Raw genomic sequence first — 120,235 nt, 5'->3', positions numbered from 1 at the left:
TTACATTTCTACATATTTAAATGTCTTAATCCCATTCTTCATGGTTTCAGTCCTGTGTCATGTTTATGTTAAACATATGCAATGTTTCAAAATAGTGGTTCTGGCCAGGCGGTTTTGCTCAGCGGTTAGAGCACCGGCCAGTGGACCAAAGAGTCGCAGGTTCAATTCCAGTCAAGAGCATGTACTTTAGTTGCGGTTCAGTCCCCAGCCCTGGTGTGGGTCGTGCGGGAGGCAACCAGTTGATGTTTCTCTCTCTCTCCCTTTCTCTCCCTCTCACTCTGTCTGAAAATAAAATGGAAAAATATCCTTGGGTGAGGATTAAAAAAAAAATAGTGGTTCTTTTCTCTGGAGAACCCTAACAAATACAGCACCCTAAGCAAGCTTTTAGCTTTGCTGAGTTTCAGGTTTCCAGCTTTAAAACAGGGGCAAAATAACAGCATGGTGTTGTAAAGGGAATCGTGTTCATAAAGCACCTAGCAGGTGCCAGTGCACAGTAGGTTCTCAATAAAGGTTAGAAAACTTCCTCTTTTATTTTTACCTACTTGCCTATAGTGCAAGTACTTACCTACTTACCTACAGGCCAGGGGGCGGGGGGGTGCCTTCATGTCTTGGGAATGTTAAAAAGGACATTGCCTGGAGGAGGTGACTGCGTCCTGAACTTTATACATCGTTTACTGTACCCCATTTTACAAATGTGAAAACTAAGGCCCAGAGGGACTCGTTGACCCAAGATCATATCATCAGAGGCAGAACAGGGATTGGAATCCAGCTTTTGAACTTCTGCTCCAGGAGACCTTCTCCTATTGCATTCAGCCCTAACTGTACTCTCCCGCAACCAGCTTGCTCAGGGATGCCAGGATTTTCTGCACATACTTGGAATTCTCAGGAAAGGCAGCGAGTCATGGAAACACCTGGGCTTTTTGTATGGCTCATCTTAACTGACTGTGGTTTTAACATGTAATCATGGGTAAAATAAGAGAGCTCTACTATCAAAACGACTTTAGGCCAACACACTCTGCCCTGGAGCCCCAGAGCGGCACCCAGGAACAGAGCTAATGCACTCTTCTGTTTGCCATCTCTGTTTCGTTTTTTGTCTTCGTTTTCCGACACTTAATATGTTTTGAGGTTTGGGGCAAAGTTAATATTGTTAATATAACTTTATAATAGTATGATGTTTAACTTACCTCCAGTTTCTATTTACAATCCACATATGATAGTGGTTCCCAGATTCTTGAATTTATCAGACCAGTAAAATCAACACCCTCAAAAATTAGAGGAAACAATATTATGCTGTCAATTTTTTTTTTTTTTAATCTTCATCGGAGGACATTTTTGCATTTATCTTCAGATAGAGAGGGAGGAAGAAAGTGAGAGAAACATTGATGTGAGAGAGACACATCGACTGGTTGCCACCCACACGACCCCAATCGGGGCCCTTAGCGGAAACTGAACCTGGGACTCTCTGGTCCACAGGCCAACGCTCTAACTGCTAAGCCAAACCAGCCAGGGCTGTCAATTTTTTTATTAGAATATTTTTAATTGAATTTTTAGAGAGAGAGGGAGAGAAAGAAATATCGATGTGATAGCAAAACATTGATTGGCTGCCTCCTACACGCCCCCTACCAGGAATGGAGCCTGAAACCAAGGCATATACCCTGACCAGGAATTGAACTGGTGACCTTTCAGTGCATGATGATGCCCAACTGAGCCACACCAGCCAGGGCGGGCTATGCTGTCAACTTTTAATTTTGCCAAATAAAAATTAAAACTATTGCAACTATCACATAGCATGTCGCCATATTGCATAAAAGAAAGAACTTTTACCACCACATGTAGGAGAGACCATGTAAGCTTCTCTGTGTATCCAGATGGAATATCAAATTTCAACAATGTTCCTGGACAGTTCAGGAACAGGAGAGGCACACATTATTTTATTATCTCTACTATCCTACAAAAAAGTAACATGATTGGCTCCTGGTTACAGTTTTAAGACACGTTATGTGAAAATGTTTCCAAAATAAAAAGAGGAAGTGGGTGGGGGTGCAGGATAAAATGAGAGTTAATCCTGAGCTATTAATCGTTGAAGTGTGTAATGGGCACATGGGTTTATTGTTACTCTCTCTACTTTTGTGTCTATGTTCAAAATTTTCTCTAATAAATTAAAGTTTAAAAAAATTTTTTAAAGGAAATACAGCATAATGTTAAGATTTGCTAAAGTTGGGTACTGAGTATACAAGCGTTTATTCTGTATCCTTTGAGCAGACTCTCCTAGACTTTTGTATTTACGATCACTGCTTTGAAGGTTTTGTGGGCTAAATCCAACCTTTAGGCCCGCACAGTTTCTCAATTGCTTTTTTTCCTGAGTATGGGTCACACTTTCTTCTTTGCATTACTCATAGTGGTAGTTGAAATCTGGACACTTTGGGTTATACATGGCAACTATTGATTCTGATGTATTTCTCTGATTTTTTAAAATTTAGATTTAAAGAGAAATCTGTCTCCGCCACAGGAGAGTGCGGCTGCTGATGCCTCTGTTGTTTTTATATTCTTGTTATAATCTTTTACTGTGGCTTCCCAGAGGTTGCTGCTGCATGTCATGGTGAGCAGGAGGCTGTCATTAAACACCTAGAAGAGCCCACGTGGCTTCCATCCACTGCCGGTGGACGTGTGTGGAGAGGGAGAAACACAGGCCAGGCTCACCGGGCTGAGGCTTGCTTCCCTCTGGCCCTCCTGGTTGTCCCCTGCGCATGACAGTTCTTCCCATCAGCTAGGACCCTGCGTGGCTTTCTCATTACAGCGCAGGGGCTCCTCAGTACATGTCCACTGGCCGCCACTTGCTCTACCTGGAGTCGGAACCTCAGGCTAGCGGAGCTGAGTTTTCTCCAGCTTTCCTTCCAAGTTCATTACTTTCAACTGGCAAAGTCGTGGTGTTTGCACAGCCTCCACCCCTCCACGGAGTACACCCCCTCAGGCAACAAAGCTGCGGGTTTTCTGGTTGGCAGACGCTAGCAAAACCAGGATGCTGGGGGGTGGGGGGACCCAGGCAGGAAGGCTACAGACTCCAGTGGCTCTTACCTGAAGCTCTAGAAGTTTTTCAAAAATCAGCAATTTTCCATTTCTTGTCTGCAAAGGCAATTACCAGAGCCCACAAGTGGTCGTTTTTTAACCATTTTGGTTATATTTGTTTTTTGCAGGGAGGACTGGCTGACCCCCTCACACTGCCACGCCGGGTGTCAGTCCTTCCTAATGTCCCTGGGGTCTGTCCCTGAGTGACTGAAATATTTGACACACACAAATGAGAGGATGACAGCAGAGAAGCAAAATTACTTTCACTGGGCAAAACTAACGTTTAAAACAGCAGTTCTCAACCTGTGGGCCGCAACCCCATGGGGGTCCAACGACCCTTTCACAGGGGGAAACACATACTTCTGTGGTCTTAGGAGCCGGGACACCTCCTGCACCCGTCCCCAGGGGTCCGCCCACGAGCAGCTTCGCCCCACACGACACGAAGGACTGCGTTAAAGGGTCCCCGCATCAGGAAGGTTAGACCCACTGGAAAGGGAACCCATGAAGAGCGCAAACACTGAAAAGGGGGTCAATTTCTCAAGCAGCTGTTCAGTGGAGAATTGATTTTTACCATCAGTATTTTTCAACCCAGGAGCCGCAGTTGGTGGGTGCAATCCCAGACGGCACCCGGGCTGCCTACGGACCCAGCCAGCACCCGGGCTGCGTGCGGACCCAGCCAGCACCCCGGCCCTCTGCGGACCCAGACGGCACCCGGGCGGCCTGCGGACCCAGCCGGCACCCCGCCCTCTGCGGACCCAGCCGGCACCCGGGCGGCCTGCGGACCCAGACGGCACCCGGGCCCTCTGCGGACCCAGCCGGCACCCGGCCCTCTGCGGACCCAGCCGGCACCCGGGCCCTCTGCGGACCCAGCCGGCGCCCGGGCCCTCTGCGGACCCAGACGGCACCCGGGCGGCCTGCGGACCCAGCCGGCACCCGGGCGGCCTGCGGACCCAGCCGGCACCCGGCCCTCTGCGGACCCAGCCGGCACCCGGGCGGCCTGCGGACCCAGCCGGCACCCGGGCGGCCTGCGGACCCAGCCGGCACCCGGACCCTCTGCGGACCCAGCCGGCACCCTGGCGGCCTGCGGACCCAGACGGCACCCGGGCCCTCTGCGGACCCAGACGGCACCCGGGCCCTCTGCGGACCCAGCCGGCACCCGGCCCTCTGCGGACCCAGCCGGCACCCTGGCGGCCTGCGGACCCAGACGGCACCCGGGCCCTCTGCGGACCCAGCCGGCACCCGGCCCTCTGCGGACCCAGCCGGCACCCGGGCGGCCTGCGGACCCAGCCCGGTCCAGCAGCGCGCTCGCAGGAGGGCCAGACGCTTCAGGGAGATGACTTTGAAGCGATTCCAAACATTTTCAAAGACCACACATTCCATATATGTTTTCAAAAATAAAAAATTACCTCATTAGTCTAGAATTTGTAACTTTATCACCACCACCCCATTTTTATTCGGGAGAGTGCCTGAAAATCCCTTTCAGAGAGGGATTAATGTGTTAACTCACGGATCACACCATGGTTCTTTAAATAAACCGAAATGGAAGGAGCTGCTAGGAAACCTGAAGTACATTTATGTTACTTTGCTTCCAATTCTTTTCTTTGAAAGAAACCATGCTTCCCTTCACCATGGGGAATGGACCTTGCCCTTTGGGAAATGTGTTCATTCAAGAATATACACTGATTCACCATTGTTAGAGGGAAACTCCTCATGGTGGACCGTCCTTCCACATTTAAATGCCTTCTGTTTAGCCCTGGCCAGTCTGGCTCAGCGGTTAGAGCGTCAGCTGGCAGACCGGAGAGTCCTGGGTTCGGTTTCGCTAAGGGCATGTACCTTGGTTGCAGTTTGTCCCCAGCCCTGGTTGGGGTCATGTGGGCGGCAGCCACTCGATGTGTCTCTTTTTTTTTTCATCCTCACCTGAGGACATTTTTCCATTTTTTGTACAGATAGAGTGGGAGGGAGAGAGAGGAAGAGAGAGAGAGAGAGAGAGAGAGAGAGAAACATCGATGTGAAACGGACACATCGAGTGGCTGCCACCCGCACGACCAACCAGGGCCGGGGACAAACTGCAACCGAGGTACGTGCCCTTAGCGGGAACCGAACCCGGGTCTCTCCGGACCGCAGGCCGACGCTCTAACCGCTGAGCAAAACCGGCCTGGGCCGATGTGTCTCTTTCTTCCTCCCTCTCTCCTACCGACTCTATCTGAAGATAAATGCAAAAAATGTCCTCGGGTGAGGATAAAAAGTAATAAATAAATAAATGAATAAATGCCTTATATTTTTACAAAAAAGAATAATGCATTTTACATTTTTAACAGTCCAAAGATATCTAACTAGGAAATAACTTTACCAAACCCTGATATTAGGTTCACAGATATTTTCAGTCATTGAGATTTGATTTTTGAGGGTCAGAAATAGTTCATTGAAGTCGGAGTGTTAGAGCTGAAAAGGAGAGTACTCATGTAAAAACAGTCACAGCTGAAAATGATCACAGTTAAAATGCCATCATAGTGCAAAGTATTAATTTCTTGGCCCTAGAAGGGCTAACATTTTGATGCACGGGAGTAGCCAAGGCAGAAAATAAAGGGGTCAAACATTTGCCGTAAGTGATCCATTTATTAACATTCTTAAATTTTTCTTTATCTCCAAAACAAATATTGGTGTATTTATAAAAGGTTCTTAATTTACTGGATGTATTAAATGATGACAATAACATGCTTCTCAACCTTCTGCCGTGTAGCATATTCACATGACCTAAGCCCCAAGAACAGGAAAACAAGCTCAGGTTACTGACATCTTGTACTGCATTAGAATTGGTTCGGGCAAGGCCCAGCTGACAGATCTGCTCGCCTGCTTCCTGCTTCAGTGCTCAAATGTTACTTCCTTTAACAGCCACACCCCTCATCCCATCTGCCCGCCAGGGCCAAGTCAGGGCTCCCAGGACTTCTCACACTTCTCTAGTCTAGTCTCTCCCACTTGACTGTGAATTTCTCAAGCCTCGGACCCTCATTTTTAGCCCATAGAGTTCCCCACCAATCTCACAGAAGAAAATGCCCACAACTTTCCCCCACCCAAATCCACTGGCCATCTGCATCTCCCTCTTCCATCACTCCTGTGCCAATAAAGAAGTCTTTCTATCGAGGGCCAGTGGCGCCATCTGTGTTCGGATCCCATCAGTTCCCCCTTTTAGGAACCCCTCTCCACGCGCTCCATCCTGTAAGCATTTATACACATGCTCAAGCCTCCAACTTAAACCAGTTCTCCCTCCAACCCACTTTCTCTCCGAATGCCCTTTCCCATTCACAATAGAATTTCTCAGCGGGTTGCCTACACTCTCTCCAATTGCTCATCACCTACTAAATCACGTAAGATACGGCTTTTCCTCCCGCCATTCCACCAACACTGCTCGAAGTCACAGCCCGAACTGCCGGGCCCCGGAACCCAGTCGCGTCTTCTCAAAGCTCCTGTCGCCAGGGCAGCAAGCGCTGCGCATGACTGACCCTCCCTGCCTTCTTGAAACGATTCTTAGCTTTGGTAACACCCCACACCTGACATTCTTATCCACTTTTTGGGAGTAATAATCTCAACTGCTGACATCTGAATAGAACGAGATTTTATAAAGCATTTCCAGGTACATTTATCACTTAATACATACTATGAATGAATGTGCCATTTGACCCTTACAACCCCAAAAGTTTACTACGTAGGTTGTTTCAGAGATGAGGAACATCAGTCCCATAGTCGAAGTAATCTGTTAAGGGTCACACAGAAAGGGTCAAACTAATCCACTAGTCAACTTCAAAACCCATGTTCCGATACTGCCACATACACAGTTAAAAATATTCAAGTTGCACTTAGAAAAAATGAAGACACAATTGATAACCTTGCAGAAATACCAAGAGCCCAATGATGCATAGTATCATCTCTGAATTTAAAAAAAAAGCAGCAGCCCTGGCTGGTTTGGCTCAGCGGTTCGAGTCAGCCTGCAGACCAGAGTCCCGGGTTCGGTTCCCACGAAGGGCACGTACCTCGGTTGCAGTTTGTCCCCGCCCCAGTTGGGGTTGTGTGGGTGGCGACCTGGTGTTTCTCTCACTTCGATGTTTCTCTCTCTCTCTTCCCCCCTCTCTCCCTCCCGCTCTATCTGAAGATAAATGCAAAAATGTCCTTGGGTGAGGATAAAAAATAAAAAAAAAAGACGAACTAAAACCTCTCAGGTCCTCTTTTCAAACATTATCTTATGTTAAGCATCTATGAAATTGTTCCTACTTAACATTTCCAAGTCTCCAACACCACCCTCACAGCAGACATCCGGTGAACACTTGAAGACATTAGCTTCAGTAGTTGATCAACTGCTGCTATAAACAACATGTGTAAGTCATTTTCCCCTTCTAAAGAAAAAGTCAGCAGCTGTTTGCTAAAAAATCTTTTTATTGTGGATGAAGACATCGCCAACTCACATATATCATTTTTATTTGGAGTATTTTTTGCCTTGCAGTGCTCCTGAGAAATTCAGAAATGCATTGACTTTTGCTCTGTAAAGCAACCCAATATTACGGATGGGTTGTAAATTTCCCACATTTAGTTATTTCCCTAAAAATCAAGACAACTTATCAATTTTAAGTACAGAAACCTTAATAAGTTAAAAGGTAAACACTGGCAAATTATCACAAATGTCAGAACATTAAAAGTGCCATTACTTTTTCCATAGGAATATATAAGACAAATGTCAAGTATAACCAACTTGATACTTACAAAATTAAATGTTTTGATGGGAGATGTTTTAAATACTTCGATATATAAAAAGCTTCATTAGCTTTAGAAATCAAATACAAATGCTGTAAGTTTCATGCCTAGTGGCACATTCCAAACAATTCTCATTATTCCCATCCCTGAGAACAGTTTTATATTTCCCACCTAAAATAAGTATTTTCTTTATCTCTCCTTTGATTAACCATTAAAAGGTTAAAATAAACTGGAGGCTTTATTTAGGGGGATAGTTAATATTTTAATTGGCTGGATTTAAGAAGTAAATTTTTCCCCCCGTTTTTTTCCTTTTAAATCAATAATGGCAGGAACTAAAACTTAAACAACCATATGATACAGAATTGTACTAAAATAAAATTCAATGTCTTGCTGGATGTTCGATTATAGTATTGGTGGTTGAAAACCATTAGGAATGCTGTGAAAATCTGTGGCAGCTAAAGCAAAATTCAACCACAAATTCTAGTAAGTTTGCAGAGAAGTAAACAGTAAAATTACTATAGTGAAAATATTGCAGTACATTTCTGTTAGTAATGTCCTATTGCTGACATTAGAATTATACGCTTCCTCACTATATGGTTGGTTACTAAGAAGATTCCTTGAGCAGATGGTTCATCTCTGACACAACTTAGTTTCAGAAAAGTAGATGAGTTATGTCTGCTTTAGATCAACAAGCACTTAGTATGCATACCAGTGGGCTATAGTTTCAATGATGATACAGCTGAAGCATTAGGTACGACAGCTTGAGTTCAAAGTCACATACTTAATTAAATAGCAGCCATGTAAGGTCAAGCTGCCCGCCCATAACAGCTTTCAAACTTACGTTAAACTATGGGGTGAAGGGGGACAGGCTGTTTTGAGAAGGGAAGAAAATACTTAAAATGTCATAAAAGGCATTTAAAATATGACAACATGCTACTTAAATACTCACTACTTAATTTTCAAATTAAAAAGAAAAAGATTTTTGGCATTTTCTATTTCTCCAAAATGAAGGATCATGTGTCTTTTTTATTTTTTAACTTAGAAACTTTTATTTCAGATGCTCCACACTGAAATGAAACTTCAATGGCAAGCAGCAAATAATTTCGGATGGTCAGTGAGTATCTTTGAAAGCATCACATAAAACCCAAAGGTAATAATGTCGCAAGAGAAACAATGGGCAGGACGCAGACAGGAGGCAGGGCAGTTCTAATGTAGAACTCAGGCCCACTTCCTCCACGGCGCTCGGCACGGCGACATGAACAGGTAGCGAGGGAGACGAGGTGTTGTGAAGCAGCTATGTCTCCGTTACTACATTCTTCAGAAAAAACAGATTTACACATTTCCAATCTTCTAAATACAGTAGAAAGTATACAGTTAATCACAGCAAAATTTACAAATAATCAAATTTAGCCCCAGTCAGGGTCAGGACTATTTACATATTTGAATTGGTGTCCTTTTCACCGTTATACAGATGTTTCTACTTTAAAGGCATATTGAAATTTACAAAATTTGCAAGAAATGTCTTTAAATATACAACTTCCACAACTAATACAAACATGAACACAATGATTAAGGTCCAAGTCAGGATATTTTATGATAAGTTAATAAAAAATTAAATAGTCCCTTATTCTTCAGTTCCAGACGCCTGGCGCTGGTGTTGCTGAAGTGACCATGAGGATGAGAATGGACAAGTCGTGGACTGACGTTTCTCTCAGATCAACATCTCAGACAGAGGCAGGAGGTGCCACGGTTAGTGATATTGCTAATCATCGTTCTGTAAATGCAGCTGTACGACTTAACACTTACATGAAAGTTGTGCGTATGTGTATGTGTGCCAAAAAAACAGTTTTAAGATGATACCTTTAAAAAGATACCTTAGCTCTTAAAACCAAATCATGTAACAACAGTATGTCCTTGACAACAGAGAGAGAACTGCTGATACATACAACAATCCGGACAGACCTCAAGGGCACTGTACTGAGTGAAAAAAGTCAATCTCCAAAAAAGTTCCATCTGTACGATGTCATTTATATAGCACTCTTGAAATGACAAATAGAAATGGGGGAGCAGTCAGTGGTTGCCAGAGGTTATAAGGGACGAGCTAGCAAGGAGGTGGTTACAGTTACAGAAGGGTAGCACGAGGGGTCCTTGATGTATCTGTACTGCAGTGGTGGTCACATGAATCCACACATGTGATAAAATTGCATAGAAACAAATACACACACATGCCACCTCAGGACACCTGTCCTCCCAGGGACAACCTTGTTCTTGGCCTGTCTACACAAAGTCCTCTAAGATGATTAATATACACTTCAGTCAACTTGCTGCACTATGCAGATAAGCCACTACTATTATCTTTTTCTTCCTTTTCTTTTTCTGGTAAATCTCTTAATTCTCTTTCAAAGACAAACCACAAGTCTCTACTAGGTTAAATGAGCTTGAAAATCAGAGAAGGAAATAAAAAGCTGATATATAGCTACAAGTATTTTTGTCTTCCTTTTTATTTTACTTATTTTTATAAGTTAAGATAAAAAAATCAAATGTTTCTAGCCTAAATTAGATCAAATCAGAGAAGGGAAAATAGCAGTAATATAGCAAACACTTACTCCTGTGACACCTGTGATTTCTAAAAGCATTAAGAATATTTTTATTAAATTGAGAGAAAGTGTAACTGCATACAAATACATGACTTTTTCCAAAAGGCCACTTCGTGATAAAATACACACACTTAGTGTTCGTGGTTCCTCTAAAGTGCTCTGTGTGTCGTCTCTGGCTTGAGAGTCACCTATTGCTTCAAAAGGTCCTTTAACACAACCCCCGCACTGTTGTCAGGCGACACTGGCAAAGGAGTAAATGTGGGCAACACATCTGAAACAGGTTTCAGAAGAAGGTGCCCAGGCCCGCCAGGTCCACGTCCACCTAGGTTAATCAGAGGCACAGCCGCGGAGCGGGGAGCCAAGAATGGATTCACATCCGTTCTTCTGCCAGACCTGGACTCTGTTGTATCTAAATGACAAAATGCAAATGGTTCAGTCTCCTATATGTTATTAATCAACACTATACATGTGTCTTAGGTTACCAGATTTGGCCCCTAAATAAATTTAATTCGTACACCGCTGGGTTCTGGATCTGATACACAGGTCTATGAAATGCAGAAGGTGAAAGGACAAGACAAGAGAAAAAAAAGGGAGAAAGAAAAGAGGAGAGCCTAGCCCATGTGGCTCAGTGGATTGAGCGCTGTCCCACGGACTGAGAGGTCCTGGTTCAATTCCTGGTCAGGACATATGCCCGGGTTGCAGGCTCGATCCCCAGTAGGGGGCGTGCAGGAGGCAGCAGAGCAATGTTTCTCTCTCACATAGATGTTTCTATCTCCCTCCCTTCCTCTCTAAAAAAATTAAAAAATATATATATATTTTAAACAAAAAAGAAAGAAAAGGCGAGAGAAGATTTAAATGTATAATTAATACTTCATTAAACACATTAATGTTGTTTTATATTTAAATACAAGTTATATAAGTGATAAACTTAATTACTATTGAAGAGGAACAAAAGTCTTAATTTTTAAGCTGGTAGTTAAGAAAAGATCAGAAACTTTGAGCCTCCCCCGTTTCCTGCCTAAGAGATTCAGAGGGAAAGACCTACGCAGTGGGACATCTGAGGAGGCGGGCCTCCGCAGCTGATTTGAGCTGAGCATGGTAAACAGGAGGATTTGTGCCGGGGCCTGCAAGCTGATCCACAGTGGCCAGTGCATCTGAGCTGCTGAGCAAGGGTCTTCCTGTCGTGTGGGCTCCGCCCTTCCTCAACCACCTATAAATCGCCCGTTCCCACTTTTGAACTCTCAGACACCTAGCCATCCCCCCTTTTCTGTTGTCCAAAAGTTCATTTATACCCAATGTTGCCTCTCTTTGGAATTTTCATGCTTATGTGAATTTCCCACCCATATATATTAAAATTTTGATTTTTCTCTTGTTATTCTGTCTGTTAATTTGATTATTAGCGTAGATGGAAGAACTTAGGAGGTGGGAAGAAAAGTATTTTTTAACTCCCACACTACAACAAATCCAGGATTAAGGACTAAACCTTAATCCTGCAAACCCCGAACAACTCAGAACATCAGTGGCTTTTGTCTCTGATCAATACCAATCGGGCTGGGCACAGGACTTGGTAACTGAATGGAGGAGAGCTGGAGGGAGGAGGAGGAGAAGGGAAAGGGACTGAGAGGGGAGAAGGGAGGAAAAAGAGAGACCTTGCCATAATGAATTTTGGAATCCTCTTTAAGATGCTATGACCTAGTATAGTAACAAAAAGTATTTTTAGTATAGTCTATACCTATTAAAGACTTTTCACTAAATTTAGCAGCCAAAACTTTTATCTAAACAACAAATAAATTTTACTACTTTCTCTTTCTATAAAAGTTGAGAAAAACATAACTATTTGTCTAAATGACTAAACACACTTTTAAATGTTCTGAAATAAATTATTTAATATTCTATCCAGATTTAAGCATCTGGCCCTGGCCAGTGTTGCTCCATGGTTAGAGCGTCGGCTGGTGCACCAACGAGTCTTGGGTTTGATTCCCAGCCCAGGGCACATACCTGGGCTGCAGGTTAGATCCCCAGCCCCGGTTGGGGTGTGCAGGAGGCAGCCAGTTGATGTGTCTCTCTCACACTGATGTTCTCTCTCTCTCCTCTTCCTCCTCCCTCCCTCCCTTCCACACTAAAAATCAATGGAAAAAATATCCTCAAGTGAGGATTAACCACAACAACTACAAAACAAACTGAAGTATCTGACATGTGATATTAACTTAGGAGTTTATTGTAACATATATGTAACTTTACAGTTCCACCAGCAAACATGTTAGTCTAAATTAAAATGTAAAGATTTCAGAAAAAAAAGGACCTTAAAATAAAGAATCTGTTTGTAGTTTAAAGGATATACTTAAATTTTAACTCAAGAAATTTTACTGCATGCTAATATAGGGGATACAAATATAAATAAGACCCTTATAAACTAGTGGAATAAAAAATTATGTATAGCCCAGCCAGTGTGGCTCAGTGGTTGAGCATCAACCCATGGACCAAGAGGTTGCTGGTTCGATTCCTAGTCAGGGCACATGACCAGGTTGCCGGCTCGATACCCAATGAGAGGCATGCAGGAGGCAGCTGATAGATGTGTCTCTCTAATCAATGTTTCTTTTTTTTTTTTTTTTTTAATCCTCACCCGAGGACACTTTTCCATTTTTTTTTGTTGTTGTTGTTCAGATAGAGTGGGAGGGAGAGAAAGAAAGGGGGGGGGGGAGAGAGAGAGAGAGAGAGAGAAACATTGACATGAAAGGGACACATCGAGTGGCTGCCACCAGCACGACCAACCAGGGCCGGGGACGAACTGCAATTGCGGTACACACTCTTAGCGGGAACTGAACCTGGGTCTCTCTGGACCACAGGCTGATGCTCTAACTGCTGAGCCAAACCAGCCAGGGCTCTAATCAATATTTCTCTCCCTCTCTCTTTCTAAAAATCAATAAAAATATATTTTAAAAAATTATGTACACAAACTGTAGTGCCATCAAACCATTTGCTTCTAGGCAGATCTTTCAACATATAAGAATGCTTCCTAACGTTCTTGGATATCTAAGCCAGATTAAACCACTTATAAATGTCATTAATATACCAAGGTTTGGTATTGAACATGATACTTTGATTTTTCACAGGGGAAAAACATCTTTCCCTAATTGTAAGCTACCTTTATCTGATCAGAAATAAGCACCACTAATGAGAAAGGGAAACAGGCGACCAAACAAAGGCTTACCATTTAACTGTCTCTTCCGTGAAGAGTAATTCAGAGTGGCTTATACAGAGAACAACTGAACTGACATACAAGGGGAAAATATTTCGTATTGTTTAAATTAATCTAAACCAATTAAATATCAGGTTATCACAAGACTATATGAAACCAAAATATTATGTCTCATTAGAATTTTGAAAGAAGTCATTGCATATTTCCAAGAACACTAAAAATGTAGTTAATAGCCCTGGCTGGTTTTGCTCAGTGGTTAGAGTGTCGGCCCGCGGACTAGAGTCCAGGGTTCAGTTCCTGCTAAGGGCACATACCTCGTTTGCAGTTTGTTCCTGGCCAGGTTGTGGTTATGTGGGTGGCAACCAGTCGATGTGTCTCTCTCACATCGATGTTTCTCTCCCCGCCCCCCTCCTGCTCTATCTGGAGATAAATGCAAAAATGTCCTTGGGTGAGGATTAAAAAAAAAATTTTTTTTAAATGTAGTTAATATCACTGTAAAACATAATCATGTTAAATATTTAATTTTTTTAAATGTAAAAAAAATAAATATGTGGTTCTACCTTGAAAACTTTCCAGTACATTTGTATCTAGCTTCCTCCTTGGTGAATCCAGAGGTCTCATATCATGAACTGAAAGCTTTGGCGGCGGAATAGATGGGTGAGATTCTGTTTCTAGAAATTTAACAAAAAGTTCTGAAAAAGACTAAGAAAATAATATTTGGGTTATATTAGGCAGATATTAAAATTGTGTTCACTATAACTTAGAAAATATACTAGCTATTCTAATATTAAATACTAATCATGCCATCTGAATCATTTCTTTATATGCTTTATGAATAATTAAAAGTGGAAGCACTTTAATTATATAGGTATCAAGTAAAATCTTTAACTTAATAATCTTTGATGACAACACTTTACAAACTGATAGAATTAGCCACCTGCTAACACTTAGATTTCTTAAATCATTTTAATAACTGTTTACATACACATGAAAACTTATAGTGATAGAAAACAAATATTAAACTCATATTTTTCAAAAGTAACATACACTCAATAAATATAGCAAAAGCTCACCAATAATTTTATCAGATTAAAATAATGTAGTGTAGACCTTTCCTTTAAATTTGATGCCATCCACCTGGCCGGTGTGGCTCAGTGGATGAGCGTCGACACATGCACCAAGAGGTCGCCGGTTGGATTTCTGTCAGGCACATGTCCAGGCTGTGGGCCTGGTCCCCAGTTTAGGGCATGCAGGAGGCAGCTAATTGATGTTCTCCCTCATCAATGTTTCTATCTCTCTCTCTCCCCCTCTAAAATTGATAGAGAAATAAATTATATTTTATGCCATCCAATTTAAAATAGGGTTTTATCTTTAGCAAGCTGTGGGTAGGTCGCCTATCTTCAGTTTCCTCTGCATTAAAAAAATAAAATAAAGAAATAACCTCCACATTTTAACTCACAGTGTTACTCAATTCAATTAATATTCATCTTTAGCCTACTACATAACAGGCACTATTTTTCATGCTTATTAACTGCCTCCTTCTACCAGAGGAATTTTGTTGAGGGCAGGCACTGCATCTGGTTTGCTGCTGCATCCCCAGTGTTTAGCATTCCCAATGCTTAGAACAGCTGAGTACCCAATAACCAGGTAGATTCATACATACATAAAATAAAGCCTCTATCTTTAAGAATTTCATAATTTAGTAGTAAGACAAATGATTGTATGCCTATAGTATCATGAGTAAATACAAATAAAGGAATAGTTAATACTTTGAAAAATAAAAGTGCTATATAAATAAAAAGCTAAAATAAAACCTATATGCAATAAAGTTTTTAAACCTTGCTTATTGCCCTTAAGCCAGGATCTCAGTTTCCACAACTTCAAAATAAAAGGGCTGTATAAAATAACCTAAAAAAGAAATCTGATTCTTTTCAAATGAATGTGATGTACAACCATTTTACTATTCATATTCAGCAAAAATAAAATCAGCTCTTACACTATTAAATACAGATTGCTGACTTGGTCTCAGAGGTGTGTTGGGGACACTTTTTGATCCTCCTCCAAGCCACCCAGTCATCCATCTGGTAACTCCACCTTGATCTTCATTCAACAACTGAAAAATTATTTTAAAACATAAAAGTAGTATCAGTACAAGAAAAAAATTAAAAACCATTTTTACATAATTTCAGATGGTAGCGAAACATAGTTTTCAAGTCTTAGTAAATGTTTCCTACTGAGAGAGGCTACAAATATAATGAAATGTCCGCCCAAACACTATCTTGAACAAAAGTTGAAGACAATCACATCTCAAAATTTCAGCATTATGATAAGGGAGGTGGCAAGTAAGTTAAAAAATATTTAAGTTAATATTATACAAATTGCACAAGTCCATCCTTCACTGTAATATGAAATAATTCCATTTTCAAATTACTGAGAAAACTGTGTTCAGGAAAAGTTATATAATATATAGTGAAAGAAAATTTTATATGATGCCACTATTTTAGTTATAAATATATTCAGACTGCCTTTCATCATTCAGTTACCTGCTCCATTTCCTCCCTTTTGATACCCAGGATGCTTCCCATTAATCGTAACACTTCATGTCGCTGATTTTTTGGTGTGTGGAAATGTCCAATGAAGAGGTTTCTCATTAGGATTCTATGAAAATAAAGGTAGAAACAGCTCAAGCTTACTCAACAAGCTATCGCAATATTTAGTGTACCGAAATAATAAATATGTACTAATCATATAGATATTTAATTAAACTTAAACAATACTTAATTTTAAGAAACAATAAACAGTAATATATTTTTAAGTAACACCTAAAAAAATCTTGACCTGTCTAATTAAGACTATTTCAAACCCAAAACTTATATCCAAAAAACATCATTTATTAGCAACCCATTTTTTTCAACCAAATAATTAAATGAGATAGTGATCATTTGTAATACTCAGTACCTGTCTGCACTGACATCAACTTTAAAGAGACACTTTAGATTTTTTCCCTCCCCACCTCAAGTGACAATGATAGTTAGTGCACTTAATGGTTATGCTTACATTTCCCCACTCTTATTAAAAATCTACTAATATGGCCCTGGTTTGCTCAGTGGTTAGAGCGTTGGCCCGTGGATCATGAGTTGCAGGTTCAATTCCAGTCAAGGGCACGTACCTCAGTTCCAGTTCGTCCCTGGCCCTGGTTAGATCATGCGGAGGCAACCAGTCGATGTGGCTCTATTACATCGAAGTTTCGCTCTATCTCTCTCTCTCTCCCTCCCTCCCACTCAATCTGATGAGAAATAGAAAAATATCCTCGGGTGAGGAATAAAAAAAAAAAAGTACTAATATGGAAATCTGTAAAATACTAAAGATATAAGATATATGCTATACACACACACACACACACACACACACACACACACCCCTAGATTTCAGATCTAACACATCTGAGCAAAATAAACAGTAAAAAGAGCAAGCAAACCCTGACCGGTGTGGCTTAGTTGGTCAGATGCACCCAAAGGTTGCTGGTTCGATTCCCAGTTAGGGCACACTCCTGGGAGTTCAGGCTTGATCCCCAGTAGGGATCGTGCAGGAGGCTCCCAATTGATGTTCTGCTCTCATATCAATGTGTTTTTTTGGGTGTGGTACGTCCCCCTAGCAGGAACCGAACCCGGAACTCTCTGGTCCACAGGCCGATGCTCAACCACTGAGCCAAACTGGCCAGGGCTCATATCAATGTTTTTCCTTCTCTCTCTTTCTCCCTTCCTCTTTCTAAAAATCTATTTAAAGTCTTTTTAAATAAAAAAAGAGCAAAAAAAGAAAGAAAAACCTTTTCTATTTTCTAAGTGTGGTGACGTTTTAACTTTTCCATATAGTTAAAAAAAAAAATAATTTGAGCTGGAAAAATCTATTTAAAAGCCAAGAGAAGAGGCCCTGGCCAGTTTGGCTCAGCAGTTAGAGTGTCGGCCCACGGACCAGAAAGAGTCCTGGGTTCGGTTCCCACTAAGGGCATGTACCTCAGTTGCGATTTGTCCCTGGCCCCAGTTGGGGTCATGTGGGTGGCAACCAGTCGATGTGTCTCTCTCACATTGATGTTTCTCTCTCTCTCTTCCTCCCTCTCTCCTTCCTGCTGTATCTGAAGATAAATGAAAAAAAAAAAAAAGGCTAAGAGAAGAGAAATTATTCTGACCCTTCATTAAAACTACCTACATTATATCACTATATAAGAAAAAGAAAAGGTTTTTTAAAAAACCTAACCACATATAAACATCTACATGTAGCAGTCTTTACCATCAAAGTAATCTTCATAAAATATATAAAAGTTAAAAGGCAGAGAGAACATACTTGTCTACTTTTCCTTCTGCACTGTTCACTACATTCATCAATTTCTTTTGTACATCATCCAGCATTTCTTGTCGGAGCTCATCTGTTTTAAAACATGTGAATAAAGATAGTCATTAACTGATTAAAATCATCTGGATGAATATCAGATTTAAGGCATCTTTACTGTGAATTCTGAATATATGCACTTACTCTAATTAGGCATATTCGATCACTTCCATCTCATCTCTTTTGGTTTAGTGAACTACATTTGCTGGTATGGAATTTACCTGGAAGCTAGAGTATGTATTAATTCATATGGTTTACGCCTAATAAAGCAATAGATTCTTTAGCAGAAAATGTAAAAGAAAGAAAAAGGTTGTCTTTCTCTTCAGAAACAACAGCAAAGAAGAGACTTTCACCACTGCTTCCTTGCATGAAATATTTCCAGCTTTCTCTAATGGGAGGAAATGGAAAGGACAACTTTAGATTTCCCTTTTTCCGTTTTCCTGGCTGGATTCTGCTTTTTGATGAGCTAAAGTATCTAACACAACTAAGACCACAGCTCAAGATGTAGCTGATAGGGCAAATTCTGGGGTAAATAAATTGCAATACAATTCATATCACTCATTCTAACATACTAATCAAGATACTATAACTTATGATTGATTCAGGAGGATGTTTGGACTATTTTATTTTAAAATTCTTATTTTAAAAAAAAGTGAAATTTGTAACATCTTGGTGGAATAATTCGAATTTAAACAGTATTAAAAGCAAAGTCTAGAATTTCAACAGGAAATACCCTGTTCATAAATTCAACCATGCCACAGGGCCAAGGATTCCTAGACTAAGGAAATCTCAGCCAAACCCACAGAGTTTACACCTATTACCTCAAAAATGAACAGTTTGAGCTGAAGGAGAGGCTTATTAACGCCAAGCTAGATTACAAACTTCATTCCGAAGGAAATGGAGAGAAGACCGCTCTGCAGCGGAGCTCCACTTTTCAATCAAGGAACACTCATCCCCACACACTACAGTCTGAGCTCTTTCCAAAAGCCTCTTCTTTGAGTTAGGCTGCCTTTTCCCAGTAGTAGCCAGAGACAAGTTCCCTATCAGAGATATGACTTGCAAATATGTTCTCCCATTCTGTGGGCTGTCACTTCACTTTCTGGATGGTATCCTTTTAAGTACAAACATTTTTAATTTTGTTGAAGTCTTAACCTGTTTTTTGTTGTTGTTGTTGTTGTTTGTTTGTTTTCAGTGTCATAGTGAAGAAACTGTGGCTTAACTCAACATCACAAATTTACCGTTATGTTCTAAGAGTTTGACAGTTTTAACTCTAAAATGTAGGTCTATGACCCATTTAGTTTTTGTGATTGGTGTGAGGTAGGGGTCCGACTCTGTTCTTGTGCACGTGGAAATCCGGTTGTTCTAGCACCGTATGTTGAAAACTATTCTTTTGGCATTCTTGTTGAAAAGCTATTGACTACAAAAGTACAGTTTATTCTAGACTTTCAATTCCCACTGCAAGACTGTGTACATGGTTTTTCTTCTGCCTGGAAAGCTCTTTCCCATCGGCACTACCTATTAACCCCTAGTCATGCTCGTCTTAGTTCTCAGGTCACTCCCTCAAAGAAGTTTCCTCTGAACCTTACAGACTGAGCCAGTCCATCTGCTTTATGTTTTCATTCTGTTGGGACAATGCCTAAAATTCTGACTTATATATAGTACTAAACGTATATAGAAAATATCCAAAACTGTTTGCAGTGGCTTATGGGTTTTCTAAATTGCAAAAATCTAAATTGCAAAATGTAATTCACATAATAGGCTAACTTTACCAAAATAGAGATGGTTGCCATAACCATATTATAAAAGTGAGGTTTGTGTTCGGAAAATCTACTAGTTTCCTTTCCTGTGTTCCCAGTAAGAAATTTAAGCTTGGGGTGGGGTGGGGGGGCAGGGGGGGAGAACGAACAAGACTATTATTAAAGTTGGAGTCAGTAAAAGACATTTTAAATTCTTAATGTGCACATATATACTATGAACACATGGTACTCTTTGGGCCTTTTCTAGTACTACATTTTGAATATAAATAGAACTCAACTATTCAGAGGAAAAGCAGTAAATAAATTAACCACTGTGAATTAACCCTCGCACTCACAGCTAAAGGCAGAGCCAGAGTAAAGATGGCCTAGTCTTCCCTTTCTCTCCTCCTCAAGGCTAGAGATAGGGGGCAGAGAGAGCTCAAACTTCTCTTACCCTACCTGTCCTTCCTCTGGGATTTCCCTTCTCCTAACTACTTTCTTCTAAAATCAATTATTTTTTATATTGATTACATGTCAAAATGATAATATTCCTGACATACTGGGTTATATAAAACATATTATTAAAATTAATTTCACCTGTATCTTTTAATTTTTTAATATGGTTACCAAGAAATTTAAAATTATATATGTGCCTTGCATTATTTTTGGATAGCACTACTTTAGAGCATAATCAGGATATAACCTCTACACATATTGTCTCTTATTAAAAAAGAAAAGACAAAACTGAATAGTAGACATATTCAGAGTAAAATTCACAAAGCAAAGAGCTGATTCTGATAAAATGATTTAGTAAAATAAATTAGAAAAATAAAACTTTGCTCTATGTAAAGATGATCAAGAAATCTGTCTTAAGTTTGTCAAAAATATTTTCTTAAAGAAAATTCATTAATATGGATATAAATTTATTAAAATCTTTGTGGTCTGTAAGGTGGGGTTAAAACATCATTAAGGCAAAATATCAGGGTCAACATTTCTTAAACTCACAATCAGAATACAAGTTAGTATTGAGCTCATGTGAAAGAAATGGTAACTGTATGTCCTTGCAGGCATGCACAGGGTTGTTTCAAATCCAAGCAGTAGTTCAGATGTATTCTGATAACTGAGTCTAGAAAAACCCTCAGAATTTGGGGGATGAGGTTGGAAGGCTTGTATGAACTAGGAAAGGTTTAAAAAAGTAAAAGTCAAGTACTTCAAAGGTCCCCACAGACGTTTTCTCTCCAGGCACCCTTACTCTCTTCCCATCAGAGATTCTAAATATTTCTCCACAAAAACTGAACACTAATTCAAACCACAACTTGAAATCAGAACAGTATTTATATGGGCAAGCAAAAATACAGTCATTCAGAAATGGGTTTTTAGCCAAATACAATATCCCCGTGAAATAATCTAACATGCCAAAAATATACTTGAAGTTAAAAAAAGAGAGACAGAAGGCACGGGGTACACTTTAAAGTTGAGCAATAAGGCAACTGAGATTTAGTTAGTTTGGGGAAGAGTTACTCTGAAGAGATGAGATCCTAACACCTGCTTTCTCAAACCCTCTTCTCTGTAATGCCTAGAGATGGCACCATGATCTTCACCACTTGATTTAAAATGAAAACTGAACATAAAATGTAATTGACTACAACAGATTAGCACATCATAGTTTTACATTTTATTTGTGATGAATAACATTGCACTATAATACCGGCTTCAGAGAACATCGTAAAATTAAGTCACACCCCTTACAAAGTCATTCGGCTATTTCATGACTAAGCTTTCTTGGACTAGACTCAAGTCAGTTTTAACAGTCACCTGACTAAGAATGGTGGTTGGAGCAGGAGAGGCAGACCTGCATATGATTTATGGTCCTGTCACAAGACTTGGATAAGAATTACTGTTCTGCCACTAGGGCCAGACTTTGTTGCCTATTTTATAAAATGAACATGCTTATCTCAAAGAATTTTTAGAGAGTCTGAGTGATTAAATGTGACTTTTCTAAACAAGAAAGTGCTATATAAAGCATTAGTATTAATTCATCTGATTTCTTAAAATATCACCTTTCAACCTAGCCCTAACCAATATCAATAATATATATCACTTTGGTTAACATTAACGCCGATCATTTTTCCTCCATTTTTCTTTGTCATCTTTGTGAACAAGGCAAAGGAATCAAAAGAAGGAAGAAAAATGTTACAAAGATTATTCCATTTATAGATATTTCAGTAAATAAACTGGGTCTTGTGTTTTACTTACACTGGCTACCTAAAAAATTTAAATCTAATACATTAAATCTGATATATAAAAATTTAGCCTTTTAATTTAATTAAACATAATCAAAGCAAAAGCTAGAAATTTGATGTTTATTACAAAATTTCAACTTATGCAAGATCACTTTCATTGTCACACCAAATAATATTTTTAAAAGGCATCTTAGCGCCTGGCTGGAGTGGCTCACAGTTGGTTGAAGCGTCGTCCAGTGCACTGAAAGGTTGCTGGTTTGATTCCCAATCAGGACACATACTTGGGGGTTTGGTCTCTGTTACTGGGCAACCAACTGATGTCTCTCTCTCTCCCCCACAACCCTTCCTCTCTCTAAAGCATGTCCTCAAGTGAGGATTAAAAAGGAAAAAAATTAAAAGGCATCTTATATTTATTTACATTTGAAGACATATTTGCTTATTTTTTAACTAAATTCTTTCAACCATATCAGACACAGAATTTTAAAGTGTAGAGTACATGCTGGATACTTTCTTCTTCCATAATTATAATTATTACTAGATCAGAATCAGTGATTTAACAGAAATAGCAATGCTGAGGTCTACTGGATTATTTATAGTTAAATTTTAGTTACGATGTGCATTTGAAAGAGATTTTACATACATTTTTAATGTAACCAGATCAAATGTACTCTCTCCACCCTCTTCCCTCAATCCTTTAGTATGAATTCTGATATTTTGTACTGCATTTTCCATTTTAGAACAATTTTTTAATGTGAGTCATTATATATTTAATTTGTAAAGGTTCACATAGCTCAGCCATATCCCCCCAAACAGGAAGGCAATTTTGTCAGTGAAAAGTAAAGTAATTATAATAATTTTGCCACTTACTGAATAACATCATCACTACAGACAATACACTAATGACAAAAGGCTTTCTAGGCTGAAGACTGGACCTTACCTCATTCCTCAAAGCTCCCTGTTGCAAATCAGTATGGAGAAATTTGGCCCCCAAAAGGTTATGTTTAGCCCACATAGGGTTTTCAGAACAAGCTCACTTAGGTGTCACAATAAAGAAATGGAGTATTTCACATAAAAGTCTATATTCCCAGTGCCTCTTGAAAGAGCTGAAGATCTGACAACGCTGGGCGCACATTCCGCAGGGCAATAGTTGAGTGGAGCTGAGAATTTGCTGCCCCATAAGACACTCTCAAATGCACCAGTCTCTACTCAGTCCTACTTGCTCTTTTATATAATTTAGGCCTCAGGCCTCAGTTTACAATTTGTGTTTATGATCCACACTTACAAATATTTCTTCACACAGCAACCCACTTCCACCTCTGCCCACTAGCAAGCCCTCCACACAACACACACGCACGCACCACTCCTTTGGTCATTACTGATTCACCAGATCTTCAGCCAGTTTCCAGATTATGTCACATAGTTTCACATGAGTTCCTTCCTCTGTCTAGAATGTTCTTTCCCAACTCCCGGCCTGCTTAGCTATACCTATTCATCATTCAAGTGAGATCAAGTATACCCTTCACCAGCCCTTTCTACCCATCCACACCACCATCACCAAGTAGAATGCATTGCTCCTTCCTTTCGAAACAATGTGTTGCATGTATGTGGTTACAAGTAGTCTTCCTCTCTGCCTGGCTGTAAACCTTCTGAAGGTAGGACACTTGCCCCTATCTCTGTATCTCTAGTGCCTATTTTAGTGTTTGGTACACAACAGCAAACAATGAATTTTTTATAAATAATGAAAGATTGATTTTTCCCTGAGAGGGAAGACCATCAGGGAGGAAAAGAACACTGGACAAAAGGAATGATGATTTATGTTCTGAATTACTCATCCATATGAGGAAAAATACACAAAACATATTAATTCAAAACATTCTTATCTCTACATAACTTACTTTTTCCTTTATACTTACAAGAATTAATAAAACACACATGTAAAAATATAACCATTAAGTTGAAAAGGGCTTAATTATTTATCTAACTGATATAAACTATTTTCTCAACTAAAATTTTGGCATTGTGTAGTATACCCAGATGTTTATATCATCACAAATAACTTTTTTAACCATTTATGGCAATTCAGAAAACTGCATCTGGTATTTCTTATATGTTTCCTCTAAAATCACCACTTCTGCCAAAAATATCTATAAAGAAATCCCTCAAAAGGTTTGGGTAACAAAGCGTCTGGGAATGTATTTGGCCTATGTTCAACACGACATTATATGTGTTCTTGTATAAATCATGTCCTGGAAAACGGAATGTCTTTATTTAAAATAAAAACTCTACCACCCAGCACCCAAAAGGTGGTTCCATAAAAAATATTTTAAACTTCTCTTATATCTGTAGCTTTAACTCATATTTTTATACTTCACATTACAGCAGGTTTACTGGGTCTCATTTTTACATTCTTCTAGATTTTCTTTAAAAAAAAACAAAAACACTCTAAAAAATTTTCCATTCTCAACTCATAGAAGACTTTTTAAAATGCAGTCACCAAACATTCCCTAAAAATATATATATCAGTTATGGGGCCCTTTAAGATGTGGGTATAAACTAGCAGACAGGCCAAAAGATTTTCCCAGTGCTAGAACATACACTTGTATTGTTTATGAAAACTTGTTTTTCTTTGTGTACCACACAGTTCACCACCCTTTTGAATAATAGTTATCAAAACAAAAGCTTTTTTGTACTTTCTATTTCAATTTTATCCCATCATCTTCATTTAAGCAGGAATTTATTTTAAGAATAATGGTAAAGAAAAAGAAGTGAAAGAAGGAAAATGTCCTGTCTGGCCATAAATACAGCAAGATAACATATCTTTCAATGGTTCAGCTGTAGTCTAGGTTTCCACAGGTGTGTATTTTCCCATGAATGACAACTCTGCAGATATTATGAACTCTGATCAACCCAGAATAGTTTATGAAAGACACTGTTCTGTTTCATTTTTAAAAATCAATAAAAAAATAGGATGACATGAAGTAAGTCTTTGAAACTAATTGAAAAAGAGTACTTCCAGGTAAAATGTTGCAAGAATAATTTCTAAAAGGAAGGAAAGCACTAATTCTTCTACCAGCCAACATTATTAAAATATAGCACCTGTATCACCTTAGGGTTTTCTTTCATTGTTACTTTCCCTTGGGGGCTAGGGGACGAGAGAGAGCAAGAAGTTCTCACATTGTCAGGGGAAAGCCCTGAAATTACTGGCTTAGGGCTCTGCTCAGGTTCCTTCCACCCATGGAATGCGCCTGGCCCCTTAATGGGATTCTTGAGGAAGTGAACATGCCTTGTCTCACGATAACAGTTGTGCACCACTGTCTTAAATTATGAACCTATGGCGTGTCTATGCTCTGTTACTTTCTTGAAAAAAGGAATCCTATCTAGTATCTCACACAGCATTGAAAGTGAAGCCAAGTAGTTGGTTCTCATTAAATATTTAATGCTTGATAAGCATCTTCATACTTTTCACCCAGAGCCTGTAAATACCCGAACTCACAAGCACAGTTGCACGTACATGGCACTAACAATTACGTATTCTAAGAAGGACTGAAATCATCAACAATTTATTGTTTTAATACTGGTATTATATGCAATAGCTCCCTTTTCATGTTTGACCAGATTGAATCATCTCATTTCTGGTAGCAATGACATAATCAGCATTTCAAATAAAATATCACTTCTAAAAATGAGTTTCCTAATATTGTTTAAATGTTGAAACTGCATATCAACTAATCATCAGTCTACAGATGCTTAGAAATAAAACAATACTTTGCCTCTATGATTCAAGTCTCTATGTACTTTCTTGCAACAAAAGCCAATCTGTCCTTTTCAAAATTGTTTCTCCTGGCAAATATTTTTGCTGTCTGGCCAAGTTTTGTGTTAAAAATAAAGTACAGTATTACAACATCAATCAACATTTAAAGTACTTAATGATCTATGAAAGAAAATATACAATGATTCTTTTGAAACAACCAAGCCAATCAAAGTTTTATTTATATTATCAAATCCAGAGTGTAGCTTTGAGAAAATAAAATCACATTTGTGTTTAGAGATATAAAAGTAGTATCAAGCACTTAGATAATAAAAGAAAACAAACTGTTAAGAAGAGCTGTAAATGGCAAGAATAGCTTAAAAACATAACAGAACTCTCTCTACTCCCCCCTTCCAGTCTGTGCAACACTGGCCCTTTGCCTGCCCTTTCAAATACCAGTTGTACAGCATAATTAGGGCTTTTTCTGTTGCTAATATTGACTCCACAACATACACCCAAAACTACTATACATTTACAATGAATATTAACTGTAACTTTTTACATAAATAGGGAGCTAGGCCATCTAAGCCTTGTCATTTATAATCAAAATATGAAAATATTCTACCACCACTGGGAGTTTAAATGGGTGCCTGAACAAGTACTAAGTAGTGCAGGGACTCTGATAAATATTTATCAACTACAGTAAGTCATAGGACTTTTTTGTCTTACCATTGTCTACTGGGAATGCCTCAGATAGATGTCTAAAGGGGGATGTGGCCTCAGATATTCTAACAGCATGACATGCAACACCGAGATGTCACAGACATAGGACCTGGGTCAGAATACTGCCTTTTCACCTCCATTAGTTAACCCTACCCTAAGATAGCAATTCTCTGGCTAATCCCGTGGGTGCCCTTGTGTCCCCTCAGAGTTGCTCATGTCCTAGAGAACGATGTAGTTGCATTGGCCTTCAACCTAACTAGACTGTTTTCCCAATAAATACTGCCTCTGGATTAGGGCAACCATTTCAACAGAGGGGATATTGTCCTTCTTCAAAGGAAATGGAGATATACAGAATAAATATAAGTCAAACTATAAAGAGCTATTGTCCTGACAGGAAAAAAGACAGTAACATGGAAAGAACAGGAACTTTGGTCAAGAGAAAAAGATCAGAGTTCAAATTTCAACTTCTTTAGCTTATAAAAAAAAGTGGAACAAATACCACCTACTTTAAAGTTGCTATGAAGAGTAAATTAAGTAAGACCAAATATATAGTAAATGTCACATACAATGTCCACGGTACTCAATATATAATTGCTTGCTTGCTGCCACCCAGGCCCTCTAAGAGATTCAGAGTTCCCAGGCCAGCCAAGTCTTACAAAGTGAACAGAGGGCTTTAAGTTGGCCAGTAATTTGCTTCAGAATCAAGTTATTTTGAGAAAACTACCTCACATGATCTACCTTACTATTTTTGTATTCCTAAAAATCTCTTATCCCGTCTCCTACTGAATTTAGGCCCACTTAACTTGGCCTGATCTCTGGCATCCACGCTTCCGAGGTCTTGTCTGCTTGCCTACTTAGTGTCCAAGTCAGTTTCTGTTGTCTGACAGTATTTCTGCTGGGCCATTTCTTTCTATTTTTGCCTATTTCTATTTTATTTTAGGTGATACTTTTTAATTCCTTAATTATGTGCCTTGGTACTACTGTGACAACTCAGACACCTAAAGTTGGTTCATTTCTAGGTTCCCTTATCACCTTCTGATAACCTTCAATTGTTACCTACTAAATGTAGCCCTAGGACAGCTTCAACTTCCTGGGGACCCTTAAATCAGAGATTAAGTGAGGATATGCCATCTTTGTCAGAGGTTAGATTCAGCAAAGCACTTAGGAACCACTGATTATCTGAGGCCCAACTGATAATCCTAAGCATAGGACTCAACTCAGGAAACTGACAAGGCTTATGAAAAACCTTACAAGCATAAAAAAATACACGATGAGTGGTCTTCATGTAAAGCATGATCTATAATAAAAAGCTAGTTGTGCCCAGACATTCACTGCACAAAAAGTTACTTTTACTTGACAATATGCACTCTCTAACACATGAGATGGCTTTAGGTAGGTTGATTAGGGAGAAGTCATACACATCAAAAGTCAGGTCAATCAAATCAATCCTCTTCAAGGTCAACAGATCACAGCCAGCACAAGCGGATTGCTTCAATACCAAGGAAAACTAACTGGTCAGCCAGGGCCAACTTATGAGTCTGTTTTCACTAGGGCCATATTCGAATGGAAGCACACTGGCTAATGGGAGATGGAGATGGAAGTCACCCACCAATGGAAGTTGGTCTCATTCAGCTGTACCAATGCATGGGGAAAACTACATTTGATTCAACACTAGTGTTGTAGGAAAAGAAAAAAAACCTACTTTGTTTTTTAAGTTGTTCAATTTGTTCTTCTTTTAAATCTAACTGCTCTGTGAGTCTCGATGCTGAATCCAACGCAGCATTTGCTTCATCCAAACGCTCCTGAGGAAGGAAAGTTCATTAAAAAGCAGCAGGTAGCCCTGGCCAGTTTTCACAGTGGTTAGAGCATTGGCCCGTGGTCCAGAGAGACCCGGGTTCGGTTCCCGCTAAGGACATGTACCTCGGTTGCAGTTTGTCCCCGGACCTAGTTGGGGTTATGTGGGAGGCAGCCACTCGATGTGTCCCTTTCACATCGATGTTTTTCTCTCTCTCTCTCTCCCTCCCACTCTATCTGAACAAAAATGGGAAAATGTCCTCAGGTGAGGATTTAAAAAAAAGCAGCATGTAAGCCCTGGACAGATACACCAGGGTTACAGGCTCAATCCAGTCAGGGCATATACAAAAATAAATAAATAAATAAATAATAAAAATAAGTAAAAAGCAGCATGTAAAAACTATTTCACAAACTATAGGGCTAGAAGACATCTTAGAGTTAATCAACACTTTTCATTTTATTTTATTTTTTTTATCCTCACCTGAGGACATTTTTGTGTTCATCTTCAGACAGAGCAGGAGGGAGAGAGGGAGGAAGAGAGAGAAACATCAATGTGAGAGAGACACATCGAATGGCTGCCACCCACATGACCCCAACCAAGGCTGGGGACAAACCACAACGAAGGTACATGCCCTTAGTGGGAACTGAACCCAAGACTCTCTGGTCCGCTGGCCACTGAGCCAAACCAGCAAGGGCAACACTTCATTTTACCTGATGACCTTGGGCAAGATCAGGCAACCAAGCGTCAAAGACAGAACCCACACTTGACAACACAATATTGTCTCTTTTAGAGGAACTAATCAGAAAAAGAGGCTACTACAAATAGACAACTTGGTGACAAAAGTTTTTTAAAAAAAGGCAAAGAAAATAAAAGCTACAAAAAGCAGATACAGAAGTCAAGAAAGCCCTGGTAGTTTTGGCTCAGCAGTTAAAGCATCGGTCCATGAACTGAAGGGTTCAATTAGTGGTCAAGGGCATGTACTTGGGTTGCAGGTTCGATCTCCAGCCCACTGGTGGTCATACGGGAGGCAACCAATCGGTATGTATCTCTAACATCGATGTTTCTCTTTCTCTTCCTCGCTCCCTTCCACCCTGTCTAAAAATCAATGGAAAAATATCCTTGAGGATTAACAACAACAGAAGTCAAGAAAGATAGCAACAAATGTTCTTTTTAATTTTTGTAAGCCTGATGGGTATAAAGTGATGTTTCATTATTACTTTTTATTTCCCTACTAGTAAATTTAAGCATTTTCTTCATGATTACAGGACAGCTAGATCTGCTCTTCTGTGAAAATCTCTCTGCATACCTTCCCCTTTTTCTACAGAGCTGTCTTTCTCTTGTCAGTTTGTAAGAACACCTTGTATAGTAGAAATAAACCCTTTGCCATCAGTGCTACAAATAATTTGCCAGCTCTGTCTATTGCCATGTAAAAGTGCTTAAATTGTATATAGTCAAACCTGTTCTACTTTGCTTTCACAACTGTTTGCGTTTTAGTCTTGGTCAGACTTCTCCTTGCCCCTAGACTATATATATGGTCTTCTAAATTATCTTATAAAAAATTAATTTTTTAAATTATTTACATCTTTAAAATAATGTTTCTCAATGGGAGTGCTTTTAACATTCTTGGCCCTTGATCGCTAAGTGCCAGAAGACCCATGCAGTAACTGTAACAACCAAAGATACCCCAGACTCCCAGTACCGCTCCTAGTTGAGCAGCCTTACTTTAATACAATTGGAAGTTAATTTTGTATATGGTGTGAGATAGGTGTCCAATTTAATTTTGTTCCATATAGAAAGCCAATTGTGCCAACATCATTCATTAATCTATCCATTCCCTATTAAATTGAAATTAGTTTAGTTTAGGGTTTAGTTCTAATTTTTCAAATATATCCTGAGCTCTGCTTCTGAATTTTCCATCTGTTCCTCTCATCTAGTCAATATGATACTGATTTATGGCCCTATTTTGATATTTAGTAAGAAAGTCCTTCCTTATTGTTCCTTCACACAATTTTCTTAGCTATTCTAGAGTATTCACTCATGTAAATTTCAGGTCAAGTTTTACCATCTTGAATCAGAAGGTGATAACTTTTTTTTTAAATCCTCACCCAAGGATATTTTCCTATTTATCTTCAGATAGAGTGTGATGGAGAGGGAGGGAGATAAAGGGAGAGAGAAAAACATCGATGTGAGAGGGACACATCGACTGGCTGCCTCCCGCACAACATCGACCAGGACCGGGGGCGAACCACAACCGATGTACATGCCCTTGGCCGGAATCAAACCCACTACTCATTGGTCCGTGAGCTGATGCTCTACTGCTGAGCCAAACCGACCAGGGCTTTTTTTTTTTTTAAAGAATGTGATACCTTGCCCTGGCCAGTTTGGCTCAGCGGTTGGAGCGTCGGCCTGCGGTCCGGAGAGACCCGGGTTCAGTTCCCGCTAAGGGCACGTACTTCGGTTGCAGTTTGTCCCCGGCCCTGGTTGGTTGTGCAGGTGGCAACCACTCGATGTGTCCCTTCACGTCGATGTTTCTCTCTCTCTCTCTCTCTCTCCCACTCTATCTGTACAAAAAATGGAAAAATATCCTCGGGTGAGGATTAAAAAAAAAAAAAAAAAGAATGTGATACCTTTTTTGATGTGTCACCTTGGATAGGCTATAGTCCCCAGTTATTCAACCAAACATAATCTAGTTGTTGCTGTGAAGGTATTTTACATACATAATCAAAGCCTCCAATCAGTATAATTTAAGGAAGGCCCATTATCCTGGATAATTAGGGTGGGCCTGATTGAACCAGTTGAAAGTCCTTGAAAGCAGGACTGAAACTTCCCTCAAGAAAGAGAAGAAATTTCTTCGGTGGACGACTCTGGGCCCTGCCCATGGAATTCCATCCTGCTGATGATGTTCCTTTCCTGACCACCAGTGGACAACAGCTTTGGCCCATGCCTGTGAGCTCCAGCCTGCCTATTCAGTGATCTTCCTATTCTGACTGCTAGGCCTGCATAGTTTGTCCTTGCTTCGTCAGTCTCTACAATCACATTGCCAATAAATCTCATAGGTGTGTATATCATATATATCATATATATCAATGTGTGTATGTGTCCATCCATTAAAAATTTAATATTCAAAATCCACAAATCTGTATTTAGTGTAAAGAAAGTTTAAATAAGTTTTCAAATTATATTTTTAAATCTCATTTTATTTATATTTAAGACATTATTAAAGCTTAAAACTACACTAAGACTTTTTCTTAAATTAACATTTAGATTGTTACTCTTTCTACTACAGTTTTTTAATTAATTTCAGCTTTTATCTTTACTAATTCCATCTTTAGTTTCTTTTATTATTTTTTTTAAATGTTACATTTTTAATTAAAAACAAAAGAAAAAAACCTAGTTTAAAAAGGTCAGACTTCTATTCCAACAGTATGACAGACTAGATAGTTCAGGCCCAATGGAAACAACTAAAAGTGTTAGATAAAATACATTTTAAATGTATTAATGAGCTGACCAGAAAGTAACCATAACTGGTTAATAAACATTAAAAGATGCTTAACCTTGCCCTGGCCGGTATGGCTCAGTTAGTTGGGCATTGTCCCAAGCACTGAAAAGTTGCCAGTTCAATTCTGGGTCAGGGTACCTGCCTGGGTTGCAGGCTTGATCCCCAGTAAGGGGGCATGCAGGAGGCAGCCACTTGATGTTCTGCTGTCACATTGATGTTTCTCTCTCCCTCCCTCTCTCTTCTGCTCTTTCTAAAAAGTCAATTGAATGAATGAATGAATGAATGAATAAATAAATAAATACAATTTTTAAAATGCTTGACCTTATTAGTGTTAGAGAAATGCAAACTAAAATCAAAAGAAGATAGCCCTTCCCCTCTACCACACTGGTAAAAAGTTAAAATATTCTTATAATGCCAAGTACTGCCACAGATGTAGAACAAGAATTCTTATTCTTAGTAATAAATTAGCACAACTGCTTTAGAAAACAATTTACCATCATCTAATAAAGGTGAAATTGCTCATATATATCTCATGGCTCAGCAATTCCAATCAAGGTACACACCTGAAAGAAACTCTTGTACATGTACCAGATGATACAAGCAAGGATGTTCATACCCATATTGTTTGTACAGCAGATAATGAAAATGTCTTTATCAATAAAATGGGTAAATAAGTTATATATTCGTGCAATGAATAGACCAATAAAAATAATGAACCATCTAAATACAGTAACATACCATAACATGGCTGAAACTCATGAACATAATACTAAGCAAAAAAGCAAGTCTCAGAAAAATTATCTATTTTATATACAGTTCAAAATTCCATTTATACAGAGTTCAAAAATATGCAAAACTAAACAATGTATTATATGGAGATACAAATCTATGTGCTAAAACCATAAAAAATAACAAGGGGGTGATAAACATAAAATTTTGGAAAGGAGCCCTGGCCGGTTTGGCTCAGCGGTTAGAGCGTGGGCCCGTGGACCAGAGAGACCCGGGTTCGGTTGCCGCTAAGGGCACGTACCTCAGTTGCAGTTTGTCCCTGGCCCCATTGGGGTCATGTGGGTGGCAACCACTCAATGTTTCTCTCTCTTCCTCCTTCTCTCCCTCTTGATCTACTTGAAGACAAATGCAAAAAAAAAAAAAAAAAATTTGGAAAGGAGGTGATAAGAAGGGGTGGGATAAAGAGAGGTGCTTAGGGAACTTCAAAGGACTTCCTTCTATTTCTTATACTGGATGGTGAGTATATGGGTATTTGCTGTTTTGTTATTCTTATATTTTATACATAATATTTAATTACTGTTTGGCAGTCACTCAATATTTAATAATTTCAAAACTCTACAGGAAATATGGCTTCACTTATTTGAAATATTAACGTGCCTGTTTTCCACCAGCTATCACCAGAGTCTACTTATGACTTAGCAAAGTTTATCCTAAATCTAAAAACAAGTCACTTTGGTGTCATCTGTTCATGTTATTATCTTATATATAATTTCTGTATGTACTAAATATAGTATAATAATAAAGAGAAAATGTTTTAAAGGATTATGCTGCAAAAAAACCTAATGAGATAAATATACATTATTTTAATCCATGTGAAATAAAGTACCCAATATATTTTCTTGAAAAGAAAAAATTATAAAGTTAAAATTATAGACAAATTTGGTTTTTTTCTTCAATGATGTCTAAAATACTCATCTGTGCCCAAAAAATTAAAATGTCCTATCTCACATTTGCTGTTTGCTCACATCAGTCACAAAAGGGAAATCCTGAGTATCTTGTTCACCCTTATTCCACAGCATGGGATACAGATGAGTCACTCAAACAATATTTACTATATTAATTGTTTAGGAGATTATTTCTAAGATGAAGATTCTACAAGAAATTGCTTCATAAGTAATATTTATAAGGGAAATTATTTCAACCAACCTGTAAGGACATCAGTTTTCCTTCTAGATTTTCTGCCTTTTTCTTCCATTCAGTTCCAAGTTGTTTGTGCTTTTCTAGTTCAGCAGAATACATAGCTTTTTCCTCTAAAAAGAAAAAAAAGGTACATAGTATATTTTGCAATTGTGCAATAAAATTAGAATTTTAAACCACTTGAAATGTTAATTCAACAAAGACGGTTCATTATGTCTCAACAGTTACACATGCTTTAGTGACAGTGTTAACTGGAATTAAGGGTAATGAGATAAGTTTCCTCTGCCTAAATCCTTCTTCATCTTGTCCACTTGCAAACTCTTCCCTCCCTCCAGAACTCCACTCAAGTATCTCCTCTTTGGCAAAGCTTTCCCTACAACCTCAGTACCATACTACTTTGTACACGTGTTCACTTTAGTATTATATAGAGTAGGTCTAGAGAAATTTTATATTTAAAATTCAAGATTTCAACCATATGAGTAACCCTGAAGGTATACATTTGTACAAATTTAAAGTTTAATTTAGGCACAAAACTGTAACTCCTGTTGCTTCATTAGCCTCATATTCCCTAATCACCCACCTACCCCCCACTAGCAGTAAACTCACAGCCAATAAATACTGAATTTTAGGTAAACAAATGGGCAGGTGAGTGATCTAAGGGGAGTAAATCTGAGAATGGGAAGTAGATGTGAGAAAGCATATTCAGTTATCAGGGTAAAACTGCTCTGGTCACTGTTACTGTGTCTCCAAAAAATTATTTTCCACTTGGACTAGAAAACATAGTTACCTCAAATTATATAGATGAAGAGCTAAGAACAGGTGCATCAATATTTCAAAGGACAGCAGTTACTGATGATTAACTCTTTGAAATGGGTTCAACCTCCAACCAATATCTCCAAACCTAACCATCTTTTCTATGTGTGGCTCTCTATTCCTTTGTAGTCCCCTCTTTATTGCATGATTATCCTTCTATGTTACCCTATAGTTCCCCAATGCATACCTTAATTGGTCATGATATGATACTAAAGTACATTTTTAATTATTACTATATATAGTTTATGTTCTCTAGTCTTAATTATAAATGCAGTCTAAATTAGCCAAGCCGGCATGGCTTAGTGGATTGGGCATCTCGTCCCACGGACTGAGAGGTCCTGGTTCAATTCCTGGTCAGGGCACATGCTCGGCTTGTGGGCTTGATCCCCAAGTGGGGATATGCAGAAGGCAGCTGATCAATGTTCTCTCTCACATCAATGTTTCTATCTCTCTTTCCTTTCCTCTCTAAAAAAATCAATAAAGACATATTTTTAGAAAAGCAGTCTAAATTACCTTATTGATGGCTACTTATCTTCCCCCCACAAGTGGGTAACCTTTCAAAGATAGCCATACCCTCATGCCTAATCTAAAATGGCACTGAGATAAGCCAAGATTCCCAATACTACAATGATTTTTCTTCACTGAAAGACTGACCATACAACTTACCTTGCTGGAAATGCTCTAGCACCATCTGCAGGTTGGACAGTGATAGCGCATACTGCTTTACTTGTTCCCGACACGCAGACAGCTGCAGGGCAGTTTCGTCCCTTTGCTTGGAGATTATATTCAGTTGTTCCTGCAATGACTCTACCTGCAAACTGGCTTGATGGCTTCAAACAAAAAGAATAAAGTCAAACTGGTTCTATTTAGGTGCTTTACAAGATGAAACATCTTCCCTACATTTTATTGGATTAAATGCAAATTAGAGTTCACAGTATTTAGATAATTTGAACACCATGAAATTTCTTCCAACTTTTGTTTACTGTGGTAAAATACATACTTACCATTTTAAGAATTTTTAGTGTAGAGTTCGGTGGTACTGAGCATTCACATGATTGTACAACTATCACTGCCATCCATCTCCAGAACTTTTTCCATCTTCTCAAGCCAAAACACCACACTCATTAACCAAAACTCCTCTTTCCCCCAGCAACCATAATTCTACTTTCTGTCTCTGAATTTGAACTTCCCTACATTTAATTGCATTACATTCAAGTTAGATTTTAAAGAAACTTGAACAGTGCCTCTGCCCTTTGTCCCCTGGTTTTTATAATCCAATCATCCATCCTGTGAAGGTGACTCTGAATAAATGGCAGCCATTTTAAAGACAGCACTAGGCAAAATAAAAAATGTCACCGTAAGAAAAATTTACAAATAGCCTGCAACTTTCAATTTTCCGGCTAAAACTCTAAGATGTAATTTATCATAAAGTTGTAAGTGACCTGGAAGTCATTTTGTCCAGATTCCAACCGAGTGAGCAATGAATTCTATGACATCCCCTTGCTTTTAACATGTGAAATCATAGTGAAGTCACAGCTTTCCTATGGTGAGCCCACTGATTAGCTGCCCTGATTACTAGTTAATTATCTTTTACCATTATCATCTTTCTGCGTACATTAAATAACCTCTACAACGGCCTCAAATGACAAATCAGAGTTCCCTAGGAGATTTATGTAGCACCTACCCACGTTTATGTCATTGATGTACTTCCTTAATGTATAATAATTATTACATACAAAATATTACAATAGTCTTTCCTGGGTTTTTAATGTCCAGTTAAATTCTTACTCAAGAGCAGCCCATTAAAGCCCATTTAGAGCAGCTACTTTGAAGAAACTTTGCCCAATAGCACCCTCTTGTGGAAAGAGCAGTAAATTGATAAACAAGAGACAACTGTCCTCAACTGTCCCGGAGTTTTATTCAACTTTGCTGGTAGAAAATCACTCAAAGAGCCTGGCCAGTGTGGCTCAGAGGATTGAGTGCTGTCCCATGCGCCAAGAAGTCATAGGTTCAACTCCCGGTCAGGGCACATGCCCTGGTTTCGAGCTCAATCTCCAGCAGGGGATGTGCAGGAGGCGGCCGATCATACCGATGTTTCCATCTCTCCCTCTCTCACATCGATAAAATCAATAAAAATATTAAAACAAATTTTTTTTAATGAAAATTACTCAAAGGGTGATTGTAAAGATGAAATGAGTTGTAATGTCACTCAATAAATTAATAGATTACCAAATGTTACTGTTGTTAGGTAAGAACTCAAACACCATAATCTGGTTTGTAGATTTGAATTACTTACATAATGAATATTTACTGAAGATCTAGTAAACTATGTGTAATAATATATGCTTGTGGGAAGGGTACAATGTCAATGGCATCACTCCTACCCTCAGTAATCTTACATTCCATTGGGTGGGAGAAAGTAATATGGGTCAACAATTACTTATACCCTGAAGTAAAATACAAGTGCCCCATCAGAGACTCAAAATATTATGCAGGTTCAAAGGAAAAAATATCACACCAGGGTTTGGCTTTGGATTTGAGGAGTGAGGTGCTAAATAAAGCATTCTTTATGAAGAAAAAGCTATTTGAAGAACAGGTGGGATTAAAAGAACAACTATTAGGGATCAGGTCCACTTTCAGGTAGAAGAAGGAATATGAAATAAAAAAACAGAAAAAGAAATAGAAAAATAGTAGCTGTGTCTGAAAAACTGAATGATACAGCTTGATCAGATATAGATGATAGCAGAAATAAGGCTAAGGTGGTAAATAGCCTGGAATCAAATCATGAGTCTACCCTGGTTTTGAAAAAAGGAGCAACAAGGTCACAGCTCTACTTTAACAAAGGTTATTCTGGGAATTATTATGAAGGGTAAGTGAAAGGGAGCAGAGAAGACAGAGGCCTGTAAATTGAAAGGAAAGTATCAATATCATAGCCGGAGGATGTTTTGGCATTTCTGCCCATGTGAAACACATACACTCATCCATTATTCTCACTCTAGTTTTAAACAAGTTTTCCTTCTGAGTCTGAAGACATCATAATATACCCTACAATGTGAGGGAGGAGTTCACCCTCAGAAGTATTGTCTCTACCAGCCCATAATTTCTATGCAAACAAATATATCTAGTATTTCCTTGTATCTCCTGCAGTGTAATACATGGTAAATAATAATAATAATAAAATAAATAAAAGATGTGCATATCACTAACGGAAATAGATATAGAAATAATTTGTCTGTAAAATTATTTGGCAGTACATTTCAAAAGTCTAAAATATACCCTTTGACCTCTGGCCAGTGTGGCTCACTGGATAGAGTGTCACCCATGCAACAGAGGGTCTTGGGTTTGATTCCCAGTCAAGGGCATGTACCTGGGTTGCAGGTTCGATCCCAGGTCCCAGTCAGGATGTGTATGAGAGGCAACCAATTGATGTGTCTCTTTCACATAGATGTTATGCGCGCGCATGCTCTCTCTCTCTCTCTCTCTCCCCCTCTCCCTCTCTTCCACTCTCTAGAAATCAATGGAAAAAATAACCTCAGGTAAGGATTAACCAAAATTAAAAAAAAAACAAAAAACAAAAAAACAATCCTTTGAACCAAACTTCTATTTCTAAAAATGTATACCAAGGAAATAATCTGTCATCAACACAAAAATATCTATCTTGAGATTATAACAGCATTCTTAGTAATTATGAAAAGTTGGAACACTCTATATGTCCAGTGTCCAATAATAATTGACAATTAAAGAAATTATAACAATTCAAATAATGGTAGCCATAAAATGATACTGCAGAAACACATGGCATATCGTGTACTGATATTCACCTTAAGTAACAGAGTCAGGTTACAAAACAGATGAATATATGATCTCTAGAGTTTGCTTTAAAAAATAGATAACATACATGCAAATATATAGAAGCATATAAAGGCATACAAAAAAACTATTTCTGGGTGGGTAGGACTGTGGCTTTATGTTCTTTTGGTTTATGTGGTTTTCCTGAAGTGAAAAATAAAATGTTTTGTGATAAGACAAAAAAAGACATTTTACTGAGAGAAATAAAATTTAAAAATATATAAGGCAGGGACATAATAAACCAAGGGTTAATTCATACTGACCTAGGTCTTCATCTCACTACTCCTTCCTTTACTCTCTCCCTTCTTAGAGCCAAACCTATTAAACCTTAGATCATTTGATTAAAAATAAAATCACACAAATTTTATTAAATCAGTTCTTTGGGAGTCTGAAAAGCTAATTGAATTAGTTGCGATTTAAGTCTAAACTCCTACAATGACAAGAAGCGATTATCGAGGATACTGGTTAAGATCCGGAGAAACCTCGCTTTGAATGCCAGGTCTGGTTGAGAGTTAGTCCTGAGCATGAAGCCCCACACACTGTGTGCCCAACCTCAGGAAGGTTACTAAACCTCTTTACTCTAAGTTTCTTCATCTGTAAAACAGAGATAAATTTTGTGAGAATAAAATGAGGTAAAATATGAAAAATGCTTATTGAGTCTTATATTCAAGAAGTGTTCAGTTAATATTAAGGCTAAAAAAAGGAGAAAGTTACCTTGCATTTGAGGATGAAACTAGCTTTTCCTCCAGTGCTGTGACTTTCTTTCTTAGTTTAGCCTCTCTATCTTCTGCAGCCAAAGCTTCCCGGGTGTAAGAATCTTCTGTTTCTAAAAGATGGTTTCGCAATCTCTCCAGCTCCTGGTTTAAGCGTAACTCTTTGTCACGTAAATGTTGAACCTAGATAGAGGACACTTCTTTATTTTTCTTCTATAAAATGCTCCCTCCCTCTCCCACAAGCCACCAACTGTTATCAAAACTTTTCCCAACTACTGAAGTGTATTGATTGAATACTAATTTCTCATACTGCAAGATGTACTTATGCCAGGAAAAAGTCTCCTGAAATCATCCTGAATGTTCATCTAGAAGGTTTATTTTGTAAGACCCCATTCCTGAGGCTATAATGGAAAATGAAATTATATAAAGTACTAGGCTTTTTGTCACAGTCTATTTTCTTCAGTAAATCTCATTTTTTCCATACTTTATGAATGGAAAATTTTTCTTATATGCTTTGATTTCCACTTTTTTTAATTAAAAAAAATCAAGGTATAATTTAGTTTCAGGTGTACAACATAATGATTAGCTCATGATTTTCACTTTTGAAAACTGAAATAAAATGCTTTCTGGGATATCAAAATTCTACCACAGTACATTAGAGGAAGACTAAAAAAATATCACCTATGAGAGAAATTCATTTTAAATGCTAATCTTTACAGTTTTCTTACTTAATAATTAAATTTAGTGTTTGAATCACTGTTTCTTTAAAGTGAAAGCATACCTCATTCTGTATAGCTGTGTTTTCCATTTGTTTCTGTTTCAGGGCCAACATGACTTGATCTCTCTCCTGTTGAAACGTAACTGTCTTCTCCTGCATTGACTTAACTGCATTTAAAAGCTGATTTAACTCCCCAGTCTGGCCCTTTAGGAAAAAAATAACTTTAGCTTTAAATAAAAGTACATTTAAAAGAGAGAGTTCTTCATTAGTTAACTTTAAAATATAGTTAACCAAGTCAAAGTAATCAAAAAAGGAAAGTCTGAGAAACTGTCAGAGTCTAAAGGAGCCCAAGGACTCACTGGTGTCCCAGACGGCATCCTGAAACAGGAGCTTCAATCAAGTACAAACTTTACCTAACAGTATGTATCAATACTGGTTCATTAGTTGTTACAAGTGTACCATAGTAGTGCAAGATGTTAAAAAAAAAGGAAATGGTGTGAGCTTTTTGGGAACTCTATATTGTCTTTGCAACTTTTCTAATCTAAAATGATTCTTAAAGAAAAAGTTTATTAGAAATATTTTTAAAAGAACTCAAAAGATACAATCTCTTCAAATTTACCCTAAACAACAGTGTTCACAAAACCCAAATCACTCAAAAAATGTGTGTGTGTGTGTCCCCCTATTCATCAGGCATTTACAACTGTTGGAGAAAGTAAGAGTTAAGATGCTAGCAGGGGAGAAATAGGAAAGTCATTTCATATGCACAGACTATTTTATTGGACTACAATCGAATGAATAAAAGCAACTCCAGAATGATATCTTGCCAAATGGTTGGGAAAATTTATTCTTGACTGCAGTTCACACAAGTACAATATATTAAGGACAGCAGAAAAAAGATAACCATTGCAAAAATAGGGCCATAAAATTAAGACATTAGCTGGAATTCTAAAAAGCATAAAAAAGTGACAGGCTATTGACAGCCTGTTTTAAATATGCACATCTTATGAATCTATTTATAGTTAGGTATTATTTTAAAATTTCATATAAACTTTCCATTTCTTTAATATATAATGTGTCCCCCAAGATAAATTATTAAAACCAAAACATTAAACTATCTGTTCCCTTTATCTCAACATCCCCTCCTAGATAGTGAGGCCACTAGTTTCCAAGTACTGTAATTTTTCAGTTAAAAATGTTTTCATATTACAGACAAAGAACCAATGGTTAAAAATTAAAAGTAGCTCTGGCTGGTTTGGCTTAGCAGTTAGAGTGTTGACCTGAGGACCAAAGGGTCACAGATTCAATTCTCGGTCAAGGGCACAAACCTGGGTTGCAGGTCCTATCCCTGGCTGCAGTCAGGGTTGTGTGGGAGGCAACCAATCGATATGTCTCTCTCACATTACTGTTTCTCTCTCCCCCACCTCTTCCATTATATCTAAAAATCAGTGGAAAAAATATCCTCAGGTGAGGATTAACAACAAAAAAAAAATTAAAGAGTTGAAGATCTCTTTAGAGAACATCCCTTTCTCTCTAAAACAAGAGATGTTATTTATTATATTAAAAATATAATAATGGTACTCATTTTATAGAGTATTGGGAAACATTAATTAGTTTATGCTAATTACCTTCAAGTAATTCAGTACTTAAGAATGACTTAGCATGGAGCTTCCTGAAAGGTAGGTGAGTCTTAATTAAATCTGCACACTTTAGATCTATAAATGTCAATGAACTAGAATTACATTGTACATGATGCTAAAACTACAAAAGGAAAACAAATGTATTGGGAAAAAATACTTCATTGTTCTACATTCCTCTATTTTAATCTGACAGCCCTAAGACACTAAACCCAATTTTGGTTAGTGAGCAATAGAAAGCTTCTGCCCTCTGAGAGTCTTTTCATACCAATTCCAGAACAGCACCACAAGAAGCTGACGTTATAGCTAAGGGAGAACACCTCAACACTATCAGTGTACCTACTTAATCAGACAGCAAAGGGGAAATGAGATAGACTTTTTTTACCAAAGTGAAAACTACATGAAGCATTTCTCAAATTGTAATCCAAGATTCTAAGAGAGAACTCAATTGGCAAAACAAGTTAAATCATTTTGTATTTTGTGCCTGGCAGCATATAAACACTCAAGAAGCACTTGTTGAATATTTTTATTTCTTTTCGAAACTTCTACTACTGAAAGTATAGAAAGCAGAGTAATAAGCACTACCAAAAAGTCCTACACAGCATCTATGTTCTGGGTCTTCAATACATTTCTTATTAAAATAAAAGTCAACTGCATATAAAAATTTAAATATGTAAAAAACTATCGATACTTTATATATATAACTGCTACAATGCTCCATTTTATAATTGAATAAGCAAATCAATAAGGTCAAAACACACCCAAAGTCATACCAGTCACTGAGCTGGGATTAGAATATTTACTGAGCCTACTATGTAAAAAGCACTATTCATTGCTAACATTTTTCAAATGCCAGGTTGTGACTGATCCATAAAAATCAATTTAATGGATCATCCAGCAATTTCTTTTTTTAATAGAGCATCACACATAGTGAGGGTAATTACTGATTCCTGAAACTTCAGTTTTACACACAAGTGCTTATTATGTCACAAGGTAAAATGTATTTCTTACTGCAGATCGTCAAAGACAGAGAAAGTACTTCACAGAGGTTCTCATTACATATAAAAGCCTCTGAAATGTTAACCATTACTAGCAGCTACTGAAATATGCCTAAAATTTGGTTAAATTGTACTGACTTCAAATTTTCCTCTTGTAACACATTTCTACTTTCTGAAGAAAAATATTAATTACTAGTAAATGTTTTCTACTTAACAGACTCTAAAAGATTAACCCAATGGCCCTGGCCGGTTTGGCTCAGGGAATAAAGCGACGGCCTGCGGACCAGAGTCCCAGATTCAGTTTCCCACTAAGGGCACGTACCTCACTGCAGTTTGTCCCTGGCCCCAGTTGGGATCATGTGGGTGGCAGCCACTCGATATGTCTCTCATAAATGTTCCCCTCTCTCTCTTCCTCCCTCTCTCCCTCTGGCTCTATCTGAAGATAAATGCAAAAAAGAAAAAAAAAAAAATACTCCAATGAGGATTTAAAAAAAAAAAAGATTAACCCAAATGTTAAAATATGTGGAAATACCTAGTAATTTGGGGAATAAACTTCCAGGTGCCTTTGAAGAATATTTATTTAGAATGAAACACAATACGTTGACATAAGTATTACTAACTGAACAAATTCATATTTCCGTTCAAAGATAATATCAACAGAGTAACATCAGTAATTTCCTCCACCCTGACTTCCCATTGTACATAATACCATCCAGGACATACCTCTTTTTCTTTCAGTAGTTGCTCAAACGCAAGCGCCTTCTCCTTCATTGAATGGCACTCAAACTCCTTTTCTTGCAGCATCATAGAAAACTTGATATTAGTTTCTTGTAATGCTTGCTGTTCCGTCTCCTTTTCCCTGGTGGTTTCTATGATTTTTTCATTTTCCTCTTTTAGTTTACAAATGTCCATTTCTAAGTGTAATACTCTCTCCTTCAGGTTCGTTACCGCCTGTCTGAGTAGGTCGTTTTCATTCACCTTGTTTTTGAAATTTTCATTTAAAGACACTAATTGGTCGCTTTGGGCTTTAATTAATAGGTCTTTTTCCTTAAGTGACTTTTGTAAATTATCTTGTTTTTCTTTCAGATGCCCAATTTCTGAATCTGATTGTTCGTGTTCTTTTTTTTCTAGCTCAGAGGTGGCAGCAATTGAATTAGACAATCTGTGATTATTTTCCTGGAGAGTTCTGATGGTTTTATCTTTCTCCTGCAGCAACTTTCTTAGCTCGTCTATCTCTTGCTGAGAAGACTCACTTAATGATTCAGATTTAACGGTTCTAAGAGACTCTGCAGACTGGGAAGCAGGCATTGATCCAGAAGAGAACTGAGGTGAAATAATATCAAGTTTTCCTAAAAGAAGATCTTTTGTGTTGCAAAGCTGCCCTATGCTGTGCTGAACCTGTGCTAATTCCTGCCCAAAATTTTTGAGTTTGGTTTCATTCTGCTCGTAACTTTGGATCAGGCCAGTATAGTCCACTTGTAACTTAGAATTATTATCACTGTCAACCAAAACCTGTGCCTGAAGCTGATGAAGCTCTTCCTGAAGCTGGGCTGATTCATGTTGCATGTTTTGTACTGTGGTCATCACCTGCTGTTTCCACTCTTCCATTTTCTTAACCTGTTGTTTTAACTTATCGCGTTCCTGTAGAAGCTCCTCAAACTGATTACTATTCACACCTCCAACTGCATCACTAGTGCTGGACGTTTGTAAAACTGTCAACAAGGTCTGACATTTCTGGCTTAATGCATCTATTTCAATGTCTTTTTCTCGAATGATACGTGATAAATTCTGAATAGTTTCTCGAAACATATCTTGGCCAGTACCTTCACATTTAGTGGACAATTTCTTATTTTCATCTTGCAGCTTGTTGAGGGCTGCTTCTTTGGCAGCAACTATATCCATCATTTTGTGATATTCTGTTTTTAGATGGCTATTTTCCCTAGTCTTCTCACTAAAAACAGCTAATACTTGTTCTCTTTCTATAGCGAAGGCCTGCAGCTGCTGTTGAAGGTAAACAATATCCTGGGTGTAGGAAGCTGAAGAAATTCGAGCGTGAAGAGCCTGTATCTCCAAATCTTTCTGCTGGATAATCTGAGTTAGTTTTCCAACCTCATCTTTGGATAGCTGATCAATTTGTTTGGTTAAAGATATATTTTTTTCATTTAGAAGTTTAATCTCTAATTCTCGTTCTTTTATTCCTTTTACTAATCTTTCTGTTTCAGCTTTAGATAAATCATGCTTTTCACTTCCGTTTTCTATGTTAAGGCTCTGAACTTTTGTTTCTTGAAAAATATCAGAATTCTCTGTTTGAATGCCCTGCCTTTCTTCATGCAACTGGGATTTGATTTCTTCAATTGTTTTTTGCAAAGTTTTAATTTCCTCATCTTTCTCCAAAAAGAGCTGGGTGTGCGTAACGCTCATTTGCTCGTGTTGGTATTTAAACTCATCCATTTCCTTCTTTTGCTCCTGTAAAGACTGAAGTAGTTGCATTTTACTCTGGTTTTGATCTTCAATTACCTTTCGGTGATGTTTTATTTCCTCTTCAAGATTATCCTTGATCCTATTCAGCTGAGATACCTCAGATTCTAATTCTGTAATACAGTCAAGGGTTCTAGGGTCAGCAACAGGTGCAGCTCGACTCTGCTGCTCCCTGAGTCGTTCCAGTTCTTCTTTGAGGTGATTGTTTTCTTCTTTCATGGATCCAAGAAGTTTGTCTTTTTCCTCTATGGTTTGCTTCAAATTTTCATTTTTTCTTAAGGCCTCAATATATTTCTCTAACTCCTCCTGGAGCTCTGAACTTCTCTCTTTAAGTTTTTCAATAAAAATTTCTTTCTCGTTTATAAGTTGTGTCAATTGCTTCCGCTCTTCTAAACTAGATGACAAAATGTTCTTAGTCTCTTTGTGATCAGTATCTATCTGCTCAATATTCTTTTTGAGTTCTGCTATTTCAACGTCCTTCTCTTGACTGAGCTTGATTAAACGCTTATGCTCCAGCTGTGAAGCAGAGGCACTCAGGTTCTGCGCATTTGACAGTTCTTCAATGGTTTGTTCATACTTGTTTGCTTCTTCCAACAGCCTCTTTTCAGCCCGACACAATTCTGCTTCTAACTGCCCCCTTTCCATTTTTAGAGTCTCCAAAATAGTGTTTTTCTCTAGAGTTATCTGACTGTTACCAGCGATAGATTCTTCCAATTGATGTCTTAAATCTTCACATGCTAAAACCAACTTTTCATTTTCCATTTTGAGATCAAATGCAACTTTCTTTAAATTTTCATTGAGCTGTTGTACTTCTGAAAGATTGTGCTTTAAGTTTCGGATGTCAGCTTCCTTTTCTTTAAGTAAGTCATCCTTAAAAATACTGTTTGAGTCTTGATTAAGAGGCTGAGTTAACTCACACCTGACTCTAGAAAGTTCCTCCTCCTTTTGTTTAATATGTTCCTTAAGTTCAATGTTCTCCTTTTGGATATTTAAATTATTGTTTTGTGATTTATTTAGTTGATCTACTAAATCTTCTATTTTATCCTCTAGTTCCTGCTTGGTTAACTGCAAGTCATTTAGGACCAGTTCACGTTGAATTAACTTTTCTTTCTGCACATCTAACTCTTTAGCAATGTTCATTTTATCATCTTCGAGTTGATGAACTCTTTTTTTTTCATCATTTAGATCTTTATTCAATTTATTGATGATGCTATCTCCCTCATTTTGCTGTTTTGATAGCTGATCTTTTATCAAAATCATGTGCTGAAAGAAAAATTTTCATGTTAACATTGTTAGTACCTAAAGGAAATTTTATAAAGTGTCATACACAATAGAATGATAATCCTCAGATATTTCTAATTCTTTTTTTCTTTTTTAAAAAAGCCCAACAAAATAACTAATATTTTACAGCAAATCTACTTTATCATTTTAGAGATTAGAATTTAAAACTAAAGAAGGTAAAAGATACATGCTGGCCCGGCCGGTGTGGCTCAGTGGTTGAGCATCGACCCATACACCAAAAGGTCATCAGTTCGATTCCCAGTCAGGGCACATGCCCTGGTTGTAGGCCCGATCCCCAGTGTGGGGCATGCAGGAGGCAGCCAATCAATGTTTCTGTCTCTTTCCCTCTCCCTTCTTCTGTCTCTAAAAATCAATAAAGAAAAAAATGATACATGCTGTTTATTTTCAACTGTTAAACACTGGGCAGGAATCAACAAACCAGCAGCCAAAGGGACAAATCAGGCCTGGCACCTGTTTTTGTAAATAAAGTTTTATTGGAACAGAGCCACGCTCATTTGTTTACATATTATAACAACAGGGTTGAGCAGCTGCAACTGAGACTATATGGCCTGCAAAGTCAAAAATATTTACTAACACTTCAGAGAAAAAGTCTGCCAACCTCTATGACTAGAACATTGATGAACTAAAATGTTAATTAAAACACAAAATTAAATCACACCAATCACCTTTGCTTGTTAATCTAGTGTCAGTCTACTGGGTAAAATGTGCTGCCACCTGACTTTCATATGGTGTTTATTACCTCTGTAGCTTCTTGGTTCTGCTTATCCAATTCTTCTAACTCAGCTATCAGTATTTCCTTTTCAGTAATACTCTGACTGAGTTCTTGTTCCTTTGCTTCCAAATTAAGTCTTAAATCATTTAATTCTGAATCCAAATCCATGTCTCTTATAGTTGTATTTTTAATTTCTTCATATTCATTGTTTAATTTTAAAAATGATACTTGAAGTTGTTCCTTAAATGATAAAAGGAGAAAAACACAATACATACTATCAATTGGAAGAAGAGACATTAAAAGATTAAAAATATAAACAAAACTTGGAAATCTATTTTAAATGCTCTGTGTCAGAAACATTACTGAATAATACCTCAGCGATGATATATAAAATTCAACAAATCACAGCCTTCATACATATGGAAAATATTTCTATAACCCTAGACAAGACTCAGTGACCATCAATTCACCTTCTAGTTCCAGCTTCTTCACAGAGAAACCGTCCCATCTGAGAGCCTTCCCAACCGCACTCCTGCTGGTGCTTCTCCTGCTCCCTCCCCCCCCACCACACACAGACGTGCCATGGTGTCCAAGTCTTCTTCACTTCCATTCCCAGCATCCGTCACCAACAACCACAGACAAATGTAAAACATCAGCACTCATTGACTCTAAAGTTTGTCCTCTATATTTAGACTATGAAAGGCCTCTTTTCCCTCACTAAAGGGATCTTCTGTATTACTGGCTTCTGTCACAACATGAAAACTTTTCTTCATCCAAGGAAGTTCCCTCCTTCCTTTCTTTACCTTCTAACCTGAGCACGCACTAGCTCTCCTTTCTCAAATTTAACGTTCATAAAGATGTATCTATATGTGATTTTTAAAGTGCATTTATGTTCTCTTCTATTGGTATTTAATGCTTTTGCTCCAACATCCCAGAGTGGGCTAGTTCTCTATGCTTCAACATTATTTCAACCTCTGATTATGATGTTTGTGCTGACGCTGTAAAGCCTTTCACTGCTAGATTTTTTTAAAATAAAATTTCTATGAAAATTTTAAAGTGAATAAGAATCTCATATTTTTATAGTCTAACAGATACCTTAAAAAGAGAAAAATGAAAACTGTTAAAACATCTGCCTCACAATTCTCATTCTTCTTCCAATTCAAAAGTTTATTCTGAACTACAATTGAAAGATGGAAAAAGCATTCTCTTATGTCTTTCAAGAGTTATTTGTACAATTAGGAGAATGACCAAAAAAAAAAAAAATTTCAGGTGGATCTTAAGAACACACACAGCCTTGCAGGTACTTTTTTCGGCTTTTTAACCAGTGAGCAGACATAATTCAAGGAAGAGTTACTATAGATTACTTAACATCAGAAGAAAGGAGAAACAGCTATCAGAAATAACCACAGAATCCAAATATATCACGAGAAAGTTACAGGCCTTGTCAGATATGTGTAGAGATCTACAAACTATAAATACTCCTAGGCCAGTTACAGAAATAAATAACTGAAAAGAGCAGAATGCATGGGAACAGAGGAAATATATAAAATAAAAGATGACTTGGAAACAGTACTGGCATTTAGTGAGTATAGAATGTGGGGGAGATGCCCAGCTGCTGTGGCTCAGTGGATTAAGTATTGCCCCATGGACTGAGAGGTCCTGGTTTGATTCTGTCAGGGCAAATGCCTGGGTTCTGGGCTCAATCCCCAGTAGGGGGCGTGCAGGAGGCAGCTCTCAATGTTTCTCTCTCACATCCATGTTTCTCTCTTTTCCTTCCTTTCTCTCTAAAAAAAAAAAATCAATAAAACGTATTTTTTTAAAAGTGGGGGCAAGGGTCCTACAATGCACAGGACAGTGCACACAACTTAGAATTTTCCCAAACTGAATACCAACTGCACCGCTTGGAGAAACATTGCCTATATGCTAATATGAAAGAATGTCAAAAATGTTAAGGTATAAGCCCTGGCCAGTTTGGCTCAGCGGTCAGAGCGTCGGCCTGTGGTACAGAGAGACCCGGGTTCGGTTCCCACTAAGGGCATGTACCTCGGTTGCAGTTTGTCCCCAGCCCTGGTTGGGTAGTACGGGAGGCAGCCACTCGATGTGTCCCTTTCACATTGATGTTTCTCTCCCTCCCACTCTAGCTGAACAAAAAATGGAAAAATGTCCTCAGGTGAGGATAAAAAAATGTTAAGGTATGTATGAACAGTATGCACAGCATGCTAGTATTTGTGTTTTGTAAAGCTATATATATATGCACAGATATGATCTGGAAGGATATATGAGAACAGGTAAGAAAGAATGCCTCTGGAAGAGGCCAACTAATAGAGGTATGAAGGATATTCCTAAAGTTCTGTACTGTCTGAAGTTTTTCAGCATATATTATTGAATACGTACATGAGTAAATATGTCACTTTTTGAAAATTAAGAATTTTCAAAATTGGGTTGAGACACTTGCCTGTAATAATAAATACCACTGTCCTACATTTAAACACCTGCTTTAGCCAAAGAATTACCTCCTCAAGTGGTACACATATAAAATCATCTTTCCTCACACTGCATTACAGAATCTTACCCTATCCTTGCTACCAATATACACAAGAGACCCTATTTCTACCACTGACAATGCCCCTCTTTACTCCTCACCACTAAGAAATTCCTGCTAGACACATTCTAGGGCATACAGGCAGTATGTATGCCACTAGTTACCAGCATGCCACCCAGACTCCCGACCCACCTGTGTATGCTGCTGCTGTCAGGACTCCATCTGAAACCAAAACAGAACCTTTACCTAGTTTTTCTGCTCCTATCTGTACCTACCGGTTTATCTCTAAACATAAACTCTGGCCAGCCTCTCATACTCTGAACCTTGCCCAAGTACTTCAACCTGGCCTGACAAGCATCAGTGAAATCAGCTTTATCCTCAGGACTCTCAAGAACTAAACACTCATTTTGATATAAACGGGCTCTTAGCTGTGATCGATATATAATACACCATTTTAAATCTGCCCCCATTTTTATTGCACCCACCTTTTCTTGACTCAATAATGAATTCTCTTTTTCTAAAACTTGGACACGCATTTCAAGTTTCAGATTGTCTTCAGCGAGACTATCCTATAAACATGTTAAAAACTGTTTTCAGATAACATGAAATTTTTAGTTTACCATTTCGAAAGCAGGCAAGCTATACAACTGTACATTTCCACTCAGCATTTAATAACATATAAAAATTATAAGCATGCAACAACTGGATCATCTAAAGCCGGTCGCTCATTTTACAGACATTTGCAGAGAAGATTTATTATATTTGAAAAAATATATAAATACATTTACAAAATAACCTGTAATCATCAGAAAAAGAAACAACCCCTTGAATAACATAAAGGGAAGCCAAAATGCATCCCTCACTTTGGTAGAGGATCTGCTTCCACTGTCTCTACAAAATATAACATTTGTTAAATTAATCTTCAAAGAGATAGACTCCCATTTTTCAATTATGTAACTTTTAAAATCATCAATTTATGATGCAAAAATTTTGCTATTAATCAGCAAGCATAAAATTGCTAAGACAAAAGTTCCTAGGATAAATTCACATAAATTTGTAAAACACACACACACAATAAACAATTATAATAATCAAAATACTTTTTCTTGGTAAACCAATGCCAAAAGCTTTCTCTCTTAAAATGAGTTTACCTGATTTAAATGGCTCAGCCTGGTTATTTCACTTTTAGCATCTGTAAAAACAATAGACCTGACATTAAAATTCTTTAAAATAACTTAATAATTACCTCCTAAAATTAAACTCAGAAATGAAATACTATTAAAACAAAGTATATTCATAAGCACAATTAGCAAGCCCCCAGAGTTCTTAGGTAAAATGTATGTTATTTTGTTTTTTTGTTTTTCCTTTTTTGATTTTGCAGAGAGAGGAAGTGAGAGGGAGAGAGAAATGAAAACATGAGAGAGAACATCGACTGGCTGCCCCCTACATGTCCCACATTGGGGATCAGGCCCACAACCTGGGCATGTGTCCTGGCCAGGAAATGAACCAGGAACCTTTTGGTGCATGGGTCGACGCTCAACCACTGAGCCACACTGGCCATACTTATTTTGTATTTCTATTTTGACTATTCCAAAGAAGTCATAATATAAATGCCAGTTATAAACTATGTTAAAATCCAATGCTATGAAACAATATAAGAAAGAATTATAATTGTATTCTGAGTGAGTCATAAGTTATTTATTACCTTGATATAAACAGTAACAACTGTTTCAAAGTGAGTTGATCAGTTTGTGTAGCAGGAAATAGTATAAGGACTAAGAGAGGGGGAAAAAACTTAAAACACAAATTGTCTATTTCTATAACAACAATACAATCATCTACCAATTCTCTAAAGTGATGCAGCCATGATTACTAATAAAAATACAAATCTGGTATTTCAGATAGACCCATAAATAGAAGGGATTCTAGAAGAACACAAAGGCAGAATACCATGAGTTCAGGGGAATGAAATCAAGGCTCATACAAGAAGTACTGAACATTTACTAGGAGGTCAACTGCTAGACAATAAAGTGGAAAATTTTAGTTCTTGTTTGCTCTCAAGGAGCATACAGTTCAGAGTGGAAGACAAGTAAGCACGATTACAGTGCTGTGTGATACAGGGAGCATAAGGTGCTATGAGAACAAAGAGGGCAAACTCCTAATCCAGACTGGTGGAGAGTGGGCCAGGGATGGGGCAGGGTGGCACGTAGGGCCAGGGAAGCAGCTGCTAGGTGCCGCACAGTGAATACAACATCTGTGTTTAATCTTAAACTGCACAGAAGAGTGAACAAAGAGAGACACTCCACACAGAGAAAGCAATAAATACAAAGGCAACAGAGCTAGGAGGCTACATTGCCAACTGAAGGAGCTATATAGAAAGTCAAAATGGCTAAAGCTTAGAATATTAGAATAAGAAGAGTTGAAACTGAAGGGGTAGATAGAGAACAGATCATTAAGACATTATATGTCTGATCAAGAAGTTGAGACTTTATCCTAAAGTTCACAGGAAGCCACAAAGTACTGAAGTCAGGAAAGAAACTGGCTTTGTGTTTTTGAAAAATCATTCTGGCTACAAAAAGAAAAGAATTGTTGAGGCAGGCTCTGAATTGAGCACGAGGTTCTTCAGTGCAGTCTGGGTTGCAGTGTGGTGGGTGACATGTCTGCTGTGGGTGGGAAAAGGCATGGGGATGGGGTTAGTGGTGGTGGTGTTTGTGGATGGTTGGGGGGGTAACACTGATGCTGCCAGGCCCTTCAGCTTCAGCCTGGAGCCCATGCTTGAGGACATCCACCACCTCCACGCAGAGTTTGCTGCTGAAAGAGACTTGGACCAGTTCCACCAGCCTTGAACCTCTTCCTGGCCTTGGTAGGGAAGCTGCCAGAACTCTTTCAGTGGTAGCCCAATGAGGAGCCTGGCCCCCAAGGAATGGGCAACCCTTCGAGAGGAGCTTAGTGATGTCCTAATCTATCTGGTAGCATTAGCAGCCCCAAACAGTGCTCTCCAAGATGGACACCAACAGGCAATGTTACCCAGCACATTTGTCCCATGGCTCTTCCAGCAAGTATACAGACCTGTCCCATGGGGCCACCTCTGAAGACCAGACTTCAGGGACTGCAGACCTGGCCTGTGAGTCCATGGGTCAGGCCTCAATCTAGAAACACGGGCCCAGGATCTGCAGCTCAGCATGGTATCTCTGCACAGATGGTAGCCTGGCCATGGAACCTCATTCTAGTCTTTTTCTAACAGAGCACTGGCCTGGGGCCCCACTTCCTGAGGTCTGAGGCTCAAGAACCTCTGGAAGACAGCCTCTTGGTACTCTTCTCTCAATAAAAGTTTTGTTTAGCAAAAGAAAAGAAAAGAAAAATTGAAGAAGGGATCATGGAGACCAGAGAATAATAACTAACACTTGTATAACGCTTACTGTGGGCTAGACACTATTCTAAAGAGAACTGCGCAGCTAGTAACTCATAAAATCCTCATTACTACTACTACAACTATGAAGATAACATTATTGCAACCATATAGATGAAAAAAAACAAAACATAAAGATGTTAATTAGCCCTGGCCAGTTTGGCTCAGCAGTTGGAGCATCAGCCTACGGACCAGAGAGTCCCGGGTTTGGTTCCCACTAGGAGCATGTACCTCGGTTGCGGTTTGTCCCTAGCCCCGGTTGGGGTTGTGTGGGTGGCAACCACTTGATGTGTCTCTCTTGCATCGATGTTTCTCTCTCTCTTCCTCCCCTTTCCCTACCACTATATCTGAAGATGAATGCAAAAATGTCCTCCGGTGAGAATAAAAAAAAGATGCTAATTAACTTGCCCAAGGTCAGCTAGTTAGTGACAAAGCTGGATTCCAACTCTGTCATGTTCTTAACCATTGTGCTAATCTGCTTCATTCAGAAACTATGCAAGGTAACAAGCTGCACCCCCCTCCCCCCCATTATGATTGGCTACAGTTATTCAGTGGTGTGGAAATGGAAAAAAGGGGAAGGCCTAGGGCAACAAACTTATTTTTAAAGCAACAAATCTCATATGTATCACCCAGTACATTCAATAGATACATTTATTTTTGAAAGGAGCAGAGCTACTCTGAATCCAAATGAGAAAGAAGTCCCGAATCCTACTGCACAGCCTTCCCTTTGCCTTCGTTGCAGCTCCCAGGACTAAAGTACCTATGAGAAACCCTAGAGCTCCTCTAGGAAACAATATAAGAACCTACAGAACTTTCTAATGGATAACTTCAAATTTTCTGTTTTGGGAGACTGGTAAATGCTATCAATTACCAAGGTGAAAAAAAAGAGAAAGTGGAGGACATGAAGAATTTACTTTGAACCTAACTTAAATTTAAATTTATAGACTTGGCCATCCAGGTCATGAATTCATGATAAACAGCTAGATGAGGAATACAGATGGGCGTGGGAGATCACAAACACACAAGGGCTAGAAACCTCCAACGCAGACATGAATGATAGCTCATGTCTTACAGTGATAGCTTATATTGTGAGATGACAAAGTGAAAAATAAGATGCATCTTTTCAGCTGAGGAGCTCCCATTATGTTTTCCTGGCATGAATGAATACTACTGCTTGGCCTATTTTTTTTAATAGTTATTTTTTGTAACACAGAACACTGGTATGGTAACTAAATATTACCTAGACTCTAGGTAATAGTGGAAGACCTATGGCTCTTACCATTCTCATGTTTGCTTAGATTCTGGAGATTTCTAAAGGATATTTAATTTTTGAAGAAGGTATGTTGAATTCCCTAACTGGAGGGTCTGGGCCCTAATGAATTATAGGAAATATTTGGTTCTATATAGATGAACAGAAATAGACCCATTTCTCTCCTCCCAACAAATGTCTATACAAACATTTCTCAGAAATCTACATAGCCTCCTAAATGAATGTGTTCCATGTAAATCATTAAAAGATGAGGAAGAGAGGTTAAGAGACACCTAGCCGATACTTAACCCTTTTTAGTAGAAAATTCCTATTTGTGCTCTAATATGGCACTGAATCTAAACCAAACAATTCTATTCAAATTCCACAGTCATTTCCATGACTATTCCATTTCCACAAATTACCCAGTTATACAAAGTGCTAGTTATCTCTAAAAAACAATTAATATGTGATGAAACACCAATCAGAAATAAATTCCAAACATTTTATACCAGACAATGCTTGCTGTAGTCTGGACACTTCTTCCAGTGACGGACTCTGTGGAAGAATTCCTTCCTCTTCCTTCACAGTATCACTGTGCTTCGTAGCGTAAGTCTGTAATTTACTACATTCCAGTTTCAAGCTTTCACATTCTTTAATTATTTCCCTGTTTTCCACATGTAGTTGTTCTTGTTCCTTCCTCAAAACTTCTCTCTCATTTTCTGAAGAAGATAATTTTTCACTTATATCTTTTATTTTATCCTCAAGTTCTTGCATTTTTTTTGCAGACTCTACTTTTTCAGTTTGTAGAACTTGAACAGTTGTTTGCATCTCGTGTATTTTAGAGTGATCAGTTACCAAAATTCCTGAGCCACCTGGAACATAAACATAAAAATCAAGGACAACAAATGTACCAAAAGGTAAGTAGCTTGCTGTATACAACTAAGATTTCAAGACTTCAGAATTTGGAAGGCTTGAAAAGTTAAAACAATGATATAACACTACACTCTTACTAGGTCAAAACCCAGAATACCACCAACAAATGCGGGTGAGGATGTGGAGCAATAGGAACCCTCATTCATTGCTGTGAGAATGCAAAAATGGTACTGCCACTTTGAAAGACCGTCTAGTGATTTCTTACAAAACAAACCTACTCTTATCATATGATCCAGCAATCATATTCCTTGGTATTTACCCGAAGAAGCTGAAAACTTATATCCACACAAAAACCCCAACAAAGATGTTTATAGCAGTTTATTCATAATTGCCAAAACTTGGAAGCAATCAAAATGTCCTTCAATAGGTGAATGGATTAATAAACTACACTACATCCAGACAATGGAATATTTTTAGTACTAAAAAGAAATAAGTTATTAAACCATGAAAAAACATGGAGGGAACTTAAAAGCATGTTACTAAGTCAAAAAAAGCCAATCTAAAAAGGCTATATGATTCCAACTATAACAACAATTCTAAAATAGGCAAAACTATGGCGGCAATAAAAAGATCAGTTGCAGGGGATAAAGAGGGAGATGAAAAGGCAGAACACAGAGAATTTTTAGGGCAGTAAAAATACTCTCTATGACATTATAATGATGGATACATGTCATTATACATTTGTCCAAATCCATAGAATGTACACCACCAAGAATGAGCCCTAAAGTAAACTATGGGTGTGTCAACATAGATTCATCTTTGGTTAAAAAAAAAAGTACCGCCCTGGCCGGTTTTGCTCAGCGGTTAGAACATCGGCCTGCGGTCCAGAGAGACCCGGGTTCGGTTCCCGTTAAGGGCATGTACCTCGGTTGCAGTTTGTCCCCGGTCCTGGTTGGGTCGTGTGGGTGGCAACCACTCAATGTGTCCCTTTCACGTCGATGTTTCTCTCTCTCCCTTCCACTCTATCGGAACAAAAAATTAAAAAAAAGATGTCCTTAGGTGAGGATTAAAAAAAAAAAGTACCATCCTGTTGAGTGATGTTGATGGTAGAAGAGAATATGCATTGGGGGGTGCAGGGGTGCAGGATATAAGGGAAATCGCTGTTCCCTAATTTTGTTATATATCTAAAAATGCTCTAAAAATATTAAGTCTAAATAAAGTTAAATAAATACAATAAGCAAAACATTTAAAAACAGTTGAGGAAAGATATTATTTGAATCACATACTAAAAAGCTTATATATCTGAGTTTGAAAGAAAATAAAAATATACCAAATAATGCAAACAAGTCTCTGTATTATAACTGTTTACCACAAAGGCCAAAAGGACTTATCCATTTTTGCAGAACCATGACAATAGTGGTGCCAGTACAAAGTTCTGGCAGATCAGCAGAACTAGTCATTACACATTCTTTGGAACTTTGTCCAACTTTACATCAGTATCCAGTGCTAGGTTTGTCATTTAATTATATAACCTAATATGTTAAATTAATGACATTAATAACCTTGTTGTAACAGATTTTCCAGTTTTTCAATTTGTTGTTCATATTCATTTAATTCTCCTCGATGCCGACGAGTTATTTCTGCCAATTTCTGTTGATGTGCATTCTGTAATACTGACATTTCATGTTGATGATTATCAATTTCCTGAATTCGGTCCTGTTTAAGTTCCTTAAAAAATAAAAACAAAGTTAACTATATTAATAATCAATAAACTTACCTAAGCTATTTCATTTTTGTCAAAAAGGCTGTGTTATTAAAAATAATTCTCCTAGCCCTGGCTCAGTGGTTAGAGTGTTGGCCCTCGGAACAAAGAGTTCGTCCTTGGCCCTGGTTGGGGTCATGCTGGAGGCAACCAGCTGAAGTGTCTCTCTCACATCGATGTTTCTCTCTCTCTCTCTCTTTCTCTCTCTTCCTCTCCCTCCCACTCTATCTGAAGATAAATGGAAAAATATCCTTGGGTGAGAATTAAAAAAAAAAAAAAAATAATAATAATAATAATAAATAAATAATTATCCTAAGGTGCTGAGGCTGAAAAGAATTTAAACATAGGCCCAAAATTTAGATAATTCTGAGACTCTACCCTTTCCCTTCTTGGGCCTTAAAAACAGTTTTTCTTTTTTTGTTGTTAATCCTCACCCAAGGATACTTTTCCCATTGATTTTTTTTTAGATAGAGTGAAAGGGAGGGAGGGAGAAACATCAATGCGAGAGAGACAAATTGATTGGCTGCCTCCCACTATGACCCCAACCAGGGCTGGGGATCAAACCTGCAAACCATGTATGTGCCCTTGACTGGCCAGGGCCAGTTTTTCTACTTTTAATGAGGGAATATCAGCAAGAAAAAACTGAAACAAAAAGTGAGCAAAAATATCTTTTTTCCTTAACATCTGTGACCATGAACTTCTCCTGTTAATGACATTCCACTAATATCAGTGTCAACGTTCTGGCCAATGTGCAAATGCTGTTCTATTACCCCATCCTCCTGCTAGCTTTTCCTTCCACCAGTCTTGCTAGGACTCCCAAACTGTCAACCAAGGTACCTTGCTACCCAAGTTGAGACCACCAGTCTCTCTCCTAGGAAGCTAGATCTTGGCTGAATTCCCCAGAGGGAAATTGCTTAAACCAGAAGCATTTTGATAGCTGCACCCTGAAGAGTCTGTCCACTGTGTCCCACTACCTAAATCCTTGGTGCTGTTCCCATTCCTGTCCTTTCTGAAGCCAAAATGCTCAACTCTTCTTTCAATCCTGTGAACAAACCACCATGGGTCCTTCCAATCCATCAATCAATCAATCTTCTTTTGCTTTACTTAGCTAGAGATGTTTTGTTGCTTATAATGAAAAATCCTAATTTATAAAGTAGCTTCTATTTCTTGAGGAGACCAATGAAGTTATTCTTTATTCCTATGCACGTATGTGACAGCACTTGGCAAAGAGCTTTACATTTACACTTCAAAACAATTCTACAAAGGCGGTATTATGACAAAATCTACTTTACTGATAAGAAAATGGAAGTTGCCCAAAGAAGCACAGCTTGTAAATAGTAGAGCCTGGATTCAAACACAGGTCTGACTCAGGAACCCACCCATACTAGTACTGTAGTAATACTAAAATCAAAAACTAAAAAATCTACACAAAATAAAAACAATTAATTGCCATGTTAAGTATATGTAATTAAGACTTTTCTTGATGGAAATAATTAATTCAAACTAGCAAAATTCCACCATTATAAGAGAAAATAATTATTTGTAATGAGTAACATTAGCATTTTGTCATATCCTTTAACCCTAAACCTTGAAACATTAGCAACCTTGTAATTCTGTTTTAATAAAGATCGTTTTGTGAGATACAATAGAAAACAGCAACACAGGATATACACTACCTGATAAATAAAAGTTCAAAAAAAATTAAAGAGACATATTTATATACCTTACTTGTCATAAAGAATAAAGAAGATACAAAACAGTAAAAAGAAATGAATATCATAATCTATATAGTTACTTTTATAACTGTTATTAATTCAGGCTTATAATTTTCATAAGCAAAGTTTAAATGAATAATGGTCATTATTCCAACAATCTGCCTTACCTTAATGATATTTTGCAGTTTACAGATTTCATTTTGATCAGAGCTGTTTGATCCTTGGGTTTTAGAAATCTATAGAATAACAGAATTAGAAAATTACGTTGATTTTCTTTTTTTTATCCTCATTCAAGGACATTTTTTTTGCATTTATCTTCAGATAGACCGGGAAGAAGAGGGGGGGAGAGAGAGAGAGAAACATCGATGTGAGCGAGACACTTCGAGTGGTTGCCACCCACACAATCCTAAGCCGGGCAGGGGACAAACTGCAAACAAGGCACATGCCCTTAGCGGGAACTGAACCCAGGACTCACAGGTCTGCGGGCCAATGTTCTAACCGCTGAGCGAAACCAGCCAGGGCTACATTGATTTTCTTATAAAGAAAGTCACAGACTGATATTAAGAGATACTTTTCAAAAATGGGGCATTTCCAAGACAAATTCTGATTAAAGAATGACAAGTAATACACAATAAATAAAAGATAGCATTCAAGAGTATGTTAACTAATTGGGGAGATAATATTTTACAAAACAGGAAGAAAAACACCATAGAATATTTTACTTACTTAACAAAATGTATATTTGATGATAATCAGCTTCCTAAAAGGTAATTTCTAAAATGAAAAGTTATCCAATATAAATGCTAACAATAATAAAAATCTTTTAAAAATGATTTTGCCCAGAAGATCTCTACCCCAATATAAAATAACCTTTGGTTTGACAAATAAATAAAATATAACTTTTGGATTCTTCTCTTCTCATTCAAAGCTGTTATGTTGTTCATTTACCTCTGTTAACATTTATATATAGTGTGTTAAGGAACTAAAAGCTGCTCTGTGGATGAAAAAAGGAACACAGTAGCCATGACCAGTGTGGCTCAGTCAGTTGGGCATTGCTCTGTGTACCAAAAGGTGGTTTCTTCCATTCCCAATCAGGGCACATGCCCAGGTTGTGGGCTCAATTCCCAATACAAGGTGTGTAGGAGGCAACCAACATATATTTCTCTCTCTCCCTGTCCTTTCCTTACGCTCTAAAAATCAATTTAGGAAATAGCTTCAGGAGACTTCCGGTCAAGATGGCAGCATAAGTAAACGTGGTATCCGTCCTCCCACAACCACATCAAAGTTACAACTAAATTACAAAACAACCAACATTCAAAACCTCCTGAAATCAAGCTGAATGGCAGTCCTACAACTACGGGATAAAAGCAGCAGCCACACTGAGACTGGTAGGAGGGGCGGAGGCAGATGGGCTGGTCCCACACCCACATGTGGCGGATAAAAATCAGGAGGACACCTCAGCTGGGAAGGTCCTCCCCGAGGACTGAGGGTCCCCGTCCCACACCAGGAGCCCCGCTCAGGGTCCCAGTGCCAGGAAGAGAATCCCCATAACTTCTGGCTGGAAAAACCAGCGGGAACTGAGGCTCAGGGAAGCTGAGGCAGCTGGAGACCCAGGCAGCTCCTCTTAAAGGGCCCGCGCACGGACTTATCAGACTCTCTCCCTCTAAGCTTGGAGGGGAGGCAGCTTGAGGGGCACCAGAGACATACAGGGAAGAACCGAGCTGTTTGGCATTGCAGTGAGGGCTGAAGAGGAGGCTTTCAAAAGTGCTGTCAGAGGCCTTTGTTCCTTTGGTGAGCCCTTCCCTGGGGCGGCAGACAGTCTCCATATCTGGGACTCCAGCAACCTGGCTCACACTGGTAGCCCCGCCCTGGTGATTCCCTGAGGCCCCGCCCCACCCAACTTTCAGGCCCACCCAAGCTGTTGCCAGTTGCTTAACCATAGGATTGGCCTGTCTTGGATCCTGCTTCAGGTTTTCCTAAATCCTTTCAAACAAGCAGCATCTGGTCTCAGATAGCCCCATACCTCTCGTTAATACACAAAAACAAACACAGAGAAGCAGCCAAAATGAGGAGACAAAGAAACAGGTCCCAAATGAAAGAACAGAACAAAACCCCAAGAAAAGAACTAAGCGATGGAGATAAGCAACCTAACAGATGCTGAGTTCAAAATACTGCTTATAAGGATGCTCAATGAACTTAGTGAGGGCCTCAGGAGCATAAAAAAGGACCAGTCAGAAATGATGGATCCACAGTCAGAAACGAAGGAGGCATTAACTGAAATAAAGAATAATTTACACAGATTCAATAGTAGAGTATGTAAATCCAAGAAGCAAGCCATTGATTTGAAATATAAGGAAGCAAAAAACGCCCAACCAGAACAGCAAAAAGAAAAAAGAATCCAAAAAAATTAGGATAGGGTAAGGAGCCTCTGGGACAACTTCAAGCGTGCCAACATTCGCATCTTGGGGGTGCCTGAAGGAGAAGAGAGAGAACAAGAAATTGAAAACCTATTTGAAACAATAATGGCAGAAAACTTCCCCAACCTGGTGAAGGAAACTGACATACAAGTCCTGGAAGCACAGAGAGTCCCAAACAAGATGAACCACAAGAGGCCCACACCAAGACACATCATCATCAAAATGCAAAAGGTTCAAGACAAAGAGAATCTTCAAAGCAGCAAGAGAAAAGCAGTTAGTTACCTACAAGGGGGTTCCCATAAGGCTGTCAGCTGATTTCTCAAAAGAAACTTTGCAGGCCAGAAGGGAGTGGCAAGAAATATTCAGAGTGATGAAAAGCAAGAACCTACAACCAAGATTACTCTAGCCTGCAAAGCTGTCATTTAGAATAGATGGCCATATAAAGAGTTTCCCAGACAAGAAAAAGTTAAAGGAGTTCATCACCTCCAAACCGTTATTATATGAAATGTTGAAGGGTCTTTTTGAAGAAAAAGATAAAATATATGAACAAACAAAATGGCAATGAATACATATCTATCGACAATGTAATCTACAAACAAAATGAACAGGCAGAACAGAAACATTCTCATAGATACAGAGAACATTTTGTTGGTTGCCAGATGGGAGGGGGGTTGGGGGAATGGGAGAAAAAGGTGAAGGAATTAAAAAGTACAAATTCGACCTGGCCGGTTTGGCACAGCAGTTAGAGCGTTGGCCTGCGGAGAGACCTGGGTTCAGTTCCCGCTAAGGGCACGTACCTCAGTTGCAGTTTGTCCCCGGCCCTGGTTGGGTAGTATGGGTGGCAACCATTCAATGTGTCCCTTTCACGTTGATGTTTCTCTCTCTCTCTCTCTCCCTCCCACTCTATCTGAACAAAATATCAAAAATGTCCTCAGGTGAGGATAAAAAAATAAATAAATAAAATAAGAAGTACAAATTCATTGCTAGACTGACGAACCTCAAAGGGAAAGGGGTTGGAGGGTGGGAAGAAATAAACCAAAGAACTTATATGCATAACCAATGGACACAGAAAATAGTGTGGGAAAAGGTGGGAGGGGGGCGGGAGTGGGCAGGAGGGAAAAATGAGGAACATCTTTAATACATTCAACAATAAAGATTTAAAAAAATAAAATAAATAAAAATCAATTTAAAAATCTTAAAAAAAAAGAACACAGTATAATGGAAATACAATAGGATTTAGAGTAGAAAGACATGCATTTGAATAACAGCTTAATCACTGTGACTGTGGGTGTTTTACTTAAACTTCTACTCTGTTCATCTACAAAATAGAAGTAATAAATACCTCAATACCTATTAAGGATAATATAACATATATTGGGATAGTATATATGGAAACATCTTGTAAAGTATAATACAAATATTAATTTTTATTATGCCTTACTAGAAAATTAAGTTCCCTGAAAGGTCCCAATTATGCCTTTTTCACCTTTATATCCCAATACAGGTTTGTCATAGGCATTCAAAGTACACTTAAGTAAACATATGAATAATCCATCTCTTCCTTATGAAGTTGTACCCTAATCAATGCATTATTCAGCCCTGGCCGGTTTGGCTCAGCAGTCAGAGTGTTAGCCCTTGGACTGAAGTCTGGGGTTTGATTTCCCGTCAAGGGCACGTATTTTGGTTGCAGGTTCAATCCATGGCCCCAGTCAGGGATATGTGGTAGGGAGTCAATCAATGTGTCTCTCTCACATCAATGTTTCTCTCTCTCTCTCCCTTCCTCCCATTCTATCTAAAAATCAATGGTATCCTCAGTAAGGATTAAAAAAACATGTATTACTCATATTCTCAGAATCACCTATGGCATTTACTTGTTTGCATGAAGTTTTCAACACCCCAAATAGGCTACAAAATTCTAATCTCTGAAGGGAGGACAGAGAATCTACAATATTATCAAGTTCCCCAAGTTATTCTAACATGTACAATCTTTAAGAACTACTACTTTTTAGAGATAATATGGAAAGACAGATCATTCTCTCTGGATTTATTTTGGGTATTAGACATGTTTAGCAACTTGTGAAGCAAGAAAATCATTTTAATTGGGAGGATTTCTCCTTTACACAATCAGATTACACTCACAAAGAGAAAATGCTTTATTTTCCTCTACACTGATAAAATTAAACCCATATGAACAATGTCACAGTTTATTTTGAATCTCACGTCTATCAGCAACTTTAGTAGTTTACATAAAATCTGATATGTAAGACAAAAAGTGTTCCCTGGAAGAAAGTTTACAGCCCAAAATAGCAAATATTTCATTTCTAATGCATAAGAAACAACACAAAATAGTTTAACAAATTTATAATATCAATTATCAGATTTTCATTTTACATATAATTAATGCAAAGGCACCTCAGACAGTATCTAAGCAAGCAGCTGCAAATCTTGTGCCTTGGAGCCCTGATTTCCAGCAGTGAAGTCTTAGGAACTCTGGGAAAAGGTGCTGGGTTCAACCACAGCAACTCCATTTTTATTTTGAAAGTTTCTTCCAAATATCATGCAGAAGGGGAAACTGAGGTTGAGAGAGAAAGATGACCTGATTAAAATCACTTAGAAAGTTACTGGCAGAATTAGAATACAGGTGTCGGTTTCCTAGGCCAGAGTTCTGATACCAAAAGCTCTACACATTGCACCAGTATTTTCATTCGCTGTTTCCAAAACTTCATGAAAAGTTTACCCACCTGAGCAATACGCCTCCAATGTCCAACTTCAGATTCAAGTCTTAAAATTTCATTTGACAATCTGTTTATTTCCTGTTGTGATGAAATTACATCACTAAAATCCATGTCATCGTCATGGAAAGCTGAAGCTTGATGACTGACACCATAGCTGAATGAAGATGATGCTGTGGTTGTTGGTATACTGCCAGCTTCTGAATTTACTCCCTGAGCTGACTGTAGCCTCAGCAACTGATCTTGTAGCGCCATATGTCTTGCTTTAAGATGGCTGATTTCTACCTATATATTTATAATCCATATTTTAGAAAAGGTACTTTAACCATATTATAGATTCATAATATTAAGTCATAATAATTTGTTTTACATTATCCAGTGATGGCATGCTAGCAACTGAATCCAAGTCATCATTTTTTTTTAAAAATATGTTTTTATTGAATTTTTAGAGAAAAGAAGGGAGAGAGAGAGAGAAGCACTGATGTGGGAAAGAAACATCCCTACTGGGGATCAAACCCAAAACCTGGGCATTGAATCGGGACCTCTCAGTCTATGGGACGACACAATCTACTGCGCCACACCGGCTGAGCTGAATCCAAGTCTTCTATAACATCCCAACCATAACATTGTTATTTAAAAAGCAAACATAGCCCAGTAGGTGTGGCTCAGTTGGTTGAGCATCATCCCAGATACCAAGCGGTCACTGGTTCAATTCCCAATCAGGGGTATGTGCCTGGGTTACAGGCTTCATCATTGCTGGGGGTTGTGCAAATGGCAGCTGATCAACATTTTTCTCTCTCTCCCTCACCACCCCTCTCTCAAAACCAACAAAAACATATTTAAAAATTAAATAGGCCCTGGTTGGTTTGGCTCAGCGGGTGGAGCGTCGGCCTACAGACCAGAGAATCCTGGGTTCGGTTCCAGCTAGGGGCACGTACAAAAAAAAAATTAAGTAAGTAAAGAAAATAAAAAGAAAATATAATTAACATAATTAAAGCATAGATAATGTTTTGGATAGTGTGAAGATCAGAATTTCACTCATATGATAACTAAAGCAATGAATCTCTTAGTTAAACATGGGTTTACTAGCTTCTATGTACCAGGTAGGATAGACAATTTCTCAATGTTCTGTTTGTGATTATTGAACCTCAAATGATGAGAAAGTGAAAGCTGGGTCAGGCTATGCGCTGGACAGTTTCTTGAGACCATCTGCTGGAAAAGTCTTATGTATCTGATTATGGCTGGATTTAGGCTTAAAATGCACCATGAATCAGGAGTAACTTTGTAGTGGTTTATACAACACAGCTGGAAGAATGCTTTGATCATTAATCCAGTCTTCTCAGATAACAAACACAGTGAGCCTGTGGTTATTGGCTCATGAATCTTAGGAGGAAATCGTACATTGAAAGAAGCCTTGGCTTTAGCCATGGCAAAGAGGGGCCAGTGAAAATTTGACTCTACTCAGGGAGAGAACAGTATAAACATCATAAAACCCTGAGCAGAGTTTTGATAAGTCATCGTCCAAAAGAAGTTGTGCACACAGGACTTAACCATAATGCCACATCCATTCTGAGACAAAACACAGAAGCTAGAGAGAACTAAAATAAGCTTTCTAAAATAGTCCACCTAGTCCAGAAGGAATCCTGCCACAAGTGAGGAAAACTGGATACTTGAAGAGACAAACCAATAAGTAATATAATATTTCTACATGTGTAATGTTAAGCAACTAGACAAAGAAAAACCAAACACAACTGTATCAAATGTCATAACAAACAGGTTTTTCACATTAGAGTTACTTCTCTAATGGAGATTCTAACAGTTGTACACAAATTTCATTCATTTTTCCATAAATAATATTAAGCAAATTGCATCTTTTTTCCTTTATTGATATTAGAGAGAGAGAGAGAGGAAGGGAGATGGAGAAAGAGAAACATTGATGAGAGAACATTGATTGGTCGCCTCCTGCATGCCCCCCATTAGGGATTAGGCCCACAACCTGGGCATGTGCCCTGACCAGGAATCAAACCGGTGACCTCTTGGTGCATGGGTCGATGCTCAAACACTGAGCCACACCGGCTAGGCAAGGCAAATTGTATCTTTGGGGAATATGAGCATCACAGTGAGGATAGCAAATAGATTCTGCTATAAAGTATATTGATGTATTATCTTTCAGTCTGGTAAAAAGTACTAAAATCCACAATTTTTTAAAAAATGTAGCTATAACTCAAAGAAAGTTCTCATTATACAACAGCCATTTATATCAAGTTGTAGAGTTTAAAAGTGTAAGCTCTAACAACAAAGAAGCATTTCTAAAGTTGAATGCTTAATTTGCCCTCCAATATCAATAGGTATAATATAATATAAAATGCCAGTTTTCCACAACAGTGTTTTCAACCAGGATGTAAGCATTTTCAAAAAATACCAGGGCTCTTCCCAGTATGCGAAACCAGAATGTTCTGGAATACATGAGCCTGTGTATTATTATTTTTTTTTAATCCTCACCTGAGGATATTTTTCCATTTATTTTTAGACAGAGTGGAAGGGAGGGTGGTAGGGAGGGAGAGAGAAAGAGAGAAACATCGATGCAAAAGAGACACAGCATCTGACTGCCTCCCGCATGACCCTGGCCAGGGCCAGGGCCAGAACTGCCCTTGACCAGAATCAAACCTGCGACTCTTTGGTCCGAGGGCCAGACGTTCTAACCACTGAGCCAAACTAACCAGGGCGAGCCTGTGTATTTATTAAGTGTCACTTATGATTCAGCTGTAAACCCCTGGGTGGGAACTACTGCTCTACTGTAATACCTATAAGTCAGTCCTACTCAAAGTGTGGTGTGTAGACTGATGCCATGAATGTTTGCTACCTGCCCATGAAAAGTACAGAAATTCAAAGAGTAAAGCGTAAAGACTTTTACAGCAATTTAACAGAGTAATTTTATATATGTTGAGCCTTCTTAAAAATGGTGGGCTTTTAACTTTAATTTGAACTTGCAGTTATGCTTTTTTTATATTCATTTTTTGTTGTAATTCATTTTATTCTATTTTATGAAATAAATTCCTAACAGACTGGAAATTAAGCTCTTTTTAAAATGTTTATATTTATCTTTAACATGATTTGCTTTAATTTTATCTTAATATGTCACTAAAGGAACTAGAAATCAGTGCATCTAAATTTTAAAAACCCAAATATGAATTTATGGTAGAAATGAACATTTAATCAACAAAATGAAGAACAGCCAAATGATCTTAATGAAACAAGAAATGGTTCTATTCAATAGAAGTGTTTACTGAATTCTAGTTACATACTGAACACTAAAGAGAATTCAACAGAATGAAACATAGAGAGACAGTCTATATTTTAAGGATTCATGATAAGATTGGTTATATATACTATCTATTAACAATTAACAGCACTGCAAAGAAAAGATAAGCCAATTCCGAAATAATTACTTCTATCAAACTAAAGGGGGAAAAAAAAAGTATGGAACAGCATAAGTCAACTATAAAATACTTAATATTTTGTTTTTCTATGGAAAATCAAGTAAATACCAAAATAGCATATATTAACACTTGCAGTTAAAATTAGCAATGGTTGTACTGATTTCAAATAATTTTAAGGAAATAGATAAGAAATTAGGTTTCATAAAATGAGAATTTATAAGCAACAGATGCCTAAAGATATTTTATACAAGGACTTTTCTTCTTTTGGAAAGCAGAAATTAAACTCCACAAAGGTTAGTTTATGTAACATAAACATAATAAAAGAGCTTACAGAGATCTTGTTAAATTAATGATATCAAACTGAATTGGTGTTAACTTCAATACCCTTTCAATATTTTTATGGATCTACATATAGCTTGATTTATAACTCTTAAAAACTTCCTAAATATAGTACAGTAAAACAGAATGAAGTACTGTAATAACCTTTACCTCTTTCTGTTGTAGTTGGTTTCGATAACTTGTAGATTGATGCTTTATTTGAAGTTCTGAAGCTTCATGCTTCTCTTCCAGATCAGAGCAAAGTTTCTTAAGTCTTTCATTCTAGAAGCAAAGAAAAAAGTATTTCAACAAAAAGAGTAAAACATGTTAGTAACAGTTATATGTATGGCATTATGAAAAACATTGCTTCTAGGTCTGACCAAATTATGGCCTTTAAAATACACATTTCATTAAAGTTACTAGTGCAATAAGCATGTTATAGAAATTATGCATAATTCTTAACCAAAGTAAAAAAATAAATCTTCCTCAGTTTGATTTTCTACTAAGAAAAAGTCATTAATCAATGTTTCCCCTATCTTGTATACCCAATTTCTAGCATATAATAGGCAGTAAATGTCTGCTAAATGAATGAGCTAGATTACATGTTTAAACTTTTGTTTTCTCTCCAAACAGTAAAACTTTTTATAATAAATCTTTTTCAAAAGACTTCTAGCCTGGCTGGTGTGGCTCAGTGGTTGAGGGTCGACCCATACACCAAGAGGTCACCAGTTCAATTCCCAGTCAGGGTACATGCCCAGGTTGTGGGCCAAATCCCCAGTGGGGGGCATGCAGGAGGAGGCCAATCATGTCCTCTCTCATCGATGTTTCTATCTCTCTCTCCCTTTCCCTTCCTCTCTCTCTAAAAATCAATATAGAAAAAATAAAATAAATAAATAAAAAGACTTCTGGCTGAAGTACAGATAGGAGGCCAAAGCCTCACACCATGTGTCTGCCTGAACCCCAGAGGCTCCTGAGGCACCTCTGAAAAATCCAATGTGAAAACTCCTTGGTTTTAAAAGCTATAGTTAGAAGTACACAAAAATATTCTAAGTTTAATTCAATGAATCTAGATATCACAGTCCTCTAAGAGGTTGACATGTATAAAAAAAGTTACTTAAAATTTTATGTACCTATATATTAAATTATCTTAACCTAGTATCATTCTCTGAAATTTGAATGAATAAGTACATAATGGAGCAAGAGAAATGAACACTAAGACTTTCTGCAAAAAGGAATTTACAAATTATTACAGATAATAATTTACTAAGGATTCTACTAATATAACTACAAACACAGTTTAACAATAATAACTGAGAATAAGGAGACTGATGGTGGAAAAGAAAGCTGCTGTTAGAAGGTGAAGACTTTTTCATTTTGAGGATATGCTTTCTTCTTAAATTAAAGGAATTCCTTATATTGACAGGTGTGAAATTATATGAATTCCCAGAGAAAAATCAGTGGAGTAAATTAATGGAAAAATTACAACATAAACAAATCCTACTTTGGCAGACTATCTCCAGAAATCTAACACAGACCTTGGTTACACTGAAGAAATAATAATAAATAGGACCAATGGTCAAACAACCAATTACTTTCTATTCTATTGGCTGCTTTTACATGATATTTTGTTAACACAAAAAACACCATACATAATTAAAGCAATACAATATAGTGAAGTCAAAACCTAGTCATAAAAGTCCACTCTAGGCTTTTCTACATACAATACTTAAAGCTATTGGTTTAACTCTGATGAATGACGAGAACTCCAAAATGTTCAATTTGGCCAATACCTAACTGGGTTGTCTCCCTCATTTCTCTAGCCATGTGAGTCAGAAAGCACATAAAGGACAGACTCTTTTCATGTGCTGACCCATAACAGAACAGAAGCTGTCATGGGCCATTTTTATTATGTGGAATATGAAGCAGAGAGGGCTGGTTTGAGGGAGAAAAGAATATGCATACATAAAGAAGAAGAGAGAAGCAAGAATGAGACAGATTCCCGAGGGCCTCCAGTTCTGGTTGCAGATCCTTCTTAAAGACTGGCTACAATTTCTGCTCTTAGAATCCATAAGAAACTCTCATCCTTAAATTATTCCCTTTTTGCCCAGCTGGTGTGGCTCAGTGGTTGAGCGTTGACCCATGCACCAAGAGGTCCCTGGTTCAATTTCCAGTCAGGGCACGAGCCCAGCTTGTGGGCCTGATCCCCAGTGGGGGGCATGTAGGAGGCAGCCAATCGATGTTCTCTCTCATCGATGTTTCTCTCTCTCTCCATCTCCCTTCCTCTCTCTCTCAAATCAATAAAGAAAAAATGTGCTTTTTTTAAAAATTATTCCCTTCTTAACCCTTGTTATACCATCAAGGTCTACTGGAACCAATTTTCGCTTGTGAATCTCTTTTTTGAGTAGTCCTAACTATCTAAAGGATAGTCATGCCCCGGCTGGTGGGCTCATTGGTTAGACTGCTGGCCCTTGAACCAAAGAGTCTCGGGTTTGATTCCTGGTCAAAGGCATGGACCTGGGTTTCAGGTCCAATCCCCAGCCCCTGTTGGGGCATGTGAGGGAGGCAACCAATCAATGTGTCTCTCTCACATCAGACACATCAATGTTTCTCTCTCTCTCTCCCTTCCTCTTTCCACTTTCTCTAAAAATCAATGGAAAAAATATACTCAGTGCCCTGGCCGGTTTGGCTCAGCAGTTAGAGCATCAGCCCCAGACCAATGAGTCATGGGTTCGATTCCAGTCAAGGGCACCTACCTTGGTTGTGGTTTGTCCCCGGTCCTGGTTGGGTGGTACAGGATACAATCAGTTGATGTGGCTCTATTACATCGATGTTTCTCTCTGTCTCCCTTTCTCTCCCTCCCTCCCTCCCTCCCTCCCACTCTATCTGATGATAAACAGAAAAGCATCCTCAGGTGAGGAATAAAAAAATATGTATATATATCCTCCAGTGAGGATTAACAAAAACGAAAAAAAAATTTAGATGATTAATCATTTAAATTGGTATTTATAAATCAAAGAATAAAAATGCTTTGTAATTATGCAACAAAGATGATAAGCCATTATCTCTTCAACATAATCATGAACCATCAAAGTTTTCCAAAGTACTGGGTTTAATAATACAAGTAAACAAAAAGAACCAGAAGTAATAATAAGATAAAATCTATTAGAAATGTAAGTGAATCTAGAATCAGTATTTACAAGATAAGATACATTCCAGTTCATGCATAAGAGTTAATACAGAATAACAATTTGGGTTTGTTATATATAAATTCTTATTAAAATGTATAATAAAGGTTTTCACTATGACTTTATTCTTACTTCCCGTAAATTACTTTTAAAATGATTTAATATTAAAAAAATTAAAAGAGCCCATTGGATCCAGGTGGTAAACGTGATTAACTATTTTTCTTGGCATAGAAGGCTAAATTTGCTTAGGTTGGTTGCTGTTATTTGCAACTAAAGAAACCCAATTAATTCAGTCACCTTTATATATTAACATCTGTATGCAAATCTAATCTCCTCTGGAAAACACGCTGCCCTCTGTCTAAACTAACTTTCTAAATAGAAATTTATATTGCAAGTTTCTTGACAGCTTCAATCATACCTTCACCTTATTCTCTCATTGCATGGTCACATAAGGGCTTAGGGTGTGAAATGCTTATGTGTTGATATAAGGCAAGAATCATGTATAGTTAAAATCACCTTAGCCCTGGCCGGTGTGGCTCAGCTGTAGGAGCATTGGCCCATGGACCAAAGAGTCCCAGATTCGATTCCAGTCAAGGGCACATACCTTGGTTGCAGCTTGGTCCCAAGCCCTGTTCGGGGTTGTGCAGGAGGCAACCAGTCGATGTATCTCTCTCACATCAACGTTGCTTTCTCTCTCTTTCCGCCCCCATTCTATCTGAAGATAAGTGGAAAAATATCCTTGGGTGAGGATTAAAAAAAAAAAAAGAAAACCACATTAGAAAATAAAGCCCTTGAGCCCTGGCTGGTGTGACTCTGTTGGTTGAGCACTGTCCCATGCACCCACAGGTGACAGGTTTGATTCCCAGTTGGGGCACATACCTGGGTAGCAGGCTTGAGCCCCACTGGGGGTGTGCAGAAGGCAGACGATTAATGTTTCTCTCTCATTGATGTTTCCATCTCTCTCTCCCTTTCTCTCTCTCTCTAAAATCAATAAAAAATATATAAAATAAAAAAATGAAGCCCTTGAGAAGTCCAATAGTCTGTTTTCCCCTAGTACTAGAATAGTTCACATTACTTTGAATAAGCACGAAATGAGGAAGTTGGCTTTCATTTGCAGATGTGTTATACTAAACATACATATATTTCTAAACACTAATATCATATTTACCATGCAGCCCAAGATAACAGTACAGTCAGTACTTGTTTATTGCAGTTAAGCAGTTCCAGACTACCGCGATAAATGAATTTCCGCGAAGCAGTATTCTTTATTTATATACAGTCGTCCCTCACCACTTCACACTTCGACTTTCGTAGCTTCGCTCTACAGTGGTTAAGTTAAAAAACCACGATAGAGTGAAGCCGGGAAAGTCGAAGCGCAAAGTGGCAAGGGACAACTGTATGAGAAATTAGACTTGAGATCAAAGAGGGACAGAAGATTTCTATCTCCAGTCTCAAACGCTCTCTCTCTCTTTTGTTGGGACATGCCCCTAGTGGGAACTGACCCCGGGACTCTCTGGTCCGCAGGCCGACGTTCCAACCACTGAGCCAAACCGGCCAGGGCTCCAGTCTCAAACTCAATACAGAGCAGACACTCCTTTAGCAGGTTAACCCTATTTACTTTTTTTTGTTTAAATCCTCACCAGAGGACATTTTTGCATTCATCTTCAGATAGAGCGGGAGGGAGAAAGGGAGGAAGAGAGAGAAACATTAAAGCAAGAGAGACACATAGAGTGGTCGCCACCCACACGACCCCAACTGAGGCAGGGGACAACCTACAACCAAGGTACGTGCCCCCAGCGAGAACCAAACCCAGGACTCTCTGGTCTGCGGGCCAATGTTCTATTTGCTAAGCCAAACTGGCCAGGGCAACCCTATTTACCTTTCCCCCCCCAAAATGTACACTGGCAAATTTACCTAAATTAATGCCACTACACACATCTGTGCCATATAATTTTTCTTGGTGGGCCTGTACTAAAGATTTCTCTAGGGACTACAGGAACAATTTCCTATCTCAGCCTTACTAAGAAAGAAGCTATTAAGTTCACCTAAATAGTTCACCTAAAGCGGCTACTTATTAGGTAATCACAGCTATCATCTCTTAAGTGACACCAAACTGCCATCTTCTGTTGAGGCAGAATACTACTATATTTCCTCTTGAGAGGTCCCTCTACTTTCAAATTCCATAATCTCACCTTGCAATCTCGACCAGAACTCAAAAATCTTTGTTGCAAGTAAATATTTTCTTATTATTTAAATTCAGTTTTCTTTTTATGGGCTTGACACATAGAAAAACATGCTTACCACAGTCCTCTAAGAATACCTGTTGCTGAAATACTATTAAGTGTTCCCTTATTCCTCTTATCCAAAGACTAAATCACTGAACATCTCGTATTTATAATAGATCCCACTTTAAATCCTCTCATGTCTTTGTGGCTTTCCTCTGAACCTTTCCAAGTTTTCCTCATCCCTATTAAGTACAATGCCCTGGGCTAGTTGCCACAAGACACTAATAATGAAAAAGGTGATAAAACCAATTTGCTATTCTTATATTATTAACTTCTTTGCATACAAATATCACACTTTTTTTTACTGTTAGGGAATTTAACAGTTCCAGATTAAAAAGAACTGCATTCTTCACATTAACTTAAATAAATGTGGTTCTGCAATTCAGCACTGTTAGAACACAGTAAATCCTTGACAATGATAAGTTGTTGCCACTATTATTTCTACATTTGGCAGTTTTCCTACTTCCATCATATAGAAGCAGAGGTGGGAATATTAAATAGCAAAGTGCAGCAACTTATAAATATATTCTTTATCTAAAAGAAGATGATAATGCTTTAAAAAAAAATATAAAGAGCAAGAGATAAAAAGTGGTAAGCAGTGCATTAAAAAGAGAAGATTGAAATAAAGCATGAATAACTTTCATGGTTTTGAAAAAGAAAAATCCAAGTTCAACAGTAGTCTTTAATTTTCCTTACCTCCAATCTTAAGAATGCATGAGTGGCTTCAATTTCCTTTGTCCTAGAATTAGGTAATTCTGCTACAAAAGAAACAGCACAAACTGAATATATGATCAACACCATATAAACTAATAGAAAGGCACTGTAAGGGAAATATACTTCACTGAGCTTTAAACAGAGTGGTATGCTGATTGAGAACATATCCAGAAGATAAATATAACTTGATTTTATCACTACTTCCTACTGCCGCAAGTGTTCATTACTGTCAGAGAAGTCCTTTTTGCCTATCTATACACCCTAGGGTGTCTTCCTTTATCCCTTGGAAGTGTTCACTAAAATGTGGAAAATTAAGTTCTGCAAATTAAATCTCTCTGTGTTTAAATGATATTTATGGAACTGGGGTTAAGGCCTTATTTCTAACTACTTCTGCTTCCAGGACTATCAAATAATTAATGACCTATTAACACAGAATGAAAATATACTAAAAGAATACTTATTTCAAATAACATAGACACAATTTATTTAAAAGAGGACTAGCTCAGTCTGGTTTGGTACATTTTCATTTACGAGAAGATTCAGAGGCCAGAAGTGGTAAATAGCACCACTGATGTTGCCAGGAAATTATCATCCACAGTTAGGTTTCTTCCTAAGTGCTAGTATTTTTCATTATCACAGTATTTAAATACGACAAAAATAAATACTGTGAATTATAGTTTAAATTAAAAGAACATATAAGTGGTGTCCAATAAAAGTGACAAACCCACTCTTCTTGTTTTGAAAATCACCAGGTGTGGTTGTTTCTGTGGTTGTTTACATATCTTGCTTAAAACTCTGACAGGACTGTCTGTAATTGCTACTCAGAAGAAAACAAATTATAATCTAATCTGTTTAGGAAGGTAATTATAGAAACAGCAATTGTTTCAAAAATGGATTGAAAAAAAAAATTAATGCAGACCTCCCTCTTCACCTCCCCCACAAAAATCTGGCCTTTTTAAGAATAAAGGGAAGATAGATGTTATACAGACCAAAAAATTATTCCTCAATAAGGGAAAACAAAAACAATAGCTACTGTTTATTAATGCTTACTATTCTCTAGGCACAGTGTTAGGTGTTTTACACTCATGATTTCATTTAATCCTCCCAAACCTCATGATAGGTATGATTATCTCTATTTTACAGATAAGGAAACTCTACCTTTTACAGGTTAAGTATTGAATAATTTGCCAAAGATCCCACAATTCTTAATGCATGGAAGTAGAATTTCAACCCATGCCTGAAGTAAAAGCTCAAGCTCCTAACCTTGAATAAATCAGTACATTGTTTGTTTGGAAAAATAACAACTTTCTGATATTGTAAATATAAATGATTTCCAAGTTGTACTAACAGGACTATTTTGACACTATTATCTTGTTCACTGTTGACATATGATACACACTCAATAAATACTTGTTGCATGAATAAATGAACTGTACTCTGACCCTATTTTTAAATGATTTACAAAACCAGTAATTAGGTGTTAAGCAAGTCCTATTTTAACACAAAGGAAAACAAAAGCACTAAGCAACTTTGAAGATTTTTAATCACTGAGCAAAATTTTTACTGAGCTTCTACTATTACTATGTAGAAGATGCCACATACTGGTAACATAAGGATAAAGTAGAGCCCCTACCCTGGGCATCAAGGAAAGAGATCAATTATAACTCGACATGGTAATTGCTGTCGGAGAGAGATCCAAAAGTTCTGTTAGAACACAGATTTTTAATGCATCAATTCTATCTGCCATGGAATGAGAATGGTTTCACCAAGTACCAGACACGTGAGAAGGGTCATACAGGAAAAATTATTTTCTAGGCAAAGGAGGACAGAGGAGGAAGCAGAAAAGGAAAGGCTTCCATGCAGAGGCTTGAGGTTGTGTAGGTATACAAGGTTCCATGTGGCATAAGCTCTGGGTGCAAACATGCACGTGTATGTGAATGTGCATATGTTTGGCAAATGGAAGAGAAAGAGGGGACAAGAGATAAGACTTGAAAAGGTAGGTTGAACCCAGATAGGGTAGTTTTCCGGTATCACAAAACTAAGAGGTTTGGACTTTACTGCGTAAGTAATAGGGTCAAGAGGTTTTAAAACACATTTGTTTTTAGAAGAGGTTTTAAAGCACATTTTGTTTTTATTTTTTATTTATTTTTTTAATCCTCACCTGAGGACATTTTTGCATTCATCTTCAGAGAGGGAGGGAGAGAGGAAGAAAGAAAGAGAAACATCAACGTGAGAGAGACACATCAAGTGGTTGCCACCCACATGACCCCAAACGGAGCCAGGGACAAACTGCAAGGTACATGCTCTTAGTGGGAACAGAACCCACGGCTCTTTCGTCCGCGGGCTGATGCTCTAACTGCTGAGCCAAACCGGCCAGGGCAGCACATTTGTTTTTAGAAGAGTAACTGGCAACACAACTGAAAATGGAGTGGAGTAGGGAGAAATGGATGACAGGATGTGAAAAAGAAATAGTGTGTGGTAAAGATAATGGGGATATGAACTAAAGAAATAGGCATAATAAAAGAAAGGACAGATATAAGAAGCAATTCTGGCACAGGATGAACAAGATTTGGTGACCAAATGGAAGTAGGAGATGAAAAAGAGGCAAAGCAAAGATGACAAAGATTTCTACTTTAGGAGACTGGGTAGATGGTGAAACCATTAAGACAGAATATAGGAACATATTTGGTGGGAAGAACAAAATGAATTCCACCTTAGGCCTGCAGGACATCCAGGTTGGGGGTATGCATATTTTCTGATTTAGGGTCAAAGAAATTGCCAACTGTTTTTCCCTACCTGGGACACAAGGAAAGATTAGTCACTTCCTATGTTATCCAGCCCTTCTCTGCTTGTGCCTGCCCTCAAGGTCACGTGACCCCTTCTTTGGCAAACACGGGAAGAATCCATTCCACTCTCTTTCCCAACCTGCCCCACCTGATGTACCTCCCACCCAAGGGGTATACCAAGCAGTGAAAAGGATTTAAGCAGCTCACCAACTGTCCTCCCCTCTAAATAGACCCACATAAATTCTCTCTCTCTCTAATTTTTTTCATCAAACTAACTTTACTTCAGCCAAATAAACACGAAGGCTCAGTTCAATCAGGATTTTAAAAATTAAACCAGAATGCTAATTTATTAATGTATAAAACTGTCTAAGGAACTGCTTTCATCCAAAAGACCAGCCCATTACTTCCCTGGAGGCAGACCTAGAGTAAGATTAAAGAACTCTTTTGATCTAAATACTACTTGCTAAAAGAAATCTTAAAAAATCAAAAGAGTAATTAACCAGTGATTACCATGCAACTCTGAGTCACAACTCATTAGTAACACAAAATGAGGGCTTCAAAAATGAGTGAAGGTTGCTAAGGATACCCAAAGAATCGAGCATGTCCCTTGTTCTACTAGGGCAATGGGCAATTAGGCAGAAAAATACTTTTTGAGTTGGAACGCTGTCACCAGAATAAGCTAAAATGTAAAATAACAAATAGGACAAACATACTTGTTTACTTGTTTCACTAATAATATATTCAAGTCAGGCAGGATTAGCGACACTAAATACTTAATGAGTTACTGCAATTGTTACATCAATCTAACAAAAAAAGTGACTTTGTGTCATACATTGATGTTTGGTTTTTAACTGTCAGTATAAAGGCAGAGTATCAAAATCAGTTCCGCCTCCAAGTTAAGGCCAAAGCAAGCAGTGGGCGTAGATGAACCAAACAAAAATAAACTCTACTCAAGGTAGGAGCAGTTCCACTCCACTCGGAGATATCCCGAGTATTTAAGGGGAGGTGAACCAGAACTCTGCCCCCGGACGCCAGGGGTTTTACATCAGAGAAAAGTCGGTTAAGCGGCAAAGATGAAGTATAAAGAAAAAAGGGGCGGAGTGACACTCCTCGGCGACCCGTCCACGTCTCCTGACGGATGGAAGTGGGGACCAAACGGACGCTCTCTGGGTCCCAGAAAAGCCCTCCCCATCGCTCCAGCTGTTACCTTCCACTTCCTCCGTGCCCTCCATCAGCATATCCTTCGTAAAGTTTGAAATTTGGCCAGTGAGGGAGGCCAGGCTGCCCCCGACTTGACCCAGAGACTGGCCCAAGCCGGAGCCGAAGCCCCCAAGCCAGGACGACATCGCTGTGGGTTAGAGAACGACCTGGTCCGCTCCGAAAAAAGCGTCCAGCACCGTCGGACGATCCCACCAAATGTCCTCGAACCGCTGCCTTCGCTCCAAAATCTAAACGCTCAGGATTCGAGCACACAGTGAGGGGTTCCTAGGCAACGCCGGCTTCGGGGGGCTCCCACCAACGTCCCGTTCTGCACAGAAACACAGAGGCCTGGCCTGGGACTTTACCAGGGGCCTGCCTCCTGTGACACAGTCACCCCCGCGGGGTCTCTGCTCATTCCCACGACTTCCCACCGTCCAGTTGGGCCACTTCTTCCTCTGCTTTAGTGACTTCCCCCAGTTCTGTGGGCAACTCCTGCCAACTCCCCGCCGGCCGCCATGACACCCACTCGCTACGCGGCAATGGGTCATAGAGAGGCGCCGCGGCGGCGTAGAAGGGTCCTGCGGAGCCGACGGACGTGTCCTTGGCGCAAAGGAGCGTGGGATCGCGGAAGACCGAACGTGGTCCTCGGGCCGCTACCTCCGGCAAAGAGCGCGGTCGACCTCCAGGTCCCGGCCGGGTTTGGACGCGGGTCTCTACAGGAACCCGGGGCGACGCGGCGCTGTCTGCGGGCAAAAGTTGTGTTTCAGGCCGAGCCCACCCTCGCTGGGTGCGCCCGCGAAGCCGACGTGGCCCGGAAACCCCGTGGGCTCACTGTGTGGGTGAAACCAGTGTTTTAACTCTGCCACCCGCGAAGGCAGTGGTGCGCGGAGACTTGGCGGGGTCGCTCCACGGTGCAGGGAGCGGCTTTACACAATTTAGCGCAGGTTACTGTATCGATTGTTCCATAACCTCTCGAGGGCTGCTCTGCTCTGTGCCGGCGCTCCGGGAGGAGCTGGGGACACACGGGAAGGATGGGTTGCAAATGCAAACGTCCAGGCAGGAAACACATATGGATTACCTTTTATAGTAGAAATGCTCTGGTGGCTTCCAGCTCAATGTTGAGACCTTGCCTTCCTTAATATATGAAGAGCATTATTCAAGAAGCCGGCTTAAAGGATGAATTTAAAAACACAGGCCACCTTTTCCCCAAATAACTCATTAGAGGACAGACTTAATATGGAAGGATAGCTGTTCTAATGTAAACTCTCCTATTGTCACCCCATAGGGACCGGACCGAGGGTGGTCTGCCCTCCGTGGTCTGAAAAGTGTGGGTTCATTTGGTGTAGGAAGGATTTCACAACACCGTCCAGATGGTTTTGAGAGTACGGTTATTAAAGCTAGGGACAGTGAAACAAAGGAAAGGCTAAAGATAGAAGTGTCATGGTCACAACAACAGAAGTGAGCCACGCTGGGCTGTGTGGACTCAGGAAACAAGTTACAGAGGTAAAAGAAGGACCTGTGGAGACAGGTGCAGGGGGTTACTGCCACTGCCCTCTGCTCCCCTGGTTGCAAGTCTCATGGGGACCCCGAGAGCTTAGGGGAAAGAAAAGAAAGTATACACCTGAGGAAAGGGTCGGGGAGGCACAACCATACTCAATAGAGCGAGCACCAACTGGGTTCCTTATCTTGAGGGTTCTTATCTGTTTTCTAAAGGTTGGAGTTTTGGGAGATGTCTCAGGGAGGGTCTCAGCAGAATGTTCAGCTCTTCAGGTGTGCTGTTTAATGTGCTGATGCGTCAAGATAGAGTTTGGGATCATTCTCTGGTCAGATTCACTGCTTTGCCTTTACCTTGGATTTGTCTGACCCCAGTTGGGCTTTTTTGTTATTTATTCCCCTGCTTCCTCCGTTCTGATTTGGCTGGCATTAATGGCACCAGCTGGGCCTCTGTTGTCTGTCTCCCTGACCAGGGTGATTTAAGTACTCACTCTCTGGTTGGGGAGGGGAGGTATAAACTATTTGCTCCTAAGTGTCCTTGGTAAGGGAAGATAAGACCTTGCGATTTATTAGCAGGTTGTTAATTGTTTGACCTTTTCTCAATTTCCGTCATTCCACTTGCCAAGGAATTTTCCTAGCTTCTTACTATCCTGCCTATGGTATTGGTGGCACTTGCTGTTACTCAGATTGCACATGCCTTGCTTGCTTTCCTCCCTAAAGGAAGAAGGGTCACCTGACTTAAAAGCAAGCTATTGCTGCAGTGGTACCAGGACACACATTAACGCAGCCAGAGAGACTCCCGAACTTTTTGCTTTGATAAGAATAGGATAGCCCTAGCCGGTTTGGCTCAGCTGTAGAGCATGGGCCTGCGGACCAATGAGTCCTGGGTTCTATTCCAGCCAAGGGCATGTACCTAGGTTGCAGTTCGTCCCCAGCCCTAGTCAGGGTCATGCGTGAGGCAACCAGTTGATGTGTCCCTCTCACGGCAATGTTTCTCTTTCTCTTTCCCTTCCATTCTTTCTGAAGATAAATAGAAAAATATCCTCAGGTGAGGATTAAAAAAAAAGGATAGGACAGGTATGCAGTTCTTTTATGTATAGCACTAACTATACTGACGTCTTTCTCTTTGATTTTATTCACAGAGAAACACATTGCACTATTTGTGAATGGGACATGGCAATGCCCTCACTAGTTGGAATATGATGGCATCAGGCAATAAAAGCTCTCCCTGAAATCAGAATGATTTTAAAAGAACACATCTCATTCTGGACGTATTTATTAAACATTTGCCCATGGGTTAGATGTGCAGAGCCTCAGGCTGACTGCCTGGATCTTTCACTTATTAGCTTGTATGACCTTGCGTAGGCTACTTAACCTCTCTGTGTGCATCAGTTTCCCATTTGTAAAATGACCTCCCTTATTAGTTCAGTAGCATTTCAGTTGATTTCCTTGGGTTGTCCAGGCATACAGTTATTTCAACAAACAATTTGGCATCATCCTTTCCAATGTTTACATATATTATTCCTTGCAATAACATGTTGACAGTAATGAAGATTCACTTAAAGGTAATTGGGATGATGGGGCTAAGCAGCTTTGGGAAGGCTGGACTTAAAAATAGGCTGAAAGCCAATTGAATAGCTATGATGTTATTGTACATGTTTCTATGTGATATGATGTCCTGGACTAGAAGTGGCTGAGAAAGACAAAAGGGGTGTAACTGGGAGAGATCCAGATGATGTGGATTAACAACCAAAATATACCAAGGTGTGAAAACTGAGCTGTAGTCATGTGATGGTGATGAAAATAATTGCATAGAATTAACGGGGAGATAAACAAAATGCACAAGTGGGTAATGGGAGTCTTGACTAAAATTCTGATCTGAGATAGGTTAAACAATACCTACAGTGTTAAACATTCAGCCAGTTTGGGGGGGGGGGGGGAGTGTTACTTAAGGTAGAAACTGGCATGCTTTTTGGTAGATGTAGTTAATGGGCCTTTTAAAATATTTTTTTAAAGGCTTGGGAATAAACCACAGAACTTATATGCATGTATGCATAACCGATGGACATAGACAAAAAGTGGGGAATGGGGAGGAGGGTGTCAATGGGGGAAAAAGGAAAAACATCTGTAACAAAAAATAAATTAGTAAAATAAATAAAGGCTTGGGAATAGTCTAGAAAGTGGGGCCAGGCCCTGGCCGGTTTGGCTCAGCGGTTGGAGCGTCAGCCTGTGGTCCTGAGAGACGCGGGTTCGGTTCCCGCTAAGGGCATGTACCTCGGTTGCAGTTTGTCCCCGGCCCTGGTTGGGTCGTGCGGGTGGCAGCCACTCGATGTGTCCCTTCACGTCGATGTTTCTCTCTCTCTCTCTGTTCCTCTCTCTCCCGCTCTACCTGAACAAAAAATGGAAAAATGTCCTCGGGTGAGGATAAAAAAAAAAAAAAAAAAAAGAAAGTGGGGCCAGAATGCTTGGTGTAATAAAATAGAAATACAATCCATACTTAACTTTACTTATGAAACCTTACATGGGAAGATTTTGCCTACACCCAATTTCTTGTTCACTACCTAGTAGCTTCTTCAGCCTTCTCTCTGTTCACCAGAAAAAAGGAACCACCCCCTCACCTCAGAGCCAGCATGCAAAACTTAATTTCAAATAAAAACGTGGGATTCTTAGCTTCTTAAAAAAGATCAGAGGCTCAAGTGATAATTGCGCCCTTGGGCAGCAGCTAGCTGGCCTGCTTTATTCATCGCCGAGACCCATGAAACAATGCTTCTCCAACTGCACTCTGCAAGGGGTCCTGTTAAAAACAGGTCCTCCGGAAGTTGGGAGTGTGGCCTGAAACTCTGCACTTTGAAATTCTCAGGTGGTGCGGACGCTGCTGGTCCTCCAACCAAACTGAATGGCAAGGTTAGGAATTAACAATAAACACAAAAACAAAAATAAAAAAGCAAACATTACCTTTATTTAATAATCTTTGATATTTAAAATACAACTTATAGAACATCCACATTAACAATAGAATCCTCAGTGTTCAACAGTGATTTGGAAGCCCAGCTTTTCTAAGGACCAGACAGGAAGGCCTGTGTGTGTAATAACAGAAACACTCAGAGAGGGGTGCACACAGAAGCACTGCAGAGTTGAGTCCTGAGCAAATGGCACCGTCACAGTGCACTTGTGTCATGGCCAAATGATAATGCCTTTATTTCAGATTTTTTTTTGTACTTGAATTTCAAATAGTTTATTTATACATAAGAATTATTTTTAAAAAGTTATTCCTAGTAATCCAGTGTTACTGTAGAAATTAGATAACCACATTCAAATGTACATTTTCCTCTTTAAAAACAAACATTAAAACATTCCCAGAAACATTCACCTGTGAACTATGCAAGAGAAAACTGAAGTGCTTCCTCAATAAATCTGGCATTTCCACATATATTTTACTATTGCTCCCCACTCCTCGTCTGAGTCCACAGTTGTCAAGTATTGATACATTATTTAGCATGCCAATTACTGTGAATTTAGAAGTGATGTTACTAGCATTAATTCTTAAAATGCCAGATCATTTTGGAAAAAATAAAAACAGCAAAGATTTTCTTCAAATTAAAAAAATCAAAATTCAAGCATTAACAAATCATGTAAATAATCTTTTCATTCATGAAAGCAGAATGTAACGAAATATTTTTGTTATGCCAGTTCACTTCTTTAGCAAAAAGTGCTGGTTATAAAGGGACCAGGAATGAAGAAAAGTTATTTGAAAATTATGAGCTCAGCCGGTGTGGCTCAGTTGAGCATCATCTTGTATACCTAAAGGTTGCTGGTTTGATTCCATCAGGGCACGTTCCTAGGTTATGGGTTTGATGTCCATTCAGGGAGCATAGAGAGGGCAACCAATTGATGTTTCTCTCTCTCCCCCTAATTCTCTACCTCTCTTTAACCATGTCCTCGGGTGAGGATTAAAAAATAATACAAACTGGCCAGTTTGGTTCGGCGGTTAGAGCATCAGCCTGTGGTCCAGAGAGACCTGGGTTCGGTTCCCACTAAGGGCATGTGCCTTGGTTGCAGTTTGTCGCGGGCCCTGGTTGGGTCATGTGGGTGGCAACCACTCGATGTTTCCCTTTCATGTCAATGTTTCTCTCTCTCTCTCTCTTCCTCTCTCTCCCTCCCACTCTATCTGAACAAAAAACAAAAAAATGTCCCCGGCTGACTCTGAGGATTAAAAAAAAAAAAAAAAAAGAGCACACCATTAAATGTGGAATACCTTTTAAAAAAAAAATACAATAATCTGTACTACCGAGATGATTAGTTGATCCAATCTGGGTTTTCTTAATGAAGATCACATAACATCTCCATACTTGTTAGGGCCCGGAGATAACAATTTAAGTAAGTGGTGATCACAGGCCTCTCTAATTGCAGGTCAAGTTTTTAATAAGTCATCAATATTAATTATTGAATCTTAAGAATTTAAAACATGAAGATATTTCAACTGAAAATATTTAAATTATATTTTGCTTATGTACTGAATCAATTCTTTTTTTAACATGCACAGGTCCAATGGGCCAATTTTAAGACATTTAGTAAATTTTGGCACTAGCATGATACTATTAAATATAGTATCAAACATGCAGACATTAAAAATGTGATTTAGGCTCCGACTGGAATAAAATTTACTTTATTGAACTTAATATTAAATGAAACAATGTTGACTATTGGTAGTTTTGCCTATGAGTCTCATCTGGTTTTGAGTTTTTTTCCTCATTAATTTTGGCATAAATAAAGTCTTAATTAAGAAAAATCAAGTTTTAAAGAAAAAAAAGCACCTCCTTAAATAGTCTGTGAATTGTAAATTATTTGGCCAAGATCTTAGAATTGAAATATAGTTTACCTACAGCAACCGCTTCAAATAATTTACAGTACTGAAATATTTGTTCCTGTAAAAATGTATATTGATGGTTTTAGATCAGAGGTTAACTATTCTGAATGTTAAAACATAAATAACTATTTATTAAATCCATGACATCTCAAAATATGAAAGTGGCATTTCCAAAGCTTGTTTAAACTTTACTTATAACACTAGCATTGCCACTGTATTTATACTGGTAATACAAATTATACATTAGAAAATGATACCAGTAGTTTAAATATTAAACATTAATGTGTTCCCAATTGATAAAACAGAATGGAAATCTCAATATAAAGTGTTAGCAGGACAGCTGTGAATTCCATTGTTCCCGACTTTCTTCCAGGTAGTATAAAGTAAACAGCAGTTCCTGATGTGTGATTTATAGCTATTTGTAACTTTTACATTTTCTGATACTGTGGTTATAAGCATTGACATCTTTTGATACTAGTCATCAATGGAATTTAAGTGTTCAATTAAACTTAAGCCAATCCAAACAAGATGAGAGTTTACTAGTGATTCTGAATCTGCCTGCCAAATATAACAATGTCACAACAAACTAAATAAACACATTCGAATGTATCCAGTGTGTGCTCAGCTTTGCTTTTAAAAAATGCCTAACAAATGAAGGTCAAACATGCCATATTTCCTTAAAGGCTTTAACAAGGGTGTGTAATATAAGAACTTCATAAACTCTAGGTAAAACTTGTTCATGTTTTCTCATTTTTATGTTAGGTAACTCATCAATTCAAGTGTATGTAGAGTTTTATGTAAATTTTCAATGGGAAAAGATAAAGACCAAATATATATATTGATTTGTGAGTCTTGAAAGAGTAGTACTAAAGTCTAACATCCCTTGCAGTTCTCAAGTTCTATAATTCTTCTGAAACATTTTCAATTATCAAAAGAAAACTAGATTTTAAAGTAAAAGTGTCCAATTTTATGTAAGGGAAACTTCAGAAGATTTCACTTGGCACAAAATGACGACTAAAAAAAATCTGTCTCTTTCCAAGGAAAAGCTGTATCATAATCATAAATAAAAAGCATTTTCTCATCTCTTTTTACTTAGCAATAAATCCTAGATCAAAAATATTTCCCTGATAAAATGTGTGCAACCACATACCAGTATGGCAACATACCATACTTTAATTTTGTAAGCTGTCAGCTGAAATGTCTTCTTAAATTTTAGCTTATGAACAACAACTCAACATTCAAAAGGGCTGCAAAAGGGGATAAAGAATGAGGGATGCAGAGCAGATGACAGAATCTAAAGCGCCCATTTCAGAGAGACATGGTTTATTTCACCTAAACCATACCCTTGTACTGACATAGCAAGAAACTCTCTAGCCATCTCAATTAAAGATCGTTTATCAAAACTAAATACTTTCTTATTTACAGACTCATTCAGTACTGTGTGACTTCTATATAAGCTATTTTAAACATGATGCAAATGTTAAATCACAGTATAAATTTAAATATATTTTGTTAGTAAATTATTTTCTTGTTCCAGATCATAATCTCTGGCAAGCTACACCTATTAGATGTACAGTAGAAACTGACATCTATATTCCGTGACCCAGCTGTAAACAGAACAGATAGCTCCAGTCACAAGAGGAAAAATAAAATGAAGCTGCTACTAAAATTGAAGGCCAAATTTTGTCTATCATACATTCATGGTGGGTATTAGATATTGTCTTACAACAGAAGGAAACTTGCTTGCATACTTTGCTTCTGTTTTTCTCAACTTGAAAAGAGGAAATAAAAAGGTGCTGGATAGAGGGTTACAACAAAGCTGCAAAGTTCTGACACAACTAAGAAGACATCAATGAAGCATCTGGGAAAGGATGTGCTCACACATTTTAGAAATGCTCATTTATTCTTCAGTACTTGTGCAAGCTGACTTCAGAGTTTAGGAATGCACCAGAATCATGAAATAATGATCCCATCTTGGAGGGCTTAAAAAGAAAAATCCCAAGAAAGATTACCATCTTTTAAGAGTTGTAGAAAAATAATAAAAGCCATGTAGCAGATAAATTGTGATCTGAGACAATAACATGAGAAAATACCCAAGTGCACAATACACAGGTGGAGGGAGAACACTTATCCTTCTGGAACCATTACTATTATCAACATAGAAAAGAGATACTGTCCTAAAAGATTTAGTTAATGAGACATAGAAGCAACTATTAGGTGATGAAAGTGAGCCAAATTATATACACCAAAGGGAAGAAAACAAAAATATATGGAAAAAGTTCTGTGGCAAGAGCTTTTTAGTTGGTCTGCAAAAAGATTCAAGAAAAATGCCCTAGTTTAGACATGTTAGATATTGCACACAAAAATTAAAAAGGAACATCGAGAAAACTATTCTAAATTTCTTTAACTGCTAGAAGCCTCTTTGGCTAGTATTTGAAGGATCATTCTTTAGTCCTACCATTGATGCATTTTTTTCTTTCTCAGCTTTTTATTTGCAAACCACCTAAAAGTCTTATTTCCTCTGTTGAACATTGTTCTCTTTGACACATTACCAAAATGGACCCTATGCTTTAATCACACAGGACAATGTTGGAAAGTATGAATATTTTAGAGATTTGTAAAAGGTATTATTTTTTTTCTTCTGTTATGAAATTATTTCTAACAGTTTCTAAAGACATGGTCACAGCTGCCTGAAGCATGTCTTCTTCACTCATGCCACCTGTTGGGAAAGAAAATACATATATTTCTTAGAAATTTTTGGAAAATTATCAGTCATCAAAAGGTAAACTCTTAGAAAATATATTTTCGTTTGACTACTATAGTTTCCTTTTTGATTTTTAAAATTTATATATAGTAAAATTCACTCTTTTACAGTTTTATAAGTTTTGACAAATGCATAGAATTGAATGACCATCATCACCAGACACAGAACTGTTCCACTGTCCCCCAAAATTCCCTTGTACTGCCCCTTTACAGCCAATCTCCAACCCCTAATCCTAGGCAACCACTGATGCATTCTCTGCCCTATAGTTTGCCTTGCCCTGCATGTCAACATAAATGGAATAATACAGTGTGTATGGAGCCTTTTGCGTATGGCTTCCTTCACTTAGCAAAATACAGCCCTGGCCGGTTTGGCTCAGCGGTTAGAGCATCAGCCTGCGGTCCAGAGAGACCCGGGTTCAGTTCCCACTAAAGGCACATATTTTAGTTGCAGATTGTCCCTGGCCCTGGCTGGGTTGTGCAGGTGGCAACCACTCAATGTGTCCCTTTCACATCGATGTTTCTCTCTCTCTCTCTCTCTCTTCCTCTCTTTCCCTCCACTCTATCTGAACAAAAAATGGAAAAAGTGTCCTCGGGTGAGGATAAAAAAAACAAGAAAGAAAAAAAAATACACTATGCTAAGTGAAAAAAGATTTTACTTTTTGAAAAAAGATTTTACCTTGTTGTGTATATCAATAAATCACCTTTTTAAAAAAATCTGTTTTGAAATATTTATTCACAGAAGTTGCAAAGATAGTCCAGACAGGACCTGGGTACACTCTGGCTCAGTTTCACCCAATCTAAGTATATGTAGCAAAACCTAGATATTGACACTGGTACAATGTTGTGTATAGTTCTGTAGTATTTTATCACATGTGCAGATCTGTAAAACCATCACCAAAACAGAAAACTGTTCTAATACCACAAAGATCTGCCTCTTGTTATCCTTTTATATTCATACCTACTTCTCTCCCAGTTACCTTCGCTAACTGCAGGTAATGACTAAGCTATTCTACATCTCTATGAATGTCATTTTTACAATGTTATGCAAATAGAATCATCCCGTTTAAGCCCCTATGAGGCCTTTTTTTTTTTCCCTCTTGCATTCAGCATAATGCTCTCGAGAATCATCCAAGTTGTTGCATGTTTCAATAGCTGGTTTCTTTTCAATCCTGAGCAGTATTCCATAGCATGGATGTACTAGTTTATTTAACCATTCATCTCCTGTAGGACATTTTGGTTGTTTCTAGTTTTGGGTTATGACAAATAAAGCTGCTATGAATATTCGTGTACAAGTTTTTACTTGGACAGTTGTTTTCATTTCTCTGGAATAAATGCTCATGAGTGTAATGACTGGGTCGTATGATCAGTGTACATTCAATTTTTAAAGAAACTGACGAAGTGCCCTGGCCGGTTTGGCTCAGCGGTTAGAGCGTCGGCCTGCGGTCCGGAGAGACCCGGGTTCGGTTCCCGCTAAGGGCACGTACTTCGGTTGCAGTTTGTCCCCGGCCTTGGTTGGTCGTGCGGGTGGCAGCCACTTGATGTGTCCCTTCACGTCGATGTTTCTCTCTCTCTCTCTCTTCCTCTCTCTCCCTCCCACTCTATCTGAACAAAAAATGGAAAAAATGTCCTCGGGTGAGGATTAAAAAAAACAAAACAAAAAAAAGAAACTGACGAAGTATTTTCCATTGTATCTGTACCAGTTCAAGTGAAATGTAGAAACCTCACCTCCCTTTACTCTCCCCCATTTATAACTGCCTTAAATAGTTTCTATATACACACTAAAAACTAAATCAATGTTATAATTCTTGCTTTAATCATGAAACATAATTTAGAAAGCGCAAAAGGAAAGTCTATTGTGTTTACACATAGTTTTATTCTTTCTACTGTACTTTTTTCCTTCCTGATATTCCAAGATTACTTCTTTTATCATATCTGTTTAGAGAAGTTCCTTTAGCCATTAATTTAGGGTAGGTCTGCTGTGCCAAATTCTCTAATTTCCCCCCTGCAATCCCGAAGGAAATGTTCACTGGATATAGTAAATGAGAGTTCTTTTCGTTCAGCACTTGAAAAATGTGCCACTTCCTTCTGACCCCCAAGATTTCAGATGAGAAATCTGCTGTCATGCAAATTGCTATAGGTTAAGGTATTTCTAGCTGATTTCAAGATTTTCTTTTCTTTTTTTACCCAATTTCAGAAATTGGACTATGTGTCTTAGTATGGATTTCTCTGGGTTTATCCTGTTTGAGGTCCACCAATCTTGAATCTGTAGGTTTATATATCTTTTGTCAAATTTGGAGAATTTTCAGCCATATTTCTTCAAATACTTTTTCAGCCCAAACCCCTTTTTCATCTTCTTCCTGGATTCCCATGGCACAAATATTAGAGCTTTTATTCTAGTCCCACAGGTCTCAAAGGCTGTTAATTTTTTCCAGTCTAATTCTCTCTATTGCTCAGAATGGATAATGTCTATCGTTCTGTTTTTAAAGTTCACTGATTCTTTCCTGTCCCATTCACCTGTTGGGCCCATCCACTGAATTTTAAAATTTCAGTTGTTATTTTTCAGTTCTGCAGTTCCACTTGGTTCCTCTTTATAGATTCTATTTCTTCCCTCTTTTTATTTTTTCATTTGTTTCAAGCACGTTCATAATTGCTCATTATAGCATTTTTCTGATGGCTGCTTTAAAAATCCTTGTCAGACAATTCTAACATCGGTGTCATCTTTGTTATTCAAGTTGAACTTTTCCTGGCTTCTAGTATGATAAGTGATTTTGGATTGACTCCTCGCCATCCAGATATTATAAGACTGTGACTCTTGTTTAAATCTTCTCTTTTAGCAGGCCTGCTCTGACAGCACTGGTGGGAGGAAAGGTGCTACCTTGCTGCTGCCAGATAGGAGAGGTGTGTATGATTATGACTGTTGAACACATGGAAGTTCTGACTTCGCACTGTCCTCCACTGATATCTACATGACTGGGAGGGTAGGAACGCCTTGTTACTGTTTCTCACTGACACTGTGGGGGTGGCCTCATTACTGCCTCAATGACAGCCTTAAATCTCCACTAAGCCCCTTCTGATACCACCCAGACAGGAAGCCAGAGAGACGACTCTTTAATGCTGGTGCAACTCTAGGCTCCCTATGACCACTGACACCATGGCAAAGGGGGCCCTGCTGTCTCTTGAAGAAAGTAAAAATCCCAGCTCTGCACTTGGCTTTCTCTGACATCAGCTTGGCCAGGGGACGTGGGAGGTGGGCCTCATTACTGCCAGGTTGGGATATAAGACTAGGCTCCTACTTAGCCTTTGCAGACAGGGTAAGCTGGCAGTAGGGCCAGTTTATTTACCTCGTCCAGTTCGGCTGGACTAGTGTGTTTATCATCTAAAAGTTTCTGTCTTGCTAGGTGGTCCCTTCTGGCTACACAGAGTAGGCTTTCCTTGGCCTCTCTTTCTTGGATGGCACCTGTGGCTTCTCCAGCATGATGTCCATGACAGATGAGGCAAAAAGAATACCCAGGCCACTCACCACTGTCACTACTCTGCTCCTGAGCTTCCTAGCCCACAGTCCTCTCTCTACCTTTCATATTCTTACATTTAGCACAAAGGCTCAGGATTGTGAGTTGTACAGAGCAGGAGAGGAGAAAGTATCAGTTCACTGCTTCTCATCACTGATACAGTCCGTTGGAGGCAACGCAGGTGGCACATCCACTTCCCAGCTGGACTGACTACATTTAGGCAGTTTCCACTTTGAGGCAGTTATGAATAAAGCTGCTGTGGGGATTTACACTCAAGTTTTCTTGTGAACCTCCGTTTTCTTTTTCTTGGTTTTGCACCTAGGAGTGGGACTACCAGATCATGTGGTTCAGTTCACTTTACGTTTGTAAGGAAATACTGAACTGTTTTCCAAAGGTGCTGTGTCATTTTACGTTTCTATTTACAGTGTATGAGTGTCCCAGTTGCATTGATCCTTGTCAGCCCTTTGGTATTGTCAATTTTATTTTTTTTATTAGACTGTTCTCATAGGTGTGTAATGGTATCTCATTTTGGTTTTAATTTGCATTTCCCTAATGATGCCTGATGTTGGGTATATTTTCATGTGCTTATTAGTCCCCCACATATTTTATTTGGTGAAGTGTCTGTTCAAATCCTTTGCCCATTTTTTAAGTTGTTTTCTTATCTCAGCTTTGAGAGTTCTTTACACATTCCACTTAGAAATCCTGTTATATACAGTTTTTCACTCAACTTCTACCAATAACTGGCCAAAGTTTAATACTTAATAACCAAGGTCTGATACGTAACTCTAGACTTCCTATTGTTATTTAGACTACATTCAGATGGTTTGAGTTTTCCAGGGGGTAGGATGTACTTATTTTCTACCTAGTAATATTCATTACCTCTGAGGAACTTGTGTAGAATATACTAATTACTGTGAAGTTGCAGGTAGCATTTATCATTTTAAAGCAAAACATCCCTTGAGTGCTCTAGTCTGCCAGCTTTATCCAGGGAAACTTACAAATACCTTAAAATTTTGATACAATTAGAGAGAAAAAACAGCCTGTAAAGCCAAAACCACATAGAGCCTGTGTGGCAAACAGAGCGTGAGGTAATGACCGTGATGTACGTTCGGAGGTGTACCTAGATCACTGCCAAGTGCTTCTGGACTTGTAGTCGGCGTTTCACATGGGTGCGAAAGCTGTCCTGGTGGGTCCTGCTGCTGCTGCTGCTGCCTGAAACATGCACAAGAGAATGCACATTAAAAAAACAAAACCTAAGAATAAATATGCCATGAGAAACACTGTTAATGTGGAAAATAAATGGTTGCACAAAACCAAAGTCACTGGCATGCACAAAACAATGTAAGAGCAATCAGTCTGATACATGTTAGTAAAAGTATCACAGTGCAATCCTAGGAAACTGAGATGTAAAATTTGAATTTATCAGAGAAATTAATAGGTAGGTATATTTACCACAAAATAACATATCGTACAAAAGGATTCACTGGTAGCTAGTTTTATGAAAATATATTGGTTTGTAGATCCTTAACATTGTGGGAGGTCACAGAAAATAAGCACCTTCAAGAAAAATAAAGCATCTTAAATTACCATGTACGTTGAAATGATCTCTCCATGGCTGGCTCCTTCCTGTCATTGAGATCCGAGCTTAAATAGCCCCTCAGAGATACCTTTCCTGCCCACTTTCCTAAGGTAGCCAACTGGCATTCTCACGATTTCATCACTTCATTTTAATTTTTAGCATAAACTTATCACCATCTGGTATCTTCTGTCTTCCTCTTTGAAGTGTAAGCTAACAAGAGTACACACCTTCTCTTGTTTATTGCCCAATGCATAAAACTATGCCAATCATGTGGTAGGCATTCACCAAATACTTGATGAATGCAAGAAATGAAAACTATCTGACATACATTATCAAGTTTCAGTAATATCTATTGTGTTAAAATAAGCTCTCCCTGTAATTTTTTAAGCAGAAAAAACAGTATCACAAAACATTTAAACATGATGGTTATGATGTAATAGGTCCTTACAGTTAGAAAATATACACTGAAGTGCCAAGATGCAATGACAGATCGTGTCTGCAAGTCATTCTCAAATGGCTCAGAAATGTCAAAAACTGGGGAACCTGAGCGACATGTATAAGGAGCTCTGTGAATTACTTTTGCTTTTATGTATAGTTAAAATGATTTCATATATACATATATATGCTAAAATTTTAAAAAGCTATAAAACAGCAACAATCTGAGAAACCACAGCTTTCAAAAAATGCATAAAAGGCCCTGATGGGTGTGGCTCATTTGGTTGAGCTTCATCCCATGCACCAAGAGGTCATAGCTTCAATTCCTGGCCTGGTTTCGGGGTAGATCCCCAGTAGGGGGTCTGCAGGGGGCAGCCAATGGATGTTTCTCTCCCTTTCTCTCCCTCTCTCTCTAAAATCAATAAAAAATATATTTTTAAAAAATGTATAAAAGGACTTTTAAAAGAACTAGAATTTTAAAATTACTACTAACACTACTAATAAAAGAGCACACTTTTCTCCTAGGGTCCCCCTTAGTCTTGTGTTTTAAATATGAGCAACAAAGAAAATTCAACCAGTGGGGAATCGCACTTTCTCCCTGTTGGTCTTTGAGCCAGCATACTGATATCTGCATCTGTTTATGACTCTCTGGTGTGCATGGCCAATGATGTACACATGGGCAGTGTACTCCCACTAGCATACTCTGATTCTGGAACGTGGCACGAGAAAGACAGGCTGTGAGTTATGTAGATTTCCTGGCACATCAGCTGTCTCTCCGTGCCCTCTTCCTCCTCCACACAAGAAAACATGTCAGAATGCAGGGGAGTGATAGGTGAGACAGTGACTTTATTTTTTTTTTTTTTTTTTTTTTTTTTTTTTTTTTTTTTTAGTGGTACGTGCCCCTAGCGGGAACCGAACCCGGGACTCTCTAGTCCACAGGTCGACGCTCAACCACTGAGCCAAACTGGCCAGGGCGAGACAGTGACTTTAGAGGGGTAACTTTTATTCTTCTTTAAATTCATGAAAAGTGAAAAGTAAATGTATTGCCAACCTTTACACAACTCTGACACCTTTAATATGTGATGACACTGCAAGACAAAATGTGTTCGGATGGCACTCATCATCCAGCCCCACTGTGCCTTCTAACGTGCCTTCTGTATCATAGAGTCTGGAAAGCTAAAAACCACATCTTAAGTTGCTTTATACCTAGGATTCTGGAAACCAATTAAGCACTCACACGGGCTTTAAAAGGCAGGAAGGAGGCACAGCCACCTTCCTGCTGCTTTGTTTGTTCTCTGCTGGCAAGTACAGTCACGGGGATGCCAGTTCCGGAATTCTGCTTCATGGCAATTACAGTGGGGGCCACATTTCATGTTCCCAGGCCCTCATGTCTAGGCAACTGTGGTGGCAGTTTCCTGATCCTGGGATCACAGCTCTGGCAGTGTGTTCTTAAATTCAATATCCTGATTCCCCATCATCTCAACTTGGGCAGTGGTCGCAGCTCTTCAAACAAGTTCGAATTCTGGAGGCCTGGTCTACAGCCTTCATTTCAGCTATTCCTAAGATTGTTTAAGGCCTTAATTTCTGTATTAAATATTTTTCTGCTTAAAATACCTCTAGTAGTTTATAATTCTTAGACTGAACCCTGACTAAGCCATGCCACTGAAGTGGTGGCTCAAGTAGTAGGCAACCAGAATATCACAGCAATCCAAGACCATGAAAACACTTGTACCTTCCTTGTTGAGAAACACTTCTTAAGTGACAGAAAGAAAGGATCTACAGCATTTCAGAGTTACACCCATGAGAAGACATCAATAATGCTAATGTATACCTGTGGAACACTTTATAGCTTACGAAACAGTTTTACACACCCTGCCTAACTTGATGCTCATAACGTGAGTGAAGGCAGGTTTTGCAATGACAAAGCTGATATAATAGTTTGCTTGGGGTTTTATGATAGGGAAAATGGAAAAAAATTTGGCTATGTGCTGGGGGGCAAAATGAGGAGGAGGGTGTCTGGGGGGAAAAAGAGAAACATCTGTAACAAAAATAAATTAATAAAAATTGAAAAAAATGGCTATGAAAATATTTAAAACTCTTATTCGTAACACATGAGTTTGTAACAGGTAATTTTTTAACAGTACTTTTATGCTTCGTGCATGAATACTGTGTTTACTACATTAAGTATGAAGCTTCCAATGCTCTACAGAAAAGCAAAACACCAATTCCCTATAAATTTTAATGGATAACAAGTTAGCACCAGGGTGAGTTTGGAGAGGGTCAAAAAGAAGAAAGAGTTAGCTCGATGACCTTCAACCCACGTTCCCAAAGATGGAAGCTAGAGACAAGAACCCATCTAGACTTCATTCTAGTGAAACGCAACTATTAGTTTCTCGGTTCCTTTATTAATGAGTCCTACACGATTTCAAATTCTAGCCAACATTAAAAGAAATACCAAGAAATCAGCTCTTAACTCTTCTCAGTGTGTGACTCTAAATCTTCTCTAGTTCTCCTAAAGCTCCCACCAGTATTTTTCAAGTCAAACCAGGAAGCAGAGGATGAAAAGCTGAAGCTGGAAACCTTCATTGCACACCTTCCTCCCCATCAACTACTCTCCAGCCAGGAAGGAGCCATACCAACGCTCAGCCAACATAAAAGGGTGCAAAGTTGATAAAACATCTGCATCAGTTATCACCATTGTGCTTGTTAGAATTTCTTAGTTATTATGGAATGTTACTGCATTATTCTTTCCACTCTAAAAAGTTTCATGTATTGGAAGTTCCACATTTCTAAACCAAAAAAAAATTTTTAATTTTAAATATAAGAGGGATATGTTTTTATATTTAAAGATGTTTTCCTTTTCTTAGATATATTTGTGAACTTTGTAGATTCTCTATAAAGTATGTCTGATTGGACAATTTTATTCTGGCAAAAAACAAAGTCTGAAAAACATGGTAGAAGAATCACTTAGAAATTGTTCTGGAAAGCAGTTTAGAAATCTGTACCAAAGCCTTAAAATGTTCATGTCCTTTAATCCAAAAATCTGACATCCTCAGAATAATTAGAAAAAATGATGAGAGATTTGAGACATCGAGTCTGTAAAAGGATAATTCGTTGCACTGTTAATTATAATAGCAAAAATCAAAATGTGCATATGTAAGTTATGATACATACACTCATTTTATGAAATATTGCCTATTTACAAAGAATACTTAATATCATGGGAAAATGGGTAAACTAATGTATATGTGTGTCTGTGGGACTAGAAGAAAATATGTCAAAATACTAACATTAGTTATTAAAGGATAGTAGAATTATGTTATCTTTTAATTTTGATATGCATTACAATAAATTTTCTAGGATATTAGTTTTTTACCTAATTAAGTAGTTTAAAGTTATTTTTAACACTAACCAGGTATTTGATATTATAAAATTACCATTAATAATTATCATATGATAACTGACATTACTGTGTGACAACAGCATTTGGGTATGTTAAAAAAAAAAGCCCACATATTTCAGAGACATGTACTGAAATAAGTATGGGTGAAATGATATGATGATTTAGAGTTGTTACAAAATAAGCCCAGCTTGGGGTGGAAGAGTGTGGAGCCTGGGAGATAGGGCATAAAAACACATGACTGGTCATGTACTGATATTTGTTAAATCTGGGCAATAGGGTTTATTATGCTGGTTTCTCTACTTTCATATTAATTTTAAGTTTATATTTTAAAACTAAGTTAATTTTAAAATTTAAAAATAAAAAGTACTAAAAAGCACTATTTTGAAATTTTACATATAATTAAATCCATTAATCTATAACTGAATAAACACTAGAAATATCTCACATTAAGAGGAAGTCAGTTGATCAAAACTTTCCTTCATATACTTCTGAGTTGTGACTTTAAAAACAAAACAAAACAGAAAACAAGGTAAATATTATCTTCATTACACCACAAAATGTAAAATGCCCCAATATCTTAGGTACTGCTCAAATATTGCCAATTATGACTGTGAGATGCTTCTCAGGTGCAGAGATGTTGAGATGTGAGAATATGTGCATCTTAGAACTAATGAAATACAGTAAATTAACAGATTCAGCCACTAGCCTTTTGGTTTTTGAACTGGGATCAGAGGATCTAAATATCTATTATAGATCTTATAATCGTTAAGATGGATTTTTATCATTAAAAAAAGAAAAAGGGAAGAAAACTTGTGCATGATACTTTCTGGAAAGAATGGTATTTTTCTGGAGTACAATTTCTATTTTAAGAGCACTTTTTATAAAGCTGAGTACCAAGCTAGGTTTCAGGAGCTGATGATTCAGATGTATGGTCTCCCCTCATATCCTGGATGCTGACAGATTTGCGATACCCCTGCTAGTGTGGCAATGAGCAGACTATTAGCCTGGTCTCTGTTTGGGATGGTGCTCCCCTACCACAAACGCTGTTTCCTATGAACTAACAGAAGAACTTCGCAGGGTTAGGTAACCGAGAAGCAGATTCAAAGATCATTAGGCACTGTTCTTGCCTTGACCCAATTCCATTTTCCTTTTGATGATTGAAATTTTACAGGGTGGCTTCACCCCATTTCATGTACATTTAATTAGCATTGGGGAAAAGTTTTTCCCTAAAACATCCCTTTTCACAGTTTATCTGTTGTAAATTTAAAACAAACACACACACATTCAAATGTTCACCAGGTCAGGCAGTAACCAGTCTTTTTAAAAAAGAGAATCCTAAATAAAATAAATAGTTTAAGCCAAACCTATACGTTCACAGATAGAAAAAAAATCCAAAGTAAATACTGAATATGCAATTTTAATATTGTACCAACTACTTTACTTTTCAAAGTAGGCTTCTCTTCTTTTCCGTAGCTCTTCTGAAGTAAGTTGTGTACTTGATGTCTGTGGAATATCTTGAGATGTATTTCTAGAACTACCTGAAAACAAACAAAAACAAAACAAAAATCTTTATTTTTAAACCAGGTAAAGTACCAATATGTTTATACTTATGTGAATAAGCTTTTAAAATTTTTTTTCTTAAAAATATTCTGCTACTTTTGGCTCAGCAGTTAGAGCATCAGCCCGCAGACAAATGAGTCCTGGGTTCAGTTCCGGTCAAGGGCACATACCTCAGTTTCAGTTTGCCCCTGGCCCTGGTTGGGTCATGAGGGAGGCAGCGTCGATGTGTCCCTCTCATGTGGATGTTTCTCTCTCTCCCTCCCTCCCACTCTATGTGAAAATCAATACAAGAATACCCTTGGCGACGATTAAAAAGGTGGGCCCATAGACGTGGACTGAAGCTGTAAGTTGCACAGACACCAATGTTAGATTTTTGTGAAATCAATTTATGTTCTCTGTACAGGCCTTCCTGTGTGTCCACAGAATATACATTTATGGAACAGCTGTTCTGGGTAAGAGTTTCCTCACTTTTACCCACAAAGATTAACCTCAGTTTATTGCTGTGTTAGTACAGTATTATAACCAAATGGAATAACCAGAAATAAAAGTACAGCTAGTGTCCTGACCAGTGTGGCTCAGTTGGTGGGAGTATTGTCCTGTGCACTGAAGGGTTGCAGGTTTGATTCCTGGTTGGGGCATGTGCCTTGTTGTGGGTTTGATCCCTGGCCTCAGTCAGGGTACATGCAGGATGTTTCTCTCTCTCTCTCCTCCACTCCCCAACTCCCCGCTAAAAACCAATGAAAATGTCCTCAGGTGAGGATTAAAATCACACACACACACACACACACACACACACACACACTTCTATTATAACATAGGTTGTAAAAGTTATTTACATTACAAGAAAACTAAAAGAATAGCGGACTATACATAGCTACTGCCTCTGCAATAACTGTCAAAGAACTTCCAACAGTCCATTAACTTCCAGGAAACCAAGAATTATGTGAATCAATTCTTCAACAATGAAAAAAAGCCCTGTCAGAATGTCTGTACCTTGCATACTGAGCTGAATAGCCCTACGGAGATCTGCTTCTTCATCTTCCATGTCGATCTGTTGGCGACTTAGAGCCAGAGCCCGCTGCAAATCCTCCTCATCTTCATCTAACACTCCTGACCCATCATTTATTTCCACAGCTTGTTCCAGATCTGTTTTCTGGACTCTAATGAAGGAAAACACTGATAATAACTGCAGACCAGTCTTGCATTTTAGATATAAAGACATTTATAAACTAAAGATTTTATGTAAGTCAAAACTTATACATTTTCAGTCAACTGAAAAATAAAATTTAAAAAACACACATTTTCTTGCAGATAAGGTCTAATAATATAAAGTTTGTGTTGCAATGTGACTCTGAGTTAATATATTTCAAAGAGTTGTTTCGAGTTTGAACCAATAAACTTCACTAAAATATACGAATCTAAAAAAATCACCAACAATAAAAGGACCACCCATTCAATATTAGCATGAAAATTGAATTATTATAAATACTATCAGATATTCCATACTGCAGAATTCATTTTACCTCTGTTCTTTTAGTTGTGCTAATTCTTCTCCAATAAGTTTTGGTCGATGCATTTGTTGGACCCTGATCATCTGCAGGAGTTGGTCAGCTTCACAATCTGGCAGATCACCCTTAACAACAAATATAGAATAACCTAAAAAAAGGCAAAGATAAACTAAAACAGCTAGTAAGAGATTCAAAATCAATGAAAAATGATAGCAGGTATGATAGAGTTTAGATGACTCGCACACATTCTGGCAGGGTGCTAGGACAAATTATGTTAAGTCTTTGAGCCTGACATTCTTCAACTGTGAAATGGGAAGAGCCATCTCACAAGATGTACCAGGAATAAATGAAATAGTATCTGTCAAGGGCCCTCCTAAAAACAGTGCTTGACCAAGTAGGCTACTCTCTATATGGTAAAAGAGGCAGTAGAGGAGTGGGTAAGGGCAAGGCATCTGGAAGCAGACAGCCTGGGTTTTAATCCAAGCTCTTCTTCCACTTCCTAGCTGCATGGTTTCTGGCAAATCACTTTGCCCATCTTAGTCTTGGGTTCTTCAACTGTTAAACAAATGATACTGGCCCCAGCTGGGAAGCTCAGTTGGTTAGAGTGTCATCCCAATACTCCAAGGTTTCGGGTTTGATCCCCAGTTAGGGCACACATGAGAATCAACTAATGAATGCATAAGTAAGTGGAACAACAAATCGATGCTTCTCTCTCTGTCTCTCTTTCTTGGTCTCTCTCACCCCCTTCCCCTCTCTCTTTCCAAAATTAATAAATAAAAATTAAAACAAAACAAAAACAGATGATACTGGTACCTTCCTCAGCAGGCTTCTGTGAGGACACAATTAGGTAATATATATAGTGTGTAATATGTGTAAAATAAGTCATCTGTGGAAAGAGCTCACCCCTAACTGAAAACAAGATCTGAGAAGCAATACCTACACTCTAGTCAGATGAAAGATGTAGACTGTCTTTTGAAATAATTACACTGATCCTGTATAATTTTTTATAAATACATATCTAGAAAGACAGGGTTTCCCCAGCTGGATACTCCATATAAAAACTGAAAAAGGGTGGGCTATACCTAAGTCATTCTAATCAATTCACATTTTTCTACCATAAAATTTTCTTAAATTTTGGTGATTACCAGAAATCCTTTGTGAGCATTAATCGGTAATGAATAACAAAAATTAAAAACAGATAATGAAACAAATAAACAAGGATCAAAAAGAGCGTTAACAGAAAAACTCAAAGCAGAAATAAGTTAATATGTTCAACATTTTGTGTTCGTTTTACATGAACAAAAGTGCTCAGAGTTCAGATGTTTTATCATGTTTTAGGCCAGTAGTTGTTTCTAGATCCTAGAGGGACTATGTCAGCTCTGCAGGAATTGCAGATAGCTTGTTCATTCTGGTGGCACACTATACAGATTCCAGGTTTCATTCAAGACTAGATTTCATTCTACATGTGCCAAAAAGCCATTGCATTATGTTTTTTAAAAAATATCACTCTGGACTGCTTTATCAATATAATATATGGGAACCAGCGTGCAAGAAAGTGATCCTTACTGAAATGGAAAACCTGAGGGATAGAATGTACAGGAGGGAAAAAAATCAGTCTTTTGTCAACATGTTCAGTTTGAAACATTTTCTGGACTTCCAAGCGGAGAAGACAAAGTTAGGAGTTCTGTGCTCAGAGTAGCTATCTAGACAGCAGGTAAACGTTTGGGAATTACTGGCATGTAGATCTTATTTAGAGACCATATTTAAAACAATGGGACAGCACATAGTCAATAAGTTGTCCAAGGATTGAACCCTCAATAGTTAGAGACTAGAAAGAGTAATCCACAAAAGGAATCTAAAGGAAGCAGCCAATAAAATTCAAGAAAAATCAGAGCATGGTGGCCTGGAAGCCAAGTGTAGACAGCATTTCAAGAAGGGAAGAATAGTTAAAAACTAAGGTTTTAGGCATAATAGAAAAGAGATAAGAGTAAATGAAATCAGAGAAGTCACAATACTGTAATCTTACATGTGAAATGGAGAGCACTACATGAGGACCAACCCAGAAGCAATAAGCATGCCAGTTCTCAGACTGTGGTCTCCAAACACAACTAAAAGGGCAGGAAATATATACAGTAAGCCTGAAAATTCTCATGATATGAGAAAGAAAGGCTTCGATCGGCTACAGTGGTCATTTCAGAGATCTGGAAGTCAAGTTCAAAACATTCCCACTGGTCCAAGATGGAAAAATTTGAGTATTAATATAATAATGAACTAAAACATATGAACTATGTTTTAATGGATTATTTTACAATAACACCTCAGAAAAAAACCACCAACCAGTTGGTTACCTTTGGAGGAAAGATACTATAAAATAAACTTATTCATTCATTTATTTTTAATCCTCACTTGAGGATATTTTTTCATTTCTCTTCACTTGAGGGAGAGAGGGGAAGAGAGGGGGTGAGGGGGAAGAGAGAGAGAGAGAGAGAGAGAAACATCGATGTGAGAGGGACACACTGACTGGTTGCCTCCCACACGCCCCTGACCAGGGCTGAAGACAAACCACAACCGATGTACGTGCCCTTGACCAGAAATCGAACCTGTGATTCTTTGGTCCACGCGCCAATAGTCTACCACTGAGCCAAATCAGCCAGGGCAAAATAAATTTACTTTAAAAACTGATAAAAGGGAAGAAAGCTGTATCCTGCTTTTACTACATGACTATACTTCAGGATAACCAAATACCGGATGAGAGAAAGCTTATCTGCATAGAAGTCTTCCAGCTAATAAATGAAGGAAGGGAAATGGGAGTGGTCAGAGGTTTGAAGAGATAAGCTGTGAAATAATCATCATGGAGAGTAAGTGAACTTACTAAGAAAACATAGTCGGAATGGCACTTGGTACTAAAGACTCATTTGAAATTTGTAATCATAAATTTAAAGCAAAATCAATCATCATATTTTATGTTATTCTTTAGCCATGTTCAGCTGCTCTAGTGCAGAATGGACAAGACCAAGATTTGGTTTTAACCAGGTTTGAGATTTTGTTATGAAAGTATGATGGAGGGAGAGAAGGAGAAAGGAGTTGAGGAATGTAGTAGAGTGATAATAAAAATGGATTACAGAAAATAAGCAGGGTAAAAAAAGAATATAAAGGGAATGTTTGGACCTTGTGGTAGGGTTTAAAGAATTGTTGCAATGGAAACAGAGAAAATATGATACAAAGACAGAAGGCAATAGTCAAAGAATAGAATGCTTGCAATTAAGGTTTGAAGATGGTAGTTATTGGTAATGGCAAGACAAGACTGAAAAAAATGAAAGGAATTCAGGCAGAAAGAAGACAGTGATCAGACCCTAAAAATCTTCAATGGAAAAAGTAGATCCCAGTGAATACAAAACAATCAGGGGTAACGTTTAATCTAGTGAGACATATGCAATCAAAGGAACTGGAGATTTTAGGGAAGAACAGTGGCCTAGAAGGGGCAAGGAGGAGCACAAGAAATACTTTGCCCTCCCATTGGCCCTGTGGTATGTGAGGTATGGAAGAAAAAAGAGGGACTGCAAAGGAAGCATCACCCACAGGGGAGGACCAGGTGTCAGTGAGAACTCTACCTTAACAGTATCAATCAAATCACAACCTCAAGTTCACCACATAAAACAAAGATTATTTCACTGCCACTGTCATAAAAATAGTATTCTTACAGTCACATCTAATGAGTTAATTTTATTTAGCTTCTTTGAAAGATAACATTATAAAATTTTCCATTTTTATTTACCTTCCTGTTGTAATTGAGCCAAGAAAAGTGCAAGGTATGTGTCTGATATTAATTCTGGACCCGTCAAGAGAGAATTCAAGTTGAACCACTGGAAAAAAAATTGCCATCACTTAAGTTAGTGTACACTATTATTAATAAGAAAGTTTCACGTTAAGAATAGATGTAACTGCCCTAGCTAATGTGGCTCGGTGGGTTGGGTGTTGTCCTGTGCATGGAAAGATTGCCAGTTTGATTTGTGGTCATGGCACATTCCCAGGTTTTGGGCTTGATTCCTGGTAGAGGAGGGGGTGGGGTGTCCAGGGGCAGCCGATTGATGTTTCGATTTTTTATTGATGTTTTTCTCTCTCTCCCTCTCCCTTCCTGTCTCTAAAAACTAAAAAAAAAGTCCTTAAAAAGAAAACAAAGAAAAATAGGTATAACCCACCTAAACTTAGTATGACTGTCTAAACAGTGAAAACACATCAAACTGAGATTTTAAAAAATGAATGTGAATTTTAAAAACCTGAAATAGAATGTTGAAGATTTATCACTATCAAATGCTTTTGTAAAAATAAAAGTTTGCGCCTGGGCTTGTTTGGCTCAGCAGTTAAAGCATCAGCCCTTGGACCAAAGGGTCTCGGGTTCAATTCCAGTCAAAGGCACATATCTAGGTTGCAAGTTCAATCCTTAGCTCCAGTTGGGGTCGTGCAGGAGGCAACCCAATCAATGTGTCTCTCTCACATCAATGTCTCTCTCTCTCTTTCTCTCTCTCTCTCTCTCCCTTACCCTTCTTCCCTTCCATTCTATCTAAATATCAATGAAAAAATGTCCTCAGGTAAGGATTAACAAAAAATAAAAGTTTTCTTTAAGCCATAAACTTTAAATCCTCCTGAAAGAATAGAAACTGATAGTACTTTAAAATATCTTTATTGATAGCTATAATTAAATCTTTTGTCAAAGTATGCCTAATAAAACCCTAATCTAATCACATTATATTGATGTGGAGGAAAAATGACAACTACACAAAGTTTTCCTACTACTGATAATTTTGGTCAAAGACTTCAACTGTGAGAAAGCCAAATTATTCCAGGAGGAGAATTAGTAATCACCAACTCATTTTAATATATTTTTATTTTTATTTTGTCCTTTATTGATTTTAAAGAGAGAGGAAGGGAGAGGGAGAGATAGAAACATTGATGAGAGAGAACATCAACTGGCCGCCTCCTGCATGCCCACCACTGGGTATCAAGGCCCACAACTTAGGCATGTGCCCTGACCAGGAATCCAACCGGCGACCTCTTGGTGCATGTGTCGATGCTCAACCACTGAGCCACACCAGCCTGGCCTATGTTCTTTTTTTTTTTAACAGAAATTATTTTATGTGAATATATGTACTATGTGGCATTATGGAATGTGAATAATCTTGTTATGCTGAAGCAAACATGGTTGAAAACTTTTACTCCTACTGGACACTATATCAGGCATTGTGACACTACTATGCTAAACAAATCTATTAATGGAATAGTTAACTGACAAAATATTAATCACATAAAACCCACTAAAAGTAACCATGTGTGCCACTATCTTAAAGAATTTTTCTTATGATACAGCTAAATTATTCATGGTTGTCACAAATAAATCTATGAGGGAAACCAATATTATCTTTTAAAACAGCAAATTTCTGTTTATCAAGATTGAAACTATGCCACAAACATACACATTACTGGTGAATTTCTTCATATAATCCTTTACAGTTTAGTAGCAAATAGAGTGCAGAATGAAAAAAATACAAGGAAGAAAAACATTACCTGTTTTCCTAATTTTCTAACTGTAAACCAGTGTTCCTTATAATTGCATATAAACGATCTTTCATTTCTAGAAAAGGAAAAATAAAATACAGTGCCAATATTAAGTTGAAATATTAGAATTCATATTCATTTAGTTTGTCTACTGGCAAGTGTTATACAAAACTTACGATAATTTAAGATTACTTTTACAGTTAAGTATCACTGATTTTTAAAAAAATTACAAATAGAAGAATCTTTCTACAGATTTGGGATGCTGTACAAAATGATGGCATCACACACCACTCAAGGATCAGCTCTGTGCTGCCAGAAACTGAGCTGCCAGGAAGGCTTAGAGGGCACGTGTTCATGGACATACCCCAAAAGTGAAATAGGGGATGAAACAGGGCACATCAAGACAAAGGCATTCCAAATATACTTTTCTTAAATTATAACTTTAAAAATAAAATTAAGGAAAAGAAATGTAGAAAAAGCAAAATAAAATCTTACATGGGATCGATCCTCAGCCTCTGATACTCTGGACTATTGAACAGGATTAGTTCTAAACCCCAAACTTTCAAGGCATTGCTTATAACCTGTTAAAAAAATAGCAACTTCTCTTTAGCTAAACCATTCAATTCCAAATTTAAGTAGGAAAAGCCATATTCATTGTGCAAACACTTGTTCTTCATATATCAGTTTCCCCAGAAGGCTATGGTTTTTAAAAAGTGTGTGTGTGTGTGTGTATATAAGACATGTCATTGAATCTATAAATAACATACAAACATAGCATTTAAAAAGTGCTTTTTAACACTAGGTTTCTGGGATATTCTAGGGAACCACACAATTCCTAGATAAAACTGCCTCAAAAATTCAAAGGTATCTTCTACCTATAAAGTGCTCTTCTTAAAACAAGTCCTCTATATACACATGATGTTTGGCTGCTATAGTCCTGCTGCAGAAAAGTTGTATTTCAACTCACTACCTGATATGTCAGTAATAGTGATAATTATATGTCTATTAAAATGAGTTCTTTCTAGGGATTTATACTGAAGTTTTCATAGATTTTAAACTTCTATTATCATAGGTTTCAAATTTTAGGAAAATACAAAAGGTAAACCTGATTATTTCAAACTGTCTGGAAAAAAATGGATTTCTGAAAGTTCACAAAGGTAGCCAACAAAGAAGCAAGTGAACTTGATACTAGCAAACAGAAAGCAAAGGCAATATAGTGGGCAAACGGGAATCAGCACCAAGGGCAGCGCCACACAAACAGAAAATGGCAAGTGCTGGGTCCCCTCAGACCTCCATCCTAGCCCTGCAGGAGCTGTTACCTGTAACAGTCCACAGGGAAGCACTGAATGGAAATGCTGGTGAATGAGAAATCCAGGACAGTAAACAAAGATATTTCAGAAATAGGTGCCTCAAGAACTCTGGATGTACCCCACTAGGTGTTTAGAAACAGAATGAAAGACCCACAGATAAAGAACCTCACAAGTAATATAGCTTCCTTTTAATTCTATGGATAAATATATGTTTAAAAAAGCAAAAGCCACAGACCATAATAAAAGAATCCAGTCCTAATACGCTGATTTAAAGGAAAGGTGGCAAGGCTCTGCATTTACTCAAATGCACACAAGAGATACTATCTTCAAAGGACAATGTTATAAGTATCCAGATGCAAATTAAATAATCTTTCAAAAAAGCCCTACTTTAAAATGAAGATTCTACAATCCTAATTTTCATGTTTATTTATATAAAAATTTAGCACCCTAAAGTACAATTTTACATTCTTGGACACAATCTATTGGAGAAACTTCTGAAGGTCACGTCATTATAGTGACTATGAAGCGCTGTGAAGAGATACTCATATCAACCATACCCTGAGCTTAAACAGAGCCTGGGACAAAAACAACACTTAGTACTTGCTTATAACTACTTACTTGAATAGAGAAAAAACCACTATCATCCATATTCCCAGAAGGCTGCTGTTTAATTTGGATAGGCAGTTGAGGCAGGGGTAGAGGGTGGAGAAAGAAGGAAAAACTGCCATTAGTGTGCATATTTAAATTAACATCTTGTGCATTCCCATTTACAAAGTCAAGAGCTGAGTTATAATTAACAAGTCAGATCCCGGAAAGAATGGTTTGTTCTTTTCTAAATAATACCCATGTTTTCTTCTGTTTTTAAAAATACCACATTTTTAAAAATTTATTTTTATTGTTGAGAGTATTACAGATGTCCCCCATTTTCTGCTCTTTGCTCCCCTCCACCAGGCCCCTGCCCCACCCCAGGACTTCACTGCACTATTGTCTGTGTCCATGGGCTATAAAAACACAATTTGGTGAGTTTAAAATCAGTACCTGTAAAAACGTGCGATAGTCTTCACTAGTAACTCCTCCTTCTGCCATTCTCATCCTCTCCTCTTCATCTAGCTGATGTGCAATAGAAGATAATTCCACGGGGCTAAAATATTCTCCTTGCAATAGATTATTCAAGCAATGTTGAGCACAAAGTGAGCCTTCTTGCTAATATTTCCAAAAGAAAAAAATTCAAATGTGACTTGTTAAACAGATTTTATGTGTCTTTCCTTAAAGAGGAATTTAATCATTAACTTCTTAACACTGTCAAAACTGAACCTTTCTAGCTTTAGACAAACAGGACTAACATAAGGTACATGCTTTTTCATTTAACATTTATTTTACAATTCCACCATTAATGAAACTACAATAATTTAGCTATATGATGAAAAATTTAAGAATGATTTATATTAACCATCTATGAATTACACCAAATCTCGTATTTTATTAAAAATTACTCTGTAAGCATTTACCCTCTTTCATTTTCAGTGCCTAAAATAAATTCATTATCGATTCCACAGCAAATTACTAATGCTGAAAGGGAATTTTAATCCCTAGAACATTTGTTCTTTTAATGAGATAATCTCTACTTGATCTAAATGCTTGTTCATGTAATTTCATATCTCAAGAATTGATACAGGTAAGAAAATTCTATTTGATGTTAATGAAGACTTATAGCTACAGAGTTTAGGTTTTCTTTAGAGAACTCTGAAGATAATATATACACAGTGTGGTGCAATGCGCAGGACTGTCCAAAAAGCATCCCTGGAGCTCACTTCTGGATAAGCCAACAAGCGGGGCTGCATCCAAGCACAGTTCCCCATGGGACTGTTAACTTCCTGTTATGGGGGTAGGGGAGTACTACTTCCCATGGGCCTTCAGGTGCTGGGCAGTTGGCTTTCTTACACATAAGACAACCCAAATCTCTATCTAGACAGCCTGGCACTGAGAAGCCTACTTAACCCCTCTCCCTGAAATAATGTTGCTTTCCCAAGCTTGCCTTTTTCTCCATCCTCATGCAGGATACTCTTTCCATTGATTTTGAGAGAGAGAGAGAGAGAGAGAGAGAGAAGAGAGAGAGTGGGGAGGAGGGTTGGGGGAGAGAGACAGAGAACCATCGATGTGAGAGACACAATGACTGGTTGCCTCCTACACAACCCCGACCAGGGCCGGAGATTGAACCTGCAACCCAAGTATGTGCCCTTGACTGGAATCGAACCTTCGACCCTTGGGTCCACAGGATGACGATCTAACCACTGAGCAAAACCAGCCAGGGCCCAAGCTTGCCTTTTAAGAGTCTCATGCTCTACCGACTGAGCTAGCCGGGCACTCCAAGCTTGCCTTTTAAGAAAAGACATTCATGGCCCTGGCTGGTTTCACTCAGCAGTTAGAGGATCGGTCAGTGCTCCAGAGAGACCCGGGTTCGGTTCCCGCTAAGGGCATGGACCTCGGTTGCAGTTTGGCCCTGGCCCTGGCTGGGATCGTGCGGGTGGCAGCCAGTTGATGTGTCTCTCTCACGTAGATGTTTCTCTCTCTTCTTCCCTCTCTCCCTCGGCTCTATCTGAAGATGAATGTAAAATGTCTTCGAGCGAGGATAAAAAAAGAAAAGACTTTCATGAATGAATGAAATCCCTCCTGTGAACAAATACCCAGGGTTTGCCTCTCTGTGGGATGATGGCAGATGGGAGAATACTTCTTCTGCTAACCCTGGCCTTCTAAGTTCTCCCTTTCCCTAGTACAGTCTATTCTGTAAATCAGCCTGTCTGACGTCCTGCAATTTGTTCTGAGCTATATTATATAATAGATAGTGACTCCAAAGAACAACACGTTGCAAGACACACATTCTTCCTGATCAATTAATGTTCTGGAAGCAAAATTCAGCTACTGAAAAAAAAAATAGGGAGCCCTAGCCGGATAGTTCATTTGGTTGGAACGTTGTCCACCTCCTTTTCCTTCTACTGTATTCCTACCACTGGAGAGCAACTACCACTGAGTACTACAATGCAAACTGAAGGATATACAAATGTCTTACTTATATTCTATCGAAAAGTGACAAAAAACAAGCATTCACAAGAGGAGAGCCAAATGGCTAAAAATCACAAAAAGGTGCTCAACTCCATTACCTTTAGGGAAATGTATATTAAAACCACAAAATGTTACTACTACACACTCTCCAAAATGGCTAAAATGTTGGAGAGGACTGGAAACAGCAAAACTATTACTTGCACCCTGGCCAGTTTGGCTCAGCGGTTAGAGCATCGGCCTGCGGACCAGAGAGTCCTGGGTTCAGTTCCCGCTAGGGGCACATACCAAAAAAAAAAAAGTAAAACTGCTGTCCTTACTCCCACCCCGACCTCTCCTTGCTCCTTCGAAGGAAAACTAAGCAAGCATGTGCTGTCAGAGCCTCTTCTCCGTTTGTGGTGACTGGGAAGGGGAAAGGAATCACTGACTTTGCTGTAGGAGTTGTCCCCTAGAAGAATATCATATCATCTGTAAATTATAAAAAGAAAAGAAAACTACTACTTGCTACTAGTGTAAATTAGTATAACACTTTGGAAAACTATTTACAGTACCTACTAAAGCTAAACATACATATACCCTATGATCTAGCAATTTCACTACTAGGTACATAGTGCAAACAAAAGAAATGCAAACATTATGTACATTGAAAAACATGTATAAGAATGTTTAAAAAACACACTACTTATTCATAATGGCCCCCAAACTGGAAACTAGCAAAATGCTCATAAGAGTAGAATGGAAGCATTATATTGTATTCACAAAGGGATAGTACACAACAATGAGAATGAATTAACTGCAAGTACCTGCAACGATATAAATTTCTCAATGTTAAACAAAAGAAGGCAGACTCGAAAGAGTATACACTATATGACTGCACTTACAAAGTTCAAAAGCAGGCAAAACTAGTCTATATTAGAATTAAGGATAGTGGTTACCCCTACAAGGGGTAGAGGTAGCAGTGGAAGAGGGCATAAGGGGGGCTTAGAGAATGCAGGGAGCCCTGGCCGGTTTGGCTCAGCGGTTAGAGCATTGGCCTGCGGTCCGGAGAATGCAGGGAAATACATGTTTGTTATTTCATCTCAGTATTATTTACACCCGCTTACCCTGTGAGAATTCACTGAGCTGCACTCTTATGATTTATGTGCCCTACATGTGTTATATTTAATTTAAAAATTCAAACAAAAAGCCTCTGCTAAGATACAGCTATTGTATATACCAAGAGCTACCTAATATGGTGACCAGGCAATGAATTTTCTGTCCTGCTGTTGAGCTACTGTACATGCCTCAGTTTGGGGTACTCAAACTATGGTTACCATATTTAATACTATATATAGAAATAGTGACATCCAAATATTTGATGTAAAATGAAAAATAAGCACTTGAAATCAAACCTTGTCTAAGTAAAACTGTATTGCTACAGGAAATACTACTGTTCTGTACTTCTACTATGATTTAATAGGAGGAAAGAACACAACAGTCCAAAATTAAAATCACTTTTTAAAAGTCACAAGAGGAACTAAATTCTACATGGACCAAAAACAAAACAAAACTGTACAATGGCCCCTCTTAAGATTATGCATCCCCCTCTCCCCATAAACTCTCCAACCACTTCTTCTTTATCAAGCTTTAACTAAAGCTGAATAGAAGTTGTTCATATTGCCATATCAAAGTTCAGAGGTATTGAAATTCCACGATATTAGGCCCATGCTTTGTCTTGGGATCAGAGGATAAGCAAACTGCATCTCCAGTTTTGCCAAGATATTTTACAAAAACACAACAGGGAACAGCACCAAATCATTCCCCTACTGCCCTCAAGGTCTTCAGGGCCAACCTGAAACTAGCTCAAATTCCCTGACACTGCTGACTTGGGGTGTGCTCTGAAATGGACCAACTGGTGCCATCCAATCAACCAAGCACCACTTCATTTTATTGAGTGATAATAAGGTCCTACCACTTATGGAGTTTAGCAAACACAAGCATCCAAATAACAATGGCCAGCACCTCTACAGCACAATGTGCCAGGTAGCATGATAAGCACTCATAACTCTGAGGTAGATACTTTATTATCCTCACACCACAGAGGAAGAAACTGGAATAAAGAGATAATAAGTAACTTACTCAGATCATACAAGTAGTAAATGGCAAAGCTGGGCTCCAGACCTAGGCAGAGGCTTCAAATCTGTGTTATTACCACTTTCCCAAGCCACTTATATGGAATTTGGTTACTACTAAATCTCAAATATCCTGAAGATGGCTAAGAATCAGCAATCACAAAAGGGTATAATAGATGTCATAAAGTCAATGTTCAGCATCTTTTCAGTATTTCCACTAATTTTAAGTATAATCCCAAATTTGGTTACCATTCTCAGTTTACATTACATAAAAATACCAATTCAGATGGCACGGTGACCTCACCAAGAGCAGTCAGATATTGAAGTGGTAACAAAAATGACAGAAAACATGCAACAGAGTTAAAAACAAAACAAAACAAAAGGCAGTTAGTGGCCATTTAATATTAGGATTTAAGTTAGGCAGTTAGTGGCCATTTAATATTAGGATTTAAGTTAGGGACTTGCAAACTCCTGCTCTTGAGCCAACTTCAACCTGCACCAGTAGCTAAGAATGGTTTTTATATTTTCAGATGGTTGGGAAAACACAAATAAACAAGAATATGTGAGACCATATATGACTTGCAAAGCTTAAAATATTTACAGAAAAAATGTTTAGATAAATAGTCCCATACATCTTAGATGCTCAAAGACCTCAATTTATTCAAATATTTATTGAGCACCTACTATATATATCAGGCACTAACTTAGGTACTGGGGATATATCAGTAAACAATCTCGTTGAGTTTACATTTTTACTTAATAAAAGGACACTCAAAGTGACAACTCTAAATACGAAGAAACCAACATTCCAAGAAGTGGTTGCAGGTCCCTTTGTAGACAGGTATCCCTACATGAACAGATTCCTTACAGCCGAGTTGGTTCTCTGGCCCTCCAAACCCAGGACCTAGCAAGGGTTAAATATATGTGGTGAAGGGGAAGGGAGTATGCTGGAAAATGGCATAGTAAGCTCAAGCATCCCCAGAAGAGACTGTGATGAGATTAACAATGGGCCCTATGATTACTCTTGAAATATGCCCAAAGAACTTTAATTCAAGAGCTTTTTTTGCTAAGTACATATAAGTTTAAGGGTAAAAATATTCCTGAAGGCCCTGGCCAGTTTGGCTCAGCGGTTAGAGCGTGGGCCTGTAGTCCAGAGAGACCTGGGTTCAGTTCCCGCTAAGGGCACGTAACTCAGTTGCAGTTTGTCCCCAGCCCTGGTTGGGTCGTGCGGGAGGCAGCCACTCGATGTGTCCCTTTCACTTCGATGTTTCTCTCTCTCTCTCTCTCTCTCTCTCTCTCTCTCTTCCTCTCTCCCCCTCCCACTCTATCCAAACAAAAAAAATAGAAAAATTTCCTTGGGTGCCCTGGCCGGTTTGGCTCAGCGGTTAGAGCGTCGGCCTGCGGTCCTGAGAGACCGGGGTTCGGTTCCCGCTAAGGGCATGTACCTCGGATGCAGTTTGTCTCCGGCCCTGGTCGGTTGTGCCCTGGTCGGTTGTGCGGGTGGCAGCCACTCGATGGGTTCCTTTCACATCGATGTTTCTCTCTCTCTCTGTTCCTCTCTCTCCTTCCCACTCTACCTGAACAAAAAATGGAAAAATGTCCTCTGGTGAGGATAAAAAAAAAAAAAAAGAAAAGAAAAGAAAAATTTCCTTGGGTGAGAATAAAAAAAGAAAGATATTCCTGAAGTATCTTTTAGCTTACAAACATGCTGATAATTGAGAGCGATTTCTTTCATGTAAATAGATTTTCATTAGGCTCTCACCCAGCTTCTTTTGATCCCATGGTTTAATTGTTACCTTCACTGAAATCTATCTATAACGGCAATCACCAAGGCTGGTGATGCTCAGTGGTTCAAGTGTCAGCCAAGCACCGAAGGATTGAGGGTCCCACTCGGGTTTGATTCCCAGTCAAAGGCAGGTAACTGGGTTGCAGGTTCAATCCCCGGCCCCACTTGGGGCACCTGTAGGAGGCAACCAATTGATGTGTCTTTCTCACATTTATGTTTCTCTATCTCTCTCCCCGGCTCCTTCCTCCCTTACACTGTCTCTAAAAAAAAAAAAATCAACGGAAAAAATATCCTTGGATGAGAATTAACAAAAATAATAATAAAATAAAAATAAAAACAAATAGATAATCTATATTGTTAAAATATACATTGTACAATTCTCAAGAAATGGTGTGGAAAATGTTTAATCTTCCATGTTGAAACACTTGGTCTTATACCAAAGCTTCTGAAAATTAGTAATAAAAAAATGTATACACGCGGTTCTCTTCATGCAATCTCCTTAGCCAATCAACTACATTTCTCTTGTCCAAGTTTCATAAATCATGTCAGTCAAGATTAGTGATAACCATACAGAGTCCTTCCTCCCCACACATAAAAATCGTTCTAGTGACAAACTTTCTGAAATGTGTTTTATAGAGAAAAGCATTCCATTTAACAATTTGTTTAGATTTAATACTGTGCATCTTTCATCTTGATTGCTTTATTTGATGATCGTTTGTGAATCTTTATAAACAGATAAATGATCATTTACAAGTATTTAACAAAACAAAATCTGTTTTCTCCTTCCTACTAAATAAAAGCCTCACCAACAACCCTTTCAAAACAAGAAACTCTCATGAAACCAAAATTGTCCTGAGGAAGGTTCCACTCAAACTCAAAATGGCTTTATAATTGCATGTGGGAAAAGACGAGTTCCTCCACGTGCCACAAACATTATCTTTTCAAGTTCCCGGTCATTGAAGAATCAAAACAAAACAGGGTAGGCGGTCCACAACACTTGCGATTCCTGTCCATCCCCAATACCTAGGAAGAAAGCTGGTTTCCTAATCCGGAAAGATGGGACTACCGAAAGAAACGAAACCTAAACATTTCGTAACAAAAACTCCCATGACGACTTCCCTGTTAAGGTCTTCCCACTTTAACGTCCCTAAATGTCAGGCCCTCCGTGGGGTGGAGCCAGGCCCCCTGCACTGGAGAGACGCAGAGACCTGGTGCAGGAGAAGGGCATGAACACAACCCCGGGGAGCTAAGTGTATGGGAGATTCCAATGCAAAATTGAGGAGTCCAGAGAAGGAAAAGTTCATTCTGCCAGGGGTAGGGCTGGGAGAGTTGGGAGGGATCGAGGGAGGTGCCCGAGAGGTGACTAGCTAGAACCTACGGATAGTGGGGGAGAAAGGACCGGAGAAGGGATCCCACGGAAAGTGAAGGGGAAGCGCAGAAGCGAACCCATTAGGTGCCACCCCCTCTCCGGTGCCCGCGGCGTCCCCGGCCCTGCTCTCACTGCCTCCGGGCTCCCGGGACGTCCCAGGCCCCAAACTCCCCGGGCATGGGCCTCTGGGGCGAAGGGTGCGGTGGGGGCTTTGGTGAGGCTCCCCTCCCGGTGAAGCGCCCCTCCGAGTGAAGCTCTTCCCGCCCGGCGATACCGGGACTGAGGCGCTACGGGCCCCACCCAGCTCTTTGGTAGGTGGCGATACCGCGCCCCACGTCCGCCCCGGCGCCGCACACAGGTGCCCCCCGAACGTGGACACTCACTTTCTCGTGGAAGATGGACTCCATGTTTATTTGTCTGGAGCCAACGGCCCCCGCGATAGACCACCCCTACTGCTCCGCCCCCGCCCCGGCCCCACCCCTCCGCCCACCCGGGCCCCGCCCCACCTCGGCCCGCCCCTGACCACGTGTCTCACCTGGACCAATCATTCCCCAGGATGAGAGTCATGCGCAGCGAAGAGGGCGTGAACGCCAGGGCGGTAAACGCGGGGACACGTGACCTCTGGAGCGCGTCCTCCTATTCAGTCAGCTGTTCGGCTGGGAGGATGCTACAGCGCCGCTTGCCGTCTGGAGGATCTTCTCCACTTTCCACCCATTGCTACGGATTCCTAATGACCTCCTAAATTCTATGTTCTTTTCATTTCCCATTTTACTTTGTACTTTCTACTTATATTTGATTATAATTATTTAATATCTTTCCCCTATGACCCCCACTGAAAGACTCATTAAAATACAAGCATCAGCCCTGGCCAGTTTGGCTCAGCGGTTGAGTGTCAGCCTGTGGACCAGAGAGTCCTGGGTTCGTTTCCCGCTAGGGGCACGTACCAACAAACAAACAAACAAATAAATAAATAAATAATTAAAAAATAAAAATAAATAAATAAATAAATAAATAAATAACGAGCATCAGCCCTGGATGCCCTGGATGCCCTGGATGGTTCGGCTTAGCAGTTAGAGCATCAGCCTGTGGTGCATCAGCCTGCAGTGCATCAGCCTGCAGTCCTGAGAGACCTGGGTTTGGTTCCCACTAGGGGCATGTACCACCAAAAAAATAAATAAAAAACAAGCATCAGCCCTGGATGGTTTGGTTCAGCGGTTAGAGCATCAGCCTGTGGTCCTGAGAGACCTGGGTTTAGTTCCCGCTAAGGGCACGTACCTCCGTTGCAGTTTGGCCCTGGTTGGGTCATGTGGGAAGCAGCCACTGAATGTGTCTCTCTCACATGGATGTTTCTCTCTCTTCCTTCCTCCCTCCCTCCTGCTTTATCTGAAGATGACTGCAAAAATGTCCTTTGGTGAGGATTAAAAAAAGAAAAGAAAGAAACAAGCATCAGCCAGGCCGGTGTGGCTCAGTGGTTGAATGACAACCCATGCACCAAGAGGTCACCAGTTCGATTCCTGGTCTGGACACACGCCTAACTTGTGGGCCCAATCCCCAGTGGGGGGCATGTAGGAGGCGGCCAATCTCTCTCATGCCTCTCCCTTCCTTTCTCGCTAAAATCAATAAAAAAAAAAAAAGAGAGAAGAAACAAGAGTCAGCCCTGGACAGTTTTGCCCAGCAGTTAGGGTGTCATGCCTTAGACGGAAGGGTCATTGGTTTGAGGACCTGGCAAGGGCATGCAGCTTGGTTGCAGGTTTACTCTCACCCCTGGTAGAGTCATGTGGGTGGCAACCAATTAATGTCTCTCTCTCTCTCTCTCTCTCACTCTCTCTCTCTACCTCTCCTTCCCTTACACTTTATTTAAAATTTTAAAAAAATTAATGGAAAAATATCCTCAGGTGAGGATTAACAAAAACAAATAACAAACAAACAAAAGAAAGGAACAAGCATCATTGCATCCCCCAATACCTAGCACTTGTGTAAAAATGATAGTTAATATTTACACAGGTATAGGGTTTACTGTAGGGTAGGCACTCTTAAGAACTTTGGATATAAGGAATTTAATACAGCAACATTTGATGCAGGTGTTGTTATTTTCCCTATTTCACATATGAGTAAACTGAGGCACAGAGAAGATGTGAACAGCACAGCATCCAAGGTTCTGGGCTGGGGCCCCAATCCAGACACCGTGTTATTGATCTTATGTGTTTGGGTCCGGAAGATCAAGTGTCAGTTGAGGGACGAGAAAGGTCCAGTCAAGTTGGGGGCAGAGGGTGGAAGAGTTTGATGAAGCTGACCGCATAGACTAGGAGCAGATCTTGCATCTGGAAACCACGTTAAGTAATTATGTTGAGTAACGGTTGGATGTGTGTATGACCTGGAGTGCAGGAGGCTGGTTTGGCTGTGGAACAGTGTATTGTTGACATAGAAAGGGCAACTGATACCGCAAGTGTGAATAAAATCATAAAGGGGAAAAAGGGAGATTGAGAAGAGGATCTAGAGCAGAGCCTTGAGGGCAGAGAAGTACAAGCCCAGGAGAAGAGAGGAAAAACAGGAGCGTGTAATATTATGAAAGCTCTGAAAAGGGCTTTCACGGAGCAGCCATCCAGCAACATAAGGACAAAGGCCCACTAAATTTTGTTGCTGTAGAGGCCACTGGTGACTTCGGTGAGTGCAGGTTCAGAGGAACAGGAGGGGCAGCGGGCAGTAAGGCGACTGAGACTGCTAGTGAAGACCAGGTGCTCAGTGGAGGGTTCGGTTACCACTTATCCACCATCTCTGCATGCACAGTTCACAGCCCTGTGGTGTTGGGTAAACAGTCTGAGTTATTATTTTATTTATTTATTTATTTATTTATTTATTTATTTATTTATCTATCTATTTATTTATTTATCTATTTATTTATTTATATCCTCACCCGGGGACATTTTTCCATTTTTTGTTCAGATAGAATGGGAGGGAGAGAGAGGAAGAGAGAGCGCGAAACATCCATGTGAAAGGGACACATCCAGTGGCTGCCACCCACACGACCCAACCAGGGCCCGGGACAAACTGCAGCCGAGGTGCATGCCCTTAGCGGGAACAGAACCTGGGTCTCTGGACCGCAGGTCGACGCTCTAACAGCTGAGCCAAACCGGCCAGGGCAACAGTCCAAGTTCTTAAGGAATTTTGGCCTAATTGGGGAAACAAACCACAGTCTCACGGAATGAAAAATATACAAAACATTTTTTTTCTGACTTTTTTAAAAAGAAAGTGTGTGTCTGTGTTGAGAAACATTTGTGTGTATTTGTGTATTATAAATCTCTGGAAGAATCTACAGGAAACCCAGAGGTTACCTGTTAGAGATGGGAAAGGAGCTAGGTAAATAGGAGACAGGGGTGGGAGGGAGACTTCACTGTACACATTTTTTTTCTTGATTTTTTAACTCTATATTAGTGTATTATTCAGAAAAATGTGTGATTGTATTCATGTCCTAGGGCTGCTGTAGTAAATTGCCACCAACTTGGTGACTTAAAATACAGAAATTCTCTATTTTTTTTTAAAAAAAATTATCTTTATTGTTGAAAGTATCACAGATGTCCCACCTTTATTTGCCCGTTGACCACCCCCACCCCCAAACCTGCACCTTCGTGGCACTCTTGTCTGTGTCAATTGGTTATGCATATATGCATAAAAGTTCTTTGTTTTAGCATTTCCTGTCCCAGCCCCCTTCTCTCACTATTCCTTTTTTTTTTTTTCATTTCTTTTTCTTTATTGATATTAGTGAGAGAGAGGGAGAGGGCGAGATCGATACATCGATGAGAGAGAACATCAATTGGCCGCTTCCTGCATGCCCCCCACTGGGGATCGGGCCCACAACCTGGGCATGTGCCATGACCGGGAATCGAACCAGTGACCTCTTGGTGCATGGGTCCATGCTCAACCACTGAGCCACACCAGCTAGGCATCTCTCACTATTCTTAAGGCCAGAGGTCTGAACCCAAAGTATCAGCCTGGCCATGCTCTGAAGTCTCTAAGGGACAATTCTTCCTTCCCAGCTTCTGGTGGCTCCTGGCATTAGTTGGCTTATAGCCACACAACTCCAATCTCTACCAGTGTCTTCATATGGCCTTCCTTCTGTGTCTTCTCCTCTTATAAGATACCAGTGATTGGATTTAGGTTCCACCTTAATCCAAGGTGATTTCATATTGAGATCATTAACTAATTACATTGGCAAAGACCCTATTTCCAAATAAGGTCTTTGATTCTGGGTGGACTTGAATTTTGGTGGGTCATGATTCGACTTTCTACAGTGATTAATTGCTTACTAGGATATATGCTACCCACAGGACCTCTCGTTTTGCTCACTGTCAAATTTGTATCATCTAGAACACTGCCTGACAATATTTAGTAATGTTGAATTAATACCAGTCATTTTACTAGGCCTTCCTGACGTATTGAAAATGTGATTAATAGCAAGCATCAATGCCTGGGAGTCAGAATGCAGGTTCTGGTTTCGGTCTTGCCTCTGAAGCCATGCATAATTTGGCTATTAGATTTGTTGCATTTCCTATTCTGAAACTAAATTTGATATTTGACATGTCCTAAACTTTGTAAGATAATGCATATTGTCCTTCAAAACCCAATGACCGTACTCTCCAGGAAGCCTTCCCTGCTGTCCAACAAATTTAGAAGTCCCTGTCCCTCCTCTGAGCCCCAATGTGTGCCTCTCTCATATGATGCCTCTTACACAGTATCACAGTAGTTGATTTAGTCACGCATCTTCACCAATACCCTATAAATGTCTTATTTGACTTCGTGTATCTAACAGTTGATGTCTTTCAAATGAATTGATGAAGCCAGGTGTCTGGAAATCATTTCTTGATTCTTTTTCCCAAACTCTCCCACCTAACCCCTTGTTCCAATCAGTCCTCAAATGCGTACTGTGTATTCACTCCTCATTCCCCTCTTCATTGCTACTACTCAGTCCAAGTCCTCTGATTCCTTGTGCAGTCCAGGCGGAGGATATCTGGTCTTCTGCTTCCAATGTCAATGTTTCATTCACAGTGCTGTGTTCTCTTAAAAATGCAAATTTCACCAGCTCTTCTTTCATTTAACAAATGAAGGGCTACTATGCGCCAAGCACTGGGATGACAACCATGAGAGACAAAAGTCCTGCCCTCTTAGAGCTCATGTTGGGAGGGATCTGTAAATAATTACACAAATCTCACTCTATTTAAAATCCTTCAGTGGCTTCCCAATGCCGACTTAAAAAGCCCTTTGTGATCTGGACCAATCACCAATCTAGCTTTATCTCCCTGAATTCCCTCCGCTCCAGTCACACCAGCTGTTCCCCTAGACCTCCAGGAAGTTCTCTGATGAGAAGTCCTTTGTGCCACCACCATACCTTGCACATGCCTGAATTAAAGCATTTATTACAGCATACTGAAATTACTACTTTATATGCTACTAGACTCAGCTTTTGAGGGTCAGAGGAGTTTTACTCCTTATGTACTGTATATATCAAGGGTTGGTACAGAAGAGTGAATTAATGCATGAATTTTTTTTGACTGATTGGAACAAAAAAAGTATTATAATTAAGTAGGGGAGAGAGGTTACTGAGCTAATGGGAGAGTTCCTGGAGACAGGGTAGATGGAACACATGCACTTCTAGTACTTCCTATTTACCTTGGACAACTCAGCTTTTCTCTAATCCACTTCATTGAAACTGTTAACAAGGGAGATTGCAACAATATTTTTCTGCCTCCTTGAACATTGTACCTTTTAAACTGGCATTTTGTTACTAAAAACCAAATAGCTTCAGGATTTTATTATTATTTATTTAAAAAAAATTTTTTTTTCTTCCATGTATTTTTAGAAAGAGAGGAAGGGAGAGGGAGAGATGGAAACATCAATGAGAGAACATCGACTAGCCGCCGCCTGAGGATTTGGCCCACAACCTGGGCATGTGCCCTGACTGTGAATCAAACCAGCAACCTCTTGGTGCATGGGTAGATGCTCAACCACTAAGCCACACTGGCCAGGCAACATTTAAAAATTTATAATGTGTCAATTTGTGTCCTGAGTTCTGACAAGAATCAGTTCTAAGGAGGGAGTATTAGTTCATTGTAAATTTACTTCTACACTCAATCTTACCTACAAGATAATTTCCCAATAAGTAGTAGTTGAAAATAACAGATGACATATATATCCACTCATGAAACCATCACCACAGTCAAGAAAACTAACATACTATACCCATTTCCATGTGTCCCTCTGTCCTTCTTCCTTCCAACCCCTTTCTGCACCCTGGTACCCCAGGCAACCACTGATCTTTATTAAAGATTTGTTTGCAGCTTCTAAAGTGTTATATAAATGAAATCATATAGTGTGTGTGCGTATGCTCTTTTTGTTTGGCTTCTTTCATTCAGATTAATTAACCTGAAATTC

General features: G+C 38.8%; 2 protein-coding genes across 9 annotated transcripts; both read right to left on the bottom strand.

Annotated features, from left to right (window-relative positions):
• Nucleotides 1-10,315: 10,315 nt before the first annotated feature.
• On the bottom strand, nucleotides 10,316-78,033 carry TRIP11 (thyroid hormone receptor interactor 11). 3 transcript variants are annotated; one of them, XM_036258533.1, is made up of 21 exons: nucleotides 77,513-78,033; nucleotides 73,502-73,560; nucleotides 67,507-67,617; nucleotides 63,587-63,862; nucleotides 58,596-58,664; nucleotides 56,514-56,679; nucleotides 54,588-54,950; nucleotides 50,572-50,612; nucleotides 49,906-49,989; nucleotides 46,906-47,118; nucleotides 43,110-46,127; nucleotides 39,818-39,958; nucleotides 39,038-39,219; nucleotides 35,141-35,304; nucleotides 33,671-33,774; nucleotides 28,144-28,243; nucleotides 17,947-18,028; nucleotides 16,149-16,263; nucleotides 15,602-15,718; nucleotides 14,166-14,307; nucleotides 10,316-10,815 (listed from the first exon to the last, which is right to left on the bottom strand). In XM_036258533.1, exons 1-21 carry the CDS (start codon nucleotides 77,649-77,651, stop codon nucleotides 10,595-10,597), a joined length of 5,907 nt encoding a protein of 1,968 aa, XP_036114426.1. In that variant the 5' UTR covers nucleotides 77,652-78,033; the 3' UTR covers nucleotides 10,316-10,594. The 3 variants fall into 3 exon arrangements, with proteins under 3 accessions (XP_036114426.1, XP_036114416.1, XP_036114435.1); XM_036258523.1 differs by having other exon boundaries at nucleotides 10,317-10,815; nucleotides 73,502-73,563; XM_036258542.1 differs by lacking the exons at nucleotides 63,587-63,862; nucleotides 67,507-67,617; nucleotides 73,502-73,560; nucleotides 77,513-78,033 and adding an exon at nucleotides 59,155-59,196 and having other exon boundaries at nucleotides 10,318-10,815.
• A 7,504-nt stretch (nucleotides 78,034-85,537) lies between these two features.
• Nucleotides 85,538-114,246, bottom strand: ATXN3 (ataxin 3). 6 transcript variants are annotated; one of them, XM_036264465.1, is made up of 11 exons: nucleotides 114,193-114,246; nucleotides 106,525-106,689; nucleotides 106,105-106,149; nucleotides 104,672-104,757; nucleotides 104,186-104,252; nucleotides 102,399-102,486; nucleotides 98,639-98,771; nucleotides 98,109-98,275; nucleotides 96,997-97,093; nucleotides 91,259-91,350; nucleotides 85,538-86,585 (listed from the first exon to the last, which is right to left on the bottom strand). In XM_036264465.1, exons 1-11 carry the CDS (start codon nucleotides 114,214-114,216, stop codon nucleotides 86,494-86,496), a joined length of 1,056 nt encoding a protein of 351 aa, XP_036120358.1. In that variant the 5' UTR covers nucleotides 114,217-114,246; the 3' UTR covers nucleotides 85,538-86,493. The 6 variants fall into 6 exon arrangements, with proteins under 6 accessions (XP_036120358.1, XP_036120359.1, XP_036120360.1 ...); XM_036264466.1 differs by having other exon boundaries at nucleotides 106,105-106,146; XM_036264467.1 differs by lacking the exon at nucleotides 104,672-104,757 and having other exon boundaries at nucleotides 114,193-114,238.
• Between the last annotated feature and the right edge of the window lie 5,989 nt (nucleotides 114,247-120,235).

This window comes from Molossus molossus, unplaced genomic scaffold (assembly GCF_014108415.1).
Source record: "Molossus molossus isolate mMolMol1 unplaced genomic scaffold, mMolMol1.p scaffold_m16_p_1, whole genome shotgun sequence".
NCBI classification, from domain to species: domain Eukaryota; kingdom Metazoa; phylum Chordata; class Mammalia; order Chiroptera; family Molossidae; genus Molossus; species Molossus molossus.
Note: the sequence above shows the minus strand (reverse complement) of the source record. Positions and strands in the feature narration are given on the sequence as shown.

Excerpts from the sequence above, each read along its gene's own strand:
- ATXN3 (XM_036264465.1), bottom strand. The coding sequence starts at position 114,216 with ATGGAGTCCATCTTCCACGAGAAA. Across the intron at positions 104,253-104,671 it reads AGGCTGAGGATCGATCCCAT|AAATGAAAGATCGTTTATAT; the intron begins GTAAGATTTTAT and ends TTCCTTTTCTAG. Across the intron at positions 98,276-98,638 it reads GCACAACTAAAAGAACAGAG|AGTCCAGAAAACAGATCTGG; the intron begins GTAAAATGAATT and ends TTCCTTCATTAG.
- TRIP11 (XM_036258523.1), bottom strand. The coding sequence starts at position 77,651 with ATGTCGTCCTGGCTTGGGGGCTTCGGCTCCGGCTTGGGCCAGTCTCTG. Across the intron at positions 46,128-46,905 it reads AGAACCAAGAAGCTACAGAG|CACATGATTTTGATAAAAGA; the intron begins GTAATAAACACC and ends TTTTTCTTTCAG. Across the intron at positions 10,816-14,165 it reads TGTACTGGAAAGTTTTCAAG|ATACAACAGAGTCCAGGTCT; the intron begins GTAGAACCACAT and ends TTTGTCATTTAG.